Source organism: Pongo pygmaeus, chromosome 7 (genome assembly GCF_028885625.2).
Source record: "Pongo pygmaeus isolate AG05252 chromosome 7, NHGRI_mPonPyg2-v2.0_pri, whole genome shotgun sequence".
NCBI classification, from domain to species: domain Eukaryota; kingdom Metazoa; phylum Chordata; class Mammalia; order Primates; family Hominidae; genus Pongo; species Pongo pygmaeus.
The window spans coordinates 115,238,935-115,383,113 of NC_072380.2; the positions used below are offsets into that span (position 1 = coordinate 115,238,935).

The 144,179-nt window shown below is 44.1% G+C and overlaps 1 protein-coding gene, 1 long non-coding RNA gene and 2 pseudogenes across 14 annotated transcripts; 1 reads left to right on the forward strand and 3 right to left on the reverse strand.

Annotated features, from left to right (window-relative positions):
- Positions 1–12,734: 12,734 nt before the first annotated feature.
- On the reverse strand, positions 12,735–24,429 carry LOC134740031 (uncharacterized). Its single transcript, XR_010127272.1, has 2 exons — positions 24,306–24,429; positions 12,735–15,266 (listed from the first exon to the last, which is right to left on the reverse strand). It is a non-coding gene; the product is annotated as an uncharacterized LOC134740031 (long non-coding RNA).
- A 3,180-nt stretch (positions 24,430–27,609) lies between these two features.
- Positions 27,610–31,891, forward strand: LOC134740030 (uncharacterized; annotated as a pseudogene). Its single transcript, XR_010127271.1, has 2 exons — positions 27,610–28,335; positions 29,707–31,891. The product of XR_010127271.1 is annotated as an uncharacterized LOC134740030 (transcript).
- A 15,101-nt stretch (positions 31,892–46,992) lies between these two features.
- AZIN1 (antizyme inhibitor 1) lies at positions 46,993–84,853 on the reverse strand. 12 transcript variants are annotated; one of them, XM_054498360.2, is made up of 14 exons: positions 83,843–84,542; positions 77,908–78,045; positions 73,824–73,887; positions 70,760–70,905; positions 64,230–64,426; positions 60,324–60,497; positions 59,418–59,590; positions 56,938–57,072; positions 55,351–55,432; positions 54,877–54,951; positions 53,740–53,902; positions 50,453–50,568; positions 49,903–50,117; positions 46,993–49,313 (listed from the first exon to the last, which is right to left on the reverse strand). In XM_054498360.2, exons 5-14 carry the CDS (start codon positions 64,329–64,331, stop codon positions 49,202–49,204), a joined length of 1,347 nt encoding a protein of 448 aa, XP_054354335.1. In that variant the 5' UTR covers positions 64,332–64,426; positions 70,760–70,905; positions 73,824–73,887; positions 77,908–78,045; positions 83,843–84,542; the 3' UTR covers positions 46,993–49,201. The 12 variants fall into 12 exon arrangements, with proteins under 12 accessions (XP_054354335.1, XP_063525083.1, XP_054354337.1 ...); XM_063669013.1 differs by having other exon boundaries at positions 73,824–73,860; positions 83,843–84,535; XM_054498362.2 differs by having other exon boundaries at positions 70,748–70,905; positions 83,843–84,518.
- A 58,490-nt stretch (positions 84,854–143,343) lies between these two features.
- LOC129042404 (large ribosomal subunit protein uL18-like) overlaps positions 143,344–144,179 on the reverse strand; it is an 885-nt pseudogene continuing 49 nt past the window's right edge.

A 144,179-nucleotide genomic window follows, 5' to 3' on the forward strand; every position in this document is an offset into this window, starting at 1 on the left:
CTGGCTGCATGTTGTGGGATCCTGTTGGGGCCTGGACATTTGCTGTGCAGGCGAAGTGCTGAGAACACCACCCCTCAAAGTTCCACCTGGCAGGTGTCCATCCCTATTAGTAGAACCCACGGTTCCCAACATTGTACTGCACACAGCATGGCACTCCATTACTACCTAATTTCTTGAGGATCAATGAAAACACACCTGCTTTCAAGCAGTGGAAACTTCATCTCTGAAAGACGGTCCCTGCCACAGGCTGTGGCGCTCTTGAGTGATGGGCTGCAGTGGTGGGGTGCAGTGGACAGCAGAGTACTGGAACCTGGTGATACAGAAAATGGCAGAAGCCACTGGATCTGGAGTCCTGGCTCTGTCCTTAAAGGGGTGGCTTTAACCCGTATGCTCCTGGGCTCTTGTGAGAATTTAAAAAGACTAATGCGGGCCGGGCACGGTGGCTCATGCCTGTAATCCCAGAATTTGGGGAGGCCAAGGCGGGTGGATCACCTGAGGTCGGGAGTTTGAGACCAGCCTGGCCAACATGGTGAAATCCTGTCTCTACTAATACAAAAAATTAGCCGGGAGTGGTGGCGCATGCCTGTAATCCCAGCTACTCGGGAGGCTACTCAGGAGAATTGCTTGAACCCGGGAGGCGGAGGTTGCAGTGAGCAACAGTTGCCTGGCGACACAGCGAGACTCCATCTCAAAAAAAAAAAAAAAAAAAAAGATGAATGCACCTAAAATGGTGTTATCGTGCACCCCTATACATTTTACCACCGTCATGCACCTAATGTGAGTGATTACTACATGTCAGTGTGAGCATCATCTAACATCCTGCTCTCTTTGCATCAGAGCTGACTATAAATAAAAATTCCACTCTGTCCACATTCACAACCCATCAGGGAATCTTGGTCTCAATGGATGGAAACCAGATTACATTGTAGTGATTCCACCATGACGGCAGCATCTACTCCCTAACAGCCACTGTGGTGGGCATTTTCTCAAGGTCGTTTCTTTTGGTTCATTCTTGCAGGAGCCTTATAAGGTGTATTATTTTCTCCTCTTTATAAATGAGGCTGAGAGGTTAAGTCACTTGCACAAGATCACATACCCAGAAAGTGAAGGCACTTCAAAGCCTGCACCCTTCCCATTCATTTATTCATTTATCCTACAAGATTTATTAGGGGCTGATCACTGTGCTGGGCCCTAGGGGAGCAGATGACCAGACCTGGCTCTGGGCCTCACTGAAGGTACCGGCTAGAAGGGAGCAAGTAGACAGATGATTTCAATGATGAGGGGATGCGAGTGACCCAGTGAGGAAGAGGGAAGGGCTCTCCAGGAACATCGAGCGCTTGTGTAGGCAGGGGTGGGAGACAGCCTCGGGGAGGGTGGGAAGATGGAAAACTGCAGAGAGTTTTGATTACCTGGAGAGCAACGGAGAAGAGTGGGTACCCACAGTGGTGGTCAGGCCAGATAACAGAAAAGCACTCAAATCATGATGAAGAGCTCAGAATCCATCCCCTGGGCAGCCAGAAGTCACTGATGAATTTTAAGCAGGGGAGTGATATGATCAGATTTTCTGTTTCCCTGTCCTTTGAGCCTACAAATGTTCCATAAGACCCACAAAGCAGCTGTAATGCAATTCCCCTACACACCTTCCTGGCCTGTTCGTTTTTCACCCACATACATTTCAGGACCTTGCTCATAGGTCAGGAAACAGGCTATGAGCCGACTCACATGGGGCTTACTAGGGAGACAGCTAGAGCTACACCTGCAGGGAAGTAAAGGAAGCAGGATTGGGTAGGGCAGAGGCTGAACTGACATGCATTTGCAACAGAGACCTCAACTGGTCCTATGGGGAGCTCAGAAGCCGGGGTGTCCCAAAATAAGGCAAGGGGCCAGGTCTGTGTACCCCCTCATCATCAATTATTGTATGCAGGTGGCATGGGGTGCATGGCCTTGGACCAGGCAGCTCCCTTCGGCTGAGGGCAGCGTCTGGGGAGGGACTCAACTATGAGCAGTTAGCAGGCCACACTTCCTGCTGCTGGGGATGGAGGTCCTGGGTCGTACAGAGGGTCTGGGTGGGGCACTAGCGTCCATTGCAGCCTGCTTGGCTCAGAGATCTGTGCAAAGAAGTCTTGATGTGTGCTGTTTCTCGGTCCTTGTCCCTGTCTGCTTCTGCAGGAGCCAGTCCTCTGCAGAGTTCCCCTTGAATATGTTGGGACAGCAGCCAAGACACAATTCCTATCCTTTTCCCCTCTCCTCTTCTGCCAAGGACCAGCTCATGTACTTCCACAGTACCTGTCAAACTCTTCCCCCACCACCCTACCTGGCTACCTATACATGAACAGACAGAGCTATGCAGTCTTCTGTGGCAAAGTGGGGTACAGAGTATTCCCCTTTGTGGCACACTCCCCCAAAGGAGCCCTAAAGAACTTCTGTGCCCAGCTACTCAGGAGGCTGAGGTGGGAGGATCCCCTGAGGCCAATTCAAGACCAGCCTGTGCAACATAGCAAGACCCTGTCTGAAAAACAAAAAAACTCCTAGGCTTCAGTTTCCAGGGTTAGCTCCTTGACTTACTCCCTGCTGGGCTGGGGAGTTAAAATACCTAAAGCTGTGTTTCTCAATCCTGGCTGCCCAGTAAAATCCCCCGGGAAACATTTTATAAATATCAACGCCTGGGCCCCACCCCCAGCCCAATGGCATCAGAAACTCTGAGGGTGGGGCCCAGGCACTGTGTTTTTTAAAATTCCCCTGGTGATTCTAAATATGCAGCCAGGGCTGAGAACCAGTGACCTTGATTTTTATTTACAAAGATCAGTCTGGGCGTGCGGAGAGACAGAGGTGATTTGGAGGAGAGCTGTGAGAATCCAGAAATGATGGGAGTGGAAAAGAGGAGGTAGAGACTCAGAAGCAGAATAAATAAGGGAGCTGGGTAAAGGCAGAAGAAGAAAAGCTGGAGGAATCACCTGGGGAGCTAAAGGAATGCTGGGAATGAGCTCCCCACCACCGGGGATCCCAATTTGATAGGTACAGGTAGTGAGCACTGGGGAAAGACAGTCAAAACAGCCAGGTGATTTCAATGGGATGCAAAGCTGAGAGCCAGAGCTCCAGGCCATGCCACGGCCTCTTATCTGGGAGCCTCACCACGCAGGTGTCCAGGTGGCCTCCACCCAGTGTAGACAAGCCAGCCATGCTTCTCGCCACCTGGACCCTGGGGTGAGGTCTTGAGCAACATCAATTTCCATCCAATCTAAACTTAAATATGGGCACGCCCAGCCTCCCTCCTGGGAAAGCGTCTGAGTGGAGCTGTTCTGCATGACCTGGGTGGCCTTTTGTGACATGTTCTCAGGGGACTCTGTGCTGGGCTGTCTGCTCCTCCTGCCTTACTGTATTGGCACATGGTTTATCCGGTTCAGCATTTTCTTATATAGGTAATCTTTTTCTAAAAAGGAAATTGCTTGTTTTCTAAAGGCAAATGTAATACATTATTTCCCCCCAAAAAAACATGAAGTAGAAAATGAAAATCGCCCTTAATCTCAACACCCAAAGGTGACCCCAGTTGAGAACTGGAGAACCAGCAGCTGACCTGGTTGTCACGGCTGGGCCTTGGTGTCCCATTGAGCACAATCAGCGTCTCAGAGCACCAGCACCAGCCAAGGCCACTGTGACTGTGAAGATTGAGACAAAAACAAGAGCACAGTCCAAACCACAAAAATAACCCACCATCCCCCTATCCTGGCTAATGGGTGACTATTTTCTTTGTTTTTGTGTGTGGTTGTTGTTTCTACCAATTTATAGCCTCAGTCAATTCATCTCCGTAAGAACTATTAGACACTCATCCAATCCAGAGCAAAGATCTGCTTCCTTGCACCATCCCCAAGCTTCCAACTACCTACCCCAGGCCCACATCTGATTATGAGTCCTTTCCTGCCTCGTCTTACTGGGACACCCCACGGTTCCCATGGTGTGCATGCTTCCAAACTGCAATAAGCCAGTAAACCCAACTCCACGTGTGGTCCTGGTGGTCTCTGGCTGGGGCGTATTGACACCACAGATTTTGGAAAATACCCCTGTAGACATTATTTTTTCTATGAACATAGATATATTTTTATTTTAAAAATGAGAGAGGACTGCGATTCTTTTTTTTTTTCTTCTTCTTTTTTGAGCCAGGATCTCACTCTGTCACCCAGGCTGGAGTGCAGTGGTGTGATTATAGCTTACTGCAGCCTCTAACTCCTAGGCTCAAGTGATCCTCCTGCCTCAGCCTCCCAAGTAGCTGGGACTGCAGGTATGCACCACCACGCCCAGCTAATTTTTAAAGTTTTTATGGAGATGGGGTCTCCCTATGTTGCCCAGGCTGCTCTCAAACTCCTGGCGTCTAGCTATCCTCCCACTTCAGCCCCTCACAGCACTGGGATTACAGGAGTGAGTCACCATGCCCAGCCAAGAGAGGACTATAATTCTATTTTGCGCTTTAAAAAAATGAGCAATCTCTTAGGAATATTATTTGAAAGAGCTGTTGTTGTACAGATGTTGTAGGCTCACTAATACCACTTTCTAACTGTGCGATGATGTGTTTCTTTAAGGCTTTTGAGAGCAGGATCTAATGCTTTTTCTTTTCTTTTTTTTTTTTTTGAGACAGAATCTCACTCTGTTGCCCAGGCTGGAGTGCAGTGGCACGATCTCGGCTCACTGCAACCTCCGCCTTCCAGATTCAAGCGATTCTCCTGCCTCAGCTTCCCGAGTAGTTGAGACTACAGGTGCGCACCACCACGCCCAGCTAATTTTTGTATTTTTAGTAGAGGCGGGGTTTCGCCATGTTGGCCTGGCTGGTCTCAAACTCCTGAACTCAGGTGATTCACTTGCCTTGGTCTCCCAAGGTGCTGGGATTACCGGCGTGAGCCATTGCACCCAGCCCTAATGCTTTTTTGATATCAGCCATGGACTGCTGGCTTTCTTTGGCAAATTCGGAGAAGGATCACCTCTTTACCAGGCTTTGGGTGTGGAGAAACCACAGGTGAGGGCGGAGATACTGCAACCATTCTCCATGGGGCAGGACACAGGGCCTCTCAGGTGTGGCAGGATAAGTGGCCACACATGCAGAGCCAAGCTTCAGAGCTGGATTTGAAAGGAGGTTCTCACTCCCCAGCCCCAAAGGTGGCTCCCCCAAAGATCAGGCATGTGGAACGCATTTCACTCTCAGCTTTCAGAATACCCACTGCATTAGAGGGGATTCATTTGGGCTAATAAGGCTTGGAAGCCATTTGGCAGATTTATGTTTCAAAGAAAGGTTCTCCAGGGCAGTGGAGCCAACAAAATTCTGAAACAGCAAGGTCAGTTCAGCTCTGTTAACTAATTCAACACAAGTCTGTTAAATCAATGCCAGGCAATGGGCCTTGTTCTAGCTGAGTGCTCCTCAACCTCTGCTTTGTACCCAAATCACCTGGAATCTGCTTATGACAGACAGATTCCCTAAGTCTGGGTTGGGTCTGAGATTCTGCATTTCCAACAAGTCCATGAGTGCTGCTGATGCTGCCAGGGAGTCACCAGGCCCTTGCTGTCCTGCCAGCATTTGCAACCCCCTAAATCTCCTGCAAATCCCCCCTCACTTCCTGCCAACAGGAGCGGAGAGTGTGTTGAGGACCACATGACATATTGAGACCTCTCTTCCCACAGTGGAGAAGTCTTCCAGTCCATGCATGGATGATGCCACCGCTGGCTAAATGTCCTCTTCTCCAGCAGTTGAAACAGTAGCTTTGGCTGGGCACAGTGGCTCACGCCTGTAATCCCAGCACTTTGGGAGGCCGAGGCAGGAGGATTGCTTGAGACCAGGAGTTTGAGACTAGCCTGGAAACATGGCAAAACCCCGTCTCTACAAAGAATACAAAAAGTAGCTGGGCATGGTGGCACACACCTGTAGTCCCAGCTACGTGGGAGGCTGAGGTGGGAGGATCACCTGAGCCCAGGAAGTGGAGGTTGCAATGAGCTGAGATCTCGCCACTGCACTCCAGCCTGGGTGATAGAACACCCTGTCTAAAAACAAACAAACAAAACAAAACAAAACAAACCAGCAGCTTCGACATCGTTCCCTCATGTGCAGCTGTACCTGGGTGATATGAGATGACATACACAGGGAGGGATCCCACCTTCCTGCTGGAGAGTTGCCTGGGACTGTAAACAGACCTGCTCCTAAGGAGCCCTTTTCAAGGACCAAAAGACCTAGAGGCCCTGGAGCTCCAGACTGGTACCCTCTGCCCATCTCTAGGATTATCTCCTTATAAAAGTTCATTATTCCAAATTGAGAGATCAAAACACAAGCAGGTTCAGAAGAGTTTAGCTTCATGCCACTGCACTCCAGCCTGGGCAACAGAGCAAGACTCTGTCTCAAAAAAAAAAAAAAGAGTTTAGCTAACTTCCTGATGGACAGATTCAGAAAAGGCCACTAAGACGGGAAATCCAGCTGGCTGGAGAGTAAGCACTCTTCCTCAGGCAGGCCTTTCTGTCCTCCTCCATCCACTGCTGGACCCCTGATCCAGTCCACTGGGGCATTTCTCATGCTCCCTGGTACCCGCTACTGTCTGTGCCACCTTGGGTCCCTGTTCAGCCCCCTCACCCCCTCCTAACAAGGGGTGCAGTTGCAGAGGGGCCTCTGAACAATATCAGATGAATAATGCCTATGTTTGTGGTGACTAAATTTTACAGTCCTGAGCTGCCATTTTTCTTGTTCTAGAGCTGTGCGTCCAATATGGTAGTCACCAGCCACATGTGGATATTTAAATTTACAATTATAATTAAATAAATTTTAAGATTCAACTTCTTGGTAACACAAGCCATATTCTAAGTGCACAAGGGCCACATTTGACTAGTGGCTACGGTACTGGGTGGTGTAGATGTACAATGTTTCCATCCTTGCAGAAAATTCTATTGGACAGTGCAATCTAGATGTTTCTCCCCAAAACCCACTAAGGCCATAGAATGCCTTTGGGTGTTTTAGGAAAAGGCCCCTCTTCCTCAAGACACCTTACTGACCCCTACAGGAAAAACATAGAAATAAATATACAAATCTACAACCACTGATAAATGGCACCCGAGAGCGGGGCAGCACACAACCTGCACCTTCATCTGCAACAGCCCTGATGAAAGTCCTTCACTGGTCCTTTGAGTTTCACTTATCTCTGTTTTCTCCATTTTCAAAGGCCCCTGCTATGAACTGGATGTTTGTGTTTCTCCAAAATCCATGTGCTGAAGCCCTTTCCCCAGTGTGATGTATTTGGAGGTTGGGCCTTTGGGAGACCCATTAGGTTTAGATGAGGTCAATACGGTAGAGCCCCCATGGTGGGATTAGTGCCCTTATAAGAAGATGAGGCGACCAGAGCTTTCTCGCCACGTGCACACACCAAGGAGAGGCCATGTAAGGACATGACCTGGAACAGGCCCTTACCAAGAACCCGACCATGCTGGCACCTTGATCTCAGACTTCCAGCCTCCAGAACTGTAAGGAATAAGTGTCTGTCTGTGGGTTTTGTTTTTTTTTTGGATGAAGTCTTGCTCTGTCATCCAGGTTGGAATGCAGTGTCATGATCTGGGTTCAAGCGATTCTCCTGCGTCAGGCTCCTAAGTAGCTGGGATTACAGGCACCTCCCACGATGCCCGGCTAATATTTGTATTTGTAGTAGAGATGTGGTTTCACCTTGTTGGCCAGGCTGGTCTCTAACTCCTGACCTCAAGTGATCCGCCTGCCTCGGCCTCCCAAAGTTCTGGGATTACAGGCGTGAGCCACCGCGCCCGGCTGTCTGTGGTATTTTTGTGAGAGCAGACTGAGCTGAGTGAGACAGCCTCTTATCTTCTTTTTTCTGGGGAGGGGGGGGATTTTGCAGTTGTTCCTTGTATTAGTTTCCTGTGGCCTTTGAAACAAATGACCACAAACTGGGTGGCTGAAAACAATAGAAGTATATTCTCTCACGATTTTGGAGGCAGGAGTCTAAAGTCAAGGTGGCCTGCAATCTCTCCAAAGCCTCCCTTCCTTGCCTCTTCCAGCTCCTGGTGGTTCTAGGCCTTTCTTGGCTTGAGGCTGCATAACTCCAATCTCTGTCTCTGTCTTCAGCAGGCCTTCTCCTCCTATATCACCCCATCCAGCCAATATATGTGCATTATCAAGTAAATGAAGACATGATTGAAGTTAAGGGTTAGAAGAAACAGAGCTGTCTCTCTTCCCTCCCAGCTCTCCTTCCTCAAGCCTTCCCAAACCCTACCCCCCACCCACTAATTCTCTCCCCATCCCACACAGAATTGAAAGTTTCTTGTCATTTTACTGCTGTAAGGCGATGATGAGGGGGAAACACAGTGACACAACATGGTGGGAGTGTCAGAAAGTATGAGAAATAGCCAAGGCCAAAAGGGGAAGATAAGGAAGGCTTGACTCCCTCTGCGTGGAGAGATCCGAGGAGGACTAAAGGGCAGGGTCAACACCTGGAATCCCTTGTAGGGTGGGAGGTTCTTCATGAGAGCCAATATCCCTAAGTTTCACCAAACTCAACTAAACACACAGGTCAGATTTATGAGGCTGGTCACCAGGGAGTGTGGTTTTCAGTCTGTCAGAATTACCAAATGAGACATCCAAGGACAGGAACTGGCAACAGTTCCCAACATGCTCAGGCCACTATGGCCTGGCTCACACCACATGCACTCAATTCTGTGGGAGGAAGCTTGAGGGCCTGGGAGATGGAGTTCCTGGCGTGGACACAGAGAAGTACAGCTGTTTCCTTTCAGCTTTATTTTCTAGTGGAAATTTCACAAGCCAAGTTTTGGAGGTGGGGAGAGGTGGGGAAAGGTGGGAATCTGACAATGTAGAATAACAGAGCTGACAGTGGATGTTTCCTCCTGAGCTAAACCAGAATTTTCCTGAGCAGCAAAGAATAATAGAATGGGCCCAGGTTTTAGAGTCCAAGTGGTCTAGGTGGGATCTTTGACCCCGCCACTTGCTAACGGTGTGCCCTAAGGATAGTTCCATAACCTCTCTGAGCTTCAATTTTGTCTTCTGTGCAAAATGGGGCTGAAGCACCTCACAAGATTATCACAGAGATACTCTGCTACTGGACTGTCTTCCTTCCCTTCTCAGCTCTCTAATGAACGCTCTGGCCCACATTTTGGGTGGAGGCCTCCCAGGCAGGCCCACCTGCTTTGCTCCTGCCCTCTTCTCTCCCTGTTCACCTAGAAAGGACCCAAGAGCAGCTCCCAGGAAGGCCTGCCCCATCAGAGCTGGCTAGCAAGGGGCCTGCGGGGATGCTGGGAAGACACCACTGCACTCTCACCCAGTGACCTTTCCCCAGAGCTCCTAGGGAGCGGGTGCTCACATCTCCCCTTCCCAGGGTACCTTTGGGTGGTGCACAAATAACCAGTTAGTTAGCTCATGTCCCTGAATTGGCAGGACAGCCTTGTAGGCCCCAGGGACATTCAGTGACCTCAGTCTCAGAGAATGTGGGGGGAATTCCATGAGAGGCAGGACTGCACAGCCCAGCCTGAAGGGAAGGTCAGGGCAGGCTGGGGAGTTGACAGAGCCAGCTGAGGTGTGGGGTGGTGTACTGTACCCCTGGGTGTCAGGGTGGCCCCCACAAGCCCAGGGAAGACAGCCAGCTGCGTGGTCTGCAGGCCAGGCGCACTTGAGGATGTTGCCACACTGAGCCTGCCTCTCCCGCACTGGGGACTGCCCCCAGAATTGTTTTCAAGGCTTCCTACTGCAGCTGCTCGGCCCCGCCTGTTTCCTCCAGGGAGACATTGCTCAAAGAGAGGCCCAGGGCCTTTTCCCAGCCCTAGGGGCTGCCCTGGAGCCAGGCCTCAGAGGTCTCAGCTCTGGAGTCCCTGCCAGCTGCTTCTCCAGAATTTGCTTCTCTGCCTTCTCCTACTGGGGTAGAGGTGAAGAGTATCTAGGATGGCCAGTTGGAGCAGATATCAATAAAGGATGACCAGTTAAATGTGAATTTCAAGTAAACAGTAAATAATTCTTTATGATCAATATGTCCCATGCAATATTCGAGACATACTAAAAAGTATTTGTTGTTTATCTAGAATTCAAATTTAATAGGCCACCTGGCAATCCTGGCCTCACCTCATTTTTTAAATTCTAAGAATATCCCTCTTCTCAGCTTATCTGTGGGGAGACACTTAGAAATAAGGGCAGCTGGGCGTGGTGGCTCATGCCTGCAAGCCCAACACTTCAGGAGGCCAACGTGGGAAGATCGCTTTTGCCCAGCAGTTCGAGACCAGCCTGGGCAACATAGCAAGACCTTGCCTCTACTTTAAAAAATTTTTATTTTAATTAAAATTATGAAAGAAATAAGAGTACACATAAGGCATTAGTGTTTTCCATGTGATTACAAATATTAATCTGGTTTTAAAACTCTGGGACACTATTGATCTTTGCAAACATTTCCTTTCTTTCTTTTTCTTTTTCTTTCTTTTTTTTTTTTTTTTTTTTTAAGACAGAGTCTCATTCTGTTGCCCAGGCTGGAGTGCAGTGGCGCAATCTCAGCTCACTGCAACCTCCACCTTCCAGGTTCAAGCGATTCTCCTGCCGCAGCCTCCCAAGTAGCTGGGATTACAGTCACCCGCCACCACGCCCAGCTAATTTTTGTATTTTTAGTAGAGACAGGGTTTCACCATGTTGGCCAGGATGGTCTCAAACTCCTGGCCTCAAGTGATCTGCCTGCCTCAGACTCCCAAAGTGTTGGGATTACAGGCATGAGCCACCTCACCCAGCCGCAAACATTTCCTAAACTAAATTTTGTATTAACTACAAATTACATAGTTCCTTATTGTAATAAAATCTCTAGTGGCTAATTTGTTTTCTGTGCTTTTCTTTCTGTATTTTGTTACCCATATGTGTTTTGGAAATGTCCTGCTAGCGTACAGGAGACTACTCTATTCTTATCTAATTATCAATGCTGTTGAAGGAAAATATCCTTTTACCTTTCTCTTCTGTTCCTTTTAAGAAAAGCCCAAGCATGAACCTGCACTCTGTTGCCCCTGGAAAGGGAAGCTGCTAGGTGGGTCCCAGTGTTTTTGGGAGGGTGGCTCCTGGTGAGTGACAGACACCCCTGGTGTATGCAGAGTCTTAAATGTCTGCTCTGGACGTTGAGTATGTGAGGCCAGAGGCCCAATTCTACAGGCTGGACCAGAGGAGGGCGTTTTTGGATGTTTTTAGGGCTGTGAGAATGTGTTCCCTTTATTTGTGCCTCTTTCTGCTTCTTTTCCCTTCTTTTCTCCAAAGGAATAGAAATATCAGTGTTCCAAAGTCCAGAGTCACAGGATGAGGGTGTTGGGGGTAGAGCTCCTCCAGGGCCTGCACAAAGGTCCCAGGTCTCTGCCTCTGAGCATGTGGTGGGGACCTGAGTCACCTTGCAAATGCACCCTAGCTTGGAGAGCCTGCCCCGGCAGCTGCCCGACCCCTCCCAGGCCCAGCTGCTCCTCTAGGTCACTCAGGAAGAAGCCTTGGGAACATCCGGGCCTGCCTGTGGCAGCACCCTGGCAGGGTACCAGCTTGGGGCCCTCCCTGCCCTTGCGGGGAGCCAGCATTGGAACCACCCCGCTGAGTCTGGAAATCCTCAGTCTTCTGACGTAGTTCCTCCTCAGCCACGAATGCAGGCAGAGCCTCCCTGGGCGGGCCCTGCAGCTCACCAGCTGCCGGTCTCTCCCCCAACCTCCCACGCCTCTTCCCACACCTGCCTTCCAGTATTCTCCAGCACTTTGTCAAGATGCCTTAATGAGGCTAGGTTGCAGCAGGCCAGCAGCATACTCACCTGGCTCAGGGAGTGTGACACAGCGTACGTGCTACCCAGAGCAGCTCCACTGAACTCCCATGTTGACAGCAGGGCCCTACCTTCCCCGAACATGGGCTGGCAAGGTTCCTCCATCTCTCACCTTCTTCTAAATCTACTAGGAAGCCCTGGGATAAAGCTCTCAGTCTCAGGCTGAGATTGCTGGGTTCAAATCCTACCTCTCCCACTTACTAGGTGAAGTGAACTAACCTCTCTGGGCCTTAGTGTTCTCATCTGTGAAAGGGGGATAATAACCATCCTGTATCACAGGCTATTGTTGAGGATTAAATGAGGCAACACATTGAAAGAGCTTAGAAAAATGCCTGGCACATAGTAAGTGCTTATTAGATGTTAGCTGTCATCTAGATTTGCCAGGTGTCCTCTATGGTCATCAACATTTAGTCCCTGCAGTGGGCAGCACTCAGTACAAGGCACTAAATTGCAGACATAAGAAATACAAGCTGTCGCCCCCAGCTGCTGCTTTTAGGTACCCTTGGAGAAACCCTAAAAGCACCTGCATAGTAGATTTCTCTTCTCTTTCTTTCTTTTTTTTTTTTTTTTGAGACAGAGTCTTCCTCTGTCGCCCCGGCTGGAGTGCAGTGGCACGATCTCAGCTCACTGCAACCTCCACTTCCTGGGTTCAAGCAATTCTCCTGCCTCAGCCTCCTGAGTACCTGGGACTACAGATGCACACCACCACGCCTGGCTACTTTTTGTATTTTTAGTAGAGACAGGGTTTCAACATATTGGCCAGGCTGGTCTCAAACTCCTGACCTCGGGATCTGCCCGCCTCGGCCTCCCAAAGTGCTGGGATTACAGGTGTGCACCACCGTGCCCAGCCTCTCTCTCTTCCTTCCTTCCTTCTTCCTCTCTCTTTCTATCTTTCTTTCTTTTCTCTTTCTTTCCTTTCTCTTTCTATTTCTCTTTCTTTCCTTTCTCTCTCTCTCTTTCTTTGACAGGCTCTCACTCTGTTGCTCAGGTTGGATTGCAGTGGTGTGATCTTGGCTCACTGCAGCCTCAATCTCCTAGGCTCAAGTGATCCTCCCACCTCAGCCTCCCAAGTAGCTGGGAAGAGAGGCGTGTGCTACCATACCCAGGTAAAGCATAGTGGATTTCTGTTGTGCTTTATGGCAACATTTGCATGAATCTTTGGAATGTTCCTCCTGCACTTGGAGAAAATCTCACATTAAATGTCCCTGCCTCTCCAGGGTAGAAGCCAGAAACTCGAATTCCCATCATCCCTTCTGGTAGGGAATGGGCCATGGCCAGGCTCCACGTCAGAGGGATTTGGGTGAGAGCCTGTGGAAGCAGGAGACCTCAGGTGCCTCAAGGGTGGGTGCTCCCCTCCGTGCTTTCGTATGCTTTTCTTTAGAAGTCATTGCAGATTGAATTGTGTCCACCTCCAAAAAAAGATGCGTTGGAGTCCTAACCCTCAGGATCAGAACGTGACCTCTTTTGGAAATAGGGTCTTTGCCAATGATCAAGTTAAGACGAGGTCATTAGGGTGGACCCTGATCCAATGAGTCCTTATAAAAAGGGGAAATTGAACACAGAGGCAAACCTGCACACAGGGAGAACCCCGTGTAAAGATGAAGTCAGCATCAGCATGATGCTTCTGCAACACACAAATGCCAAAGATGGCGGCAAACCACCAGAAGACAGAGGCAGGGAGCAGATCCTCTATTACAGCCCTCAAGAGGAACCAGCCCCGCTGACACCTTGACCTTGGACTTCCAGCCTCCAGAACTGTGAGAGGATACATTGCTGCTGTTCAAGCCACCCAGACTGTGGTATTTTGTTACAGCCACCTTAGCAAACTATATGGAGGGGAAGCTCCTATGTGTTGTGTCAAATGTAAGCTCCTAAAAGCACGAAATTAATTGTGTCTGTTTTATTTATTGGTGCATGGATGGTGCCCAGGAAATGTGTGTTCAATAAATGAATGTCTTCTCCATCGTTCCCAATGCAGAACATACAGGATAGGAAAAGGCCAGTCTTTGAAAATCCCACACTTCTTATCCATTACCCTCAGAACTCAGCTATGGTCCAGGGAGGGACTGTGCCTGCCAGTGCCCCGACAGACATCCACAGAGACCTCCGATGCAGCGGGGCCTCGGGAGCTGGGTGGGCAGTGGGGCTGGTGGGTGGACGTCCATCCTTGTGGCTTTCAGGCCTATACCAAGAGCTGAAGAGACCGTATAGATCCTACTCCAACTCTTCCATTAAAAAACACAAAGCCCACAAGTCCCAGTGAGTATCTAGGTATCTCCCTGACCCATCTCTTTCCACAGGGCACAGCCACCCAAATCGACCTCAGGCTTGGCTGAAAGACACATCAGCATGGACGATTTCAAATCTCTACCATGCCATTTTTAGGTCTCTCTCTTTATGTATATATATATATAAAATATGTGTGTATATGTGTGTACATATATGCATATCTATTTTATGCTTGGCAGGGTCACACTGAGGAGGTGCTTCGTGGCAGGGAGCACTTCTGAGTTCTGAAGAGAAGGAATCCTGTTGCCTGTGGTCACACAGTGGCTCTCGTGACATGCTTCCCAGCCAGAAGAAGGGTCTGCACAACGTACTTGGCTAATCTAAGTGTGGTTAGGTTGGGAATCTTCTCTCCCTTGGACTCTGAGTGTGCAAGTGTGTGTGCACGTGTGTGTGTGCACGTGTGCGTGTGGGAGGGAGAATGTGGTAGGGAGACCTAGGAAGGCTTCTCCCAGAGGAAGAGGTGAGGCCGCCTGCCCAGGCCTCTCTCCATCTGCCTGCGCAGACCAGATCAGAATGAAGACCGAAGCCCCCCACATGGGTCCCTGGGAGTCCAAGGGCACTGCCCAGAGGGGTTCAGCCTCCAGGCCACACCCAGGCTGGTCTGGGAATGACCCTCCTTTGTGTTAAGAAACATGAGCCTCCTGGATTCCACTTGGGGCTGGTGTGTCCTTCACAGAGAGCCCTTTGTGCCTGGGAGAGGGTTGGCCCCTATTCTGGCAGCCATCCAGATACTGCCTGCCTCCAGCCACCCTGCCCTGGGGCTCCCCACCATTCCTCCTCTCCAGCTGCACCTCCCTTCCTCCCAGGGTGCAGTCACCCACTGAGGGCAGGGCACCCAGGGGAGCCTGAGCTGTGCCAGAAGCATGACCCTGAGAGCCCCAGGCCAGAGGCTGGGATGACGCCAAGGACTGCTGTCACGGAGAAGAGAGAGCTCTGGGGACAGCCCACATGTGGGGACAGCCCAAAAGAGTTGGGGCTGCTTGGCAGGCCCACTTCAGGGCATCAGGGATGAGAAACATTCATCAGGGCCAGGCCAGGCTCCATGACTGCTGCTCTGAAGCAGAAAAGCCCCCTACTCCATGTTCATCTTGCCAGGGCAGAGGGTGGGCTACAGCGGGATCTGGCTTGTTGCTGGGAGACACCATCACTGAAGGTCCACGATTATCATTGCAACTGTTCATGTGCCTTTAAAAAATTAAATTAAAAAAAAAACCCAACATGAGAAATCTCATGCTTGTCAGAGTCGTCCTCCCCCGCTGTCGGCTCCCATTATGAATCCGTGGCATCTTCTGCTGAGAGTTAATTACATGTTGTGTGAAAGATACCAGGCTTCCTTTAAAAATTTTTTCTCCTGGATGGGTTTTGACCCCGTCAGCTGCCTCCCTCTGCTTCCTCCCTGTGCAGCAGGAAAGAAGGGCATGCCTGGGGGAGGCACAGGCCTGATGTCCCGGCCCTCTGCTCCTCAGAGCCCGCATCCCTCCCGCTGATTGCTCAAGGCCTCCCTGAACCCAGGCAGTTGTCACCCAGTGCCCGGAGAGCCCGCTCCTGCCAGAGCGCGGGGATCATGACAAAGCACAAATGGAGGTGCTATTTAAGGTGCCAAGCACTTAGCCCTCCACAGGCTGTTTCCTCTCACCCTCCTCCCTCACAAAAAGGGGGGTCAGGTGGAGGGAGGGGTGCAAATGGCTTCCTGAAGCCATCCCTGTGAAGGCTTAAAAGGGAATGTGACCCCTCCAGGAGGAGAAAGGCAGAGCCTCCCAGTTGCTGGTTCTTTTTTTCTGCTTGCTCCCACACATAGACAGAAATTCTCATTCTCGAGATGGCTCATCTTTTCTCCTAAGAGGCGATGACCCACTCCGGAAGCAACAAGTGTGGACTAATACCTTGAGTTACTGCCTCTCTGCAGTGTTGAATTTCACCTCTTTAAGAGACGGCCAGTGGCACAGCTGTTGGGACCTCTCAGAGCATGTTACAACACCCCTTGCTCTGACAAGTCACAGCGTCTCGGAGCTGGAAGGGCCTTCTCGGCCAACCCCTGCCCTGAACTCAGGCACATCTTAAAGTAAAGAATTCGTAGTCTGGCACAGTGGCTCACGCCTCTAATCCCAGCACTTCGGGAGGCCAAGGCAGATGGATCACCTGAGGTCAGGAGTTCGATACCAGCCTGGCCAACACGGTGAAACCCCATCTTTACTAGATATACAAAAAATTAGCCAGGCGTGGTGGTGGGCACTTGTAATCCCAGCTACTTGGGAGGTTGAGGCAGGAGAATTGCTTGAACCCAGGAGGCAGAGGTTGCAGTGAGCCGAGATCATGCCCTTGTACTCTAGCCTGGACAACAAAAGTGAAACTCTGTCTTTACAAAAAAAAAAAAAAAAAAAAAAAAGCGGAGAATTTTCTACTGTCCCCAGATATTAGTCTTGTACACCAATCAATAAAGGAAAACTCAAGATTGTGAGTTAAAAGTAATCATGTCTATAATGACAACTCTCAACTAACTACATACAGAATACTTACTTTTTAATGGGGGCAAAGTACTTTTCTTCATTCTAAACTTGATAGTGTAGAATATGGGGATGTCAACTCATTTTAATTGTTAGGACAAATTAAGAAGAGCACTCTGCTGCCACTGGATTCCAAAATAAAATACAATTATGAATTTTATATTATTTTGAATAACTTGCTTTGCAGCTTCCCATCATAGGTACAACCAAGAATTGACTTTATAAAAAGAATAACTGCTCTGTTTATTTGGTTTTATTCTTCAAAGCAGTGTTAGGTCAGTCATAGTGGCTCACGCCTGTAATCCCAGCACTTTGGGAGGCCAAGGTGGGCAGATCACTTGAGGTTAGGAGTTCAAGACCACCCTGGCCAACATGTCAAAACCCCATCTCTACTAAAAATACAAAAATTAGCCAGATGTGGTGGCGCGTGAACCTCCGCCTCCTGGGGGGTTGCAGTGAGCCAAGATCACACCACTGCACGCCAGCTTGGGTGATGGAGTGATACTCTGTCAAAAAAAAAAAAAAAAAAAAAGCACAGTGTTGAGTACTGAAAGGGCTGAGGAGGCGCATTCGGCTAGTGTGACAAACCACTGGATTACTGAAGAGTGGGTCGTCCACAGCCTCTAAATCCCAGAGGTTTCAAACGCAGTGTGTAAAACCTGTTAAATTGAAAAATCCTGTGCCTTGTGCCCAGAGATTCTGATTTAGTAGGTCTAGGGTGGGACCTTGCATTCTGCATTTTTTAGCAAGCATCATGGCTAATTCTGATGCAAGCAGCCATCCTTCCAAGTGTAGAGACTCCACAGGGGTGATGGCTGTGGCTTATAGCCATGGGAATCAGCTGGACCCCAGCAACTGCTGCTCTCTTCCCAGCCACAACTTTCCAGGAATGTACATTTCAGGAAATTACTTGTATATGCATTTTTTAAAAATCATTTTTTCCCCTTGGTTATAAAGCTAATGTAAGGCTGGGTGCAATGGCTCTTGCCTGTAATCCCAGCACTTTGGGAGGCCGAGGCAGATGGATCACCTGAGGTTGGGAGTTCAAGACCAGCCTGACCAACATGGAGAATCTCTGTCTCTACTAAAAATACAAAATTAGCTGGGTGTCGTGGCACATGCCTGTAATCCCAGCTACTCAGGAGGCTGAGGCAGGAGAATCGCTTGAACCCAGGAGGCAGAGGTTGCAGTGAACCGAGATCATGCCACTGCACTCCAGCCTGGGCGACAAGAGTGAAACTCCATCTAAAAAAAAAAAACAAAAAACAAAAACAAAAAAAACGCCAAGTGAAAGTGAAGACACAGCCACGTGGAGAGAAAGCCATGTGCAGAGGGTGCCGTGATGCAGCTGGAAGCCAAGGGACGTCAAGGATTGCCCTCTAGGAACAGGTGAGGAAAGCAGAAGGAGCCCTGCTGCCACCTGGACTTCAGACCTCTAGCTTCCAGAACTGTGAGAGAGTGAATTGCTGTTATTTTGTCTGGTGCTTTGTTGTGCAATCCTAGGAAACTAATCTACTATATGTCCCCTGGTGTGGTGTCAGCTAAGCCCGAAGACCTAAGGTACAAAGGACAGTTCTTGCTCCCTCTCAGAAGGGCATCCAGTCCAGCCTGCTAATCTGTTTTCCCTGGGAACATTTCTTGCTGGTCACAGGAGCAAGAGCCCAGTAAGGGCCCATCAGGGGCCTGTCATCCATTAGGGCAGGGTCTGGTTTAGTGCTTTCTTCAGGGCCACATCTCACGTGTTAAGAGGAACACACAAAAAATCAACTCAGTGTTTTTCTTCAAACTCTTGGATTTTGGCCAGCTGCAGTGGCTCACACCTGTAATCACAGCAGTTTGGGAGGCTGAGGCAGGCAGATCACTTGAGGCCAGGAGTCCAAGACCAACATGTTGAAACCCCATCTCTACTAAAAACACAAAAATTAGCTGAGCGTGGTGGCACATGCCTGTAATCCCAGCTACTCAGAAGGCTGGGGCATAGGAATCACTTGAACCCGGGCGGCAGAAGTTTCAGTTGCAGTGAAAGAGCAAGACTCTGTCTCCAAAAAAAAAAGGCTCTTAGATTTAACAAAATGGAATAAGTGTTTATTAGGCTCTTTCAACACCTCCTGGATTAAAGCCTCATTCAGCAGCTCACACTTTGTCACTGTTCAGGCCTCAGACGGATTCACTACCAGGGCCTCTCAGGCCCTAAGCCCCTGACTGTCAGGCTGGGAGGTTAAGCTACTGTTACATCCCTGACTACTCCTAGATCGGTCTTTTCTCTCGTGGCTTCTGAAAAGTTGCCCTCTCAGGTTGATCATCTCGATCTTGGACAGAACTGAGACCTAAAGAACCCCATGTGCATATTATACACTTGAGGAAGTTGTTACCTCAAGAGTTACAAAGTCTAACACATTTTCAGCCATCCTTTACCAAGTGCTCACTGGGTGCCACTTACTTCCTCATGTTCTCACAAGAGCCCTACAAGGTAGCCTATGATATAATAAGAAACATATATTTGGTCTCTGCCCCCAATTCCTGGCCCAGAGCTCCTAAAACCTTTGCAATTTCCTGAACAATAGAGGTTCTAGGTGCATCTTTTGTTCTAATATTTTATCTTTGGCACAGGTTTCTGACACAGAGCTCCCAATCCCCTTGGCATTTCCTGGGTGACAGGAGCATCATTTGTTCTAAGGAGGTGACTCTCGGTGGACTCCTGGATGGGGGCTGGTCGCCAGAAAGACCAAGCCATGGTTAGAATCCCGGATCTTTCAGCCCCACCCCTCATTCCGTGAAGATGGGAGAAGTGCTGGAAATGGAGTTAATAATCGATCGTGTCTATGTGATGAAGCTTCCATCAAAACCCCTGAACTATGGGGGTGTGGAGAGCTTGTGCGCTGCTGAGTACATGGAGGGTGGTATCCCTGAGAGGACAAGGATGCTGTGTCCCTTCCCCCATTCCTTGCCCTCGGCATCTCTCCTGTCTGGCGGTTCCTCTGTATCGTTTGTAATATTGTTTTAATAAACTGGTAAATGTACTTAAAGTGCTTTCCTGAATTCTGTGAGCCACTCTAGCAAATGATCAAACCTGAAAAGGGGGTTATGAGAACCTCCGATTTATAGCAAACAGGTCAGAAGATCCAGAAGCCCAGATTTGTGCCTGGCATCTGAAGTGGGGGGCTGAGCCTGAAACCCATGGGATCTGACTTTAACTCCAGGTAAATGGTGTCAGAATTGAATTAAACTCTATACACCCAGCTGGTGCTGGAGAATTAGTTCTTGGGGGAAAACTTCTACCCCCGATATTTGATCACAGAAGTATCCTGTTGGGTGTAAATAGAGAGAAAAGAAGTCTATTTTTTCCTTTACATAAGTACAACAATCTCTATTTTACAATTTAAAAAACTGAGGACCAGAAATACCAGCAGGCAGCCCAAGGTAGCAAAGCTTGTACATGGCAGAGCCAGAAGCAGAGTCAAGTCTTTTTAACACCGAGTGTCTGGCTGTCTGTTCTGTTAGGTAGTCAAGAATGGCTTAGAGGATCAGTGGAAGGCAGCTTGTCAGTAGAGTGATAAATGCTAACAAGGGATGCCAGATGTTTTGAGAATTTATGCCAAACCTTTTGAGGCAGATGTTCCCAGTTCCACTCAGTTTCATCTCCACCTTTTCTGGCATCTGGAGTAATAAGGAATTTTGTCATCACATGGCCCCTGAAAATAAGCTAATCCCTGCTAACTCACCTCTTGATTTTTAAATCTCAATTTCAATAAGTCTATGCCCAAAAAGTTGCAAGGAAAGTGAGCCCTCTAAATATATACAAACAAAATCCTTTTTTTTTTTTTTTTTGAGATGGAGTCTCACTCTGTTGCCCAGGCTGGAGTGCAGTGGCACAACCTTGGCTCACTGCAACCTCTGCCTCCCGGGTTCAAGTGAGTCTCCTGCCTCGGCCTCCCGAGTAGCTGGGATTACAGGCACGCACCACCACACCCAGCTAATTTTTGTATTTTTAGTAGAGACGGGGTTTCACCATATTGGTCAGGCTGGTCTGGAACTCCTGACCTTGTGATTCGCCCGCCTCGGCCTCCCAAAGTGCTGGGATTACAGGCATGAGCCACCGCGCCCCGCCAATTAAATTTCTAACACATGAACTTTGGAGGTCACATCCAAACCACAGCAAATTGCTCTTTGGAAAAAGTTTTGTGAAGAGAAGCAGCCTCTAATTTATTTTTAAATATGACATGCTAGCTTTAGTGAGGTTCGCTTGTGTTCCTGAGTGTGGGTTTATGCACAACAGGTTAGCTTTAGTGAGGTACACTTATATCCCCTTGACCCTCAGCCCTGGTTCCAACTGCTAGGTTAGGAGCTAAGGCTCTTTCTGCTGAACAGTTGCTGTGGGTCAAGCAGGATGATGTTCCCAGGCCAAAAAGCCTGGGCTGAACTCTCAGGCAAAGAGCAGGCAGGCAGAAATCCTCAACAAAATACTAGCAAACTGAAGTCAACAACACATCAAAAAGATCATTCATCATGATCAAGTCGAATTTATCTCAGGGATGCAAGGATGGTTCAACATATGCAAATCAATCAGTGTGATGCATCATATCAACAGAATGAAGGACAAAAGCCATATGACCATTTCAACTGATACTGAAAAAGCATTTGATAAAATTCAACATCCTTTCATGATTAAAAAAAAAAAGAATCCTCAAAAAACTGGGCATAGAAGGAACATACCTCAACACAATAAAAGCCATATATGACAGACCCACAGCTAGTATCACACTGAACGAGAGAAATCTGAAAGCCTTTCTTCTGAGATCTAGAACACAACAAGAATGCCCACTTTCACCACTGTGATTCAACATAGTACTGGAAGTCCTAGCTAGAGCAACCAGACAAGAGAAAGAAAGGACATCAAATTGGAAAGGAAGAAGTCAAATTATCCTTGTTTGCAGATGAAGTGATGTTACATTTGGAAAAACCCAAAGAATCCAGCAAAAAACTATTTGAACTGATAAATTCAGTAAAGTTTTAGGATACAAAATTCAACATACAAAGATCAGTAACATTTATATATACCAACAGTGAACAATCTGAAAAAGAAATCAAGAAAGTGATCCCATTTACAATAGCTGCAAATAAAATAATATACCCAGAATTAAACTTAACCAAAGAAGTGAAAGATCTCTACACTGAAAGCTATAAAGCATTGATGCAAGAAATTGGAGAGGACAGGCCGGGCACAGTGGCTCACGTCTGTAATCCTAGCACTTTGGGAGGCCGAGGCGGGCGGATCACCTGATGTCAGGAGTTTGAGATCAGCCTGGGCAACATGGTGAAACCCCATCTCTACTAAAAATACAAAATTAGCCGGGCGTGGTGGCACATGCCTGTAATCCCAGCTAATCGGGAGGCTGAGGTAGGAGAATTGCTTGAATCTGGGAGGCAGAGGATGTAGTGAGCTGAGATCACGCCACTGCACTCCAGCCGTGGCAACAAGAGTATATCTCCGTCTCACCAAAAAAAAAAAAAAAAGAAATTGGAGAGGACACCAAAAAATGGAAAGATATTCCATGTTCATGGAATGGAATAATCAATATTGTTAAAATGTCCATACTATCCAAAGCAATCTACAGATCCAATGCAATCCCTATCAAAATACCAATGACGGCCAGGTGCAGTGGGTCACAACTGTAATCCCAGCACTTTGGGAGGCTAAGGCCGGTGGATCACTTGAGCCAATGAATTTGAAATCAGCCTGGGAAACATGGCACAACTCCATCTCTACAAGAAATACCAAAATTAGTCAGGCATGTAGCACACACCTGTAGTGCCAGGTATTTGGGAGGCTGAGATGGGAGGATCACTTGAGCCTGGGCGATGGACGTTGCATTGAGCCAAAATCATGCTGCTGCACTCCAGCTTGAGTGACAGAGCAAGAACTCTGTCTCAAAACAAAACAAAACCACAAGAAAAAAGTCAGTGACATTCTTCACAGAAACAGAAAAAATAATCCTAAAATTTATATGGAACCACAAAAGACCCAGAAGAGCTAAAGCCATCACAAGCAAAAAGAATAAAACTGGAGGAATCACATTACTTGACTTCAAATTATACTACAGAGCTATAGTAACCAAAATAGGCACAGAACTGGCATAAAAATAAACACATAGACCAATGGAACAGAATAGAGAATCCAGAAACAAATCCATACACCTACGGTGAACTCATTTTTTATAAAAGTGCCAAGAACATACATTGGGGAAAGGACAGTCTCTTCAATAAGTGGTGCTGGGAAAACAATATCCACATGCAGAAGAATGAAACTGACCCCTACCTCACCATATATAAAAATCAAATCAAAATGGATTAAATACTTAAATCTAAGACCTCAAACTATGAAACTACTAAAGGAAAACCTGGGGCAACTCTCCAGGACATTGTTCTGGGCAAAGATTTCCTGAGCAAATACCCTAAAAGCACAGGCAAACAAAGGGAAAATGGATAAAAGAGATCACATCAAGTTAAAAAACCTTCTGCACAGCAAACAAAATAATCAACAAAGTGAAGAGACAACCCACAGAATGGAAGAAAATATTTGCAAACTACCCATCTGACAAGAAATTAATAATCAAAATATATAAGTAGCTCAAACAACTCAACAGTAAAAAAATTTAATAATCCAATTTTTAAAATGGGGAAAATATCTGAATAGAAGTTTCTGAAGAGAGGACATACAAATGGCAAACAGATATATAAAAAGGTGCTCAACATCATTGATCATCAGAGAAATGCAAATCAAAACTACAATGAGTTGTCATATCTCAATCCAGTTAAAATGGTTTTTTTCAAAAGATGGGCAATAATTAATGCTGGCGAGGATGTGGAAAAAAGGGAACCCTCATACACTTTTGGTAAGAATGTAAACTAATATAGCTGCTATGAAGAACAATATGGAAGTTCCTCAAAAAACTAAAAATATAACTACTATGTGATCCAGCAATTCTACTACTAGGTATGTCGAAGAGATATCTGCACTCTTATGTTTAAAATTCACAACAGCCAAGATTTGGAAGCAACCTAAATGTCCACCAATAGATGTATGGATAAAGAAAATGTGGTACATATGGGCCAGGCACAGCGGCTCACACCTGTAATCCCAGCACTTTGGGAGGCCAAGGTGGGTGGATCACGAGGTCAGGAGTTCAAGACCAGCCTGGCCAAGATGGTGAAACCCCATCTCTACTAAAAATACAAAAATTAGCTGGGCATGGTGGCAGGCGCCTGTAATCCCAGCTACCTAGGAGGCTGAGGCAGGAGAATTGCTTGAACCGGGTGGGCAGAGGTTGCAGTGAGCCGATATCACACCACTGCACTCCAGCCTGGGCAACAGAGTGAGACTCTGTCTCAAAAAAAAAAAAAAAAAAGAAAAAAGAAAAGAAAATGTGGTACATATACACAATGGAGTACTATTTAGCCATAAAAAAGAATTTGCAATGACATGGATGGAACTGGAGAACATTATGTTAAGCAAAACAAGCCACACAAAGAAAGACAAATTTCACATGTTCTCACTAATTTTTGGGAGCTGAAAATTAAAACAAATTACTGGCAAGGTGGCTCACACCTGTAATCCTAGCACTTTGGGAGGCCAAGGCCGACAGATCACCTGAGGTCAGGAGTTCAAGACCAGTCAGGCCAACATGGTGAACCCTGTCTCTACTAATAATACAAAAATTACCTGGGTGTGGTGGCACATGCCTGTAATCCCAGCTACTCAGGAGGCTGAAGCAGGAGAATCACTTGAACCCAGGGGCAGAGGTTGCAGTGAGCCAAGATTGCATCACTGCACTCCAGCCTGGGCAACAGAACAAGACTCTGTCTCAAAAAAAAAAAAAAAAGATTAAAACAATTGAACCCATGGAGACAGAGAGTAGTAGAAGGATGGTTACCAGAAGGGCAGGTGGACCAGGGATGAGGGGGAGTGAGGATGGTTAATGGATATAAAAATGTAGCTACACGGAAGGAATAAAATCTAGTACTTAGTAGCACAACAGGATGACTACAGTCAATAATAATTTATCATACATGTAAAAATAACTAAAAGAAGGCTGGATGCGGTGGCTCACACCTGTAATCCCAGCACTTTGGGAGACCGAGGCAGGCAGGCAGATCACTTGAGGTTAGGAGTTTGAGATCAGCCTGGCCAACATGCGGAAACCCCGTCTCTACTAAAAATACAAAAAATGAGAGGCCAAGGCGGGCAGATCATGAGGTCAAGAGATCGCCCACATGGTGAAACCTGTCTCTACTAAAAATACAAAAAAAAAAAGCCAGGCGTGATGGTGCGCACCTGTAGCCCCAGCTAGTCCAGAGGCTGAGGCAGGAGAATCACCTGAACCCAGAAGGCAGAGGCTGCAGTGAGACAAGATCATGCCACTGCACTCCAGCCTGGGCGACAGAGTGAGACTCTCTCAAACAAAACAAAACAAAACAAACAAACAAACAAAAACTACTAAAAGAGTATGATTGGAATATTTGTAACACAGAACAGATAAATGCTTGAGGTGATGAATACTCCACTTACCCTGACATGATTATTATGCATTGTATGTTTATACCAAAATAGCTCATGTACCCCATAAATATACACACCTACTATGTACCCAGAAATTTTAAAAAATCTAGAAAATGATCAAATCTAAAATCTAAGCTAATTTCTATTTGAATTAAGAAAAATTGTTTTCCTTAAAAAAAGAAACTGCAGATAGGGTCAAAACCCAAGATGAGGCTGTCTTGGAAGCAGAGACAGCACACAGGAAGCCCCATCAGACACAAAGGAAGCCTATGAGGCCAAACGTGGGGGCAGAAGACAGAAGAGCCGACAGCTCATTTGCTTCCCTGGGAGTTCCACTAAGGAGTGGCAAGGATGGAGTGCTTGCCTCCCAGTGGGCTGCTGGGTGGAGAGGAAAGCTGAATACAGCAAAGCCTCTCAAAGCAGGCAAAGCCTGGTAAAGGCTGTAGTGGAAGTGCCAAGGGTCAAGTTAACTCGTGAGAAAAGCTTCATGAAGGTGGCAATCGAGCTGGGCCCAAGCCAAAAGCATAAGTAATCAGAATTAGAAACGGTGGAGGAGTCAACCCCTACTGAGACAGTTCGGGTTCTCAGCCTGAAGGAAAATGTGGAAGTTGGAGGTTGTGGAGTTTGTGGCTTAAGCCACAGCCCCCTCCCACACCTGGCCTTAGCTCCCAGGATACCTGCCCCCTCACTGGGCCAGGCCACGAACTTCCCGAAGGGCAACCACATAAAGCACAGGACCTTCCACCACTCACACTTTCCAAACCTATCCCTGGCCACTATTTCTTCCCTCTGATGTCACAGGGCTCTGCATCTTGTCCCACCTCAGCAAAATTAGACCCCCTGGTTTCCCAAGAGATGTCATTTTTAACTCTTTTCTACAGGCGCCTGGAGCACAGGGCTTCCCAGAAGTCTGATTCAATGCTATTTTGAGCTGGGTTAGATTGGCAGAAATGAACCACCCACCCTTGGAAAAGTCACACTTGGGAAAAGACTGCCCCAGCAGAGGTGGACTGGGAGCTCCTCCTTCTCCGCATGAGTTTGAATGGGGGTCATACGGAGCAAGGAGATGCTCACATGGTTTCTGCAAAGCTGTGCTGACAAACAGCTCTGGACAGATCCAGACCGGTTCTGTTCACCCAGCTGTTATGCCGCTTCTGCCTGCAAGATGAGAAAGACACCTCCCCTCCCCAGGTTGGCATCATTTATTGAACCATGGCTTTGGAAAGAACAAGTTCAAATCCCGGAAAGAGGCCGAGCGTGAATTCCAGCTGGAGGCCCACCAATGACAGCCCTGTCTTGCTATCCTGGGGGGCATGGCATGGGTGGGCAGGGTGCGATGGGGTGGAGGGAAGGAAGTCCAAGCACCTGTGGATGCTTGCTGCCTTACTCTGTCCTCTTGGCTCCACGTCACCCTTCCTTCCTGCCTGACGTGATCAGGGAAATCTGTGGGGTTAAAGAAGCTTCCAGAAGCCACTTAGTCCCCCTGCAGGTAGATGCTTAAGGGTCTCTTGCTCACTTTGAGCATTCTAGAACCACAGATGCAGCCTCTCAGAGTGGTTACTGAGCACCAACTCAGGGGCAGACCATAGCGCCCAGCCTTGTTACAAGCGAGGAAGGTGACTCTCAGTGGACTGGGGCTCTTGAATTCCTTTACCCTCAGACATACATCCTTTCAACCCCATTCCACGATGGTGACGGGGTCTGTGGTCAAGGGAGGGGGTCAGGTTAGGTCAGTGCAGTTCTTCAAGTCGGACCCCAAGCAGGCAGCACCAGTCTCCAAGAGTAGGGCTCGGCCAGAGCTGCTCCCATCAAAGGGAACTGGGTGGGGCCCTGTTATCCAGACACAAATGTCTGCTGGGCCCCTGGGACCCAGGGTGTCCAAAGGTAGTTCTTTTCCTCCCTCAGAAACTTGGCCCAGGGCCTTTCCCAGCAAGTGCCTCCCCCTCCTCCCGCCCGCGGGTTCCCTTCCCAGGCCACCCTGGGGCGGGCCCAGCCACCCACTCAGTGAGGGCTTCAGCACGTGGCTGTGGGGGGCGGCAGGTTTCCTCTCCGCCCCGGCAGCTCTACATAGGGTGGTTTTCGCCCTCTCTTCTCCCCCATCCCCCGTGACTTCTTGTAAAAGGCTCCGGTGTCCCCACCCACCTCCGCCCTCCCGCGGCTGCCAGACCGGTGCCTGCCCCCGCCTCCCCCGGAGGCCGCGCTCTCTCCCCGCCCCTGGCAGCGGGCTCTGCTTCGGAAACTGTTGACTCAGAGGGTGGCCGGGCGGCCAGCGTCTGATGTCAGCCTGGAGCTGGGCCAGGGAGTGCAGGGCGGGAGGCGCTGGGAGCGAGGGAGGAAGGGTGCGGGGCCGGGCCGGGCCGGGTGGGCGCCCGCGGCAGGCGGAGGGGCTGCGCTCGGCGCCCCGGCTGCGCGCTCGGCCTCGGCGGCGGCCCGGGCGCCCGTGACTCAGGGTGCGTCACCGGAGCAGATGCCCGGGGCGGTTGGAGGCTCCCGGGCTCCCGCTGACTCATCAGAAAGGCCTGCCGCGCGGCCCGGGGGGCGGGGGAACGTGGGGGACCGCGGGGAGCTGCCGGGCAGGCGGCAGCCGAGGTCGTTTGAGGCGCGCAGAGCCTCCGGAAAACCCCACGGAGACGGCTGCGCGGGGGCGGGGCGATCGGCACTGACCAGGTCACCTGCAGCGCGGGCTGACGGCGGGCGACTGAAGGAGGGAGTAAGTCTCCCACCCCCAGCAGCCGGTGGCCGCTTCCGAAGCCTGCCCCCTTCCACTGCCGAGCGGCGCCCCGCGGGTCCTCAGCCAGCGCGCCCGAAGCGCCCCCGCCCCGTGTCGCTCGCGCTGCGTTATGGGGAGAAGGCGGTTCCTGAGCACCAGCGCGGGCCTTGGTGACACCGGAGGTCGCTGGGGTCTTCCCCCTCCCCTTAAGACTCTGGGTCTGTCTGTGGGAAGAGCTTTCATTCCCCACCTCACTCTACGCCGACCCTCTCCGGGGGAGGCTCCACTGGCACTGTAGACACCACGTGCTGGGTAAAAAGGCCTGGTCCCAGCGCTTTCCTGTCACTGACTGCTAACCCCAAGGAGCCGTGGCACTCAGGAAATGCGGCAGGGGGCTGGAGAACTATCAGGAAGGGGTGTGGGCAGAGAAGAGGCTTCCACCCTGTCTTGGAACACCGACACAGTCCATGGCATTCACAAGAGGTGGGAGGCTCCTCTGTGCACGGTGCCTTCTGCCCCCGGTACAGGTGGAGGAGGGGATTTGACTGGTCCTCACCCTCTCTGCATTTATAGTCTGGGCACACCTTGGGCAGTGCGGCAGGAGGGCGCTGTGGAGTACAGGCACATGCAGAAGCTGTGGCGAGGGCTTCCTGGTGGAGCTGGCAGTAGGGCAGGGACCTTGAAGGGGAATGATTTGAACAGATCGGAAAAGACATTCCAGACAGAAACAAATGCCTGAAACCCAAACCGAGAAGCAGGAAAGAGCAGATTGCGTTCTGGGAATGGCAGGGAGTGCAGTTTGACTGGAAGACCTGAGGCTCAGAGGCGCATCACGGCCCAGATGCAGACCACAGAGGCAGGCACAGTGGCGCAGGAGGATCGAGGACCTGGAGTCACGGGGTTCCGCCCGCTGCCCCTGGGGAACCGAGTCATGCCAGTTCCCAGACAGATGAATTCCTTCCAATAATTCCACAGTCCTGCTCAGTCCCAGCCGCCAAGCCTCCTGGCCTTGGATGGCTGCTGTCTAATGCAGATGCTCTTTCGTCCAGATTTCAAATATTTTTCCTATTCTGTCCTTTGATCACTAACATTTATGTTTATCTACATCAGCATCCCTCAATCCTGACAGCACTCTGGAATTATCTAGGGGTGCTTTAAAAAACAAAAATGTTGATGCATGGCCCTCCTCCAGGAAATCTGATTTTATTGGTCTGGGGCGGGGCCCAGGCATCAGCAGACTTTTAATGAGCAGTTAGAGAGGAGAACCACTGATGGAGATGGTCACCAGGGAGTGTCCAGGTCAGACTGCCACAGAAGAGCGCAGCCTCCTGGCCTTCAGACCCAACTGGGACAAACCCCGAGAACAGCCTTGGCAGACCTCCAGGGGCAGCTGGACTCCCTGAGGCTGGATGTTGCAGCCTCTCCCAGGCATCCACTCTGCAGCTGAGGCCAAAGTTTCCAACGGGAAGGGAGGGTGAGGCTTCTATTTGTTTCCCAAGAGCCAGCTGACCTTTGAAGCTAGTGATAACCACCACAAACCTCACTGGTGGGAGAATGAGGCACTGCAGCCAGTTCTCATCAACCCCACATCCCTGCAAGGGGCCCCAAGGCGGACGTGTCACCATCCTCTGCAACTCTGGGCCTCAGAAGTGGAAGAGGTCCAGCCATGGCCAGATGGGGGATCTGGGGAACAGGTCCTCTGCTTTCTGGGAAAATAGAGGTGATGATTCCTGGCCCCAAAGGTTCTTGTTGGGAGTCTTGAGATAAATCCCCTAGCAGTGCTCAGCATGGGGAGAATTTTCAGTGACTGTTCCCTTCCTCCTGTTTTGCTAGTAACTCTTTTCACAAATTTAGGAGAGTCTCCGAGTCTGGGCCTTGCCACTCCTCACTCAGCATCTGACCATCCCCACCTCCTGGATCTACAGGGTTCATAGAGGAGGACCCAGAAGAGGGAAAGTCAGGCTGAGGAACATGGCCTCCCTGCTGCAAGGGAAATGACATCGGTTACCAAGGAGGTGACCTGCTATCCTTTTCCAAGACTGAAAAGCAGAAATATGGCCTGAGCCTAGAGGGTCTAAGAGAACAATAGGAAGAATTTCCTGACAAAGGACAATGTTGCCTAAAGGACCCATGAAGCTCCGTGAAAATAGGAGACTCCTGAGCACCAGACCCTTCTCCACCAGGCAGTGTTTTTCCCATATGACAGGTGAGAAAACTGAGGCTGAGAGACATGTAATAACTTGCTGAAGCAGTAACCAGCACGCCATATAGCTGAAATCTGTAGATCAGCAGTTAAAAGTGGCAGGGCAAGTCCTCTCTGACTTTCAGCTCTAAGAGCCTAGGATTGTGTGTTTTTCTGCTTAAGCCTGGGAATCAGAGTCCTACAAAAGCCGCGCCTAATCCTGGGGGTGTGGGCTTTAAGCCCAGAGAGAAAGCATGTTATTGGAATACTCATGCACTTTTCTCCCTTTGAATCCCACCACGGAAAGAAAATTCTGTGACGTGTACCCAGTATTTATTGAAGGGTATTTCCTAGCAAGAAAATGAGGACGACTGGCCAGGCACGGTGGCTCACGCCTGTAATCCCAGCATTTTGGGAGGCCCAGGCAGGCAGATCACCTGAGGTCAGGAGTTCGAGACCAGCCTGACCAACATAGAGAAACCCCGTCTCTACTAAAAATACAAAATTAGCTGGGCGTGGGATGGCGCATGCCTGTAATTCCAGCTACTCCTGAGGCTGAGGCAGGAGAATCGCTTGAACCCGGGAGACAGAGGTTGCAGTGAGCTGAGATCAAGCCATCGCACTCCAGCCTGGGCAAGAGTGAGACTCTGTCAAAAAAACAAAGAAAATGTGGTACATATATACTATTGGAGTACTATTTAGCCGTCAAAGAAAAAAAAAGAGAAAGAAAGAAGGAAAGAAAGAAAAAGAAAGAAAATGAAGGCGATTGTCAACAGCCTCTGGAAATACAGAGCAGGGTCCAGAAGATGGCCCCTTCTTAGATGGCGGGCTGGACAGTGCTGCTCCTTCTTAGCCACTGGCGGCAGAAAGACAAAGCCTGGTAATTCTGTTCTTGGGATTCTCCCTGTCACCTCTCCTTGTAGGTCACAAGCTTCCTGATGCGACAGCTCGTGGGACTACTAGAAGGAAAGATACTCCTTTTCCCATTTTACAGATCAGGAAACTGAGACTGGACAGAAACACCACCAGGATTGAACTGTGAATGGATCTGACTCCAATCCACAAACTCTTTACCTGGTCTCGAAAAGAGGCCCTGGCAACCTACTACGGACCAGGGGGGAACCCGCCCGCCGTCACAGGCCGGGCTCTCCCCGCTGCGGGGCGGCCCGGGCGCGGCGGGACAGGGAGCGGAAGGAACGGGCTTGGCGCGCACTCGCGGAGGCCCAGGCAGGATTCGAGCGCCAGGGAGGCGCCCATTTCCCTTCCCCCGCGCCTGGGAACGCGGTGCTGGGGGCGGGGCCCGACCGCTGCCCCCTCCAACCGCCTCGACCGCCAGGTGCCCCGAAGCCTGGCCTCCCCTCCCACCCCCGCGCCTGTTCCCGGCGCAGCCCGAGCCTCGGTGGTCACGTCTCCCCATCCGGCCCCAAAGTACTAACCAGCCGCAGCCGCGCCGACCCCGCGCTGGGTGGGAGGGCGCGGGGAGGGCGGGGGAGGGCCGGGAGGGCGCGGAGAGGGCGGGGCAAGGAGGTGAGGGGAGGGCAGGTTGCCCGGGCCCCGCCCGCTGCGCCCGGGTCGACCGGGGAGAGGCGCGGGCGAGGCGCAGCGCCGCAGCCACCGCCCCTGCCGGGCGCTCGGCGAGCGGGGGCAGGGCGGGGAGAGGCCTGGCCGGGGATGCCGCGAGGCCGCGCCTCTAGGGCTGTGCGCGGGCGGGTGTTGCTGGGGAGAAAAGCGCGCTACGGCCCCGCCCGAGTCCCGCGGGCACAGCGCTCTCTGCTGGTGTGGGTCGAGAACTGCATGAGACTAATTAAAGACCATCATCCACTTAAAAAAAAAAAAACCTAATTCGAATCGGAACCTCACTGTGTTACTGTGAATATGTCTAATTACTATTCGTCAATTTAAAAAAATTAATACATTGAAATAAACTAAGAAAGAAAAACCTGATTCAATAGTGTGTCATAGGCGTTGCAGGTTTGAAATGTGGAGAAGGAAAAAAGAAAAAGAATCACTCATCATACCTTTATCTAGAAAGAAGCACTTAGAATATTCGTGTCTGTCTTTTCAGGGCTTCTTATCTGCAAATCTATGCATGTATGCATTCTTTAGAGGATAAAAAAGGCCGGTGGTGACTCATACCGGTAAGCCCAACTACTCAGGAGACTGAGACGAGAAGATCTAGGGTATCGCTTGAGCCCAGGAGTTCAAGGTTGCAGTGAGCTATGATGACACCACTGCACTCCAGCCTGGGTGACAGAGCAGGGCCTTATTAATAAATTAATTTATAAATTAATAAATAAATTATACAATATTGTCAGCTTTGTGAACGCAGAGGCCTTATTTTGTTCACTGCTCTATCCTCAGTGCCTGGAACACTGGTAGTTGTCTGGGTGCTCAAAAACCATTTGTTGTTTCTACCAAAATGGGATCATGCTTTACACAGTAGGACCATCATTTTTTGCATACTTAAATGTGCTAGTATGATGCCCTGACCCCCTCAATGAGAATATGTGAGAGATGGCTGGTTCACTGGCCTCTTTTTTTGTTTTTTTTTTTGAGGCAAGATTTCATACTTGTTGCCCAGGCTGGAGTGCAATGGCGCCATCTCGGCTCACTGCAACCTCTGGCTCCTGGGTTCAAGTGATTCTCCTGCCTCAGCCTCCCGAGTAGCTGGGATTACAGGCGTGCACCACCACACCTGGCTGATTTTGTATTTTTAGTAGAGATGGAGTTTCTCCATATTGGTCAGGCTGGTCTCGAACTCCCGACCTCAGGTGATCTGCCTGCCTTGACCTCCCAAAGTGCTGGGATTACAGGCCTGAACCACCGCACCTTGCCCCACTGGCCTCTTTAACAAGAATCTGGAGGCCAGATGTGTTTGGGATTTAGAATTATTCACAGTGCACATATAAGGTGACTCTCCACCATGCTCAGTCCTATCACATGTTCTGTAGCACCATGTTTTGCTCCTTCAAAGCTGACTTCTGTAGTCTCACAAGTTTATGTTAATCCCATCCATGCCTGTCTCTCTCAGGAAACTGCCCTGTCTGGTTTGCTCACCATAGTACTCTCAGCGTGGAGTGGGTGCTCCATAAATATGTGTTGGATGAACGAATGAATGAATGAATGATGAATACTCTATCCTGGTTGCCTCCCCTGGAGTCATGTGTGGAGTTCTGGTCATCCCATCTCAGGACAAGCCCCAGAGAACCAGAATCATAGAAAGGGGGAGGTGTTAGTTTGCCCATCCAACAGAGCATCTGTTAGGTGCCAGGCTCTGTGCTAGGCTGTGGGGATCTAAAAAAGATGCAGGCCAGGGGTGGTGGCTCATGCCTGTAATCCCAGCACTTTGGGAGGCTGAGGCGTGTGGATCACTTGAGGTCAGGAGTTCAAGACCAGCCTGGACAACATGGCAAAACTCCATCTCTACTAAAAAAAAAAAAGCCAGGCGTGGTGGTGGGAGCCCGTAATCCCAGCTACTTGGGAGGCTGAGACAGGTGAATCACTTGAAACTGGGAGGCGGAGGTTGCAGTGAGCTGAGATTTCACCACTGCACTCCAGCCTGGGAGAAGAGCGAGACTCCATCTCAAAAATAAATAAATAAATATTTTAAAATAAAAAAGATGCAGCCCGTGTCCTCAAGAGCTACCAAAATGTAGCAAACTGAAAAGACCTGTCAGCAGGGTCAAAACAGGGAGCAGGTGGCATGCTCAAGGGTGTGGACAGGGTGTAGGATAGCCAGGGGATGGTCCAGTTCCCGGGAACCAAAGGGGAAAGGCAAGAGGAGGGAGCGGTTAACCAGACCTAGAGAGAGAGGGCGAGCTAGGTGCAGGGCCCCTTCAAGGGCTCCAGCCTCTGCTGGGAGATTCAGCCCGCCAGAGGCAACTGGACAGGAAATGAGCCCAGGAAGGACTACCCTGACCCCACTGTCCTCCCCCAGGCTTTTCTGTTCCACTTTGCTTGACCACAAAGCAAAGAGGCAGGGGAAGCATTGAGGCAGTCCACGAACATCAGCCTCCAGGTGCAGAGCAGGGTGGATGGTGGGTGACAGGACAGCTGGAAGCTATCCAGTACCAAGAATGAGGCTGCGATAGCCAACAGGAACAGGAAGGGATGTGATCATAGTCACAGATACCATGACCACAGGCTTGGCCTGGACTGGGTTTGGGCTGGCAGAGAGAGGTCAGAAGCATATGACCCTTGCAGAGGGAGTGTCATCAAATTAAGTAAAGTTGGGGACAAAGGACAAAATATTCTAATGTCAAAGCTCAGTGTAAGACAAAGAAAAGGAAGCGCCACCTCACCCAGTCTCTCCAAATGGAGGACTATGCCAAAGGGTGATACCTCACGGGAAAATTCACCTGCAAACGGGGAGGAAAAATGCATATCTCTCTCTCTCTCTCTCTCACACGCACACACAAAGCCAGGTATCTTAGGAAGGTGGAGGACAGAGACACAATGTCTCATGTTGGTGAATTGGTGAATCCCTATCTTAGGTGTAAATCAGAAAGCTTCTTGGAGAAAAAAACACATTCAAAACCTGCTTGCAGCTGGTATGTGCCTGTAGTCCCAGCTACTCAGAAGGCTGAGGTGGGAAGATGGCTTGAGCCCAGGTGTTTAAGACCAGCCTTGGAAACATAGTGAAACCCCATTGCTAAAAAAAACTATACAAACAAAAAAATTTGCTTGCAAAACACCCAGCTGGACTCACTGTGGGTTACAAGCATGTTTAAGACTTGGTCTCTGAGAAACCAGTTGATTGCCACCTCAAGATCTTAACTTCTAAAACACAAAAACAGACCCACAAAGTCACAAAGCAATGTTTCTCAAAGCCACAGGGGAACTGCCTCCTACAGATAAAAAGATCCCTGCTTTGAGCCTGAATTAATCAGCCAAGGCCCCGTTTCTTCCAACCAACCAACCCTAACCAGGTAAGCCCACCTCAGCCACCTGACCCTACAAAAAACCCTTCCTAACCCTTTTATTGAGTGGCTCCGAAGGCTCGCCCAACTTTGATGCATCAAAGTAAGCAAACTTGGCATTTTGTGGCCATAGGCACATCCTTAGCGGGCCTGACGTCTCCGACTTGAAGGAGTTGATGGCCCACCTGGAACAGCCGTGCCTTGAACTAAACATTTAACAATCCCTGCACTTGAGCTGGGGTCTTCTGGAACATCCTCCCAAATCCCCACTGCCAGACTGTACTGTACTTTGCTGGGGACTTGCAGAGAGGCAAAGGCTGTTGCTACTGAGGGAGGGGGGAGGACGGTTGGGGGAGGAGGGCTTTGGAAACGGGAGGGAAAGTGAGGCAGGAATCCCCTCTTTCTCCTGGCTCCTCCAGAAAGGACTAGGGGCAGGGATGTAGAGATGCAAAGGTCGGGGAACTGGGAACACTTGTGACACTCAGAAGTGTGATAGAACATAAAAGATTAATACTATGTGAAATCAACTCTGAACAGTGGGAAACTAAGCAATTGTTTGCTGCAAATGCCAAGGCACTATAGCAAATGTAATCCACAAGCGTCATCTAGTGGTACAAGCTGTCAGTGCCAGCCAAGCCCTGAGCTCTGAGCGGCAGCTCTGCCGGGTGAGAAGTCTACACTCGGTGCCCAGAGGTCTAGGACCAGATGGCCAGCCAGCCACATCTGCCAGGGACAGCATTCAGCCTAATTGCCTCGGGCATTCTGCTCTGCAGCGAAGGGAACTCTGAGCTGGGATTATAGGCATGTCCCACCATGCCTGGCTAATTTTTTATTTTTGTATATATATATAAAATATGTAATATATATAAATAGATCCCTGCGGATAATACATATATAATATAATATATAATCATATATATATATAAAATCTTATACATATATAACCTTATATATATATAATCTTATATATATGTAATCTTATATATATATATTAGAGATGGGGTTTTGCTGTGTTGCCCAGGCTGGTCTCAAACCCCTGGCCTCAAGCAATCACCCCGCCTTGCTCTCCCAAAGTGCTGGAATTACAGGCGTGAGCCACTGTGCCCGGCCAGAGCTGGGGATTTTTGGGGCACAGAACAAGCTGTGGTTGCTTGGTAAGTGACTGGGGTTGCGTGGGCATTACAGCTGTTGATGCCTGCCCAGCGTAGCATCCCAGATATGAGGGATGTGAGGAGACAGTCTCACCTAATGTGTCGGATCGCCTGTGGTGCCAGCCGTTGTGATGGAGTGGGGCAGGCCTGTCTCTCAGGTGGAACCAAGAACCCAGCTGGAAGGCTCTTGAAGCACACAGGGATAGAAGTGCCATGCAGCAGGGAATTGGGGCTATTTTGTTTGCTGCTGTCACAGTGCTAGAATCGTGGATAGTGCCTGGCACCTAAATATTAAACAGAATAAAAACTTGTTGGCTGGATAAACAAATGAATGGATGGATGAGAGTTGAAGCCCCCATCAGGCTGTGCTGTACAGGAGTCAAGGAGTCAGAGGGGCTGAGGGATCTTGTGGGATGCTTCCCTTTGAAGGCCAACCAGAGCCTGGAAAGCTCAACCCCAGTCACACTCCAGACAAGACTGTGAAGGGAGAGTTTAACGCAGGTTAGCAACTTAATCCAGCCAGTTTCAGAAGCTTACCCTACAGCCACAAGGATAGTGGCCTGAGGGGAGATCCTGGTGGCAGAGACAGCAGTTGAAACTACTGAAATAGTCCAGGCAGGACGTGGGAGGGTGGAGATTGCCAGGATCTGGAAGCAGGCATGGGCTCTGCCCACCCTAGGTACAGACCCTGGCCGGGCCGTTTGTGCCTTGTCATCAGGCTGAGGCTGAGAGAGGGGAAGGAGAGAACTGGGTGATGGGCCTCTGGTTGATGGTTTCGGGCTGAGTTACGGGAGAAAGAAATGAAGATGTTGAGGAAAAAAGGGGTCATTTGAATTAAAGAAATCTCATGCGTTCAGGCCCTGGCTGGGCCAGGAGGCTGGACCCTGGGCTCACCTTCTGCTAGAGGAGAGGCCACTGGAGGGTTGCAAAACAGCCACATCCCTCTGGAAGGGCCAGGCTCCTAAGTCATGGTGCAAGTGTCCCCAAGGGCTTACCTAAGGGCTTACCTAAGGGCAAAGTGACTTCAGAGGCCAGGAAGACACCTTCTGCAATATCTGAAGGCTATTGGCTGTATTATTAGAAAGGGAAAGGCGTAAAATAATTGGAAGTGTGGAGGAAAAATGCTGGCAGTCAGCGTTAACAATAAATTCAAGCTTTTGGGCTGGGCACAGTGGCTCATACCAGTAATCCCAGTACTTTGGGAGGCTAAGGTGGGTGGATCACCTGAGGTCAGGAGTTTGAGACCAGCCTGGCCAACATGGCAAAACCCCGTCTCTACTAAAAATACAAGAATTAGCTGGGTGTGGTGGCGGGTGACTGTAATCCCAGCTACTCAGGAGGCTAAGGCAGGAGAATCGCTTGAACCTGGCAGGTGGAGTTGGCAGTGAGCTGAGATCGTGCCACTGCACTCCAGCCTGGACAACAGAGTGAGACTCTGTCTCAAAAAAATAATAAACTCAGACTTTTCCTGGTTTGGGGAGAAGAGAAAAGGGGGCTGAATGACAGAATAAAAATAGGGAGGTGTCTAGAAAACAGTGCCACACAATATTAAGGCAGGAGTCTCTGTTAGAAAGCTGTCAGGGAATTTTTAAAAATAGCTTTTATATACTTTATTGCTGGAATTTTGATCATTTAAAAGATTTTATAATGGGAAAAAACAACGATCTAACTTTATAGGGAAACAAGGGAGACAAAAGAGAGCAGGAATGCAATGGGAGCTTGAAAATGAGAGGAGAGTTCGAGACCAGCCTGGGAACGCATAGCAAGACCCCATCTCTACAGAAAAAAAAACATGTTTTTAAATTAGCCAGGTGTGGTACTGCACACCTATGGTCCCAGCTACTCAGGAGGCTGAGGTGGGAAGATCGCCTGAACATGGGAGGTCAATACTGCAGTGAGCTGTGATTATGCCACTAACCTCCAGCCTGGGTGACAGAGCAAGACTCCATCTCAAAAAGAAAGAGGAATGAAGGAAGGGAGGGAGAGAGGGAGGGAGGGGAAGGGAAAGGAACAGTGACTGAGAAGGGCTGGGAGTGGACGTGCAGGGGCCAGTCAGGGGTCAAGGGTCAATACAGTGCTTCTGTTCTGAATGACCAAACATAGTTGTTATGGGCTGTGTCCCCATCAAAATTCATACACTGAAATCCCGACCATCAGTACATCAGAATGTGAACTTATTTGGAAATAGGGACATTGCAGATGTAATTAGTCCAATTAACATGCGGTCATTAAGGTGAGAACAAGTCCAATATATCCAGTGTCATAAAAGGGGGAAATTTGGAGAGACTCATATACAGTGTGCAGGGAGAAAAGCATGTGAACATGAAGATGGCCACCTACAATCCAAGGAGAGAGGCCAGGAACGGAGGCTTCCCTCAAAGCCCTAGAGAGAACCAACCCTGCTGACCATTTGGACTTCTGGTCTCCAGAGCTGTGAGACACATTTCTGATGTTGAAGCCACCCAGTTTATAGTTTGTGTATTGTTTGGGCAGCCCTAACAAGCTAGTACACACATCAGCAGAAACCGTGGTTCTGACCTTCTTAAGCAGACAATGTGGCATAGCTTTTTTAAAATGTTTACCTTTTTTTTGAGACACGGTCTCCCTCTGTAGCCCAGGCTGTAGTGCAGTGGTGCCATCAGAGCTCACTGCAGCCTTGAAATCCTGAGCTGAAGCGTTCCTCCCACCTCAGCCTAAAAGTGCTGGGATTATGGGCACCCGGCCTCCCAGCCTTTTTCTTTTAATGATTGGAAAATGGCACCACAGTTGCATGTGCAGGGCCCGTGTAGCCATTCCTTTGCTACCGGCACTGTCAGCTGCTGCAGACTCGCAGTTGTAGCTCATGGCTGCATTCTTCACTGGAAATCAGCATATAACTGTGTTCATCACTGGGAACGAGCCTCTGCCACAGGGACGGCTTGCCCAAGGTTATGCCTCCTTGAAAGGAGTGGCCTGTAGCCAATGACTGGCTAATGCTGGGATAAAGTCCCAGCTGTCCTGTCTCAGTTTGGTTCAACTCTGAAGGGCCATCCCAGCTCCAGAACTCCCATACAAACCCTAGATGGTGCCAGTAGTTCTTGTGGAAGTGGTAAAAATGACAGCTTCAGCAGTTACACGCACAATACTACATGATTAATGATAACTGTGGAGTTGATCAGTCTTTTCAGGTTTGTAGAGTTTTTAAATTTGAAAATAACAGTGAACAAAAATTTTAAAAGTACTGAAGAAACAGAGCCTCACAGAATGTTTTGTGTCTGGCTTTTCTATCTGAATGGAACTTCCTATAGGCAATTCAAAATGTGGGTGAAATCTGAGTGATGTACTGTAGGATCGTGGGGAAGAGACCGGATCCAGAGCCAGCCTGCCGGGCTACAGTCCTAACTCTACCACTTACTCCTAGCTATCTATAACAATTTTAAATTTTATTTTAAAATATTTTAAGGCCAGGCATGGTGGCTCACACCTGTAATCCCAGCATTTTGGAAGGCCGAGGCGGGTGGATCACCTGAGGTCAGGAATTCGAGACTAGCCTGGCCAACATGGTGAAACTTCATCTCTACTAAAAATACAAAAATTAGCTGGACGTGGTGGCACACACCTGTAATCCCAGCTACTTGGGAGGCTGAGGCAAGATAGCTGCTTGAATCCAGGAGGTGGAGGTTGCAGTGAGCTGAGGTCACATCATTGCACTCCAGCCTGGGCAACAAGAGTGAAACTCCGTCTCAAAAAACAAAAATTAAAAAAATATATTAAATATTTTTATTTAACATAGAGATGGGTTTCACCATATTGCCTAGGCTGTCTCAAATTCCTGGGCTCAAGTAACCTGCCCACCTTGGCCTCCCAAAGTGCTGGGATTATAAGGTGTGAGCCACCCCGCCTGGCCTGTATGACCTTCTTAAGGTCTGTAAAATGGGGCCATGAGTCTCTATCTCATAGGATGGTTCTGAAGATTGAGTTCATTTAGAAGACTAAACGGGTTACTAACCAAAGCCCTTGAACAGTGCCAGAAACAGTGTTGCAATGGTTGCATGATCCTGCAGTCCCCTAGCTGGGCAATGGAACTTCCTTGCTGCTATTATTATACAATTACAGTAATGTTGGTCTTCTCATTGGTGCCATGGTACAGCACAGGGCTTACAGTTAAGGAAATAGGAGTCCTCTGCTTTTTAAAGAGGTCAACATCAGTTCAGTTTCTTATCACCCATTACCCATCCTGGGCCTGTGGCCATAAGTGTAAGAACATAAAGATTTAAGGTCAAACCTTGAAATATCTAAAAGATTTGGGTCATATAGATAAGGCATATCAAGAGATACTTATTATTTGACCCCCTGAAAGGCTTGACATTGGTAACCTTGCCACACCTACTGCTTCACTCCTGTAATACCTGTTTTTCCTAAAAGATCTCTTCACTTTCTACTTAAAAGATGTATATAAAGACCTGCTTTTCCCATGTCTTAGCTTGAGGTTATATACACAAGAAAAGCCAACGATTAGTTTCTACTTTGAATGAATAAAGGCCTAGGAACTGAGAGATTCAAAGCAAGGATTTTACTCAACACTTCATTACCAGCAACTCTATTCCCCTTATGAAATTTACAGGCGGAACTAAAGGTCGGAACTAAGTTATTAGTAGTATAACCCATTGTTACTCTGGGAAACTTAATCCCCATTGCAACGGTGTTGAGAGGTGGGCTCATTAAGGGGTGAATATGTCACGAGGGCTCTGCCCTCATCAGTAGATTAATGTCATTATCTCAGGAGTGGGTCAGTTATTGTGCGAGTGGGCTTGGTCCCCATCTTGCTCTCTTGCCCTTCTGCTTTCCACCATGGGATGACACAAGAGGGCCCTCACCAGATGTGGGCCCATCAGCCTCAGACTTCTCAGCCTCCAGAACGGTAAGAAATAAGTTCCTTTATATACATTACCCAGTCTGTGGTATTGTGCTATAGCAACACAAAGTGAACCAAGACACCCTACCATCTGACAATTCACAAGCTGCAACCCTTCCACTCTTCCTCAAACTGTGGGTCTTCAAGGTAAAGTGCTACATTGATTGTAATATTTGTGTATTTCTTTACCATTTAACGTGTGCAAACTGTACTCCATTTTTAATTAGTTTCTATCAGTTTTGTAATGTTGCACTGACAAAGTTTGAGTGCTGTGCCTGAACCCCATTTTTTCAATTTGTACAATTTCACATAGTGATTTTTAGGAAAGCATATGTCAAGTTATAGCAATACATAAAAGGGAGGGAGTGGTAGCATCATGCCAATTGGAAAGGACAGCACCATTTTCCTCCTCAATGTGAACTTCTCATAAGCTCTGCACTACTATTCCCTTCCCTGACTGACCTCCTATACATTGGTCCCAAATCCTCAGTCATTTGGGGCAATATGCAGCTAATGTTACCTAAACCCTTTTTTAACATTTAAAAATGATGTATGTCGGGCGCGGTGGCTCACGCCTGTTATCCCAGCACTCTGGGAGGTCGAGGCGGGCAGATCACCTGAGGTCGGGAGTTCGAGACCAGCCTGACCAATATGAAGAAACCCTGTCTCTACTAAAAACACATTAGCCAGGTGTGGTGGCGCATGCCTGTAATTCCAGCTACTCCGGAGGCTGAGGCAGGAGAATCACTCAAACCCAGGAGGTGGAGGTTGCAGTGAGCCGAGATCGCACCATTGCACTCCAGCCTGGGCAACAAGAGCAAAATTCCGTCTCAAAATACATACGTACATACATATATACATACAGTCTTTCTTTGGGTATCACTGAAGTTCTCTTCCCGCCTCTAGCAAGCTTTTAAAGTGTTGTTTATATTCTTGCCTCCAGCAGAATCGTAGAATTAGGAAAGGAGAAAACCAAACTTTGAAAATGCTCTCACTTCATTTCTGTTAATAATCTAACAATATGGAAGGTTAGGTTTAAATCATGAAGTAATGAAATCTGAAAGGCATTACTGGGCACTAAACATACAGAAGACGCCTTGAGTGCATTGAGACAGGTTTGTTGTGACATAAAAACACCACAGAGTAGGCGGGGCACAGTTGCTTACGTTTGTTATCACTTGAGGCCACGAGCTCAAGACCAGCCTGGCCAAACATGGCAAAACTTTTTTTTTTTTTTTTGAGACGGAGTCTTGCTCTGTCACCCAGGCTGGAGTGCATGGCCGGGCAAAACTTCTCTACTAAAAAAACAAAAATAGAAAAATTAGCTGGGTGTGGTGGCACACACCTTTAATCCTGGCTACTCAGGAGGCTGACAGAATTGCTTGAACCCGGGAGGCAAAGGTTGCAGTGAGCAGAGATGGCGCCACTGCCCTCTAGCCTGGTGAGAGAAACTGTTTAAATAAAAATTTAAAAGCACAGAATATATATGTTTCAAAGACTATTACCTAAGTTACAAGTTAAAAGCATCCCAACTCATTAAGTTTAAAAAACAAGATAGGCTGGGCGAGGTGGCTCACGCCTACAATCCCAGCACTTTGGGAGGCCAAGACGGGCGGATCACGAGGTCAGGAGATTGAAACCATCCTGGCTAACACGGTGAAACCCCGTCTCTACTAAAAATACAAAAAATTAGCCGGGCGTGGTGGTGGGTGCCTGTAGTACCAGCTACTCGGGAGGCTGAGGCAGGAGAATGGTGTGAACCCAGGAGGCAGAGCTTGCAGTGAGCCAAAATCGTGCCACTGGACTCCAGCCTGGGCGACAGAGCAAGATTCCGTCACACAAACACACACACACACACTTAAATGCAGAAATTAAAACTCTATTTCTGTATATCACTATGGTAAAGGGTTGTTGGTTACCTGTACCATCAATCCACAAAAGGTATAAAACTTCATGTATTATTCTTATTACCTTGTGCGGATACCAGAGTACCTTTAAAATTCCACCCAAATTTAGTTCCAAGAGGCAGATGGAGAGTTTGGATTGTCTCCAAAAATCTAAAAGGCCCTTGTTTTGACAATTAGGTTTATGCATGTGGTACATATTGAGGGGCACATAATCACTGGTAGATTGGAAATGAATACCTATCCTTGTTCCTTCCCTAACTAAAAGGGCATTTAAAAGGAGCAAAACTCACCAGGATGGAGAAATCGAGAGATTAAAAAAAAAAAAAATGAAAGCTAGAAAATGGACAGATTAGTTTATAATTTAGCAGCTTCAGGAAATGGAATCCCAAGGCCAGCAGTGGGGACAAAAAAAAACTCAGAAATTAAAAAAACAAAACATAACCAAAAAAAAAAAAGTGCAGGACTTGGCAGCAGTCCACACTCCTGGAGGTGGGGGCAAAATAAGGATTGGACGAATCTGTTTAACCACTCAAATCCCAGATCCTTTTCCCTACACTGCAGTTGGGCAACAGCCCTCCCTCATTTGTTCATTCTCTAGAAAAGGTAGCCCAGTCTCTGGGATGGCAGGGGTGTGTTACACTGAAAGCAGAGGCCCAACCCTCACCCTGCTGGGTTCTAGAATGCTGGTAGACGGTCTATCACCCTTCAGGCACGATACAAATTGACTGAGAATCAGCTAAGACCTTGACATAATGGCATAAAAAGTTCCCTAACCAATCATATGTCATACGAAGTTCCCTAACTAATCAGCTGGGACAGATCATTTTTTCAGTCGACAAACTGCACTCATGCACTCGGAGCTGCCTGTTGGCTCTTTAGTCCCCACTCAGATACAGGGAATGCTTAGAATCATAAGATTTACAGATTATAAAACAAGACAATTTAGGCAGGGCACAGTGGCTCACGTCTGTAATCTCAGCACTTTGGGAGGGCAAGGCAGGCGATCACCTGAGGTCAGGAGTTTGAGACCAGCCTGGTCAACATGGTGAAACCCTGTCTCTAATAAAAATACAAAAATCAGACAGGCATGGTGCACCACCTGGTGCATCTGTAATCCCAGCTACTTGGGAGGCTGAGGCACGAGAATCACTTGAACCCGAGAGGCGGAGGTTACAGTGAGCCGAGAGTGAGACCCTGTCTCAAAACAAAAACAAAAACAAGACAATTTAGACTGTCCAGAGCTGGAGGAAAGGGGACCAAGGTGACGAAGGGAAAAAAGAACATTCTTAGTTATAAAACATATTGTTGCAACCTTGGCTCAGAAGTTTAAAATTGCCTAAGTGGAAGACAGAAGGCTTGGAATAGAGCTGAGAATCCTCCACCCCACCATACCTGGTGAAACCAGAGCAATTTGAGAAACAAAATAGATGGGAGAAAACCAATCAATCACAGAACTAAAATTCTTAAACTTCAGCCAAGTGTCCCCTCCTCTGCATATTGCTGCTAAAAACCGAATGGGGACAAAGTTGTAGGCACAGGTACACACCAGATGAAGTTGGGCACCATTATTTACAAATAAAGGTTAGCTGGACTCTGGGGTTAAAAATAATCTAAATAAGATATTGCAGTGTCTTTAGCACATCTACACAACCCCTTTGCTCTACTGCCAATGTGCAATCACTTCATCTGTCACTCAATAGCAGATACTTAACTCTTTAGTTGCCCATAACTGATCCAGTGCTAATCTTCTCAGGCCATCAACAAATCAACTGCAAAGGGTTTTGACAGACATAAGCAGTATCATGGTAGAATCAGGGTTTGAAAGACCACTTAACAATGGAATTGCTTTTAAAGCTGATGACAATTACATATATAGGTAAAGGAGTTCAGGCGTATGAAAGATGTTTTTTCTCTCCATTTAGTACCCCAAGACCACAAAAAATGAAGCATGTTGTGTAGATTAAGCTTTGTACAAATTGCCATTAAAAAAAACTTTTTACAGTCTGTTTCCAATAAATAAAACAAAATCTTCAACTGTGTAACACTAAAGTCACATTGCCCTTTGAGTCTAGGTGGTTTGTGTTCCACTCCTTTCTGGGTGAAGACATGCACTATGATTTAGAAGATATGTGTAGTACAGGCCATCTGTATGCAAAGAGAAAAGTTTCTCCGGATGTCTGAGTAGGAACTGAGACTTCTCAGGTTAGCTTTAACTTAATGCAAATGCCAGTCAAGACCAGAACTAGTTCGTTTCTTGTTCCTAGGCCAGGTTTATCCTCATTATGAAAACCTGCTGCCGTAATTACTTGCACCACACCTTTTTCCTCTCAGGATGGATGCGATTCATAGGATTTACTCACAACTCAAATGTGGAAGACTAATTTTTGTTTTACATTTTGATTCCTGCCAATTTAAGTTTCTACTATTACTGTGTTTCTTTTCTTTTTTTGAGATGGAGTCTTGCTCTGTCACCCAGACTGGAGTGCAGTGGTGCAATCTCCACTCACTGCAACTTCTGCCTCCCAGGTTCAAGCAATTCTCCTGCCTCGGCCTCGAGTAGCTGGCACAGGTATGCGCCACCATGCCTGGCTAATTTTTGTATTTTTAGTAGAGATGGCGTTTCACCACGTTGGCCAGGCTGGTCTCAAACTCCTGACCTCAGGTGATCTGCTTGCCCCGGCCTCCCGAAGTGTTGGGATTACAGGAGTGAGCCACTGTGCCCGGCCTGTGCTTTAAGATGACACTATAAGGTTACACTAAAATTAAATCAGCTAAAAGGCAGCAATACAAAACCTTCTCTGATGCCCAACCAAAAGTCCAACTTACAAGGACAAAAGAGAATGGTCAAGTACATGCTAAAGAGATCTTAATACCAAGCTATCAACCACTGGCACTATCTGCCATTTGCATCCATGTGCCAGGCACTTTCAAGGCCTGGTAAGGTTAAGTTCTAGTGTCTTCATCCTACAGACAAGAAACCAAGGCCCAGAGCAACTTGTCCAAATCAGTATAATCAATCTAATAGGTAATAAGGGTCGTTTATTGAGGCCTGTGTGCCAGCCAGCTCTAAGCACCTTGTAACTGTTACATCCTTATAACCTTATGAAGCTGCTACTTTTACTAGCATCATTTTCTTTCTTATTAGAGATAGGGTCTTACTTTGTTGCTCAGGCTGGAGTGCAGTGGTGCGATCGCAGCTCACTGCAGCCTCCACCTCTTGGGACCAAGCAATCCTCCCACCTTGGCCTTTTGAGTAGGTGGGACTACCAGCTAATTTTGAATTTTTTTGGAGAGACAGGGGTCTCCCTACATTGCCCAGGCTAGTCTCAAACTCCTGAGCTCAAGCAATCCTCTCACCTCGACCTTCCAAAGTGCTGGGATTTACGAGCATAAACCACTGTGCCTGGCCTTACGACGATTTTCCATCTGGGAAAACCGAAGCACAAAAGGGTTAGGTGCCTAGCCTATGTTCATACAGACAGTAAATGGCAGAGGCAGGATTTGAGTCAAGCAGACTGGAGGCAAGGTCTACACCTTTAACTACCATCCTATAGTAGTGCATTGCCTGAATAATTAAGTAAATCTTTAAATTTAAAGTTACTCCCCAAAATATTAAGCCACCCAGTTAACTAAAGTGTTCAAAGAACAAAGAGATGATGCTTTTCATTTCAGCAGAGTTCAGAAGACTTCTTAAGGCCAAGACAGGTTAGCAAACTAAAATATATACTCTAAAAGACAAGAAGAAAAAGGAATTAAGCAATGTGTGGCTTCTCTAACCCAGTATTTCCATTTAATGGTATTAATGCCCATATTTACTTGAATAAATCTAGCTTAATTTGTCAATCTATTCATTTAGTCCGGGTTTAAAATTGTTAGGAGGCTAGTGAACTGAAGTGTCAGAAAAGGTTGTCCTGGAAACAGTGCTCACATATATACCGGACTTTACCAAAATTTCACTGTTCTATACATAACTTCCAGCATTTTTTAGCAGAATCAATTTACTTTCTAATAAAGCAAGATTGTTAATATACATAAAGCTGATATGTAAAATTTTACCTCTATTTCAGATAGAAGCCAAAGCAAAACATGAGGAATAAAAACATCTATGTATTCAGAATCACACACAAGTTACCTTTACAGTTCAATTTACTATATAGAAATCATTGGGTTTTATATTTTCAGTTAACTTTTGAACTGAGATTACAATATTACAACAAAAAAATTTACATTAATTCAGAACTTTTTAGCATACCAAATTGAAATACATAGGTTCAAATTTCAGATTTATGGCAAACAGTCTTCAAATACAATACAGACATTTCTTAAAAGTTACCGTGTCATTCACATGTGATATTTGCAACTCTGAGCTGTTTCATATAGAACAGCTCTCCTGCAGATATGGCAAAGTTGATATGCCATGAAGTTCAAGGCCTGTATAGTCAAGCCAAGGACTCAAAGTTGCACCATCTTTAAAAAGGTTTGGCATTTCTGGACCACAACAATGCACATGTAAAGAAGGTAGGAAACAGTTCCCCCTCCTTGTTAAATGGTTAAAAAAAAGTTACATGGTAGCTTGGAATTTTGCATAAAACCCCATAATATACCTTGGAAAAAGTCCAAGGGCAATTTGATGGCAACAGATTAGGGTCCTATATATATATATTTTAATAGAACCCATGAGATTCAAATGGGCATTAATTAAATCAAAAAATATTAAGCACCTACTGGTTTTAAGAGATTTAAATTTATTGGAGATTCATGATCAATTTCTTTCCACCTCGAAATCAAGGTGTAAAAACCAGCTATGAAGTGCATTCCAAACTTCTCCTATGTAGCACAGGTAGAATTTTCTGTCCATTGGCACCAAAGTGAAGTCACATTTCCTCTTGGGAGACAGAAATTCCACACCTGAACATAGAGTAAGTTAGGAAAAAATGATCCCTGTTGTTTATTACTATTGTGATTCTGAGATCTAGGATTTCTAATATACTAGCAGTAAACAAAGCAAATTCCTGGCAACAACTGTCAGGTTAGTGATGCTAACTCCCTTCCCCCAATCACCATAAAATTTTAGTAAGAAAAGAATTAAAAGTAATGACTAAGCAGAACAAATTGGAAATAACAAGAAACTAAGGGGACAGTTCAAACCAACAACAAAAAATCCTAAATTTGAAATCACTGCAACTGAAGATAATAAGTGTGCTTCACCCCAACCCCCATCCCAACTCTGAATTTAAACATTCCGTGCAAAAGAGCAACAGGTTTCTGGATAAAGATGTAGCCCTTCTTTAAGTTTTAGTGCTCTGCAGTTTTCTGCAATTTTATTTCCCTCCCCCCAAGTTTATTCAAAGTATTTAACAGAATCTTCCATTTCAGCCAAAAGACTGTGATTCAAAGATTTACTAAGGTACTCTATGCATTCTATCTATACAGAAACACCTATTTATTATTACAATTGATTTATGCAGGATTAACATTTTTGGTGTTAAAATTGTTAAACATCATGCTTACTGCACATCAACTCTCCATAATGAATCTGAACTTCACAATGATTTACCAAACACTTTACTTAAATTACTAATTAAATAAATGAAAAATGCACTGAGCCAAACAAAACTTAACTGGGCTATAAAGAAAAAAACCCTTCAAAACAGTCCATATACACATCTATTTCAAAACTACCTTTGCTAGCTAGCCCCTTTCCCAAAGTTTTAGCCTGAAAAAAACAGTAAAATCTACACAAAATTTTATTGCAATCATACAAGGGTTACATTAGGTCAACAAATACTATGATGCAATTTTACATTTATTAAACTACAGTTCAAAGCACAAATTTACACATTCTAAATACACTAAACGTTATCTAATGAAGTCACACTGGTCTTCTGCTAACATTTGATATATCTGGGTGAAAGACATGAACTTTACAAGACTTTAAACACAAATCCTTAGTATAAAAACTGTGTTCTTGTATGTAAACGATTTAATGGGGAACCCAATTAATGGGCTTCCATCTCCACTAAGTCATCCATTTTGTTGCATATTTTATTTTAAACGCTTAAGGGGTAGGACAAACTGGTAGGTTTAAATCTGGATACATTATCTAAATCTCCCATTATCCCCAATGAATTATAGATGAAAGCTGATTTTGTCTGGTCCCAAATAGCTATTACTAATAGTTTTTGTTGCCAAAAGAATTAAAAGAATAAGATTGTTTAAATTATTTTTCCACACTGGAATGTTGACCAGACAAGCTTAATCTGCAACTTCAGATCTAAAGAAGCGTTAATGCCTGTTTAAGCTTCAGCGGAAAAGCTGTCTTCTTGGCTCAGCTGAATGCAAGAAGGCACAAAGAAGAAGTTCTTCATCATTGAGTCTGAAGTAATTCCAGCATCTTGCATCTCATACCTACATAGAAAAAAATCAGCTAAATTCCCAATTTAAGCCCAAAAACCACGTAATCCCATAACAAATGGATAATAAAACAGGATTATAACTAGTCTTCCAAAAACCTTTAAAATATCATTTTTCTATTATAGTCATGCACTGCAGAGTGATGTTTTGGTCAAAGACTACACATATGACTGTGGTATACCATAAAATTACAGTGAAGTTTAAAAAGTCCTATCACCTCGTTACATCACAGAAATCATATCATAGCACAATGTATTATCCTTTCTATGTTTAAGTATCTTAAGATACACAAACGCCACTGCATTGCAACTGCCAACAGTATTAAACAGAGTAACATGCTGTATAGGTTTGTAGCCTAGGAGCAATATACCACATGGCCTAGATTATGTAGTAAGTTATGCCATCATACAATCACCTAATGTTGCATTTGTCAGAACAAATTCCCATCATTAAGCAACTACACTGTATAGGCAATACATAACTGTACTTCTAAGTTTAGCATTCATTACAGAATTAAAACTTATTAGCAAGTCTAAAAGGACAGTTCAAATATCCCATCTGCCTTAAAGTAAAATCACCTTACCAATCACTGAATGACATCATGTAATAAATGGCTGGCCTCTGAAAATCATTAAAAGCAGATGGTTCATGGAAAGAATCTGCTCCCATGTTATCAAAGATAAGCCAATCTCCCACATTCAGCTCAGGAAGAAGACAGCTTTCCACAATTTGATCAAGCTCATCACAGGATGGACCCCAAAGGCTGCTTGTAAACAGAGGCTCATCTTCCTTGTATTTCTGTAGGAAAAGTTTTACAATTTAATTTTTACTCATACTTATGCAGGTATTGAATTTGTGAGTAGATAAGTATTTTTCACTGTCTCAGATCCAATGTGCTCACGGAAAAAAGGCTTAGAGCCAAGGGCAGGGTGCTCCTTAAGCCTCAGTGGTACCATTAACTCCACGTAAAGGCAACAAACTAAAAAAGGGACTCCAGCAGAAGAACGCAAATCCTCAAAAAGGACATTTTTCCCCATTCTAAAATGTTTTTCAGAAAACTGGGAAGCATCTTAAAAGTAACAGCTCAGCTTATAAAATGCCAAATAGGTTTTGATATTTCTGATAAAACTTGCCTTGTGAACCTCTGGAATGGTATTTAAGTCCTCAGACAGTTTACTTGCAAAAGAACCATAAACACCATCATTCATATAATACATGAAGGCTGGTTCATCACTTCCGGTTTTTTCTACTGGAATAAAACAGGAAAGGGGAAAATGAATTTTTAATAAAATGGCTTATATAAAACAAATTAATGTAATTTTCACATTTCTCAAACTATTTAAACTTAAAAAGACACATAGAGCACGCATTTCACAAAGGAAGATAACCAATGAGCACAAGAAAAAAGTGCTCTAGGGCTGGATGCGGTGGCTCATGCCTGTAATCCCAGCACTTTGTGAGGCTGAGGTGGGACGATCACTTGAGGTCAGGAGTTCAAGATCAGCCTGAACAACACGGCAAAACTCCATCTCTACTAAAAATACAGAAATTAGCCAGGTGTGGTGGTGCATGCCTGTAATCACAGCTACTTGGGAGGCTGAGGCACTAGAATCCCTTGAATCCGGGAGGCGGAGGTTACAGTAAGACAGTGAGACAGTGAGCCAAGACTGTGCTACTGCACTCCAGCCTGAGTGACAGAATGAGACCCTGTCTCAAAAAAAAAAGTATTAAGATTCTAGAAGCCTTTCTGATAGTTGCTGTTTCAAAAAAAGAGGAAATCAAGCAGCAAGGAAAAACACTTTTTAGTTTCTTTTCAAATCAGCAAGAGGAAGGCAATATATGCACAAGGAACTAAATATGTGTTTGAATGTGGAATTAAAAATAAAAGTTGAGATTGTGCCACTCACTCCAGCCTGGATGACAGAGCAAAAACCCTGTCTCAAATAAAAAAAAAAAAAAAAAAGAAAAAGAAAAAGAAAAAGAAAACAGTGCTCTACATCGTTAGTCATCAGGTAAATGCAAATTAAAACCACAATGGGCTACCATTACCACCAACCTACTGACTGGATCAACTTAAAGACTGACACTACAAAACATCAGAGAGTGGGAGGAGCAACCAGAGCTCACATGTATACACTGCCAGTGGGAATCTCTCTCTCTCTCTCTCTGTGTGTGTGAGTGTGTGTGTGTGTGTGTGTGTGTGTGTGTGTGTGTGTGTGGAGACAGGGCCTCACTGTTACTCAGGCTAGAGTGCAGTGGCGTGACCACAGGTCACCACAGCCTTGAGCTTCAGGAATCAATAGATCCTCTCACCTCACTTTGAAACCTCTGAAAACACCCATTCTACTCACAGCTATTCTACTCTTAGCACAACCAATACTCATTTTCAGGCTTTTAAAATATCACTCTCCACGAAAACAAACCAAGGCTCCTTGGAGAAACAATTGATTACAGGACTGAGGCTTAAAGGTTAAAATGAGCCTGGAACATCTTGATACACCAAAAAATAAAGAATTGCTCTGAGAATAATGGAGACATGTCAAGGGAAAAATGAGAGTAATAGATTATATAAACCTATTGAATAAAGATCTATGAGTCTAAACTCATAAATAAACAGGAGGGAAGGAAAAGATATTCTTTAAGTAAAGGCCAACTAATATAAACAATAATGAAGTTAGAAATTCACCAATAGATGCTAAAACTAATGGGGTGAAAATCTGGTTAAAAACAGGTAGTTTACACAGTCTCTAATTTAAACTTGCCAGTTCACAATGGAGAGAAATCTGCCTGACACAACCTTAAACAAGTGCTCAAAACTAGCATTTAAATTAAAAAAAAAAAAAATCTAGCTGGGTGTGGTGGCACACACCTGTAATCCCAGCTACTTGGGAGGCTGAAGCAGAATTGCTTGAACCCAGGAGACGGAGGCTGCAGTGAGCTGAAATCATGCCACTGCATTCCAGCCTGGGCAACAAGAGCAAAACAGTCTTTTAAAAAAAAAAAAAAAAAAAAAAAAATCACAAGGCCAGGTGCATTGACTCAAGCTTGTAATCCCAGCACTTTGGGAGGCCGAGGCAGGTGGATCACTTGAGCTCAGGAGTTTGAGACCAGCCTGGGAAACACAACGAAACCCTCTACAAAATAAAAATAGAAAAAAACCTAGCCAGGCATGGTGGCATACGCCTGTAGTCCCAGCTATGCAAGAGGTTGAAGGTGGGAGGACCGCTTAAGCCGGGAGGTAGAGACTGCAATGAGCCCTGATGGAGCCACTGTACTCCAGCCTGGGCAACAAATCAACAAGAAAAAACACCTAGCATCATCAATATTAGAATTGGGTACTATCATGTGCCTCCTAACATGATGAAGTGAGAAGAACAGACTAACACTTTAGTGGACTTCATGCCCCAAATGCATAGCCTAAAAAATATAATCATGAGGAATCATCAAACAAACCCAAACTAAGGATCAGCTATGAAATTTCTACTCTTCAAAAATGTCAAAGTTAAAAAATACAAAGTAATGAGCTGAGAAAATTTATCTAGATTCAAGGAGAAATGACAAATTCAATGTGGTCCTGGACTGGATTCTAAACAAGGAAAAACAAAGCTGTAAAAAAAAGACAACATTGGGGAAATGGACAATTTTCCTATGGGCTGTGGATTAGTCCACAGCCAAAAAAAAAAAATCTTGTTAATGTAAAACAGTATTTCCTACAATAATACTAGCCAACAAGATGGGACTGTCTAGTGCCTTTTTGTTGGTTTGACTTGAGTTAGATTACAAGGACTCTCTGTGGCCCTTATGTGAGAAAGTGTGAAAACACAGCCTCCCTGTGACGCATGTGCGGTAAGAAGAACAGAAGAGATCACAATAAAGGTAGTTCTGAATAATGGATGAGAATCAATCATCTGCTAGACATTTATCTAAAACACACGTATCTAAACATCAGTACTAAGAAAGTTGGATTTGGAAGTCTTATGGAATGGGACCTTGGCTTTAAGATTTTTTTTTTTTTTTTTTTTTTTGAGACAGAGTCTCACTCTTGTCACCCAGGCTGGAGTTCAGTGGCACAATCTTGGCTCACTGCAACCTCCGCCTCCCGGATTCAAGCGATTTTTCTGCCTCAGCCTCCCGAGTAGCCGGGATTACAGGTGTGCGCCACCACGACCGGCTAAGTTTTATATTTTTAGTAGAGATGGGGTTTCCACCATATTGGCCAGACTGGTCTCGAACTCCTGACCTCGTGATCCACCCGGCTCCACCTCCAAAGTGCTGGGTATAGGCGTGAGCCACCATGCCCGTTCAGCTTTAAGATTTTTAAAAGCTGAAAACCACCTACAACTTCATGACCATCTGCTCATTTCCAGACTAACTGCAATTATCTACCAACAAAAATAAAACTATAAACTTTATAACTTACCTCCAGAGGGAAATTTATCATTTTCAACAACTTTCTTTGCTATGATATTAACTGCGAGTGTAAATGCAGAAGACACATAGTAGCTTCCGGGTTCTGAAATTATCTTAACACCAGATCCTTCAGGAAAGTAGACATCCAACAGAGGGCTGATAACATGATTAACCTATGGATTTTAAATGCCACAGTATGGTTTCAATATTGGATTAGATAATTCGCAATATTCAGAGATTGATATTCACAAAATTTTCTAGGAAAATGAAGCAGTTCCAATCATAGACCATGAACCTTATCAACTTCGTAATTATCTCCAAGCAATTAATTAGGCATGCTTTCAAGTCAGTTTATTTTGTAACTATCAGAATGGCATTAATTTTAAAAATAGATAGCTCTAATAACAAGTAAGTATTTGTTCTTATTTAAGTCATTTTTTCTATACTTGATCACTAAAAACAGAAGCAAAATTTTCAAATCATAGTTTCTAGATATCACAGAAGGAAGGAGGGCAGAGCAGGAAGGTGAGAAACAGTTGTGACGTGTATCTGGCCTAAGTGCTAAAGTTGGCTGGGAGTGGTGGTTCACGCCTGTAACCCCAAAACTTTGGGAGGCTGGGGCAGGAGGATCACTTGGGGACAGGAGGATCATTTGAGGCCAGGAGTTCCGAGACCAGCCTGGGCAATATAGAAAGACTCATTTTTTTTTTTTTTTTAAAGTCCCAGCTACTTGGAAGGCTGAAGTGGGAGGATTGCTTGAGCCCAGGAGTTGGAAGCTGTAGTGAGCTATAATTGAGCTATAATAGTGGGCTCCACTCCAGCCTGGGCAACACAGGAAGACTTTAGGAAAAAAAAAAAAAAAAAAAAAGGTAGCAGTGAAGTTTTCTAAGTATTAAATCATTTGTGCCATTAAGTACAGAAACACAACTGAAATAGAAAATGTTTTATGATAATGTTCAAAGAATTCTATCAAACTTTTCAAAGTTAGCTAGGTCTACTAACTGCCTATTCCTTTTCTAAGAACATAATTTTAAAGAGATGTTACAGGTTTTAGTTTCTGCCACTGTAAAAATCCTGCTCTACACATCCACCACTTAAGTAACAAAGAAAGCAATTATTCTGTTATGTCATCTACTGAAAAGTTTACCTCTTCCAATTGAAATTCAGTTCCCGTGAATCCTCCACCAATGTCTAACATGTTCATCGTAAAGCCAATTTCTCCCTAGAGATGGAAAAAAAAATATTTAAATGCTTTTCCAAATTGTAATGGATATGAGAACATTTAAAAAACCCCCTCCTAGGGAGGTAAGTATCTGTTCTGATCTTCAGTACAGCAAATTCTTGGTTTTTTACTGATAGAAACAGATTATTCAATGTTAGGTATGCTGTCTCCTTATTTGTACTCTCTTCTAGACTTATGCAAGTAAATTACTATTTCACTCCTTTACCTGCTTAAAAGGTGTGACTGTACAGAGCTCTGAATGCTTATATAATAAAAATGAGGTGTGTGTCACGTTGAATGTAGTCAGAGTAATTTACACAGGCAGAAAACAATACTTAGTCTTTAACTTAACATCCTGGCTAAAATAAAATATCAAAATAACTTAAAGAAAGAACTTACAGCCATGTCAAACACACATCGAGCATCAGATAGAGCATGTACATATACTTGAGATTCTTTGCAAGCACTTGAAACATGAAATCTGAAACACATAGAATAATAAATTTAAAGGAGCAGAAAGTTGTAGAGACACCTCCTGTAATTTCTTTCAACTGTCATTCATCATATTCATACCATTAAGTATCCCCATTAACTTTACCAAATATTTAAAGTATTAGAAGCATTAGCTTCTAATTACCCAAAAGTTACAGTACCAGCTTTTTAGAAAAGGCAATGTCAAGATAAAACTGTAATTCTATAAACAAAAATTCTCAACAATAAGTCAATTATCAGTACTGTTCCACGGTTATACAATAAGGTGTGCTTTTACGTATATGTGGCGCTTTTATGTTTATATAGTGAAGTAACAAGCACTACCAAATCGTATCACATTCAGTTGAGCATAAAATTGAACATTCGATTTTACCCAACCAAATACAAAAATGTGTCTGTTGTGAAATAAATACAAATGAACATTAATCAAGCTGAGTAACAGTATTACTATTATTCACTAGTATAACTAGTGATGAAGTTTCACAATAGACTACTTCCTGATTGTGGCAGTGGTCACACAAGTACTAAAATCCATAGAACTGTACCCATAAAGTCCATTCTTCTTTTCCCTTCATCTATTCGAGATAGTACTTCATTAATTTTTATGTGGACTTAAATTAAAACTTAAAACTAGACTGACATGGAATGTTATCTATTGTGTAGGTCACAGCATGATCCCATTCTTTGTTTAAAAGACTACCACCTATTTATGTACAAAGTAGTATAGAAAGATACACAATAAGGCCAGGCACAGAGGCTCACACCTGTAATCCCAGCACTTTGGGAGGCCAAGGCAGGAAGATTGCTTGAGCCAGGAGTTTGAGGCTGCAGTGAGCCGTGATCGTGCCACTGCACTCCAGCATGGGAGACAGAATGAGATACTATTTCAAAAAATAAATAATAAAATTAAAGTAAGATACACAATACATCTTTGTGAGTGTTTGAAAAAGCAAGACCTTTTTACTTTAGTAAAAGTAGCAATGGGCTGGCAAACAACATCTAGGGCTTAGTGTTACTATGCCTGTAATTAGTTCTGAGGCTATTATCAAGTCTTTGAACCTCTTGGAGTCTCGGTTTCCTCACATATAAAATTAAAAGGCTAAAGCAAAGTCTAATTTATTGAAGTTCCCCAGAGTAATCGTTAAAAGGAGGAAAAAGTCTGACACTTTTATTTTCATTAAGAATGCTAGCAAATCCCCTCCCATCTAATTTAAAAGGCGGCGATTTAAGTTACTCTGCACTAACCAAATCAAAATATTATTTGCTCTTCTTTTTATTGTGGGGAAGGAGGTACAGTTGCAAAACAGTATGAAAAGGGACAAGGCATATTTAAGTTGTTTTGCCTAAACTAAGAAAACACATACATGTGTGTTAGAAGACTAGAAAAAATTGCATCTTAGATTTCATGCAAATGAAGTCTTAAATCAATAACCAGAAAGACAGGTTACCACCATAAAATGTTCACAGCTTTAAAAGTTTAAAACAAATACTCACTTAACCCCAATTATTTGGACATCAAGTTCCTTAGCACATTCCAAGAGATGCCTACAGTTCTTCAGGGTAGTGCCAAACTTCATGTTACCCTCTTCACCTCCAATATTATCTTCTGTTGCAATATGTAGTAAGACCCTAAGAGAAGGGGAGATGATTGGGGCAGAGTTGGTTTACATCATCATCAGCACATGTGAAGCCTGAAGATTGTAGGAAGTGTGTTGATTATGTTGCCAGTGCTCCCAAATCCAGCGACGGATGAATCAAGTGAACCTAATGAAAAACAATCCTGTATAGAGAAAAAACTAGCAATTAGGGCCTAAAGCATGAAGCTTACAAGGATGGGATTTTGGAAAATGCAGCAAGTTAAGACTCTGTTGTAGCATCAAGAGTTGGTTGGCCTCTGTAATGAAAGACGACATTACTTTCAAATGAAGTCCATCAGTCCATAAATCCACCTAGGAAGACTAAATTGAATAGCAATGCCATCATTGTCTTTCAATAAAAATATCAGGGCTTTAACTGTCTTCAAATTTCTTTGATCGTGCTAATTAGCTAAACCTCCATGGTTACTGCAAACATTCTTCCTACTAACATTGTTACATCCCAGCAGGTTTCTAACTGGAAAAAAATAGGAAGCATTTTTAAAATTTTTTTTCTGAGATGGAGTTTCGCTCTGTCGCCCAGGCTAGAGTGCAGTGGCGCAATTTCAGCTCACTGCAACCTCCGCCTCATGAGAGTGCCTCCTGAGTTCAAGCAATTCTCCTGCTTCAGCCTCCCAAAGTAGCTGGAAATACAAGGGTGCACCACCACACCCAGCTAATTTTTTTTATTTTTAGTGGAGACAGGGTTTCACCATGTTGGCCAGGCTGGTCTCAAACTCCTGACTTCAAGTGATCCACCCGCCTCGGCCTCTCCAAGTGCTGGGATTACAGGCATGAGCTACTGCGCCCAACCCAGAAAGCTTTTTTAAAAAATTATTTTATGTGTTTAAACAGCAGCCTTCTAGTCTACTGATTCAAATCTATTTGGTATTTCCTTCCAAACCACGACAACCAAGACAAGATGACCAAGACTAATTAAATTTCTTTAATTTCAGGAGCTGAGTATTACAAACTGCTAGAAGTTGAAAATACACAAATTCTTTTTGTATAACTGTTTTCCTATGGATGTATTAATTACATAAACTAAGAAGGTTAATAATATGGCCATGAAAGTACAGCTATGGCCCTAATTTGATAATGAGAGGACAAGACTGATGAAAGCAAAAATTATTCTAAGGTTAGAATCAGCTCCATCAACAAGATGCCAGTCCACAATCTAACATACTAAACATCACAAATCACAGCTTGTCTTCAGAGGATCACAGAACAATATTTTTTAGAAAAACAAGTGGTTCCCTAAAATTTTCCCAACAAGGCTTTTATCCACACAAAGATTTACCAGAGTAATCAATGCTGTCAGGATATCTTAAGTACACCATTAAAGTCAGTATGAAAATTATGGACATACAAAGAAAATACAGATAGAATTCATTTTCGGAAACACACGTAACTCATTAAAAAGTAAGCCAACAACTGCATAATTCAATATGCTTTTAGTATATTCTTAAGCCCTCTTGATATACCAGTTTGTGAAAACATAAAATTTGCCTTAAATCTTTTTGCTTTCAATAAAGTAAACCTTTTATGAGGGAGTCTTGCTCTTTTGCCCAGGCTGGAGTGCAGCGGCTCGATCTTGGCTCACTGCAGCCTCCGGCTCCTGGGTTCAAGGGATTCTCTTGCCTCAGCTTCCCAAGTAGCTGGGATTACAGGCGCAGGCCACCTTGACCTTAAATGATCCACCAGCCTCAGTCTCCTAAAGTGTTGGGATTACAGGTGTGAGCCACTGCACCCAGCCTTTAAAAAGTAAACTTTCTAATTAAAAAAAAAAAAAAAAAAAAAAAAATTCTCTGGATACATGAAGGTGCAAGTAAAAAATTAAACTTCATGTTCACAAATAAAAGTATTAGCCTTAAAAACAAAACCCCCCAAATCTATGGACTAGGCTTCGAAGACACTGTCAGTAAAGATGACCATTCAAGAACTATGGCCTAGGGTAGATTAAATCCTCACCTAAACAGGAAAAAATGCTGACCAAAGTATATCCTGTTCCTAACATTATCAAACTAAGTTATAGAAATAATGAAAATACAGCCATGGCCCTAATTTGATTACCACACCAACTATCAAGGATTCCTTGAAGATTACAAGATCATATCCCCAAACTGCTCTTATTTTTTTTAATCCCAATTCCACATGAAGGATCAGAGGTAGAGAGCCAATAAAATGTTACTAGTGTTTCCCATAGAGGCCCTTTAAATAAGTTATAATTATGATACACATCATTGCCCTACTACAAATGCTCCTTTCTTCCCAGACAAAAGACAAACCCAACCCTCTAAGTGCTAAGTAATATTTTCAAGTACTTAGTTTTATACTTACTTGGCATTTGGGTGATTACGTGCAATTTTCTTCAATTCAATTTCGTTGTCACATGTCATGATATTCACTCCAACTTTTGCTGCATACTTTATCTGAGACACTTGCTTGCAAGGACTTATATAAATAATGTTTTCTGGAGGTACACCCAACTCTTGCACTAAAGCCATTTCATTCTGTGAAAATGAGGTTAAATTAAGAATACATAATGTCACAGTTCATATTCTGGTAATGCTTCCTCTAATACTATTACCCCCACCCCTTTTAAAACCAGGGTCTTACTCTTTGTATTCCAGGCTGAAGTGCAGTGGCACAATCATAGCTCAATGCAACCTCCATCTCTGGGGCTGCTCAAGTGATTCTCCTGCCTCAGCCTCCCAAAGTGCTACGAGTACAGGTGTGAGTCACTGTGCCTAGCCAAACCAATATTTTTATTTAAAAACATAAATAAATAAAAAGTGAGACAAGGTCTCACTATGTTGCCCAGGCTGATCCTAAACTCCTGGCTCAAGCAACTCTCGCCTCAGCCTCTCAAAGTGGTGGGATTACAGGTGTTAGCCATCGCTCCTGGCCTAAACATTACAAAAAAGAAGCACCAAAGAAATCTCAGAGTTTAGATATCTGCTGTAGTTTGGTCTAGAAGTAGCTCTAGCCTAAGAATGAGGAACAAATCAAAGTTTCCAATTAATAAAGATAAAACGTTTCAAAGGCTCATCACACTGAAACTTCCCTTTCACTGGTGCACTTGAAAAGCTTGTAATTTTCCAACATGAGGCTGCAGACTTAAAAAATTATTTCAAAACTCCATCCAAAAGTCAAACTTCCTTGCATTTGTTCTCTAACCGCTGTAACTACATTAAGTTAAATTATTCAATGTTTCAGTTTAGTTAAAAAATGAAAAATACTTACTTTACTGGAACAAGCAAATCCAGTTCCAAGAGCTGCCAAAATCTCAAGTACAGCTGGAGCAGAGTTGCACTTCACTGTGTAGAATGGCTTTATCTGAGCCACTACATTCTGCCATTGACTGTGTTTCTTCACAATCTTTCCAAGATCTCCCACAAAAAATGCATTTTTCCCTGTCTATTATGGTTATAAAAAAAGACAAATATGAACAAAAAACCATTGAAAATCAAGTATCAAAACACGAAAGAACACCTCTTTTCCTCCACAAATATATGGGCCAAGACATATATTTACATACAGTAATACATTTAAAGCTTGTTAACTAGATTTAGTAAACATTAAAAGAGACTCTGAATACACTTGTTCTTTCTTCTTATATTTGATTACTTTTTGCTGTGCTACACTAGCATATAAAATATTCTCCCCTTTGAGATAAAAAAAACTATTATCAATTACAGTGACAAAAGTCAGAATGAAACCGCCTTGATTTTACTTTTTGGCAGTTGAAGGAAGGGAACCTATTTTCTCCCATGCTTCCCCCACTGTTTAAAATACTTTGGCAGTTCAGGATATAATTTCCTAATACAGTAAGTAGAATCAGAAATGCTAAATAAAACAAGCTATATATCGCCATTAAAACTGCACCTTAAGACAACATGGTAAAATAAGAGACCATCTTCACTGGGAAACCTCTTATTTTATTACTTTTTCAGAGTTGAGGTCTTGCTCTGTAGCTACAGACTGAAGGGCAGTGGTGCAATCATAGCTTACTACAGCCTCCAAACTCCTGGAGCTCAAGTGATCCCCACATGTTAGGCCTCCCAAAGTGCTGGGATTACAGGTGTGAGCCACCGTGCCCAACCAGGAAACCATTTTTAAAAAGACAAGGTTGTTAGTCTGCACATGGAGATGTCAAAATTAGATTTTAAAAGTACACAAGTCTACCAAATATCAGATAAGCCTGAATAAGAATAATCTTCCTTAAAGTTGTGGCTATTCTAGGACTAGAGAGATGACTTATGCATGTTGGACCGAACATATATTACTCAGTGTTAGATAGCAGGCAAAAAAATCTTATTTAGGATGTACAACATCCAAATCCTGTTTGAGAATCCATGAAGACAATGTTACTGTTTTCAACTCTTTAATTCACAGTATTTGAAAATGTCCATTATTAGAATATAGTGCCCAACTGATATAAATGCAAAACGCACATTATGTGCAGCAGAATTTTAACAGTTGTATTAAGTTATCCATCCTCCCAAGATATGATATCTATAGTATTCCGGAGACACAGAGTTTATATTTAATTTGGGAAAAAATAAGGTATTTATGGGTACCACCAAGAGAAATGGGATGAAACAACAAGGTATTCAGCTTCCTTTCTTATCCTTAGCCATGATGTGAGTCTGGAAAATTCTCAGTAGGCAACAAAAAACAAATTTAGGGAGCAGGGAAGCCTTGTATTTAATGAATATGCAACAAAATTAAGCAGGCTTAGGCAAACAATAGGACAATGAAAAGGGAAATAAGTTAGGAGGTCACCATAATGATATGTGCAAAGATGGATAGATAGTGGGAATGGAGGAGATGAATACCAGGATGTTATGAAGGCAAGACCAAGGTTAAATAAGAGAGGACAAACAAAAGGTGGACTGAATGACTCAGAGAACACAGAAGTGTCACCCCAGAGCCAGAAAAGAATAGGGTTGAGGACTAATGCTCATTGAATGCTACTAAACGTGGGTTAATTTAGATGTGGGATGGAAGGAATATTTCAAAGATTATATCTGACCCCCGAAAAGTGTTGCAAAAAGTCAGAAGAATAAAGTTAAGTGATAAGAATGATCATCAAAATTTGACTAGGAGCTTCCCAGTGGCAACTGAAGAATGGCTTGGCAGAAATTGGTTGACCAATATGACAAGTTTCATGACCAATATGTGAAGTTTTAACAAGTTGAATGGCAGAGGAAGACAAAGGGATTTTTGCTAGGATGAGGGGAAGATGAACATGTCTGTAGACTTAAGGTCAAGAGAAGGAGAAAATTTTGGATATTCAATTACTGAACAATGGTAACATGAAAACAATTCCCTAACAAGTTTGGTGGAATACAGGAAATTTTCTCCAATAAAGAAAGATTGTATCAGTTAAGTCTAATATAAAAAGAAAGAAAAAAAAAAAGACCAGGCTGGGCGCGGTGGCTCACGCCTGTAATCCCAGCACTTTGGGAGGCCAAGGTGGGTGGATCACCTGAGGTCAGGAGTTTGAGACCAGACTGGTCAACATGGTATTTGTTGTTATTTCTACTAAAAATACAAAAATCGGCTGGGCCTGGTGCTGGGCGCCTGTAATCCCAGCTACTTGGGAGGCTAAGGCAGGAGAATCGCTTGAACCAGGCAGGCCGAGGTTGCAGTGAGTTGAGATCGCACCACTGCGCTCCAGCCTGGGCAACAAGAGCAAAACTTCCTCTCAAAGAGAAAACAAAAAGAAAATCACCTTAAGTAGCAGTGAGTATATGATTCTGTAGAAGTCGACTCCTAGAGCAGTAGAGAGTAAGTACTCAGGATAAATTATCAAATTCTCAATGAACATACACAACCAAAATTATCTGAAAGTAAATTAATATCCACTGAAGAATACAACTGAGACCAGGCACAGTGGCTCATGCCTGTAATTCCAACACTCTGGGAGGCCGAGGTGGGCAAATCACATGTTGGTCAGGCATTCAAGACCAGCCTGGCAAACATGGCAAAACCCCATCTACTAAAAATACAAAAACTTAGGCCAGGCGCGGTGGCTCATGCCTGTAATCCCAGCCCTTTGGGAGGCCAAGGTGGGCGGATCACCTCGGGTCAGGAGTTCGAGACCAGCCTGGCCAACATGGTGAAACCCCACCTCTACTAAAAATACAAAAAATTAGCTGGGCATGGTGGCGGGCGCCTGTAATCCCAGCTACTTGGGAGGCTGAGGCAGGAGAATCGCTTGAACCTGGGAGGCGGAGGTTGCAGTGAGCCGAGATACTGCCATTGCACTCCAGCCTGGGCTACAGAGGGAGACTCCATCTCAAAAAAAAAAAAAAAAAAACTTAGCTGGGCATGGTGGCACACACCTGTAATCCCAGCTACTCGGGGAGGCTGAGGCATAAGGATCCTAAATCAATTGCTTGAACCCAGGAGGCAGAGGTCGCAGTGAGCCGAGATCGTGCCACTGAACTCCAGCTTGGGCAACAGTGTAAGAATCCATCTCAAACAAGCAAGCAAAAAAAAAGAATTGAGGCCGGGCGCGGTGGCTCGTGCCTGTAATCCCAGCACTTCAGGTGGCTGAGGCGGGTAGTAGATCACCTGAGGTCAGGAATTCAAGACCAGCGGCGAAACCTCGTCTCTACTAAAATACAAAAATTAGCCGGGTGTGGTGGTGTGCGCCTGTAACTCTAGCTACTTCAGGAGGCTAAGAGAGGAGAACTGCTTGAGCCCAGGAGGCGAGGGTTGCACGTGAGCCAAGATCACGCCACTGCACTCCAGCCTGGGTGACAGAGTGAGACTCACCTCCAAAAAAAAAAGAAAAAGAAAAAGAAAAAAAGAAAATTGAGAAAAGTGAGTAAGAAGCCATGTACTGATTAGAAGGTTGGCTGGCATCACATCAACAGAATACACAGAACATATGTGGGTGCCAGATGCTAAAAGGCATGGAAGGTAAAGGGCCATAGGGAGGATTTTTAAATAATGTGGACTGGAAAGAAAAATGGATCACTACTCAAGGGGAATGGGTGTGGGGGAGGAAGGTCAAGTTAAACCAGATAGCATATGAACCAAGTACTTTTGATCAGATTACCATCTTGGAAATTAAAAAGCACTCATGTTTCAGAGCTTGGAAAATGACAAACACTGTATTTGAGAAATGGCACTTACCAGGGTATGTTCATAAACATAGTTATCAATAACATTTCCAAGGTTTGTTCCTTCATCCAACAGGCCAACGGAGTAGTCTGCATCATCAATAAATCCTTTCATCTCAGCCGTATTCCACAAAGCCGAAAGTCATAAACCAGGAAAGACAAGAGACGGGCCACCAAGCCTATGTCTGGGTCCTTAGAATATGCAACAAACTGTCAAAATATAAGTTATATAAAAGTCTGTATTATTTCAATAGACATAATGTATACGAGTCAATGAAAGTGTGCTAAGTGCCTAATTTAGTGAGGAATTTATGCAATCATTTTACAATTTCAGAAACATCAGATTATTAATTTCCTTTAACGCCCACTTAAAAAAGCAAATACATGAATTAAAATACATTTACCCAAAAAGGTCAATATAATTGGAGGGGTAACTCACATATATACACCATATATTACAAGCCTATATGGTCACCTTACTTACAGAGTTGCAGACCCAATCTGTATTATTATCTTGTTTTGTGTTCCTATAACACACATAATTTTACCCATTTTAAGAGTAAAGAAAGCTAGTAAAATAAGTATCTGCATCCAAGAAATCAAAATACCAGTCTCAACTTCCAATATACTGTCAGCCACGTAATAGCACTGCCAGGTAATTGCAGATAAATGTCTTATAAATAAAAGTCCTGGCTGGGCATGGTGGCCCATGCCTGTAATCCCAGCACTTTGGGAGGCCCAGGCCAGTAGATTGCTTGAGCCTAGGAGTTTGAGACCAGCCTGGACAACATAGCAAGACTCCGTCTCTCCTAAAAAAAAAAAAAAAAAAAAAAAAAATTCCCAAATAGGTGAAAGTAATAAAAATGGGTGAGAGTGGAGGGTGGCTTGAGGGAACAATCTGAAGCTTTGATACAGGCTGCCTAGGCCTTACCTTAAGCTAAAATAGTACTAGCTATATCAAGTTAGCAATGTTATGAGGTGAGTTGCTTTGGTGAAATCACTGGACTAGGAGTCAGAAGACCTGGTCCTGGCTATATCATTTAGGAGAATCTACATCAATTTCTCTAAACCTCAGTTAACTACCTTAATTATTTCTTCAATAGGTTGTTGTAAAAAAAAAAATCATAAAGCATATAAATTAAAAACATCTGTTTCAGTGCTGGCTAGAATAGAGCTACAATTAAGTTGTCAATTACCAGAAATGCAAAAATAACACAATTAGAAACTACATTTGTAAGTTAGGTATCTGTACATCCTGAGCCAGTTACTAAGTAATCTGATTTTTAAAAAGGCTTTAGGCTAAATCTATCCCTCTCCAATCAAATCAATAAAATAAACCTGCCCACTCCCCCGGAGCACTCATTGTCCTAAGGCAGCACATACTATACTGACATAAAGGTTTATCTTCTTTGTCGAACTTCACTGGTTCTTAGGTTACTTTAGGAAATAACTTGGACATAAATGAGATAAAACAGGTCCACCAGACAGGATACTACTCAATATCTGGTACTAATTTCTGGTTGCCACATTAATAATGGCCATTGACCAGCTGTCTGGGCAGTCTATTTTAAAATCTGCACATCCTTTCCTGTGTCCTTGATTCCTCCTACCACCCCCCTCCACCCTCCCTAATGCCCCAAACTAGGGGTAATGCCCCTAATGCATCACCCTTGGGTGATGGCCGCTGTCCTGAAAGTATACTCCATTTCGATGGTTCTTAAAAGTGTCAGCATTTTGGCTGCACCAAAACAGTCCTTAATAAGCTGTATTAGTCAAATTTCATGAAATACAAATACTCAGTTTTAACTTTTCAAACAAACAGCTTCATTTCCAAGAAGCCAACTACATTCAGTTCAACTCATCAGATCTTTCATGCCATATAGCACAGACTGAAAAGTTGAGGATGTTTTTATTTTACCAAGTTAATTGAGGCCTATCTAAATAGACCTAATACTTGGCAGTGAAGTCAAATCACAACCTGCACATTCTCTAAAGATTGTTATAACAGGACTGCTGTAAATCTGTGCCCAGAAAATAGACATTTTAGGCTAATAATACATGTTTATTTTAAGCAATTTAAAGCACCAATTTTGGGGGATATTCAACTGAGCACTAAGAACAATTAAAAAAAAAAGGTCACTCCTTTAAAAAGATAAATATAAGAAAATAAGGTAGAAACTTCCTGTTAAGTTTAACACCACTAACCTTTTTGGCATAGCAGCCAGTTTTCATTTATCTTACTATTAATAAATGAAAAAATACGTAATCAAGACTTTTGGCCTAAATAAAATACTTTGAAATGGAAAAAAAAAATAAGTAAATTGTGTCCTCACTTTATGTCAATAGCTTCTTGCAAACTGTGTCTTTTAAGTAAAAGAGGTAAAATGAAACCATTTTTTTTTCTTAACATTATAATGAAATGTTATTTGAGGGCTTGCTGTCTATGTCTTTTTGCTTAAAGTCACAGTTTCCAAGAACCTACTGATGATGTTCAATGAGGACTTAATTGTATCTCAGTTGCTAAGTCTCTGGGCATAGTCTAATGTATATGTAGTATTTAGTATTTACTTGAAAACCTTTGGTTATTGATTATAAACGACAACACGCAACTGCTGCCAAATACAGAAGGTCTAGCTTTTAAGTCAGGATAAGATAAACCTCCATTTCCTGCAACCATAGTGTTCTCAGGAAGGGTAATTTTCCTTTAACAGTCAGGATCCTCAGTACTTAAAAAAACATCAGGCCCACTGGATCAAGTCTTACTCGCTGACTACCTACATTCTTCAGAGCTTCTGCTATAGTAGTATGATGATATGGATAAAGATCTTTTTTCCTAAATATTTTCAAACCATATAATTTCATAGGTTCAACTCTGACTGCCTGCTAAGCTAGCTTAAATCTAACAGTAAACATGTTTATAGCAGTCTCCCAGCCTAAGTGTTTCATCTATTCAATATTAATTCTCTTAACCCTTAAAACCACAATGATGGTATTATCTCCATTTATATACTGAGGAATAGAATAATTAAGTAGGTTAGCTCTAGAGATACTAATGATCAAACTACATTTAAAACAATATGAAAACCCTGTTTCCCCAGCACCCCATCCCTAATCCCTATAAAACACAGGACTCCTTTTTTTTGGGAAATCCAACACAGTTCTCAGTCTCTTTAAAAGAACTTTATAATATCCACATAATCAACTAACCCCTTTCAGACATATGAACACTCATACTTGTTGAAAAATGCTAAGTTTATTCACACTGGTATAAAAACATTATCACGCCTACTCATAGCCTTTCTTCATATGATGTCCCTTTTGCAGCAAATCCCCAACTCCACCCCAGGCAACCACTGACCAGCTTCTTGTCACTATAAATTAGACTTTTATAGAAGCTAAATAATTTTAAACATCAACGGAAGGCTAAACCAAAACAGCTGACATATAGTGGCATTATCAATATAAATAAAAATAGTGAAAAAACATGACCCCCTCTAAAGGAAAGATAAAATGTTTGTGGAGTTGGCTATTCATCTTTGAAATGGAACTGTCACTTCAGAAGTAACAGCAGAGTTGTTAACCAAGTCCCAGCTGAGTGACAAAATCATTCTGTTGGAAAAATGAAATAAAATTCATTTGCTATATTGGCAGTATTTGACAAAATGGATTAAGGATCACCTGAATCCACAGATGCAGTACATTAACATTTGTTTTCTTTCATTATACAGAGAACTACAGTAAAGTAGTTGATTGAACCCAATACTTTGGGAAGCTGAGGCAGGATTTTGTGAGGCCAGAAGTTTGAGATCAGCCTGAGCAATATACGGAGAAGCCATCTCTTAAAAAAAAAAAAACAAAAAAAACCAAAAAAAACCCAATAAAGCTCTAATGGAGGTTTATTCTCTTTGATGCTCTCTTGAAGGCTTTGAGATTGCTGTAAATTCCTAGCCCAGAGTAGGTACTCAGAAACAAATGGACAAAAGACTTCACAACAAAGAGTGGAGAGTTCTTAAACTTAGGGGTGGTGGTAATGAACTCCCTGGAAGTGTATTGAAAAAGTAGGTCAATTTTTCCCCCAAAGTAGGTCAATTTCCCTCCCCTCTCCCCCCCTTTTTTTTTTTTTGAGAAAAGGTCTCACTCTTGTCACCCAGACTGGAGTGCAGTGGCATCACAGCCCACCGAAGCCTCAACCACTCAAGCGATCCTCCCACCACAGCCTTCAGTTCCACCTCCACTCAGTCAGTCCCTGTAGCTGAGACTACAGGCACATGCCACCATGTCCAGCTAATTTTTTATTTTTTGTAGAAAACTCTTTGTTCAGTGTCTCACTATGTTGCCCCAGGCTGGTCTCAAGCTCCTGGCCTCAAGCAATCCTCCCACCATGGCCTCCCAAAGTGTTGCAATTACTGGCATGAGCCACTCTGTCCAGCTCTTTCACATTCTTAAAAGAAGCCCGTAACTTTGATATGCAAGCAATCCAGATGTACAGTCATGCGTTGCATAACAACATTTTTGACAAGGACAGATCAAATATATGAAGGTGGTCTCATAATACCATATTTTTACTGTACCTTTTCTATGTTTAGATACACAGATACTTACCACTGTGTTACAACTGTCAACAGTATTCAGTACAGTAACTCGGTATACAGGATGGTAGCCTAGGAGCAGTAAGCTACACCATACAGCTTGGGTGTGTTGTAGGCTGTACTATCTAGGTTTCTGTATGTACACTATAATGTTCAAACAACCACAATGTCACCTAACGACACATTTCTCAGAATCTATCTCTGTCATTAAGCTACCCATGCCTGTGAATGCAAAGCTCAACTATCAGCTACTGTTAAAGACTAAAAGGCCAAAAAAAAAAAAAAGCCAGTTCCTCAAAAGAATCTGTAAAACACAAACATCTTCAGCAACAAGTTTTCTTTTTTTGTTTTTCTCTTTATGGAGAATGGGGTCTCACTATATTGGCCAGGCTAGTCTCTAATTCTTGGGCTCAAGCTATCCTCATGTCTCTGCCTCTCTTAAGTGCTGATATTACCAGTGTGAGCCACTATGCCTGGTCAAATTTTCTAATATATCTTGAGGCAACAAACTCTTTGTTCAAACGAAATGCCACTTGGAAACCCAGTATTTCCAACTGAAAAGGGACAAGTAGGTGGGTGAGGTAGGTTGCTTGAGTCTTTCATATGTTGTGCCCCAATCTCACTGAAAGAGTCCTAAAAAAGCAGCTCAAATCATACCTCTGGGATCACTGCTTGCAGTTTTCTTAATATATTAGCAAAAATAGTTTACATTTCCATTGTTAAAAAAAGAAAGGTTTATGTTGTGACATTTATGCCTTACTGAAAGCACTAAGAAATATTTTGCCAAAACGTTTTCAGGAGGTATTAAAGTTAATTGGCGGCAATGTGTCAAACCAAAAGTCTTAAGACACAGCATGTTCTAGGGAGCAAGCATGAAAATAAGTGTGCATGTGTTGGGGGTGAGCAGTTTATACCTTACGCCAGATTCACTAAGTTAATCTACCTCAATCTTCAACACCACAGGGGGCTGGGCACAGTGTAATCCCAGCACTCTGGGAGGCCGAGGCAGGCAGATCATGAGGTTGAGATAGAGACCATCTTGGCCAATACGGTGAAACCTGTCTCTACTAAAAATATAAAAATTAGTTGGGTGTGGTGGCGCACACCTGTAGTCCCAAGTACTCAGGAGGATGAGGCAGGAGAATCGCTTGAACCCAGGAGGCGGAGGTTACAGTGAGCTGAGATTGTGCCACAGCACTCCAGCCTGGCGACAGAGCGAGACTCCATCTCAAAACAAAAACAAAAAACAAAAACCCCCGCACAGGGACTCTTTCCAGGACGTCTCCATACTCTCCACTAAGAATGCAGACTCAAACCAAGGTGATATATCAAATATCTCCTTGCAATTCTGAGTGGAAATAATTCCCAAAAGAAACTGTACCACTTCTTCTGGCTTACAGATCAGAAACAGGACTGATTTACTGGCTGCAACACATTCTGGTGCTATTGGACCTTGAATTAATTATATTGAACTTGAAAAAAAAAAAACTACTCCATGTAAATCTTAGATTCTCTTCATTAGAACTGAACAGCAAATCTATTTTTAATAAAAGCTCTGATGTCTAGTATTACCAATGGACACTAGAAAGTATTCTCTACTCACAAGCACTTTTAAGCTATTTTCAACCACCTTATTAACATATGGTTGAGAAAGCTCAGGTTATTTTACACTAATACAGTAGCGTATAACCACAATACTACTTTTATTAATAATTTCCTCTTAGACTCATAACTGAGAAGAAAAAATACGTAACATTCCTTATTCACACCTTCATATTGGTGTTTTTTGTTAATACATTTTTCCATGAAGAGCTGCCAAAAGAAACAAAAGGCTCCAAAGAACCACACACTGCTCCCTGGAGCCTTTCATGAGGCCGCTGAGTCCTCATGTTCATCGACAGGGTAGCTCCAAAAGTAGTGGCTGCAGCAGCTGGGCACTTGCCTTGTTACACACCTGCTACAAAGGCTTCTACAGTTGATTGTACTTCAGAAGAAACTGATACATCTCTCAAATAATCACAAGATAATTCTGGCAGCAACAGCCCACTTGACACCAAGCTGGATGAATATGAGTCTTGGATTTCTGAAGTGAAGACCTCCCTGGAAGTAGAACAGGGAGAGCTGAAGGGTTGAGAATACTGTTTCAGAGATACCTAAGCAGGAAACCCAACCTTAATACATCAATCATTTTTCTAAAAGGATTTTTACTTATTAAAAATGAGAAAAGATATTCTGAAATTTATACTATTACTGTTACTCTGAAGATGCCTAGGCACATTTCTACTTTTATTTTTACATAGGCATTTGATGACTTAGCACCCAGCTCACAGCTTTAAAAATATACAATGTTGCTTAAGTCCCCTCTGCATTCTACCTACAACAGAAAATGTTACTTACCACATAGAATACCTTTAAAAGTAATTGACCAGAAGAGCACTAGAAGCTTCTAAAGAATGACATCTACTATAGATATGAGACCTTGAGTAGGTCTGAACCACTACAAAAGAATTCCAGGAAGCTATATACTGAAACTGGTAGGAAATCCTATAAATTTAGTGATCATAAGATCAGGTAAACTTCTGCCACCCTGGACCCCAAAATAAGTGATAGACAATAACAACAGCCTACATCAAGTACTCAGGATAAATCAGGACAAGGCTTGCTTCAATAAGAAAGCCAGTAATCACAATGCATACCCCTAAAATTATTTTTCAGGTGAAGAGGTTGAAAAAACCGAGTAACCCTAGAGGAAGAAGACTAAAGGTGACTGCTAAAGATTTATTTTAAAGAGAAGAACAAGAATGAATAGGAAATATATAAAAGGGGGTAAAAATTTCCAAAGGTTATAAGCCCAACAGGCTAAGTTTGAAGTGCCTGTGTAAAGACTGCCCAATGAACTGCCTCACCATAAATATTAAAATGTAGTTTAATGAGAAAACAAAATACACAATTCTCACAGCAATATTATTTTTGCATGTGGAATTAACACAATTAGACTCCCTTAAAAATGTCTTGACTATTCAATGTGAAGACTAAATTTTTTTTCCGGAGAAAATGTATGTGTACTAAAGTGTGTGTGTACCTGCACACAAGTGAAATATTTATATCCCTTTTGGCAATTAAGATGTGATAACATTAAAGATGACTATTACAATACAACATGAAGTACACAATCATATTAATTTCAAGTTTTCTAGCTTTCCTGGTTACAATTAAGCATAGGGAATAATCCTTTAAAGAGACACACTATTTTGGTTACCTTAAGGCAGAGCTCATTGCCTGCCTGTCCGCTACTCACCCAAGGAAAACATATAGAATACATGTGCAATACAGTAATTGCAACCAAGACCAAGTTAACCAGGTTATTAAGAAATAAGATGCTGGCCGGACATGGTGGCTCACGCCTGTAATCCCAGCACTTTGGGAGGCTGAGGCGGGTGGATCATGAGATCAAGAGTTCCAGATCAGCCTGGCCAAGATGATGAAACTCTGTCTCTACTAAAAATACAAAAATTAGCCGGGCGCGGTGGCAGGCACCTGTAATCCCAGCTACTTGGGAGGCTGAGGCAGGAGAATAGCTTGAACCTGGGAGGTGGAGGTTGCAGTGGGCCAAGATCACGCCACTGCACTCTAACATGGGTGACAGAGCAAGACTATCTCAAAAAACAAAAAAAAGAAAGAAATAAGATGCAATACCTCAGAGGCCCCTGTACATCTCCCTTAGAATTTGTTTAGACCTTCTCTAATCATCATTCCTTTGTTACTTAATAGTTTTATTCTTCTATGTGACCCTAAAACAGTGTTGGGCAATGTGGTACTTTACATTCTGGTATTAGAGTCCTTATTCCACTGACTGGCAGTTTAAGTAGCACTGATCTAGGGACTACAGTCTATACCTGGGACTGGAACTGCTAGATTGTTAGTGGCAAACAGTTTGCAAGTCTTTTGCTCATTTTCTTGTTTTTGCCTTTTATTTATCTGAAGGAGCTCTTCATGAATTTAGGATAGCAAACCTCTCATTAGGAGTATTATTTTTGGGGTGATTGTTTTGTCAGAATTTCCATGTTGAACATACCAGGATAACCCCATCCTACATTTGGTCATGCCAAATATAACATGTTCATGCTGAAGCTACATGAGCTAAGATACCATACTTGTTTAGATCTTTGCAAACTGGGCATCAGAGGATCCTTGCAGCAAAGAGCAAGAAGCAGATAAAAAGTAATCTGAAGTCAACATAAAGCTCATACTGCCAAGAATGCTGGCTCACGCCTGTAATCCCAGCAGTTTGGGAGGCCGAGGAGGGCAGATCACCTGAGGTCAGGAGTTCGAGACCAGCCTGACCAACATGGCGAAATCTTGTCTCTGCTAAAAATACAAAATTACCTCGGCCTGGTGGTGTGCGCCTACTACTTCCAGCTACTTGGGAGGCTGAGGCAGGAGAATCGCTTGAACTAAGGAGGCAGCGGTTGCAGTGAGACTGCACCACTGCACTCCAGCCTGGGCAACAAAGGCAAAACTCCATCTCAAAAAAATAATAGTAAAAAAAAAATTTTTATTTTTAAATACAAAAATTAGCAGGGCATGGTGGCATGCACACCATGGCTGGACCTCATGATGGCTGGCTATGGCCTGGGCAGGCTGAACCTGACTATCCTAATCCCTGTAACCCAGTATGCTACACAGTATTTTCTACTCATGCATAATGTAAAAAACAGTGGATTAACGAAAAGGGAGAGCTAAATATCTGCTTTAGTTAACTTGTGAAAAACTGCTTGATTTGACTGGGCATGGATGTCCCTGGAATGGAGGAAAGACAAAATATCTGTGCTCCCTGGGGCCTCACCAGTATGTAAGCACTTCACTTGGAAGAGTCTCCTTAGGCTTATCTGAACAATGGCCAGTCTAGAACAGTAGCCTGCCATATACTAGATTTTAAGGTTTACAAGACTTTCCCATATATGCAATATCTCATTTATTCTAATGGAAGTTAAATATCACAAAAGGGATTGGTTTACCTGGGGTGCGGTGTGGGGAGACCCAAACTGGAAAACTCTGAAACAAGATCAGGTTGGGTGAAGACTGTGATGGAACACACAAATCGGTAGTCAGTATTAATTTTCTCAGCTAAACTAACCTCTGTAATAAATGCAAAAGCCATTTATCCCACTTAAAAACTGGTCTATGGTCGGGCGCAGTGGCGCATGCCTGTAATCCCAGAACTTTGGGAGGCCAAGGAAGGCGGATCACGAGGTCAGGAGTTCGAGACAAGTTTGATCAACATGGTGAAACCCTGTCTCTACTAGAAATACAAAATTAGTCGGGCATGGTGGCGCATGCCTATAATACCAGCTACTCAGGACACCGAGGCAGGAGAATCGATGGAACCTGGGAGGTGGAGTTTGCAGTGAGCTGAAATCGCGCCACTGCACTCTAGCCTGGGCAACAAGATCGAAACTCCATCCCAGCATTTTGGGAGGCGAGGGGGGCGGATCACCTGAGGTCTGGAGTTCAAGACCAGCCTGGCCACATGGTGAAACCCATCTCTACAAAAATACAAAATTTAGCCGGGCATAACGGTGGGTGCCTGTAATCCCAACTACTCGGGAGGCTGAGGCAGAAGAATCACTTGAACCAGGGAGGCGGAGGTCGCAGTGAGCCAAGATTGTGCCACTGCACTCCAGCCTGGGCGAAAGGAGGAGACTCTGTCAAAAAAAAAAAAAAAAAAAATCTTTCCTAGTTAAAATAATCCTAATTAGGTAGGGAGCTCCTACTAAGGCATGTATAAATACTAAAGATTAGGAGACAAAATGTGACTATTTAAAATGCTGATGTTCTTCTGAAGTTCCTACATGAATATATACAGCCGACTAATGACAACCAGGTAAAAAAAAATTGTTAAAGCAAACTTGTTAAGAGTCCATTTAAGCAAATCAATTAACTAAATCCCTTTTCCATACTGCACAACATTAAAGGGTATGTGATAATGAATCTGACCTCATCACTGGATCCACTATGAGAAGCAAACTTAGCTTTTTAAGTTTTAGAATATTTTCCATTAGGCTAATTCATTAATTATAATTGAACCTACAACCAAAATAAATAGAAAACTAGCCCACTGGAAAACCTTTACTCCAGCATCAAGACATAGGGGATTTCTTTTTTGAGACAGAGTTTTGCTCTTGTAGCCTAGGCTGAAGTGCAATGGCACGATCTCGGCTCACTGCAACCTCCGCCTCCCAGATTCAAGTGATTCTCCTGCCTCAGCCTCCCGAGTAGTTGGCATTACAGGCGCCTGCCACGACGCTCGACTAATTTTGTATTTTTTTTTTTAGTAGAGATGGGGTTTCACCATGTTGGCCAAGCTGGTCTTGAACTCCTGACCTCATGTAATCTGCCCGCCTTGGCCTCCCAAAGTGCTGGGATTACAGGTGTGAGCCACCTCACCTGGCCTAGGGGATTTCTTAAAAGGCTCGCAAAAACTTTTTCACAATTAGGGGCCCATTAATCTTTGATATTGACCTTAAAATATTTTGTTAAGATATTTTTACAGTGTTCACATACTACATCATACACACATTCTAAATTATGAAAGAAAAGGATTATGTAAGCAACTTCCAAAGTTTCCAGATACTTAGTTCATTCCATCAAACTTCAGGTGGTTGATTTAAAACCTAACTCTGAAGCCAATTCTGGATCTCAGACTACCTGCATGGGAATCCTAGTGGACCAGTTCAAGCAGAGTTCATATAGCTATATGCTTTGCAATGCTATGGGCCAAATAATTTCCATGAAGGCTGTTTTAACTCCTTTTAACGGTTTTCAAATAATATTGTTGATCTACAGAAAATTAACCCCAGGATTTCGGTGTCCAATAGAGCAAACTGTTATTGATTTGTAAGGATAACACACTTCTGGAATGAGGAATTTTCTCTTGCCAATTTTACAAATTCTAGTCAAGAAACCTTTGGGACTAGGTATCTTTGTGAATTCAGAATTCTCCAGATTTTGAACAATAATGTAGTACACATACTTTACATATGTTATGTAATACTCTTCAGGAGAATGAGTCAGCACCCTGCAACCACAATATTTCTGAAGCAAAATTTAGGAATATTAACACTAAATGGGATAAGTAAAGACAAAAATAGCCTCAAATCAGCACAGATTCAGGTCAAGTTTTTTTTTTTTTTTTTTTTTTCCCAAATCAGTTAAGGTCACATCAAGGAAGCTATAAAAAAAATTTTTTTAAAGACTTTTTGGATTTCAGAATTCTATGAAAAAGGGATTGTGGACCTGTAGCTTTATAGCAAAGCATCAAATACTAGACATGCAAAATGAGAAGATTACACGTGAATATTTAAAGAAGTTATATTTGTTTGACATAATATGCATTGTACCTGGGCATAATAAAGTTAAAAGCCAGTTATTCTGGCTGCCAGAACCTGCAGAATAAATAATCTTTAGCTTCTATCTGCTCCCATTCCCTCCTACCCAAAATGAGGGAGACACTATAGGCTTTCTGAATCCTACATTATTAATCTGAAGACTACTTTTCCCTGATTTTGCAGAATCATTCAGCTCACTGACAACAGTCTCTCAAGTTTCTAAGAGGAAACACCAGTAGAAATATTAACTATAATGCAAGGTAACTTTTCTTTAAAGCAAGAGACACGAATTAAAAGAAGGATTATCTTTTATTACGGTCTTCCTCAAAAGATGAAGCTTGTTCTTAAATTTCTGCCTTAGAATGGATTCACAACTATGATGTTAACTTTAACAGACTGCACCACCCAAAAAGGTTTTAAATCTCCAAGTCAGCTTGGGAGAAAAACATCAGGTATGTTGCAAATAGAACAGATGGACTAACAAAAATTAAGCTACTGACTTAGTAGTGAAATGGCAATGACCCTGCTTCTCTTTAATGTGCACACAAGCCACCTGGATATAGACTCTGATTCAGGTTTGGGTGAGGCTGAGATTCTGTATTTCTGTTCTAGGTGAAGATGCTAATGCAATTCATCCGAAGACTACGCTGCATAACCAAGGATAGTAATACACTCAAAAAAAAGAATTTATGCCAGTTTAAGACAAAAAGAACTGTTCCAGTCCGACATTATGTTATAGCTGGGATTCACATTTGCTCAAATTTACACAGGTAGGAGAAAGCCAGTATAGGAAACCCTATAGTCAACATTCTAAGTCAAAGCTTTCAAGAAATCTTACTATTTAAACTGTGTTTCCTTCTCTTTAGCCTTAAAAACCTGAGTCTAAAATTCTAATTTGTATTAACATCAAATGTTTGCTTAGAGCAAACATTTTTATCGAATAGGGATCTGTTTAACAAGATCAGATTAAAGAAACACTAAAACTGATACCCTCAGCTTTCCTGAAAACTTACCTCCAAGTCTCTGACCAAACTTAAAAACACTTAAATTTTAATAACAAAATCTGAATTTCAGTAACAATAAGTCTATATACCACAAAATTTTTAAATGAACCCACACAAATCTAGCAGCCCAAATTGAGTTTACTGTGGAATCACATTTTGCACAGGGGCTCAATTCTAAAGTAAAATCCACACATAGAAAACCAAGTATAGTCAAAAACTATCCTTGAAAATCTGTTAAATATATATTTTAATACCATACGTATATTTTAATACCATATACATATTTAGATACATATATAAATTGAGATTATATATGTATCTCTATCTATCTCTATCATCTTTCAGCAAGTCCTCTAAAAACAATCAGTTGTTCCTACCAGCTGAGTAGCAAAAATCATTTCACTAAGTTAAATGGCTGAATGATATGATAAACTACACCTTATATCCCAAAAGCCCTCTTCAACGTATATTTTCTAAGTTATGCATTCAAGATAAAGTTTTAAACGAACCAGTCATTGGTAAACAATGCACACAACTAAATCAGTCAAGTCTGTAACCGGTAACTGTCATATCTCTATTTCAGAAATTTAAAAGTCACTGCACTTTAAGAGGTAAATGCAATTTCAAATTCTGAAAAATACTAAGCAAGGCAGCACTCTTCCTTCGATTTTAAAGACCTCCTCCCCGACAACAAATGCGCAAATACTTACATGGACAAGTTGGGAGATGGAACCCCCCTATCATCAGCTAGGTTCCCAAGGTGGCTCAGCGTTGAAGTCGAACTGCTCTCTATACAGCACTTCTCCTAGGCCCTCTGGGTAGTTGTATACTTGGTCAGAAAGTTCGCCCTAAAAGAAGGAAATAAAAGTAGCAGAAGATAGTCCTATGTTAAAAAAATGTTTAGGCTGACTTAAACATGAACTGTAGAATAGGTGTTCATTTTATAACAATGTTTCATTAAAGTCACATTACACAAGTGATATTTTCAAAGGGTTTACCACAGTACCAAGTACTTTATGCAGTAAACATTTCCAAGCTGCTGTATAAAATTCACAGAACTTGATGTCATAGCCATCTTACCAAGTTGTTTTATCTGCCTACTCAAGAGTTAGCAGCCTTCATTTTTGAAGATGAAAACTTCATTTTTGCTTTTATTTGTCCTCTAAAACTCCACATTTTTAAGTGGTCCAGAATTTTAAAAATTCCAAGTACCCTCACCAACCTAGTGTATATGCAAGACTTTATATGAATAATGTATTAGCATGACCTAATAGTTTGGAACCACCCGGAACACTCTTTTACTCCTCAAATATTTCTTTGCCTTTTACATTTTAAATGTAAAATTCCACCACAATACCAAAAGATTTTATGACTTAGCTAATGCATTATATATGTATCTAAAATAACTTTTGAAAAACATAAAATAACTTGAGAACTTCCTTATAATAATATTAACCAACTAATCTCTTAAGATTTATCTTCTCATATCTAACCTATTTGGACATAATTCATTCTATTATCACCAGGAACAAATAAATGTGATAAGTGCACAGCACACTATACAACATGCTAGGTGAGTTTTAGACATTGTTACCACTCATCACCTCCAAGCTAAAATGATATACCTATGTTTCTATTTATAATTCAGTGGTTACTGTTTTCAAGCAAAATAATCTGACAGTATTTGCTAGAAAGGGGTGGTAAGAAGGAAGCCAGAAAACCAGAAATTATAAAGTCAAGAGTTGGAGGGATTTCAGAAGCACTGTAGGCATACCTAAAGTGTATCTCACCAGGATCAAGGCACTCCTGGTGGAGGCAAAATGTTTCATCTATCTAGGAGGAGAAGCTGATCACATGCTCAATGAATGACATTTATGGATGATGAGGAAAGAAATCCTACAAACATGCAGTGATGATAATAATCTTACATTAGATTCCAAATAATGTACTACTCCATAACATTCTGATTCTTTCAACACCAACGTAATTTTCTAAATAAATAAAAAGTTGAGTCATGCTGGGGACAGATCATTCTCAATTATCCTAAGGAATAGGATCAGATACCCTGGGTAAGACATTATTCATCTTTTCCTCAATACATATATCCACAGCTATTTTGCTGCTTAATGCAACCCAAGAGCAATGATGTGAAACATTACGGACATTAAACGTCAGACATTCCAGAATGTTCCTCCGTGAGAACCCTACAACATTTCCGTTTAACAAAAAGATACTAGTAGGGAATGAAGGCTCTAGAATTTGAAAGGCATTATTTAAATACAAAAAATAGGGCTAGGCGCAGTGGCTCTGAGCCAATGGATCACTTGAGGCCAGGAGTTCAAGATCAGTCTGGTCAACATGGTGAAATCCCATCTTCTACTAAAAATACAAAAATCAGCTGGGTGTGGTGGTGCACACCTGTAATCCCAGCTACTCAGGAGCCTGAGGCACAAGAATTGCTTGAACTCAAGAGGCGGAGGTTGCAGTGAGCAACCACTGTACTCCACAGTTGTGCCACTGTACTCCAGTACTGTACAGAGTACAGTTGTGCCACTGTACTCCAGCCCAGGCAACAGAGGGAGACCCTGTCTCCAAAAAAAGAAAAGAAGAAAAAATGAGCCAGATGTGACAATATGCACCTATAGTCTCAGCTACTGAGGAGGCTAAGGCAGGAGGACTGCTTGAGCCCAGGAGTTTGAGTCCAGCCTGGGCAACACAGCAAGACCCAAAAAGTGCATAGGATAAGCACTTCTTATAAACACTTACATACAGGATAGATAAGCACTTTTTATAAGCACTTACATACAGGATAGACAGAATGTTTATCCGGACAGTTAGGATAAAAAAGCATGAAGGACTTGTTAAATGGAAATGCGGAGAAAAGGCAGTATGGAAAAAAATAAATTATTTTCACTTAGAATGGTGTATGTAAACACTGCAAATTCTCTTAACACCTTAGAGAATAGCACAGAGAGGGCTCAGTTGGTCAGTAAGAAACAAGAAGCATTTTATGTAATTTATTTTATTTTATTTTATTTTTTTGAGACGGAGTCTCGCTCTGTCACCCAGGCTGTAGTGCAGTGGCGTGATCTTGGCTCACTGCAACCTCTGCCTCTCGGATTCAAGCAATTCTCCTGCCTCAGCCTCCCGAGTAGCTGGGGTTACAGGCATGTGCCACCACGCCCGGCTAACTTTTTTGTATTTTTAGTAGAGATGGGGTTTCACCATATTGGCCAGGCTGGTCTCGAACTCCTGACCTTGCGATCCACCCACCTCGACCTCCCAAAGTGCTGGGATTACAGGCGTGAGCCACTGCGCCCGGCCTATTTTATTTTCTTAAAAAATAGAGACGGGGTCTCACCATGTTGCCCAAGCTGGCCTTGAATTCCTGAGCTTAAGTGATCCGCCTGCATCAACCTTCCGAAGTGCTGGGATTACAGGTGCAAACTACCGTGCCCAACTACAAAAACTTTCTATGACTTTGACAGTAACTATTCCAAACTTAGTATCTCTAAATTATCAGCACGTCTCTGAAAACACAATGCCTTTACCAATGAGTTTTAAAATTGTTCTGTGGTATTCTTTGTAAAAACTCCAAACCCCAGTCTAATCATGAGAAAAACATCAGGTAAACCCCAAGTTTAGGGGATGGGAGTATTCTACCAGATATCTGGTAGCACTTTTCTAGACTGTGATGGTAATGAAAAACGAGGGAAGACTGAGAAACTGTCACAAACCAAAGAAAACTGGGAAGACATGACAACTAAATACAATGTGGTAACTTGGATTCTGGAACAGAAAAAAGACATTAAAGAAAAACTGGCGAAATCCAAATAAAAGTCTCGAACGTTTCATAGTGCCAAAGTCAGTTTCTTAGTTTTAACAAATGTACTGTAATAACGTAAGATGTTACTAATAACTGGGTGGGAAGTATGCAGAAACTGTACCTTTGCGACTTTGCTGCGCAACTAAGATACTCCAAAATAAAGTTTATTTTATTTATTATTATTATTATTTTTTTTTTGAGATGAAGTCCCACTGCTCTTGTCACCCAGACTGGAGTGCCCTGGTGAGATCTCGGCTCACTGCAACCTCTGCCTCCCCAGTTCAAGCGATTCTCCTGCCTCAGCCTCCCGAGGAGCTGGGATTACAGGCGCCAGCCACCACGTCCGGCTAATTTTTGTATTTTTAGTAGAGATGGTTTCAGCATGTTGGCTAGGCTGGTCTCGAACTCCTGACCTCAGGCGATCCACCCGCCTCAGCCTCCCAAAGTGCTGGGATTACAGCCGTGAGCCACCGCGCCCGGCCTAATAAAGTTTATTTTTTCAAAAACCAACCAAGGGATAGTCACCTAATGGGCTACTACTCAGCAACACAAATAATCTACTGATAATCTACAGATAAAGACAACAGGGATGAATATTAAAAATGTGCTGAGTTAAAAGAAGCCTTTTATACCAAAGAATGCATACTGTATGATTCCATTCATGTGGAAATTCTGGAATAGACGAAAATAATCTATGGGTTTAAAAAAAAAAATCAAGATCAGCCGGGCGCAGTGGCTCACGCTTGTAATCCCAGCACTTTGGGAGGCCGAGATGGGCGGATCATGAGGTCAGGAGTTCCAGACCAGCCTGGCCAACACAGTGAAACCCCTTTTCTACTAAAAATACAAAAATTAGCTGGGCGTGGTGGGCGCCTGTAATCCCAGCTACTCGGGAGGCTGAGGAAGGAGAATCGCTTGAACCTGGGAGGCGGAGGTTGCAGTAAGCCGAAATTGTGCCACTGCACTCCAGCCTGGGTGACAGAGCTAGACTTCATCTCAAAAAAAAAAAAAACAAAACAAAACAAAAAAAAAACACCAAGATCGTGGTTGGCTCTGTGGTGACTGGGAGACGATTTGAAAGGACAAGAAAAAACTTTCGAGGGTGATGGCGATGTTCTACATCTTGACAAAAGGTTTAGGTTACACAGCTGTATTTTTGTCAAAGTTCATCAAATTGCATACTTAAGACTTGTGGGTTTATACTGATGTGAATTTTACCCTCTAAGATTTAAAAAATAGTAAGCGGTACTGAGCTCTATTTAATAGGCACATACGAAAGTTGGAGGGGTCTCCAACTTTACTTTGAAATGCATCGACAAATAAGGCAAAATGTTAATTGCAGAATCTAGGTGGAAGTGTAACTCTTTTTCACCTTCTGTTTGAAAATGTATGTAATAAAACCTTGGGGGAGAAAGGCACTGACTACTCGACCTCACTTATCACCACCGATAAATCATTTTCTTTTGGAGTCTTTCCTAAACTCCTTGGGGCTTATTTCTAATCATGATCAGCATCTGCACGCTCTCGTATATGTAAAAGAAATTAATGAATTATGAGGGCCTTTCTAGACAATCATGAGCCATGTTTCTGCCAACCCTTGCTGTATCTGATGTGCTTTGATGTACTTGTACTTTGTGCTTTGATGTACCTCTACATTAACCTTCGCTGAGCACAAGGCAATTCCCCCTCCTTTGAGTCCTTAGATTCCCACCCAGTCTGGGAATTCACGATAGAAACACGACGAGACACAGAACTAATATAACCAAGATGCCACCACAAAATTCAGTTAAATTTGCTGAAACATGAGGCGGTAAACTGTGTCCCCGACTGTTTCGGGTTTCTGAACCAGCAGCTTCGTCTATGAAACACACATTCAGGATACCGTGTAAGGGTTAGAACATGTCACCACCAACAACTGTTGGCAGTCAAGACAGTAGTTGATAAGCCACCCGTCTACCAATCTCCCTCTTTCTGCCTAGGAACCATGGCGTGGACGGAAAAACGAAGCCATGGTGACTAATCCTAAGGCTCCAGGAGGTGACTGGGGTGAGTGAAGGCGACTTGACCCAATCAGGAGCGCCGCAGGGGCGGAGCAGCAGCCTCGAGGCTTCCAGAAGGGGCCAAAGGCCTCTCGCTGGCTACCTGACACCGGGGCTTCCCCGCCGCCAGGCCCCAAGTGGCGTCAACTTTCCTCCACCAGCGCGGGACCGCGCTCCCCGCGCCCCCCAGGAATCCGACTTCCTCCGCAGCTGTCACCAGAGGCCGGCGCGGGGCCCGCCCCGCTCCATTCATAACCAGGACCCCAGCCGTTGCAGCCCACAGCGCCGCCCGCCCGCCGGGCTTCGGGAGGCAAAGGTGGCAGCGGTGCAGCGCGGGGTAGGGGCTGCAGGACCCCGGCCCCTCAGGGCTGCGGCCGGGCCCCTTCCCCGGAAACAGCAATGCACCACGGGAGAGGGGCGGGGGCCACACGCCGCCAGGAGGGGACGGCGACCCCCGGCGGCGAGACCCCCGCGCGCGCCCCCACTGGCACACGCCCCCTTGCCCCAACTGCTGCGGCTCCGGCTCCGCCGAGCGTCCAGCAGCCGCCTGAAGGTCCCGAGGCTGGGCCCGCCGCCCAGCCCCGCCGCCGCCGCCGCCGCCGCCGCCGCCGCCGCCGCCGGGGGCACAGACAACCGCCACACATGCCGCCGCCGCCATGTTCGAGGCGGCCGGCCGCGGGGCGCTGCGGAGACGTCTTAAGGGCGGCGGGGCCCAGCCGGAGCCCCCCGAGGCCAGCCCCGCGTCCTAGCCCCTCCCGCGCTCCTCAGCTCGGTACTCACGTGAGATAACGGCCCAAAGAGTCGGGTAAAGCGTCTTCTCTTTTTCGGCGGAATTTTTAAAGAGGGATGTGGTTACCTTGAGCAGAAATACCCAAGGCGGCCTGGGCCATAGGCTGCGGGAACGACTTGGGGGTAAAAGCGCGGCACCGACACCAGCTGTGTGCAGCAGTGGCGGCGGCGGCCGAAGGAGAAATAGAACAGCGCAGGCAAAAGAAGAAAGGCGCGGGCTGAGTGGAAGAGGATTCGGACTCGTCACACTGCAGAGCAGCAGAGCGAGAAAGGATGAGAAGAGGCAGAGAAGGCGACGGCAGGAGAAAAAAAGAAAAGCTGCGTCCGCGATCAGAGCCTGAAAGTGTGAGAAGGCGGCGCTAGCGACGCCAGTATTTATATTAGGGGGCGTGGCCTGGTGACATCACAGCTGGCCGGGCAGCCGCGCGAGCGGGGCGGAGCCCGGCTGCAGCCCGGAGAAAAGGGAGGGGGACGGAAGAGGAAGGAGGGCTGAACCCGGGAGAGAGAGGGGAGGGGTCGGCGCGCGACCGGGTCATGCAGGTGCAGGCTGGCCGGTCGCTTCCCGCCCTCCAGCCACCCGCAGCTCCCCGGCAGGCGGAGGGCGGCCGCACGGGTGTGGGCCGGGAGAGGGAGGTGGCTCGGCTGGAGCGCGCCGTCCGCCCGACCCCCGCCGCCTCTCGGGCGCCTGCGCTCACGCTGCGGGGCCCAGCGCATTGTGAGCCGGGTCGGGCTCCAAGCTGGCAGCGTCTGAGAGCTGTCCTGGGCCGGAGGTGGCGCGACCCCTGTGCGGCCTAGAGTGGGCCTGGGGTAAGCCTGTCGGCGCCGCTGCCGAGCCTTCCCGTCCAGCTCCCTCCGCTTTGTGAGGCCTGTAGTTTACCCTGGGGACTGTCCTCCCGGGCTGAGGCGCCCGCCCTCGGGAATGCGGTACTCCTTTAGGGAAGCGAGTTCCTCGTGGCCAGAAAGGATCGGCCCAGTGTCCGGGTGTTAAAAAGGGTTGTGACCACGTGAAAATGTCCTCAGTGCTCGTACGTTGCAATACGGTGCAGTGGAAATTTTTTAAAGGAATATGGCTTTTATGTCTTCATTTTTAAAAGGATTGGTGGAGTCAGTCCTAAGCAGGACCCGCGTTGGAGAGGGGATTACTGATGTTACAAGCGCACATTACTTCAATCCCTTAGGTCTCATTTTCGCGGTCGTTTTAATTTTTCTACTCCACAACAGACTTTTTTTTTACTAGGGGTTCTAAGATGATCTACATAGCTTTTAATTTATTTTCATCTTTTTTAGACGCCTCAGCACTAATGATCGTGATCAGAGACCCCGAGTTCTTTCTACGCTTCGCAACACATAGCACAAATGGAATATGTGTTGACACACCCCTCTAAAGTCAAGATCTTTGATATTAAGACCCTGACTTTTTTCCCTTTCATTCTTCCGAACCCTCTGTGTACTTTGAGCAGCACTGTGGTTGATTAATAAATCATCAAATGTGAAAGGAAGAAAGCGACCTTACTATGTGGAAAAGCAGGATATCTTGCGAGGCTGAATGAGAGAGTGTTCGTTAGAATCAGGAGCTGTGGACGCATTCCTGATTTTGTTTTTCCTTATTTTGCTCGGCTATATCTTGGCTCTGTCTTTCATTTCTTGAAAGTTCTGTTCTATTCAGAACATTTAAAAGCACAGCCATTCACTAGACCCTCTCTGGTGGAGGAAGAAAAACTAGAGATGAATACAACATTTGAAACCTTGCTTACAATCTAGCAGGGGAAATAGGACAGCAATACAAAATAAATTGTTGACTGATACAAATAAAATGCTGCAAGGACCAAGTGGAGGGAAGAGATGATTGCAGCTAAGTGAGAGAAAGGCTGCTGGGGAAAGGTACAGAGTGATTTTGAGAAAAGCCTTTCTAGACAAAGGTGCTTCCTTTTTCACCAAACTTGCCTGTTTGATGATTTTGAGAGTAGATGTTCCAGTGTTCCAGGCAAGGGAAACAGATGAGAGAAGGCACAGAAGTGGGTGGGTTTAGAGAATTGTGAATAGCCTTTCTGGTTCCAGCATAGGGGCATGGTTGCAAATGAGATTGAAAAGGTAGATTAGGGTGACATCAAGAAGACATTGGAGGCTGGGTGCAGTGGCTTACACACCTGTAATCCCAGCACTTTGGGAGGCCGAGGAGGGCGGATTACCTGAGGTCGGGAATTCGAGACCAGCCTGACCAACATGGAGAAACCCCGGCTCTACGAAAACTGCAAAATTAGCTGGGCATGGTGGCACATGGCTGTAATCCAGCTACTCAAGAAGCTAAGGCAGGAGAATCTCTAGAACCCGGGAGGCGGAAGTTGCAGTGAGCCGAGATCACACCATTGCACTCTCCAGTCTGGGCAACAAGAGTGAAACTGCGTCTCAAAAAAAAAAAAAAAAAAAAAAAAAAAAAATTGGAACTTGGACTTTATTCTGGAACCATATAAACAGGAACATGATATGCTCAAAAATATGTTTTTTAAAAGATTACTCCGGCACCAGTGGATGGGATTGAAAAGAGGTAGAAAGTTTGGAAGTGAAGGAAACTCTTACAGCAGTTTTGTGGGGTTTTTTGGTTTACTTATTTATTTATTTTAGTACTAAGGGGGCCGGGCATGGTTGCTCACTTGGTGGCCTAGTGATAGTGTGGTGGCCTAGCACTTTGGGAGGCTGAGGCAGACGGATCACTTGAGTCCAGTAGTTTGAAACCAGCCTGCCCAACATAGCGAAACCCTGTCTCTGCTAAAACTACAAAAATTAGCCAGGCGTGCTGGTACACGCATGTAGTCCCAGCTACTTGGGAGGCGGTGGCAGGAGAATTGCTTGAACCCGGGAGGCAGAGGTTGCAGTGAGCTGAGATCGCACCACTGCACTCCAGCCTGGGCAACAGAGATGGACTTTGTCTCAAATAATAATAATAATAATAATGAAAGTACTAAAGGGATTCAGAATGGATGGGAGGGAAAAGGCACAGAGAGAGTAGAGATAATCTTGACTTTCAAAGGAGATGAGAAGGTGTCAAGTGATTTGGGGATATTAAGCTTATCAACAGGGAGAATTCTGGAGCCATAAACAGAGATAGAAATAGAAGGACCCGGCCAGGAGCAGTGGCTCACGCCCGTAATCCCAGCACTTTGGGAGGCCGAGGCAGGCGGGTCACGAAGTCAAGAGATAGAGACCATCCTGGCCAACATGACGAAACCCCGTCTCTACTAAAAATACAAAAATTAGCTGGGCTTGGTGGCATGTACCCTGTAGTCCCAGCTACTTGGGAGGCTGAGGCAGGAGAATGGCGTGAACCTGGGAGGCGGAGCCTGCAATGAGTTGAGATGGTGCCACTGCACTCCAGCCTGGGTGACAGAGCGAGACTCCATCTCAAAAAAAAAAAAGAAGGACCCAGTTTGGAGGGAGTAAGATGAGGCTAGGTTTTTTTGCTTTTTGTGTGTGTGTGTGACAGTGTGTCACTCTGTCACTCAGACTGAAGTGGAGAGGCGTAGTCTCGTCTCACTGCAACCTCCAACTCTTGGGACCAAGTGATATCCCACCTCAGCCTCTGAGTAGCTGGAACTACTGGTGCACCACCATGCCTGGCTAATTTTTTGTGAAGACAGGTCTTGCCATGTTGCCCAGGTTGGTTTTGACCTCCTAGACTCAAGTGATCCACATACTTAGGCCTAGCAAAATGCTGGGATTATAGGCATGAGCCACCACACCAGGCCTGAGGCTGCCCTGATACAGAGTTTTAGCTGTTGAAGAAATAGCCAGGTAAAAATGGTCCAGAGGCCTCTGAAAATGGGGAGATCTAGAACCCTTTGGGTGTGAATTTGGGAGCCTTTCCTACAGACATGATAATTAAGGAATTATTGAGGTATACAAGAAAAGGGTATAAGCACAGGATCCAGAGAATGCCAGAGAGAAAAGACAGCAGCAGAGAAGAACAAGTGGCCGAAGAAAATCACAATAGTGCAGTGCTATGCTATTCAAGGAAGAGGGTGCTTATTGCAAAATGGGATGAGTGATCAGGGTTGTCATATCCTCAAACAGGATGGAAAGGGGATTCTGATTTTGCCAAATCAAATGGCAAATCATTGGTAAACTCCAGTCTCATATTTAAGAGTTTGGGTTTATCAATGCTATGGGAACTATATGCCATAGGACCCTAACTCTTATTTAAATCAATTTGTCTCTGGCAAAATTGGTTTTGTTATACAGTACATGGTTTGACTTAAAGTTACAGTTTCCAAGAACCTATGGATGACATCAAGTGAGGATGTACTGTATTAAGTACTATTGTATATAGTAGATTATGGCATTGTAGCATTATAGTATATTATTGCAGTCTTAACAGTTGGGAGTATAATGTGTTTTAGTTCCCTGCCAGCCCACAGAATTATTCAGAAGAACCAATAAAATTTTGTTTTGAAATTCAAGGCACATCTCACTTTCTTTTTTTTTTTTTTCTCCTAAAAGACTCTCACTCTGTTTCCCAGGCTGGAGTGCAGTGGCATGATTATAGCTCACTGCAGCCTCCACCTCCTGGGCTCAAGCGATTCTCTCACTTCAGCCTCTCGAATAGCTGGGATGACGGGTGTGCACCACCATGCCTAATTTTTTAAAAAATTTTTTGTAGACATGGGGTTTCACTATGTTGTCAGAGCTAATCTCGAACTCGTGGGCTCAAGCGATCCTCCCACCTCAGCCTCCCAAAGTGTTGGGATTACAGGTGTGAGCCACCACGCCCGCCCAGCCTATCTCACCTTCTTGATACTACAAAACCTTCCTCAGTCCCCTGTTTGTTCTCTTTGCTCCCAAGTGCAATCCCTGTGTGGGCCTGCATAGCTTACACTACTTTCCTCTTCTTATCTGAGGGAATGTGTAACTAATAAACTGTTGTCGATCTTTAAAGAAAAAAAGTTTGGGTTTATATTCCAAAGGCGTTGGAAAAGGCTTCAATCATGGAAATGATTTGCATTTTAGAAAAGGTGGGAAAGTGGGGCTGGAAAGGTAAAATACTCTGAAGTTTTTGGCAGGCAGAACGTACGAGAAGCCATTGTAGTCATTCATGGAGAATAGCAAGGGCCTGGAAAGAATTTTATCTATAATCTTTAACAGAGTAATATCAGCAGAGTAGGAGAAACAGGAAGTTGTAAAGGGTTGAGTGAGGGGCACTTGCAGTCAGTGAATGTTGACCTCTCTTTAAGTAGATGATCCTGGACTAGGGCCTAAGCCAACATCATTTACACCATGAAGCAACTCAACAACATTAATTATGAAAACTATGTGCCCACACGATTAGTATTTGTGTATTCAGATTTAAAGAATAATGCTAGCTTTACATGAATACAATAGAGCCTTGAAAACTATACTACAGTAGGCCGGGCACGGTGGCTCATGCCTGTAATCCCAGCACTTTGGGAGGTGGAGGCGTTTGAGACCAGCCTGACCAACATGGAGAAACCCCGTCTCTACTAAAAATACAAAATTAGCTGGGCATGGTGGTCATGCCTGTAATCCCAGCTACTCGGGAGGCTGAGGCAGGAGAGTCACTTGAACCTGGGAGGCGGAAGTTGCAGTGAGCGGAGATCGTGCCATTGCGTTCCAGCCTAGGCAACAAGAGCGATACTCCATCTCAAAAAACAAAAAACAAAAAAACAGAAAACTATACTACATTGGAATAGACAACATAGTGTAACTTTAATGGAAGGATAGCTATCTAATGAGAATGGCATATTTAACTGTGTTTGGGGTTTCAGTTATTTTGCCAAGTCAGGTTACTCATACACAAATATGCAGGTAGTGCCAGCAAAAATATTATCATTAAATAGAGCCCTAAGATAAAATGATATAATACTGTTCCTACTTAAATCACCTTGGTCCACTGATTCAAACTTACATGCTTTTGTGCCAATAGATATGAAAGATTGAATGAATTAGATGATTGATAAGGGTAAGTCACTCAACATAAATAGGTAAGGCTGGGCATGGTGGGTCATGCCTGTAGTCTCAGCACTTTGGAAGGCTGAGGTGGGGGGATCCCTTGAGCCTAATAATTCAAGACCAGCCTGGGCAACATGGTGAAATGCTGTTTGTACAAAAAATACAAAAATTAGCCAGGCATGGTGGCATGCGCCTGTAGTCCTAGCTTCTTGGGAGGTTGAGGCAGGAGAATCACTTGATCCCAGTAGGTCGAGGCTACAGAGAGCTGGGATCATGCCACTGCACTCCAGCCTGGGTGACAGAGCAAGACTCAGTCTCAAAAAAAAAAAAAAAAGGTAAACAAAATCATCACCCTATAATAGAAATCTCATGTAACCACATATATAAAAGTTAAGAGTTTATTGGTAATTGAGAGTAAAAATCCCAGTTTAATGAATGCTATGATTTGAATGTGTACCCCAAAATGCCTGTGTTGGAAACTTAATCCCCAGTGCAATGTTGTTGGGAGGTGGGGCCTCATGAAAGGTGATTAGGTCATGAGGGTGGAGTTAATAGATTAATGCCAGAGGGGGTTCCTTATAAGAGGGGGAATTCAATCCTCTTACTCTCTTTCTCTCTGTTGTCCTCTCTTTGCTCTTCTACTATGTGATGACCCAGCAAGAAGGCCCTCAGCAGATGCTGGCCCCTTGATCTTGGACTTCCCAGCCTTCAGAACGGTGAGCCAATAAATTTCTGTGCATTAGAAATTAGCTAGTCTGTGGTATTCTGTTACATCAGCACAAAATGGACTAAGACAATAGGAATGTTTAAAGATAGCTTCCTATAAATTTTTATTGCTAAAGTAAATTCCGGGAGTACTCCTTATCCTGTAGAAAACCAAAATATATAGATGTTGAATAGTGAAAACATTCACATTTTAAAACATGATATTTTAGCCATCCACTACATCTTTTTTGTGCTCCAATAACCTTTCTAAAAAGCCAACTTACTTACCAATAATCTAATGCTATGGTATTTATGGACTAGCAAAAATGTTTCAAATTACATTGCTGGGTACAGAGTTTAGATTATATACTATTCTCTCTTTTAACTAAATAGATGTAAAAAACCTAACAGATGCTCCTTTATTTGCTGAGTATCTGTTATTAAAATCCTGACCGGGTGCGGTGGCTGATGCCTATAATCCTAGCACTTTGGGAGGCCAAGGTGGGTGGGTCACTTGAGGCCAGGAGTTCAAGAGCAGCCTGGCCAACATGGTGAAACCTCGTCTCTACTAAAAACACACACACCAAAAAAAGTCAAAAATTAGCTGTAGTCCCAGCTACTCGGGAGGCTGAGGCACGAGAATCACTTGAAACCCAGAGGCAGAGGTTGCAGTGAGCCAAGACTCTGCCACTGCACTCCAGCCTGGGCGACACAGTGAGACTCTGTCAAAAAAAAACAAAAACAAAAACAAAAACAAACAAACAAAAAAACGCACAAATACTTGGAGTCATTTTTTTTTCCCCCTTTTAAAAATTATTTTGGAGGCAGAGTCTTGTGCCTCAGCCTCCTGAGTAGCTGGGATTAGAGGCATGTGCCACCATGCCTGGTTAATTTTTGTATTTTTATAGAGATGGGGTTTCACCATGTTGGCCAGGCTGGTCTCAAACTCTTGACCTCAAGTGATCTGCTCGCCTTGGCCTCCCAAAGTGTTGGGATTACAGGCATGAGCCACTGCGCCAGGCAAGAGTTGTAATTTCTTTACCTGGCTTGGCTTTCACCTCAGATGAGAAATCATTTTATTTAATATAATTGTTATGTTTAATTCTTTTCACAAAATGTAGCACTTAGGTCAGTAGGGTTCTGTGCCATTCCAGTCTAGAGATGCCCTGCATCCTAGCACTGGCTCATATCCATCACCTATGTCTTTGTTCACAGGATAATTTAACCTATGGAATGGTGTGCATGACAAACAAAGGGTGATAGAGTCCAGATTACAATTCACATGTAAGGGAAAAGAAGAGCATTTTTCCTATTTTCATTTCAGTGGCTGTGTATGCCAGTAGATGGGGGTCAGCATTTTCCCTCATCTGAGTGACTTGGAAGTTTTCTGCAATAAACAAGTCATAAGCATACACTGACGTCTTTTATTACTTCCAGAAACAACAAATTACTCACTGTTAATTTAAGAGGGCTGCTTTAGAAACCTCTGTAAGAGGCCAAAGGAATAATCCAGTTTTACAAGTTAAATGTAACTTAGGTGACGTGTAGGGAAAATTCTCTCTATGATTTTTCTCTACTCTGACACCACAACAACAATCAACAACACGAGAAGACTTCTGTGACCAATCGTGGGTTTTTTTTTCCCCATGCACCAAGCAGTGGACACCAGCTGGGTGTCCTCTAATTCAATTCCGACACTATCTACCTGAAGATACTGTCAGAACCCACAGGTTGAGGGCTCAGCCCCCAAGACTGCCCACCCCCAAACTCCAATCATTAAGTCCAGGCCTCCCAAACTTCTGACCTACAGGTTTCAAGTTGGGGTTCCCATGACCTCCTCTTTGGGTTCGACTAATTTGCTAGCACGGCTCACAGAACTCTGGGAAACACATACCTATGTTTACTAGTTTATTATAAAGGATTTTGCAAAGGATACAGATGAAGAGACACATAGGGCAAGATATAGGGGAAGGGATGTGAAACTTCCATGCCCTCCCTGGGCCTGCCACTCTCCAGGAACCTCCATGTGTTCAGCTATCTGGAAGCTCTGTGAACCCAGTTCCCTTGGGTTTTTATGGAGGCTTCCTGACATCAGCATTCCTTCCCCCAGGGTATAGGGCAGATTCTTTCTGGGAAAAGTCTTAAAACCCACAATCAGAAAGATAGAAGATTAGAGTCCTGCCTTGGGGCAGGTGAAAGGAGAGCAGGAGAAGGTCAGAGGCCTGCTCCTGAGGCTTAACACACCTCACATTATAACAAAAGACTGTAACAAGGGCTATAGGAGTTATGAGCCAGGAACTGTGGATAAAAACCAATGTATATCATAACACCACAGATTATTAGAATAAACAATGGACAGATCCATGAGCTTGCTTTGGAAGTTAGTAAATCCTTGTAAAATTAATTTCATTTTCACTTTGCTACCAGGCATTTTCTGATGACAAATATATTGTTTATTGCATAATATATTGTAAGATAGGTTTGTATCTCTCTATCTCAAAATAGCGACCTGGCAGCTAGCCTAACATTTTTGGTTAAGGGCTTAGAAAATGGGAGCTCTGAGGTTGAGTCTTGTTGGGTTTGAATTGCGGTTTACTCTATATTCTTTAATAATGTAGCCTGGATGCTGTCACATGAGCTTATTCTTCTTCCTAAATGTTAATAACGGTAACTGCAGGCTACATTTTATTGAATGAGACTTTTAAGATTACTGTGTCATTTAATTTGATATTTTGCAAGTTTTCTTAACCTTTTTATCGATCTAAATTTGCCTGCTCTGATTGTAACTGGAAGGAGAAAAGTCCATGCAATAAAGACAATAAGATATTAGTTCTTTATCAAAATAGAGAGAAGAAACATAAACAACTTTCTTTCACAAAAATAATCTTTTTGTATCTGACTCAAAAAGATTATCAGGCGAGGCTTCGTGGCTCACGCCTATAATCCTAGCACTGTGGGAGGCCAAGATGGGCAGATCACTTGATGTCAGGAGTTCAAGACCAGCCTGGCCAATATGGTGAAACTCCATCTTTACCAAAAAAATACAAAAAAAAATTAGCTGGGCGTTGTGGTGTGCACCTGTAATCCCAGTTACTTGGGAGGCTGAGGCATGAGAATTGCTTGAACCCAGGAGGTGGAGGTTGCAGTGAGCTGAGATCGTGCCATTGCACTCTGGCCTGGTTGACAGGGTGAGATCTTGTCTCAAAAAAAAAAAAAAAAAAAAAAAAGATTATCCAGTCACCTATGATAATAGCAGTTAAAAGACTTCAGTCAGTCCTAGCTCTACTTGGCTAAGTGACTTAACTGTAAACCATCTCCATTTCTTTCAGAAAATGTATTTTCTATTCCTTTGGAAGTACTTTTCCCTTTCTATTCCCTGAGTTCTGTTGTGAGCTGTCATCATAACCTGGGCCTCCCTGGCTAAGTAATTGGTACAAGGGCTTACAACTTCTTGCCCAATCTTGGGAGTTGGTGCAGCTCAATAATGATTGGCACATGTTTGATTCAGACCATTCTTTCCCTGGGATTTTTCTATTAATAAATGGTTGCAGGAAGGAGGACTTGAAGAGGGAATCATTTCTTTTCCGTCTCAAGTTATGACAATATGAGTCAAGAGCTGCCAGTAACTGGGGTTCCAGGAGAAACCTATGTGAGAAGATGAAGCCACCATTTGTCATCATAAGGGGTGGGCCAGCATTCCAGTTGTCCCATTTTTCTTGCTCTTCAGTTATACAAATAAAGAAAATTTAAGCCGGGTGTGGTGGCTCACGCCTGTAATCCTAGCACTTTGGGAGGCCGAGGCAGGTGGATCACAAGGTCAGGAGATCGAGACCATCCTGGCTAACACAGTGAAACCCCATCTGTACTAAAAATACAAAAAATTAGCTGGGCGTGGTGACGGGCGCCTGTAGTCCCAGCTACTCAGGAGGCTGAGGCAGGAGAATGGTGTGAACCTGGGAGGCGGAGCTTGCAGTGAGCCGAGTTCGTGCCAGCCTGGGCGACAGAACGAGACTCTGTCTCAAAAGAAAAAAAAAAAAGAAAAGAAAATTTTCATTCTTATCTAAGGTAGGTCTGGCTAGCTTTCTGTCACGTGCAACCAAAAGTCCAGGCTTATACAAGAGAGAGAAACAAAAAGATATTTAAGTTCAAAAAATCAGTTGCACAAGTACAAGACAGGAGAGGCCTGCCTGATTGTTCACAGTTTACATAGTACCTAGAAATGTTAGTTAACCACAGGCCTGCCATGAACCAACGGAGGCACAGAATTGCCTAAAACAAAACAAAACTTGAGTGCAATTTGGATTGCACTAGTAAAAGTGTAGGTCAGAAGGGAGGTAGCAGTTTGGTTTACTATGTTTGGTCAGATCCTGGCTGTAGCTTTTCTGTTTTGGGGAAAAGTTGTATTGTAAAGTTCTAGATAGCACATTGTACAGGAGAATGAAAACTAGATGGTACGGAGGAGGATAGCCATAAAAGTGAGGAGATTTAGGAAAAAAATGTATTATTAGTAGTGATAAAAATTCTAGAGAAAGGTTGGTGAAAAATAACAAGGGAAATGGAAAAAAGTAGAAGCAAAAGCCACCATCTTTAAACACCAAGTACCAGGCACTATACTCATGCACTTTATGTTGTTATTAAATCCTTCAGTAAGCTTCTCAGGTAGATAGGTCTTACTATGCCCATTTTACAAATGAGAAAACAGAAGTACAGTGAAGTTATGTAATTTGTTCAAGGTCACCTGGCTAGACAGAGAGGGTCCACATTTATATCTAAACATGTCTAATACCTAAAGCCAAACTCTTTAGCTATACTACCTCTTTGGATAACTTTCACTGAATAATATGACAAGCTCTGACAGGTAAATGAAATAAATTAGCATCAGTACAGGAGGCTCAGTGGTTCCCTCAGCCAGACAAGCTATCTTGTTTCTCCCTCTGAGTTTCCATGAGGTTTGGTTTATGCCTTTCTAATGCCCTTTGAATTTCTTGTCTGATGTTGTTGTATTATTGTCTGAACTCTGTGAACAAGATATTAAGTTTCTTTAGGGCAAAAACTTTGGGTTTTTTTTTTTTTTTTTAATCTCACAGTACACTCAATACAGTGCCTTGTGCACAGACTTCTAGTGACTTCCTAACCATGGGGTAACTGACAATGGAATGGGATGTCTCATGGAGCAGAGCGCTCTTATATCACTGGATTTGTTCAGAGATACAGAGGGAATATCTGCATTGGATGTTGGACCAGAGGAACTCCTTAGACACTTTACTTCCATAGCCCCAGTGTTCATTACATATTACATTTTTCAAAATGAAATTAGCTTTAACTTTAAATATGATGATTGCATATTAACATAAAGAAGTTGTATTTCTTTATAATCTTTATAATTATAAAGAAATATATATAATTATATATAATTGTAATTCTTTATAATTATAAAAAATATATATATAATTATATATAATTATAATTCTTTATAATTCTTTGCTTACCCATACTAAAATTAGGGTACTTTTTTTTTTTTTTCTTTTAAAGACGGAGTTTCGCTCTTGTCATCCAGGCTGGAGTGCGGTGGCACGATCTCGGCTCACCGCAACCTCCACCTCCTGGGTTCAAGCGATTCTCCTGCCTCAGCCTCCCAAGTAGCTGGGACTACAGGTGTGCACCACTATGCCCAGCTAATTTTTGTATTTTTAGTAGAGACAGGGTTTCACCATCTTGGCCAGGCTGGTCTCGAACTCCTGACCTCGTGATCCACCTGCCTCGGCCTCCCAAAGTGCTGGGATTACAGGCGTGAGCCACCGCGCCCGGCAAAATTAGGATACTTTTTAATCAGTGTTGGCCATTTTATTGATTTCTCCTTCTGAGAGAAATCAGCAACGTACAATAGAAAAAAAAATGCGTATGGCTGGGCGCAGTGGCTCACACCTGTAATCCCAGCATTTTGGGAGGCCAAGGCATGCAGATCATTTGAGGCCAGGGGTTCAAGACCAGCCTGGCCAACATGGTGAAACCCTGCCTCTATGTAAAAAATACAAAAATTTCCAGGCGCGGTGGCTCAAGCCTGTAATCCCAGGACTTTGGGAGGCCAAGGCAGGCAAGTCACCTGAGGTCAGAAGTTCGGGATCAGCCTGGCCAACATGGTGAAACCCCATCGCTACAAAATACAAAAAAATTAGCTGGGCGTGGCAGTGTGTGCCTGTAGTCCCAGCTACTCGGGAGGCTGAGGCAGGAGAGTCACTTGAACCTGGGAGGCAGAGGTTGCAGTGAGCCGAGATCCTGCCACTGCACTCCATCCTGGGTGACAGGGTGAGACTCCATCTCAAAAAAAAAAAAAAATAAAGGAAAAAGAAAAAAATGCCCGTGTCGACTGGGCACAATGGCTCATGCCTGTAATCTTAGCAGTTTGGGAGGCCGAGGCAGATGGATAGCTTGAGCTCAGGAGTTCGAGACCAGCCTGGGCAATATGACGAAATCCTGTCTCTACCAAAAATACAAAAATTAGCTGGGTGCGGTGCGGTACGCCTATGGTCCCAGCTACTTGAGAGGCTGAGATGGGAGGATTGCTTGAGCCCAGGAGATCAAGGCTGAAATGAGCTATAATCATGCCACTGCACTCCAGCCTGGGAGACATAGTGAGACCCTGTCTCAAAATAAATAAATAAATAAATAAATAAATAAATAAATAAATAAAATAAAAATTAAAAAAAAGCCTGTGCCTAATTTGAAAGAAATTTATAAATTTTAAGTTTTTAGTCAGGGAAGTGGAAATGAACTGTCATAAAATGGGATGTTTTATATTTATTTTTGTTCCTAGTTACTAAGACAAGAATGCTATTCAAAGAAAGTGAATGAATAGAAAATGGGAGACACTGTAATAGTATAACATCAAGAATGCTTAAAAAAACAGTCTCAGAATTGTTTTTTGTACACAAAAACAATGGTGCTTAACAATATATTGGTTCCTAAATCAAATTTCCAGCTGCCAGCAGCCACCCTTGAGTAGGAGGTGATTTAGTGCGAGCAAGTTGGTTGCAGCATGCCTCCTGCTTCCCAGGCACCGAATCCACTGGTAGCAGAGCTAGAGGACTGTTGAGCACTTGGATCCAACATCCTACTTCTCATAGTGCCATAAAACCGTGAACTAAACCTTTTAATTGTTAGAGAACAATGGTCAGTAAAGCAAAATCGGTGTTCTTCCAGATGGCATTACTTGGGGCCTCCACTGCTGCTTGCTTCTGCCCTCTGGTTGCTTAGATCTTGGGGAACCTCCTTAGATGGGTCAAAGCCTGCATGATCTGCCAGCCTCAGTGAACAGGCCAGAATTGCAGGGGAGAATATGGGACAACATATTCTACAATGATGGCCTTACTATTAGGAGAGAAGCCCTTGAGAAACCTACTTCATGTTCTGTCATTTTTGCCATTTCGGGAAACTGCCAAACCTGCTTATTTGAAGTTCATCCATGTTCTTCTTCATCCCAAGCACCCAGAATACCAAATCAAAATGTGAGGAAAGCAGGAAGGTACTAGAATGTGGGGGCAAATATGGGGGCCTTCAAAGCTCATATAATTAATCAAATCAACAATAAAAAATACAACTAGAATTTCAGCTTTATCATAATGGCCATGAAAATGGGAGAACATAGCCTTTGTGTTTTTCCTAGATGCATTCTAAATTGTACTGTTAAAGACATTTCTGAACTTTTACATACAAGTTTTTAGTTGGTCATTGTGCTCATAAAAATACTTTTAGAAAACAAGTGAAACTTAGGAGTGCTAATTTAGTAAAATGGCTGTCAAGATCTGGCAGACTGCCGGACATCATGGCTCATGCCTGTAATCCCAGCTTTTTGGGAGGCCGAGGTGGGAGGATTGCTTGCTTAAGCCTAGGAATTCAAGACCAGCTTGGATGACATAGTGAGACCTCCATCTCCACAAAAAATAAAAAGTTAGCTGGGCGTGTTGGCACACCTGTAGTCCCAGCTACTCAGGAGGCTGAAGTAGGAGGATCAATCAAACCCAGGAGGTTGAGACTGCGGTGAGTTGTGATCAAACCGCTGCACTCCAGCCTGGGTGACAGTGAGACCTTCTTTCAAAAAAAAAAAAAGATCTGGTAGACTGAGTTAGATTATTAGGATTTCTAAAGATATATTTGAAATCAAATGATAAAATCCTATGAGTTGCTCAATATTTTACATTTTAATAAGATTGGAGATTTTTCAAATTATGAAATATTTTCTTCATGTCTGTGATATTTTCATTCAGCCTTAAAATCAGTACAAAAGAACTCCCATCCAAATTAAAATCGTTGGATAACCTTAAACTTTCCCATATTGTCTCCTGATAACCTCCTGTTTATTCTTTAAAAATCAGTATAAGCCTAATTTTCCTCTATGGAAATTTTAATGAATTTTTCCTGTAGGTAAAGTTATTTTTGCCTTCCTTGATGCCCAAATTCTATCTGTCCTAGCTCAATGGATTCAATATTTATTGAATTGCCCAGCATGTGTGAACCAGTTACAAAAATGAAGACATGGGTATTGCTATGGTTTGAATGTCCCCTTCAAAACTCATGCTGAAACTTAACCCTCCATGTGGCAGTATTGAGAGGTAGGGACTTTAAGCGGATTAATAAATTCATTGATTAATGGATTAATGGCTTCATGGATTAATAGGTTATCATGGGAGAGAAACTAATGGTTTTATAACAAGAGGAAAAGAGACCTAGCTAGCATATGAGCACACTCACCCCCTTCACCATGTGATGCCCTGCACCACCTCAGGACACTGCAGAGTCCTCACCAGCAGCAAGAAGGCTCTCACCAGATTCGGCCCCTCAACCATAGACTTCCCAGCCTCCAAAACTGTGAGAACTAAATTTCATTTCTTAAAAATTATCCAGTTTCAGGCCAGGGGAGGTGGGTCACTCCTATAATCCCAACACTTTGGGAGGCTAAGGCAGGAGGATTGCTTGAGGCCAGGAGGAGTTAGAAACCAGCCGAGTCAACATAGCGAGACTGTCTCTACAAAACAAAAATTATTATTTTTTTAATTTTTAAAAATGTTAAAGTAGCTTGGATGTGGTGGTGTGCACCTGTGGTCCCAGCTTCTCAGGAGACTGAGGCAGAGGATTACTTGAGCCCAGGAGTTTGAGGCTGCAGTGAGCTGTGATTGTGCCACTGCACTCCAGCCTGGGTGACAGAGCAAGACCCTATCTCTAAATAAATAAATAACCAACCCAATTTCAGATATTCTGTTATAAGCAACAAAAAATAGACTAAGATATCTAAGAATATAACTGTTAGATACTGTGGCAGGCAGCCTCTAACATGGTCCCCAATGATCCCGCCTTTTGGTGTGTAATCTCTTCTCCTTGAATATGGGCTGGATTTACTGACTTGTTTCTAATGAATAAAATTTGGCAAAGGTGATGAGATGTCACTTTTGGGATTAGGTTATAAAACAACTAGGGCTTTTTCTTGAGCATCTTCTCTCTCTCTGTCTCTCTCTGAAGGAAGCCAGCTGCCATGTTCTGAGTACCCTCTGGAAGGGCCTGCGTGGCAAGGAACTGATGTTTCCAGCCAGCAGCCAGCAAGAACTGCAAGCCTTGTGAATGAGCTTGGAAGCAGATCCTCCCCTCACTCAAGCAGTGATATGACAACAGCCTGAGACCCAGAGTTCAGTAAATTGTCAAGTTTGTATATCTAGCAAATAGCAGAGCCAAAATTCCTGTCTCTCAAACTCAAGATTTCCTCATCTATAAAATGTGGTAGTTGTTCCACATGGCCAGATGCAAAGTGTCATTTAGCCATAAGAGTCTAATGAATCTAGGTCCCAAATTAAGTTCATCATTGTCCCCTCCTTCCCCCTACACCCATCCTCTTCTTTCAGGCTCCCTGCCCATGTTTTTTTTGTTTGTTCCTTTTTTTTCCCCTGCTCATGTTCTTGATTAACTCTCAAATCAGTCAGGCTCAAACTTTTGAAAATTTTAACACCCTCTTTTTTTCTCCCTTCTCTTGTATAAAATGAGTTCTGTATGGTTTTTTCTTGAAATTATCTTTTTCTTCTTCTCCCTAGTTCAAGCTTCTACCATATCATGTGTGGATAGTTGCAAAACCTACAGACTCCGGTTTTTCCTGGCCCAATCCACTTTGCATGGATACTTCTCATACTAATCTTCTTTAAATGCTATTTTCATCGATGCCTCCAAAAACCATAATGAGCCCCTGTTTCTTATAAATTATGTCCCACTCCTCTCCTGGCTTAGCTCTCCAAAAGCCAACACCACCCTTGGGAGCCAGCTTTCTAATCCCCAACACAAACCTTCTGCTTCAGTCTATCTGGCTTGCTCTTAGGCCCTTGAGTTATCCATGCTAGTGTCTGCCTCTGAGACTTTGTATTGTCTTTGGATTGTTATTTTATTGTTTACCCAAATTCTGCCATCCATAGCATCCCAGCTAAATCCAACATCCTACTCAGATCCCAAGAGGCTTCACTATTGCTAAAGTTGATATTACAGATCTTTCTAGGCCCTTAGGGGCTACTATTCCCCATTAAACTTCCCTATTCTCTTTCCATACAAGTACCTAAAATGTAAGTGTCCCCACTCATCCATCTTATCCTGTACACTGGTCCCTAGACCCCCTTGTGCCTCCCCAAACTCATTCCCCCACTGCTTCATTCCTCCTCATACCTTTCTGCTGTACTCTCCGGAACACCCATTTTATGGAGAGCAAACCATCCTACATCCCCAGCCTGTCTCCCACTCCTTGCCTTAACAGAAACTTGGCTATCTTACAAGAACATAGCTTCCCCTGCTGCTGTCTTGAATTGAGGGGTGTTTACTTTACCAGTCCTCATATACTGCGGGGTTGGGAGCAGGGTTGGCCTTCTCCCAGCTTCACAGTGCTACTGCCACACCATTGCTCTGAAAATAAATAAGAGATTAAGCCAGCTGGCATGCCCGCCCCTCATCCGTCCATGCCTGTATCATCTAACACCTTCCTGACACTCCTACGATGATTTTTTTTAAAGGCACCTGGTTTATAATCTTTCTCTCCTAGATTAAAGATCTTAAATTACAGCTTTAAAACAATATTTTTTATTATTCTTTCTCCTTAAAAATATACTATAATAGGCCATGCAGGATGGCTCACACCTGTAATCCCAGTGCACGGGGGTGCTGAGGCAGGAGATTCTTGAGGCTAGGAGTTTGAGACCAGCCTAGACAACATAGCAAGACCTCATATCTACAACAAATAAATACTAAAAAAATTAGCCGTGCGTGATGGCATACGCCTGCAGTCCCAGCTATGAAAGAGGCTGAGGGGGGAGGATTGCTCGAACCCAGTTCGAGGCTGTAGTGAGTTATGATCGAACCTGTAAATAGCCACTGCACTTCAGCCTGGACAACAGAGTGAAACTGTATCCTTCAAAAAAAAAAAGTACTATAATAAAATCCCTCTATAATCTTATCTATCTGTACCCTACTCCAGTGATGACCACCATGCACAGCTTGGTGTGCATGCTTCTGAAACTGCAGTCTCGAATCTACTTTAGAGGTCATTGTCTTTGTGGATTACCTTTAGAGCACCCTACCCTTTCTGCACTTTTATCTGCTCAACTCCAGGGACCTTCACCTGACCCCAACTATTCTGTATTAGAGGGCTTAAACTCCAACCTTCCTCCCTCTAACTACAACCTCCTTTCCCTTCTAGTTGCCTCATGCTGTCCCCATACCTGCTTTTGAGGTATAATCACCCAATCTTTTCTTTTTAATTGAGCTGAAATTCACATAACATACCATTAACCATTTTAAAGTATACACCTCAGTGGCATTTAGTGTGTTCCAAGTGCTGTGTAAATACTACCCAGTCTGCAGATTCAATGCAGTCCCTATGAAAATCCCAATTTTTTTTTTTTTTTGCAGAAATAGAAAAACCGATCCTAAAATTTATATGAAATCTCGAGGGACCCTGAATAGCCAAAACAACTGATGTAGAACAAAGTTGGAGGGGTTCACACTTTCTGATTTCAAAACTTACTACAAATCTACAGTAGTCAAAACAATATGGTACTAGTGTAAGGACATATAGAACAATGGAATAGAATAGAGAGCCCAGAAATAAACCCTCACATATATGGTCAATTGATATTCAAGAAAGATGCCAAGACCATTCAATGGGAAAAGGACAATCTTTGTAACAAATGGTGCTGGGAAAACTGCATATCCATATGCAAAAGAATGAAGTTGGATTCTTACCTTACACCATATATACAAATTAACTCAAAATGGATCAAAGATCTAAAGGTAAGACCTACTCTTAGAAGAAAATGCAGGAGAAAATATGACATTGGATTTGGCATATTTGTTTGATGTGATACCAAAGACAAAGGTAACAAAAGAAAAAACCAACAGTGGACCCCATGAAAACTAAAAACTTTTGTGCGTCGAAAGACACTATCAATAGGGTAAAAAGGCAACCTACATAATGGGAGGAAATATCTGCAAATCATATATCTGATAAGGGATATGTTTGGGATATTTCCAGAATATATAAATTACTTTTTAAAACAAAAATATACTATTTTTGTGAGGTAAAAGATAATTAAAATTTAGAGGTTTACTCTCTCTATATATATGTATTTGTATATGTGTGTATGTGTGTATACAAATAGACCCCAACTTATGATGGTTTGACTTACAATTTTTCAACTTTATGATGGGCTTATTAGGGTAGTAAATGCATTTTTGACTTAGACTATTTTCCATTTACAATGGGTTTATTGGGATGTAATCCCATTATAAGTGGAGCATCATTTGTTTTATAGAATATATATGTTGAGGAAGACATATATAAGTTAGTATTATAAGCATCATGAGATTAGGGGCCACATCTGGCATATGTAACATTTTTTCCCGCAGTGCCTTGTAACAAGATCTTGACCCACAGTAAGTTTTCAATATTTTTAAAAATTAAATGAATGAATGACAGAGAAAGAATATTCTGTTTAATCTCTACATTACTACCAGCATTATTTTTCTAAATTTCAGATCTGTTTGTGCTGTTCCTTGTTTAGAAATATTGTGTGACCTCACAGTGCCTTTAGAATCTGGTGTGAACTACTTAGATGGTGGGCAGACCTTCCGTCCATCTGTTCTCACACTCAGCCCCCACATGGTACAGTAGAAAAGTGGCTTCAGCTTTCATGTACCTTGGTCAAATAGGGGCAATAGACACTACCTCAAGGATTGTTGAAAGGATTAAATGAGGCCGGGCATAGTAGTTCATGCCTGTAATCCCAGCTCTTTGGGAGGCAGAGGTGGGTGGATCACTGAGCTCAGGAGTTTGAGACCAGCTTGGCCAACATGGTGAAACCCGATGTCAACTAAAAATACATAAGTTACCTGGGTGTGGTGGCACAAGCTTGTAATCCTAGCTACTCGGGAGGCTGCGACGGGAGAATCGCTTGAACCCAGGAGGTGGTGGTTGGAGGTTGCAGTGAGCCAAGATGGCACCACTGCATTCCAGCCTGGGTGACAGAGTGAGACTTGGTCTCAAAAAAAAAAAAAAAAAAGAAGACGATGAAGCAGCCAGGCACGGTGGCTCATGCCTGTAATCCCAGCACTTTGGGAGGCCAAGAAGGGAGGTCACCTGAGGTCAGGAGTTCGAGACCAGCCTGGCCAACATGGTGAAACCCTATCTCTACTAAAAATACAAAAAATTAGCCAAGTGTGGTGGTGGGCACCTGTAGTCCCAGCTACTCAGGAGGCTGAGGCAGGAGAATCACTTGAACCTGGGAGGCGGAGGTTGCAGTGAGCCGAGATTGCACCACTGTACTCCAGCTTGGGCAATAAGAGTGAAACTCCGTCTCAAAAAAAAAAAAGATTAAATGAGGTGTCAACCTGAATATTTCCAGCATATAGTTGTGATGAGTCAATTAACATGTTTCCTTTTCACCCTCCTGCATGCTGCTCTTCAGCGCACTATACTGTTCACACTTTCAGAGTGTACATATAATTTCACTTCTCCATATTTTGTTCATGCTTTCCCCACTGCTTTGTGTGTGTCTTCCACAGACACATCTTCCACCTCTCTATAAAAATTAAATGAAAGCTTCAAGACAAGTCTCAAATTGCACTTAGTAAAAGCTTTCTGACTCCCCCAGGAGGCCTTAATTCTTTTTTTATGCTTTCATGTAATTTTATAAGACAATTTCTAAGAAACTTTCATAGACTATCTTATATTACAGTTATTTGTAGACATAACTTTTTGACATATGTATGTATCTTAAGAGCCCAACACAATATTAATTAAACTGAGTTGATTTTGTTGACCAGGAAATTTGGATCTTAAATCTCATAACTGAAATATATCATGAAATCATCCAAAGCACGCTCTCTCTATACATAGTTCCTCTCTTTATGTGATAACACCTAGCCTGGCAGTATAGCACCCTTGCCACCCACAGCTCTCTGGAAGATACAGCTGTACAAGATAACATGAGGTAATGTGACTTCTAGGGATAGGTAGTGGTGGGGAAGCCCATCACTGCTTAGACCAGCGTCAAACATGCCTGACCCAGGTGGAGTAAATTATTTGCTCAGAAATGACTTGTATAGTCCAGGTTCTCTCAGAGGAGCCAGGCTAGTTCATGAAGAAGTTTAGTGTGTATTGCCAGTTGATTGTGAGTACTGGAGCTCAGTGGTCTTCCTTGTCTAGATCCAGGAAGAGCAGCCATGTTGTGCCTCACACAGGATGAAGGAGCCGAGGAAGACAGACAGAATGTGGGAGAGGCTGGAGCTGGCTGAGAAGCAAAGACAAGGGGGACACAGAGGGACAAGCCACCCTGTCCCTGAGAATTCCCCAGTTCTCTGGCCAATTTGGGTGAAACCCAGCAACTCTTTGTGTTCCATGCTTCGATACTGTGAGGTCTCTCTATACACTCAGTAAATGCTCCTTTTTACCTCACTGGACTAATGCTTTTTAGAGTCACATGCATGCTGACTTCAACAAAGCAAATTGTTTATCTGAATCAACTCTGCAGTGTACCATGTCCAGTCACTTGAATTTCTATTTCATCTTTGACTCTCCGTTTGCTAATTATGACTTTGGGCAAATCTTTTGTTCACTCTGTGTATTTGTCCATTTTCACATTGCTATAAAGATACCGTTGAGACTGGGTAATTTATAAACAAAAGACGTTTAGTTGACTCACAGTTCTGCATGGCTGGAGAGGCCTCAGGAAACTTACAATCATCTTGGAAGGAAAAGGGGAAGCAGTGCACATCTTACATGGCAGCAGGCAAGAAGAAGAGAAAGGGGTAAATGCCAGACACTTATCAAACAAGCCGATCTCATGAGAACTCACTATCATGACAACAGCAGGGGGAACTGCCCTCATGATCCAATCACCTCCCACCAGGACCCTACCTTGACATGTGGGGATTACAATTTGGATTGCAATTCAACATGAGATTTGTGTGGGGACACAGAGCCAAACCGTATCACTTTGTGTCTCAGTTTCTTTAGTAGGTAAAATGCAATAATTTCATATGGTGCTTTATCACTTTCCATACATTATCTCATGTGAATTTTTAAAAAGTTCTTATGATACAGGCTAAGAATTTTTTCCCACGTTTTACAAACAAAGGAACTTTCCCAAGATCTCACAATTAAGTCCTAGTGAAATGGGACTCAAACACTAGTCTCTGACTTCTGTCTACTCAGGTGGTCATCATCTCTACCTCAGAGAATATACATTTTTTTTTTAATGGTAAGTCTTTGCAGATTGATTAAGATCCCCTTCTTGAGAATTTTTGGTGAAAGACTTTGAAGTCATAAGAGGTAACAGTGACTTCATATTATATTTGTATGAGTCCTGTTTCAAAATATATTGATAATGTGGCTGGGTGCAGTGGCTCATGCATGTAATCCAGCACTTTGGGAGGCCGACGTGGGCAGATCACCTGAGGTCAGGAGTTCAAGACCAGCCTGGCCAACGTGGTGAAACCCCATCTCTACTAAAAATACAAAAATTAGCCAGGCGTGGTGGCACATGCCTATAATCCCAGCTACTTGGGAGGCTGAGGCAGGAGAATCGCTTGAACCCAGAAGGCAGAGGTTGCAGTGAGCTGAGATCATGCCATTGCACTCCAGCCTGGGCAACAAAGTGAGACTCCATCTCAAAACATACATATATATATATATATATAGAGAGAGAGAGAGAGAGAGAGAGAGAGATAATGAATTCTGTGATAGGACCACTAGAGTGGAGATCTGTAGTTATAACAAAGTACTTTATTTCTAAAAATATGCGTAATACTTGCCTGTGTCATGGGCTTCATGAAGAATTCCAGTTACTATCTGAAAGTTTAATTGCAAGGTTTGGGGCTCAATATGTTACTTATCCTCATGGGCAGTACCTGGTACTTCCCCACTGTAAAATATGCTAGCTCAGGTCACAAGGAACTTTGAGTGCTAGGATAGTACCACATGGTCCAGTTCCCCAGAACTTCTTCCCAGTGTCTCCACAGCCACTCACACAGCCTGAGCAGGTCTTGCCACTGGCAGCTGTCTTCCCCTACTTCCTCCAGGCCAGGGGTTGGCCTGATTCTGCTTAGAGCCTGCATGCGGCTCCCTCAGAGCCTTGGGGTGGCCGATCTTTGCTGCTTCCCAGAACCACCTTGTACTCTTCCATGCAGAGCCCTGTTGAGTCACCATGCCTTCCTCCAGCTGCTGCCACAGACCACATGGCTTCTTTCTCAACTCACTCTGAAAGAGAAAAGTACGTTATGCAAACTAGGTGCGAGCACAAGAGTACAACCCCCTTCCTCCCCAACACAGAGAAGCACACTGGGGGCTCCTTGTGTAATTTAGAGGTTAACTAACACATGTTGCAATTGTGCCTATGTGAAAAAGAAATGGAAGGAGGAACCAGGTTTGGAGCTGATTCTCTGCTACAAGGGCTCACCCTCAGTCTGACTTGTGCAGTAAGACTGAGAGAAGCACCAAGGGTATGGCTAGAAAAGATCATAACATTAAAACTATTTTACTATAATGATGATAGCTACCATTGTAGTGATATGCAATAATATTAGTAACATTGAAGTTTTTACTATATGCCATACTGTGTGTTAAATCTTTTATGTATGTTGTGTATATAATACATGTAAAGCCTTGCTGTTGTTGTTGTTGTTTTTGAGACATAGTCTCACTCTGTCACCCAGGCTGGAATGCAGTGGTGTGATCTCAGCTTGCTGCAACCTCCACCTCCCAGGTTCAAGCAATTCTCCTGCCTCAGCCTCCCGAGTAGCTGGGACTACAGGCGCCTGCCACCACGCCCAGCTAATTTTTTTGTATTTTAGTACAGACAGGGTTTCAATGTGTTGGCCAGGCTGGTCTTGAACTCCTGAGCTCAGGCAATCTGCCTGCCTCGGCCTCCCAAAGTGCTAGAATTACAGATGTGAGCCACCACGCATAGCCCATGTAAAGCCTTTAACATAGTGCCTGGCACAAAGTAAGTGCTCAATAAAAGATAATCATAGCATTATTATTTTGTTTATCTTCACAGCCATCCCGAATTATTTGCCAAGCCTTTGCTCTTCAGTCAGTCGTTCCTTTAGGGAATGTTTATTGAGCCTGTACTATGTACCCAGCACCATATATATATATATATTTCTTTTTTTTTTTTTGAGACGGAGTTTTGCGTTTGTTGCCCAGGCTGGAGTGCAATGGCTCGATCTCGGCTCACTGCAACCTCTGCCTCCTGGGTTCAAGCAATTCTGCAACCTCAGCTTCTCAAGTAGCTGGGATTACAGGCGCCGGCCACCACGCCTGGCTAATTTTGTATTTTTAGTAGAGATGGGGTTTCACCATGTTGGTCAGGCTGGTCTTGAACTCCTGACCACAGGTGATCCGCCTGCCTCAGCCTCCCGAAGTCCTGGGATTACAGGCATGAGCCACTCCGCCCAGCCTTCCCAGCACTATATTAGGCACTGGGGATACTTAGAAGAGTGAATGCCCTTTCGGACATGGGTTCCAATCTGGCTTAACCACTATCTTTCTGGGTAACTTTGAGCATGCTTCTTAAGCTTTCTGAGCCTGAGTTTATTCAACTGTTAAATGAGTACAATAATTTCTATATCATAAGATTGTTGATAGGCCTAGAAACACATGCAAAGGGCTTAGTCCAGCTCAGTGTTCATATAAGGAGAAGCTCCTCAGCCAGGCCTGCTGGCTCATGTCTATAATCCCAACACTTTGGGAGGCTGAGGCAGGTGAATCAATTGAACTCGAGAGTTCGAGACCAACCTGGGTAACATGGCAAAACCCTATCTCTACAAAAAATACAAAAATTAGCTGGGTGTGGTAGTGCCTGCCTATAGTCCCAGCTACTCAGGAGGGGGAGGCTAAGGAGGGAGGATTTCTTGAGCCTGGGAGGTGGAGGTTGCAGTGAGCCAAGATTGTGCCACTGCACTCCAGCCTAGGTAACAGAACGAGCCCCTGTCTCAAAAAAAAAAAAAAAAAAAAAAAAAAAAATCAAGCCGGGCGCGATGGTTCATGCCTGTAATTCCAGCACTTTGGGAGGCCGAGGTGGGCGGATCAGGAGGTCAGGAGATCGAGACCATCCTGGCTAACACGGTGAAACCCCGTCTCTACTAAAAATACAAAAAATTAACCGGGCATGGTGGTGGGCGCCTATAGTCCCAACTACTGGGGAGGCTGAGGCAGAAGAATGGTGTGAACCTGGGAGACGGAGCTTGCAGTGAGTCGAGATCGTGCCACTGCACTCCAGTCTGGGCAACAGAGTGAGACTCCGTCTCAAAAAAAAAATTATTTACTATAGAACTTGCATATGTATTCTTGAAAAAGAATTCAAAGGGAGAACCTCTTCCCAGGGTCACAGAGTGATCAGTGCCACAGCTTGGACTTGGAGCCTTAGCTTATCTACTGTCTTCCTACTGCATCAAAGCAGAGATTGCTACGTGATTGCCCAGTGTGATTGAAAGTTTGAAGTCCACATTTCTCTGAAAACTTTGGCGTATCCAGATTCTGTATGTCTCTTGGACAGATGAAGAGCTGCTGTACACAGAAGGGAGATTTTTTTTTTTAATTGAGGAATCTAACTCAAGAATAAATTCAAGGCCAGGTGCAGTGGCTCACGCCTGTAATCCCAGCACTTTGGGAGGCCGAGGTGGAAGGATCACCTGAGGTCAGTAGTTCAAGACCAGCCTGACCAACGTGGTGAAACCCTGTCTCTACTAAAAATACAAAAATGAGCTGGGGGTGGTGGCGTGTGCCTGTAGTTCCAGCTACTCAGGAGGCTGAGGCACAAGAATCGCTTGAACCTGGGAGGTGGAGATTGCAGTGAGTTGAGATCGTACCATGGTACTCCAGCCTGGGCAACAGAGCGAGACTCCATCTCAAAAAAAAAAGAAAAAGAAAAAGAAAAAGAAAAGAAATTTGGATCCTTTAGAAATCTTCAGACACTTGGCATAACATGAAGTTAAAACAACACCCCACTTAGTTCCATGATATTTCTGATGAAAAAGTAAGAAATATGAAGCCACAGAGCAAAACAAATATTTTTAAAAACCTCCTGAGGAGACTTTTTTTCTTTGTTGATTACCATCCAGAGACAACATTTGTTTGAAACTTTGAACAGAATCAGTTTGTAGGGATGAAACCCTCATTCTTCCCCGCCAGGGCCCAGACTTTCCATATCTTGTACTCTGAGAACCTTAAGGTCTTGAAATGATTTGCAGTCCCAGCGAAGAAGCTAAAATCAAAACTGATTTGGGGAAAAACCATTTACTTTCTGACCTCTTTGTACTCATCAGAGAATTTTTGTATGCTTGTTTATTTTCTTAATGTCTCTTGGTTATGTTTTTTCCTGTTTTGGTTTCATATATGAAATGTTCCATCTGTGTATTCATTTTCTGGATTTATTCCCTAGAATTTTAAGTAAGAGTGTTTCTCAAACTTTTGTTTTACTCCAACCCACAATAAGAAATATATTTTGCATGTTAACCTAAATACACATATATTTACATATATATCTAAAACAAGTTTCATGAAATAATACTCTTGCAATGAGGTATGCACTATGGTTTTTAAAAATTCTATTCCACTTTATATATACAAAAGTTGGGACAGAGGTTCAGGAGCAGGGAAGGGATGAATAGGTAGAACACAGGGCACTTTTAGGGCAGTGATAGATGCATGACATTATACATTTATCAAACCCCACAGAACTGTACAACAAAAGAGTGAATCCTAATGTAAATTGCGGACTTTTTATTATTATTTTTTAAGACAGCTTCTCACTCTGTCACCCAGGCTGGAGTATAGTGGCACAATCTTGGCTCACTGCAACCTCCACCTCCTGGATTCAAGTGATTCTCGTGCCTCAGCCTCCTGAGTAGCTGGGATTACAGGTGCATGCTACCATGCCAGGCTAATTTTTATATTTTTAGTAGAGACAGGGTTTCACCATGTTACCCAGGCTGATCTCAAACTCTTGGCTTCAACTGATCTGCCTGCCTCGGCCTCCCAAAGTGCTGGGATTATGGGTGTGAGCCACCCATCATGCCCGGCCAAACTATGGACTTTGGTTAATGCTAGTGTATCAGTATTAGTTCATGAATTGTATCAAATATACTTTCTGTGTAATTTTTGTGTTAACCTAAAATTGTTCTAGAGCATATTATAAATATTTGTAAAAGTAAAAAACAAAGTTGGTTTTAGCCTACTAAAATTGACTTTACTATCCATTAATGACTTGCTTTCCATGTTTGAAAACTTGTGGCCTGGTGGGGAGTACCCTGGGTTTCTGTTAGGTTGGTGCAAAAGTAATTGCGGTTTGGCCATTAAATGGTAATTACTTTTGCACCAACCTAATAACTAACTACATCCCAGCCTCCATCACTCTACAGAGCCCGGCCTTCAACAAGCCACATAATAATGTCTCTCAGCTTTCTCATCTGAAAAACAGAGTGTTTGATCAGATGAATGCCAAGGTCCTTTCCAGATCCCAAATATTATTCCTGTAAGTATAAATTATCATTTTAAAATGTCTTAGAGTAAAAGAAAAGTCATGAAGCATGAATTGTAAATTATGTGCATGTTATTTAGGCATGTTTTATGTTTTGTAGGCATCAAATGGGTACTTTTCATCTTATTTAAAATAAGTAAAATGAAAAGTAATTGTTCTCCAGCAAAATATATAAATTACATTTCTCTCTGAGTTTCTGATTCAAGATCTCTGTGGAAGAAGAAAAATAAAGAGCACCTAGGAATGATACAAATGATACTTTCAATTTCGGCACTTGTCTGTCTGCCCTACTGCCATGTCCTGATGAGAGTATCCTGAACTCAGTTCTCACTGGTCATTTGACGTTTGCTGGGAGCATACTATGGGCGAGGTCTTATACTGAGGGTGAGCCTAGTGGTGTCTCACTTCTTGTAGCTTGGGTCAGGAAATGGAAATCAGCTACTGTAGCCCAGAACTTTCTTGCCTTCCCAGTCCCAAGGCCATGATGGGAAGGGCAGGTGCTGTGGGAAGAGTGTGTATAAAGTCTGATGGGGACAGACCTGGGGTGAATCTCAGTGGCGCTTCTCAACAGCTATAGATCCCTAGGTAAGTTATCTAATCATCATCCCCACAGTGTTGTCAGATGAAAATGGGGGTAATACCCCATCTCATAGGAGTTTAAAAGCATTAAATAGGGAATGTAGCTATCATCTTGTGCCTGGAATTCTGCAAAGCATTTGAAGGTGCCCTTGGAACTTCCTTCCCATTTTTCATATTTGCTCTGCCACCTCTACACCCAGCCCCACTTTCTGCAATCAATTGTATTATAACCCCCTCCCAAACACTTAATGCATCCTCCCACTCATGTAATTTGTTTACCTTGTTTTTTATTTATTTATTTTGAGATGGAGTCTCTGTCAGCCAGGCTGGAGTGCTGTTGCACGATCTCAGATCACTGCAACCTCTGTTTCTTGGGCTCAAGTGATCCTCCTGCCTCAGCCTCCTGAGTAGCTGGGACCATAGGCACACACCATCATGCCCAGCTAATTTTTTGCATTTTTGGTAGAAACAGCGTTTCACCAGGTTGCCCAGGCTTGTCTTGAACTCCTGAGCTCAAGTGATCCGCGTGCCTCAGCTTCCCAAAGTGCTGGAATTACAGGTGTGAGCCACCGTGCTTGGCCTTACATTATTTTCTAAGAACTGATGACCATAAGTAAGTTCTGGCACACACCACTTTGTATGCTTCCTCTCTCATCCCAACATGTCTGTGGAGATAAACCTCATTGACATGGAACCTCAGAGGCAGCTTGCAGAAGGAAAAACACATCACAACAAGATGGCAACACTCTTTAAGAGCTGCATTTCCAGTCCTCTGGCTTTGTTTTAGTGGGGCTGCTTTCAGGTTGATTGAATAACTAGCAGCAATGATAGCACCTAAATTATTAGTTAATGAAAGTCTGTAATTTGCTAGGCATGTGCTAACGAGTTTACATAAATTATCTCAAAGCCTCACAATAACCTTGAACGGCTAGGTTTTCCCTTTCACAGATGAAGAAGTTGAATATTTGATTTATTTATTTATTAAGGAAGAGATTTTAAAATAAAAATAATTTTTTTGTAGAGATGGGGATTCCCTATGTTCCCCAAACTGGTCTCGAACTCCTAGGCTCAAGCTATCCTCCTGCCTCAGCCACCGAAAATGCTGAGATTACAGGTGTGAGCCACCATGCCTAGCTAAGGAACAGATTTTAATGGGTGCTTCTTATGTGAAAAACATGGGATTAGACACTGGGGATAGAAAACTGAATGACACATAGTCCTTGCTCTTAGGAAATATATGGTCTGTTGGGAAATCTGGCAGATCCACAGACAATTACATTCCTGGGGTAAACCTTGGGAAGGATTAGAAAACACAGATGACGGGCTGGGTGCGGTGGCTCACGCCTGTAATCCTAGTGCTTTGGGAGGCCAAGGCAGGCAGATTGCCTGAGCTCAGGAGTTCAAAACCAGCCTGGGCAACACGGTGAAACCCTGTCTCTACTAAAATACAAAAAATTAGCCAGGCGTGGCAGTGTGCACCTGTAGTCCCAGCTACTCGGGAGGCTGAGGCAGGAGAATCGCTTGAACCCTGAAGGTGGAGGTTGCAGTGAGCCAAGATAACGCCACTACATTCCAGCCTGGATGGCAGAGCAAGACTCCGTCTCCAAAAAAAAAAAAAAAAAAGAAAATACAGAATATGACACCTGACCAGACTGAGGTTTGCATAGGAGGTGAGGATAGAAGCTGTATTAGTCCATTCTCACACTGCTATGAAGAAATACCTGAGATTGGGTAATTTATAAAGGAAAGAGGTTTAATTGACTCACAGTTCTGCATTGCTAGGGAGGCAACAGGAAACTTAAAATTATGGTAGAAGGCAAAAGAGAAGCAGGCACCTTCACAGGGCAGCAGGACAGAGGGAGTGCAAGCTGGGGAAATGCCAGACGTTTATAAAACCATCAGATCTCGTGAGACTCACTATCACGAGAACAGCATGGGGGAAACTGCCCCTATGATCCAATTACCTCCACCTGGTCCCACCCTTGACACGTAGGGATTATGGGTATTGGGATTACAATTCAAGATAAGATTTTGGGTGTAGACACAGCCAAACCGTATCAGAAGCCTCAGGTCTTTTCTTAAACCTAGTTAATCTGAAGTCTGTCCCCTACCTTCCCCAACCCCCACACCAGATTAACAAACCTAGAGCAATTCCTCCAAATCTCCATAAGTACTTTCCCACCCTCAGTTAACTAAACTAGTAAATACCAATGCCCAAGGACCATGTGAATCTTAACAGGACCCTCCCAGAGACAACACGTATTGAAGCTGGGAGGACCATATAGTTTATCACAAAAATGAAGACACTTTTGAGACTGAAAGGGGCCCTATTAACAATTATTCCAGGATAACAGATATAAACTAGGTGTGTCCTAGCAACCTGGGACACAGGTTTAGGTTAAGTATAACCTAAAGGAAGGCCTGTAATGAAAAGACTCAGGCTGAATGCTAACCAGTGGGAAAACACTGGGGGCAGTAGTTCCTTGATGTGCCTCAATCCTCTCCACTAAGTAGTGACATGGGCTTAAATCTGGGGCCTACTTTCCCTAAGCTCAGGGAAGCACTGCCTGACAGTGGACTGTGGAGGTAGGGGATGGTTGCTCTAGCAACAATCACAGAGGTCCCTTGGGAATTGTTACCAGGGTGAACTCACCAGCCAGGGGAATACCCCAGAAAGAGCTGCCAGTGGGAGGAGGGCCAGCCTCGCTGGTGATTGGAGTCCAGCAGTCCCACTCATTGGGTGTGCTGAGCCAAGCCCATGTCGTGCTTTGCTGATGCATGGCTGGGCTGAAGAAAGAGCTCTTTGAATTGTTCATAGAAAAGAGTGGTGCCCAAAAGGCCAGGGCTCAAGAATGAGGCTGCCTCAAGCACAGTGCTTGGCAGGACACCAGGGCTGAAAGGTACAGCAAAGGCCTCCCAGAATCGCTTCTCGGAGCAGGGATTTGCATCACAGACTGGCCACTGCAAAGACAGATGGGAACTCACAGGTTTTGTGTGTGTGTTTGTGGTTCACTGCTGATGGATGCATGCCAGAAGGCACCTGAGCCTTGGCCCAGCCTTCATGTGGAGAGAAAACCCAGACTTGTGTGAGCAGCAGGTACCTGAAGCAAGAGAAGCAAGGCTGAGCCTCCAGGGCTTTGTCAGAGACTCCTTCCTTCCTGGAATCCAATTGTACAACCAGGAGCCAGAGGTCTTGGTGGCCAGATGTGGGTCTAATCCTGGTTCCATGGCCTCCCAACTGAGTGAATGAGATTATAATGATAAAATATAATTTACTGTGTACCCGGCACTGCCCTAAGCACTTTGTGTTTCTTATCTCATTTGCTCTTCACAGAAGCTCTTGGTACTATTACTATACTTGATTTCTAGAGAAGAAAACTGCGGCACAGGATAGAGTTGGTTTGCCAAGGTCAGGACCTACACCTCACTGTGTGAGGCTAGAAACTGAGCACTGGACCCCCATCCTACACTGCCTGTTTCATGAATTGTAAAAGAGGGGATAAATGTAGCACCTCCTCCCTAGAGTGTTGCGATATTCAAGTGTGATAATCCATTTACAGCATGGGCACGGTGGCTGCATGCGAAACAGTGGGAGCTACTGTCAGTTTGATTAGTTCTGGCCTCTCTGCGGCCTTGCTACTCTCTGTTTCTTCTCGGCAGCCTTCAGACAATTTTCTTTTCTTTTTCTTTTCTTTTTTCTTTTTTTTTTTTTTGAGACGGGAGTCTCATTCTGTCGTCCAAGCTGGAGTGCAGTGGTGCAATCTCGCTTCACCGCAACCTCTGCCTCCCCGTTCACGCAGTTCTCTTGCCTCAGCTTCCCGAGCAGCTGGGATTACAGGTTCACGCCACCACACCTGGCTAATTTTTGTATTTTTAGTAGAGACTGGGTTTCACCATGTTGGCCAGTCTGTTCTCGAACTCCTGGCCTCAAGTGATCCACCCTCATGGCCTCCCAAAGTGCTGGGATTACAGGCGTGAGCCACCACGCGCAGCCTATTAAGACAATTTTCTGTTTGAACTTCACAAGACTTTCAGCTTCTTGTGTTGGGACACACTGTCTATTTGTTGTGTGTGTGGAGACCAGTGGGCAGCAAAGATCAAAACCCTTAGGGGAGAGGGGCAAGAGAGAGGGTATGAGTGGGGATTCTCTGCTCCCCTGAACAGTATTCCAGGATTCCTTCACCAATTGAAGTTCAAGTTTGGTCCTCTGAGCAAAAAGTTTAGAGAAGTTCCTTCATGTGTTTATTTAAATTTAGAATAAACATCTCTGTAGCAATAACAACAAAGTGAACACTCTTGGTTTTGTTCTTTCTTTTCTTTTTTTTTTCTTTTGTGTCTCTCATGCAAACATGGAAAAACAACACAAAACAAAACCAGATGAACTGAAACAATTTCTCTATCCAAGGCTCCCATATGTAAGAAAAGGAAAGATTTTTCCTTCTTGGGCAGGGTTAGATGGTGTTGGTGGGGGGGAGTTGGGAGGGAATGGTTCCACCATCCTGTTCCAAAGCTCCAACTCCCCTCCAATACCAAAGCTGAGTTACCCAAGAGAAGCCACAGGGAAATTTGCTCCCTGTATACCAAGGGGATTCATGAATCTCTCCTCAAGGTAGAGATCATCAAGGATGTGCCCAGCCACTCCATGGAGAGAAGCTGCTACTCACAAAGAACATGCATGGTGGATTTCTAACTTGGAACTTACGTGTGGGGAGGCTCTGGGACTCCTTCCTTTATTCCTTTTCCAGTCCTCTTAGTCTCAGATGCATGTTGCCTGGTCACTGAGGGAGCTGCAGGCCCAAGGACCATATCTGCTTACACTTACCCACAGTGTTTTACTTGCTCTAGCCTGAATGTCAGCATTCCAGGACCACTGAGAGAGGGACAGAGCAGAGAGGGCTGGGTCAAGTGGGCAGCTTCCAGGAACACCCGGGGAGACCTGTGGAGAGCTGGGCTGTACTACAGTCTGGGCACAGCAGCTCTTCCGAACTGCAGACACACTCCCTTTAGTATTGTCCTGGCTCTGTAGGCTTGAGGATTAAAGGCATGAAAAGAGTTCACAAGCCAGTGGCTTAAGACTTCTCTTGATGTTCCCAGACAGCTCTGTTCAGAGGCATTAGCTGTCAGAGAGAATACTCTGCAAGATTTGAAGCTGTTGCATGGTTTGCTCGTCCAACCTTCTTTACTCCCATATTTGGCCTTTGCAGTTGACAACTAGAGCTGGTTTGCCTTCCTCCAAAAATGTCCATGGAGAGGAGCAAAGAAGACCTAGGAACAATGAAGGGAAAGGGAAATAAAAAAGGGGAAAGTCAATACCAAAGAAACGGGTTAGGAAATTTTCCAAGGAAGCTTGATCTGAATGAAAAAAATCACAAGTTTTGTTTTTAGGGCAGATAATGCATCTCTGTGTGTGCATATATTACAGCCTCACTTAGAAATGCCACAGGGAGCTGGGTGCGGTGGCTCATGCCTGTAATCCCAGTACTTTGGGAGGCTGAGGAGGGTGGATCAACTGAGGTCAGGAGATCCAGACCAACCTGGCCTACATGGTGAAACCCCGTCTCTACTAAGAATACAAAAATTAGCCAGGCGTGGTGGCGCGTGCCTGTAGTCTCAGCTACTCGGGAGGCTGAGGCCGGAGAATCCCTTGAACCTGAGAGGCGGAAGTTGCAGTGAGCTGAGATTGCACCATTGCGCTCAACCCTGGGCGACACATCAACTTTCTTAAAGCCAGGCGGGTGGAACTTAACACTGCCTGGTGAAAAGCACTTTGTGGGGTCAGGTTCTTGGACAGTTGTCCCAGGGAACTCCTGGGAGAAAGATCTGGTTCACCCGAGACTGGTGGAAAGCAACCTGTGCTAAAAACTTGCTTTCAGCCAAGAAAGCCAGGATTTGGCTAAGAGATAAGCATGGGCACGTTTGACTCTTTTGTGTCTTTCATTTGATATTAACATAGCTAGACAAGAGGGAGAAGGGTGACCTCAAAGTGATAAGGTCTATTTCCTTTAGAACTAGAGGACCCAAAGATCTCTTTGTTTTGTTTCTGCCTGGAAGACAAGTAGAGCTCATTCCAGTTCTGTAAAAGGTCACCAAATACCCTGCAGTCTTGTTGTAGTAACTATTTCTGTGAACTTGCTTCAGAGGAAGAAAACATACTATTTAATACTGACCAAAGACACCTGGGGTTGTTTTCTGCTTCTTGTTGTTTGTTGTTTTATTTTGCAAGAGCAGATAATGATCAGTTTAGAGTCTGGTTTCCCTGGTGCCAAAAACAAATCCTAGTACCTCCTGTTTCTGGCTCAACTGTCCCCAGCCGTCTCAAGTGATCCAGTTGGAACACAGAGAACAGAGAACAACTGACTTCCCCTTCCCCCGGGTGGTGCCGTTAGAGTTCTTTCCCAGATCGCACACAGTATCTGAGACTGTGCCATGGAGGAATCCACTCTGTGGGGACCTTCTCCTTTCCAGTCCCCAACCCGAATTTCTTCACAAAGCAGCAATAATTAGTTCCTAGGGCACATGGTGCTTTGCAGTCTGCACAGCTGAAATGGCTAGTCACAAGATGGTTTGTAATTTTAAATATACCTGTGCCCCACCCAGATTTCAACACATTAGTAATTATTCCACTCCTACAACCTGGTGACTGGGAGGAAGGAGAGAAGAGGGGTCAGGATTCAAAAGAGCAGCTGCAGGGCTCAGATCTGCTCTCCCCTGCCTGCTAATAATAGCTCCCATTTTAGCCAGCGCTCACTCTGCCAGGTATGTGCTAGCACTTCTTTGTTGCCTCTGATCCCCGAGACAGCTCTGGAAGATGCAGGTGATTCCTATTTTGATTATGGGGAAACTAAGGCTTTGAGAGATGGAGGAATTTGCCTAAACTCGCAAAGCCAGTAAAAACTGAAAGCAGGTCTGAACTTCCTTCTGGTTCTCAAGCACTGCGCTTTTCATTCTCACACTGCACTGCTGCTTCAAGCTGATTAATTTAGCAAGAGTGGGTACCAGGAAATGCCAGTGAGACAGGAAGGGAACAACTGCCAAAATGCCAAACCAAAAGGGGTTTGAAACCTGAGAGTTGGCAGTTCACCACTGCAAAACCACGGGGCTGCGTGGAGGAATTCGTGGGACACCGAGTGGTATCACTAGCAGCAGACTCTGCGTGCTTACTTAGAGCATAAAAGGATAGCACCCTTGGCCATTGCCTGACATGAACTCAGTTTGGAAATTGCAGAGGTGTGGAGAGCCATGGATGGGTTTTATAATTTATTCTAATGTAATCTCTGTGCTAAAGGCTGTTTGAAAAAAAATAATGAAGTCGATGTTGCTTAAGTTATATGCAAATGTAAGCTGGTCTTCCTTCAAGATGTTTGGAATGGAATGAATGCCCTTCCCCTGGGTACCTCCCAATACCTACTCTCAAAAGAGCTCCAGTAAGGCTTCCTTATCTTTCCTTGCCCTGCTTCCTACACTGCTGCTGCAGGTGTCTCTGGGTGATTGTGGGGGAAACCACTGTGGTTAAGCACCAACACCAAGACATGGCACCAAGCTATCTTCTCCCTCACCGCACAGCCAGGCGGGCTGCTTGGTGGATTTGGGGTCACCCTCTCAATCTGTCTCTCCCTGATAGTTACATTTCTCTTCCATCACTGTGTGGTTGGCAGTGGATGAACCTAGAGCATTACATACATTTTTTAAAATTTATTTTCTTCTCTTACTGATCTGAATGGGTAGATGAAAATTACATACATTTTTAAGAGAGCACTTACTATATGCCAGGCATTGTTCTAAGTCCTGTACACATCTTAACTCTTATCCTCATAAAATGGCACAAAGTGGGTAGCACTATTATCTCCATTTTATAGATGATAAAAATTGGGGCCCACAGAAGTTAAGTAACTTGCCCGTGTTACGCAGCTGATGAGTAGGAATCTAGGCTGCTTAATCCTTTGCTTCTCTTCCAAAGTGGTTCTAGCGTGAGTTAGAATTTTCATTCAGACATCTCTTCCTGGACATGCTAGCCCTATCCATGGTTGGGTTGCTGCTGCTATAACTGGCTCTTGGCTGCAACACTGAAATTATATCAGGTTCCCAGGTGAGCGTGTTGCTGTTTTAGGTGGTCAAGGATAATATCGCAGAGTGCTGTTGATATTCTCCACAGGGTGGCTCTGAAGGATTCACCTTCCTCTGGGACACCCTCTTCACTTGCTTTGTATCTGGGCACTGTGACTCAGTTTCTAAGGTTATCAACTACGAGTGCTAGATACATTTGGTGGCGTCATTGCCTATTCGTAGAACATGCCGTCAGCCATCCTGGAAAGGCATATAGCAGAACACCATAAGAGGAGCAGCATTTGGGGTCACTCCCCAAATGACCCCGCAGGAACATGCCAATTCCAGAGCTTAAGAGGGAACTTGGAGGGAGTGAGGATAATAATAGCTAATGCTTATTAAGCCCTTACAATATGCCATCTCTGATCTAAGCACATTCTGGGAACTACCTCGTTTAATCCTCACCTCAACCAGCTGATGCAGATCCTATTACTATCCCCCACTGGCAGATGAAGAAAATGAGGCACGAAGAGAGGACATGATTTCCCACAATCACCAGGCTCATAAACAGGGGATCCAGGATTCCAACACAGCCAGCAGCTTCAAAGATTGGGCTCAAACATGGTGCTACAACCGGCCCCTGAACCCATGTCCTTCCCTGCGCTTTATTTTGGGGAGATGAGGACTTTCGACTATCTTATTGCCATCTCGTTTTCAGCTTTGAAGGAGCCCTTAGAAATAAAGTGAAAAGAAAACCTGGCCTGAAACAACTGCCAAATCCCAATTAGAGAACTAGGTTAGGAGGAGAGAGGAGGGGGCAGGATCTGACCAGGTTGTAATTCAGTAACTGATGTCTCTAATTGATCACTGAGAGGAAGAAGCAGGAATGGCCTTCTCAGTCAGCATTCATGGTGGCAGGAGAATCCAGCATCTATCTGTTCCTTGACCTTCTTGTTCTGGAAATGAGACTTCAGCCGTGTTCATCCTTTGGCTCCCACACTACCTACTGGACTCTCCTTCTTGCCACCTGTTGCTGCTGATTGCTCACCCCCATTTCTAAGACACTGACAGGAAGGAAGGGTGTCTCCCAGCTGGCAGCATAGGTTTCATTTTAGCATCCGAAAAGCTGAGCATCACCACTCCGATTGCTGTTAATTATAACATTACTACTTTATTTTGGATGACGTTTAAAAAGTTATGCAAAGGCCAGGCACGGCCAGGCATGGTGGCTCATGCCTGTAATCCCAGCACTTTGGGAGGCTGAGGCGGGCAGATCACCTGAGGTCAGGAGTTAGATACCAGCCTGGCCAACATGGCGAAACCCGTCTCTACTAAAAGTACAAAAATTAGCTGGGTATGCTGGCACACACCTGTAATCCCAGCTACTTAGGAGGCTGAGGCAGGAGAATTGCTTGAACCTGGGAGGCGGAGCTTGCAGTGAGCCAAGATTATGCCACTGCACTCCAGCTTGGGCAACAGAGAGAGGCTCCATCTCAAAAAAAAAGTTATGCAAAGATATTTGCAAATATTATATCTGATAAGGGATTAATATCCATAATACATAAGGAACTACAACTCAACAACAACAAAAAATCGTATTAAAAAATGGGCAAAGTATCCTGCACATGTATCCCTGAACTTGAAGTAAAAGTTGGAAATTTTTTTAAAAAGGGCAAAGTAGTTGGGTGTGGTGGTGCATGCCTGTAGTCCCAGCTACTCGGGAGGCCAAGGTGGGAGGATCACTTGAGCCCAGGAATTCAAGGTTGTAGCGATCTATGATCATGCCATTGCACTCCAGCCTGGGTGACAGAGTAAGACCCCATCTCTGAAAAAAACAGTGGGCAAATAATTTGAATAGACATTTCTTCAAAGAAGATATACAAATGGCCAATAAGCATATGAAAAGATGTTTAACATCACTAGTCACCAGGGAAGTTCAAATCAAAACTACAAAACCCATTAGGATGACTGTTATCAAAAAATGAAAAATAACAAGTATTGGCAAGGATGTAGAGAAATCGAAACCCTTGTGCATTGCTGGTGGAAACGCCACCTGGTTACAGCCACTGTGGGAAACAGTTTGGCTATTCTTCAAAAAGGTAAACAGAACTACCATAAGATTTAGCAATTCCACTTCTAGATATATATCCAAAAGAATTGAAAGCAGGTATTCCGAAATTGTACATCCATGTTCATAGCAACATTATTCACAATAGCTTAAAGGTTATTGAGAAACAACCCAAATGTCCATCAATAGATAAATGGGTTGACCAAGTATGCTATACACATAGAACAGAATATTACTTGGCTGTAAACAAGAATGAAGTCCTGATACATGTGACAACATGGATGAACTTTGAAAACATGCTCAGTGAAATAAGACAGACACAGAAACACAAGTTTTGTATGATTCCACTTGTATGAGATACCTAGAATAGGCACATTCATAAAGAGAGAAAGTAGAACAGACACCTGGGACCAGAGGGAAAGGAGAAATGGGAAGTTACCGTTTAATGGGCATAGAGTCTGTCTGGGATAATGAACAAGTTTTGGAAATGGATAATGGTTGCACAACATTGTGATGTAGTTAATGCCAATGGATTGTACACTTTAAAATGGTTAAAGTGGTAAATTATGAACATTTCACTATAGTTTTTAAAAATCACCAAAAAATATTATGTAAAAAGTTCTGTGGGGTTTAATCTTTTAGCAGTTCATAAATCCATTAACATTTGCCACAGCTACCCTACAGAGAGGCATACTATGTGAAAACCACACTTGGCTTTCTGAGCTGGAACTAAAAACACCATTACTCTACTCCTTGGAGTTTCCCCAAAGTGAGTCTGTCCACACATGGTTGCTATTGGACCCTACCTGTTGCTACTGTATCACTGTGCTGTGTTACTAAGGAGTGTGACATGTTCTGACTTTCAAAGCATTTACACAGTGAATAATACCACTTTTGTGCTCCTTGGTATAAGGCCACATCTTCAAGTACTTCAGCATTTAAAAAAAAAAAAAGTGAGCAAAGGATTTATCTGGCTAGAGTTTAAACTCCAATCATTATTTAGTCAGGGACAGAGCCAATTGTAGTGTTTAAACGGCATTATTATTTAGTCAGGGACAGAGCCAATTGTAGTGTTTAAACGGCATTATTATTTAGACAGGGACAGAGCCAAGTTTACAGAATTCTGGAAGGCAAGCTTAACCTCGGGGTACCTTAGCAGTGTTCTATGTGCTGGTCCTGAGCGCTTAATCCAGAGCAAACTGGTCATCCATTTATAACCCAAGTTTTCTCTGTAAACTGGAAATAAAAAGATGGATAAGGCATAACTCCTGCTGTCTGTCATGAGGCTGAAAGTCTAACAGAGGCATAGAAATAATGCAAATAGGGTACAATAAGTGTTAATCAGCACATATTCAAAGTGTGTTGGGTGACTGGGGTCAGGGTCCAGGGCAAGGTCACCGAGATGAGATGGCATTTGAGCCACATCCTGAAGGAAGAATGGAGTTTTCCAGGATGACAAAACACAAAACAGACTTCATGTAGAAGGAACTGCATATGCAAAACCTCAAAGCATGGCAGGATGGGACACCCAGAAAACCACAAGCAGCCGTGTGTGGGTAGAGCAAAGGCGAGTAGGAGAGTGGCAGATCCTGAAAGGACATAGAAAGAACTGAGATTTTGTCATAGCTCAGTGGGCAACATGGGCAACTGTTGAAGAGTTTTAAGTGTGGAAGGGGCCTGGAGGGGCATGATCAGGTTTTCATTTCAAAAAAGAAATTTAAAGTCTGGTGGATGGATTTGAAGCTTGGGACAAGGAGACAAGTTTGAAGATTGTCAGAGGAATCCAGGTGAGAGGTGAAGAAAGCCCAGGTTCCAGAGCTATTTCAGAAGCAGCAGAGACAAGAATTGTAACTATTTTACTAGATTGAAGTTCAAAATGAGGTTCACCGTTCCTTTCACCTTAGAATTATAGCAAGGTGAAGCCCGCAGAGCTGAAGGGCAGCTGGTTCCTCCTGTACCTGCTTCTTGTGGCCAAGCCGCGGGAGCCTCAGCCTTGCCATGGGAATGGGGCCTGTAGCTGCTTTTTCTCTCTCCTTCCTCTTCTCTAGGGCACCCTTACTCAGCCTTCCTAAACTATTTGAAGACATGGCCTTTAAATTTCCTGTTGTCTTAATTTATTTTTATTTTTTGACTCAGTTTTATGGATACTTCAAAAATCAAGAAAGTATAAGAAGATAGTAAAGAATGTTCCTCTCAGCCACGCTGCATTCACCCATTTCCCACCCCAACCTGCAAAAAGTAACCGCTGGCTGGGCCCGGTGGCTCACACCTGTAATTCCAGCATCTTGGGAGGCCAAGGTGAGCAGATCACTTGAGCCCAGGAGTTCAAGACCAGCCTGGGTAACATGGGGAAACCCCATCTCTACAAAAATACCAAAATTAGCTGGACGTGGTAGAGCACGCCTGTAGTCTCAGCTACTCGGGAGGCTGAGGTGGGCGGATCTGTTACTAGTCTCTTATGTATCTTTCCAGGGATTTTTGTAAACCTATAGTCAAGCAAATATGATTTTACATTCTTCCTTTCCCCCTTTTATTTCCATTCTTTCTTGGGGGCAGGGGTCCTTCTCAGGATAAAGTTAGGAAGCCCCAGGGGAACTCATTCAGACCTAAGGAGTCAGTCCTGGTTGCCGTTGTCTATTAGTAAGCCCTTTTCCTCTGCAATACCTTACAGTGTAAGGGTCCCAAACAAAAAGCCTTCCAGTGGGGCAAGGCCTGATTGCCCCAGGAGGCCCCACAATGGCCGAGGCCTCCATCTATCCCTGGACCTACTGAAGTAATTGAGGCACCCATGCTGGCCTGCACCAGACAGTGTGGGTGAGACCGTTGAACACAGTGGAAATGCAGGCATCACCGAGGCGCCCAGCCTCAGGCTGAGGACACAGTGCCTGTGCTGTGATTAGATGTGACTCCTCCATAGACAAGAGGGCCTACATTCTCAGTGGCGATTCTTCCATGACATTCAGGCACTTTCCCCAGGTACAGCCATGGGGGAAGATGGCTGAGCACAAGGGACCAGCTGCATGCTGCTCCTGGAGTCAGCTCTCCAGGACAGGCCTCAACCTTGGGCCTCTTCAGAAGCGCTGCTCCTATTTCTTGCCAGCCGGTCTCAGCCCAAGCCACCCAGGTCTGCACCCCCTGAGTACAGCGGAGATATTACATTAACTTCGAAATAAAAGGAGAGACTCTAGGTCTCACTGCTTCCTTCCAGAAGCTTCTTTTGCCTCTTGCAAACATGGGTGGCTTTGGGACGAGTGCCAGCACACTTCATATACCAGAAGCACCTAAGCCCTGAGGTCTTGGGGACATAGATAGGTTCTTCATCTCACATGATGGGGACTGAGCTCTTTTTGGTGGGTAAAATGGATTGAAATAAAGGAGGAGGGCTGACAGGAATTTGAGACTAGCCTGGGCAACAAAGCAAGACTGCATCTCTGCAAAAAATAAAATAAGGTTGGGTGTGGTGGCTCATGCCTGTAATCTCACTGCTTTGGGAGGCCGAGGCAGGAGGATTACTTGAGCCCAGGAGTTCAAGACTAGCCTGAGCAACTTGGCAAAACCCCATCTCTACAAAAAATACAAAAATTAGCCGGGCATGGTGGCGCATGCCTGTAGTCTTAGCTACTCAGGAGACTGAGACAGGAGGATCACCTGGACCTGGGAGATCCAGGTTGCAGTGAGTAAAAGAAGAGAAAACTGAGACCCATAGAGGTTAAGTAACTTACTTTTAATCACTGTTACTAATTTTTTTCTCTTTTTTTGAGATGGAGTCTCACTCTGTCGCCAGGCTGGAGTGCAGTGGCGCGATCTCTGCTCACTGCAACCTCAGCCTCCTGGGTTCCAGCGATTCTCCTGCCTCAGCTTCCCAAGTAGCTGGGACTACAGGTGCGCACCACCACACCCAGCTATTTTTTTGTATTCTTAGTAGAGACAGGGTTTCACCATGTTGGCCAGCATGGTCTCAATCTCCTGACCTCGTGATCTGCCCGCCTTGGCCTCCCAAAGTGCTGGCATTACAGGCATGAGCCACTGCGCCCAGCCCAATCACTGTTACTTTTAAGGAAATCCATTTGACTACTAAGGCATAATGTCACAATAACTTAGACAAAATAGAAGGAGTTTCTCTCTCATGTTAGTCTCATTATGAGTAGTCCAGGGCTGATAAGACAGTTGAGTCTTATTGGTGACCCAGGTTTCTTCTTTCTTGTTGCTCTGCCTTCTCTAGGGAATACCCTATTCCACCTTGTCAAAGATGGAACAATGCCACCTCTGCATTCCAATGGGAGAAATGAGAGGAAGTGGAAGACACAACCTTCCCCTTTAAGGGCATAACCTGGAAGTTGGGCTCATATTTCAATGGCCAGAATGTGGTCCAATGGCCATACCCAGTTGCAAAAGAATCTGGGAACTGTAGTCTGACTGGAAGGTGACTCATACAGCTAAAATTCAGGGAAGAAGGGGAGAATGGATAATGGAAAACAAATAGGAATCTCTGTCACAGTCAGAAGTAGAACTGGGATTCAAACCCAACAGTTTGACTTCAAAGCCAGAACTCTTAACCATAATCTTCATTATGCTGCTGTTTTAGAAGAATTAAATGAGGTCCACAGTTGGTAAGATCTTTCTCTACAGTTTGAGACTTTCTTTTGATAGTCTACTTTGAGTACATGAACACATGTAGGCACATACATTTTTGCTAAATGGATAGATTATAGCTGCTCTTGCCACAATATTATAACTCTTACTGTGAAAGTTGTTCAACATTGATGGGGAATCAAGTAATGTTTCCTTTTTTTTTCTTTTTTTCTTTTTTTGCCTTGAGACAGGTTTTTACTCTGTCACCTAGGCTGGAGTGCAGTGGTGCAATCTTGGCTCATTGCAGCCTTGACCTGCTGGGCTCAAGGGATCCTCCCACCCCAGCCTCCCGAGTAGTTGAGACTACAGGTGTACACCACTTGTAGTCAAAAAATAAAAATCAATTTTTAAAAATTGATTTGTAGAGGCAGGGTCTCTCGCTATGTTGCCCAGGCTGGTCTCAAACTCCTGGGCTCAAGTGATCCTCCTGCTTCCCTTCCCAAAGTGCTAGGATTACAGACATAAGCCACTGCCTTTCATCCTCTTCTCATAGACTTTCAACTTTTAGTATTTTTTTGTGAGTCTTTCTTCTTCTTCTTCTCATTATTCTCCTCTCCCTCCTTTTCATGCCTCATACTTTATGATGCTTGGTATATGAGGCCATCATCAGTTTTATAACTTTTTTCTGCTTGGCTTGGATTGGGCTTGGAAATAACTCCCCCACCAATGAACTTTCTAACCTTTCACTAGCAAGTGGGGCAAACCAGGGTAACTTCTTTTTTTTTTTTTGACACAGTCTCGCCTTGTTGCCCAGGCTGGAGTGCAGTGGTGTGATCTCGGCTCACTGCAACCCCTGCCTCCAGGGTTCAAGCAATTCTCCTGCTTCAGCCTCCCGAGTAGCTGGGATTACAGGAGTGCGCTACCACGCCTGGCTAATTTTTGTATTTTTAGTAAGACATGGTCTCTCCATGTTGGCCAGGCTGGTGCTGAACTCCTGACCTCGTGATCTACCTCCTTCGCCTCCCAAAGTGCTGGGATTACAGGTGTGAACCACTGTGCCCAGCCAGGTAACCTTTAAGAATTCTTAGAAGCCCAGAAATAAACCCAAACCTATATGGTCCACTAATTTTTGGCAAGAGCAACAAGAAGACACCTGGGAAAAGAACAGTATCTTCAATAAATGGTACTGAGAAAACTTGATTTCCACAGGTGAAAGAATAAAATTAGACTCTTATCTTACACCACATGCAAAAATCAACTCAAAATGCATCCAAGACCTAAGCATAAGACTGGAAACAATAAAACTCCTAGAAAAAAAACACAGGGGAAAAGCTCCTTGACATTGGCCTTGGCAATGATTATTTTGCATATCATAGCAAAAGCTCAGGCTACAAAAGTAAAAATAAGTGAGACTACATCAAACTAAAAAGCTTCTGCATAGCAAAGGAAACAACCACCACAATGAAAAGGCAACCTACAGATTGGGAAAAAAATATTTGCAAACCATATATCTGGTAAGTCATTAGTATCCAAAACTTACAAAGAACTCATACAACTCAATAACAAGAAAACATGTAACCCAATCTTTAAAATGGGCAAAGGACCTGAATAGATATTTCTTCAAAGAAGACATAAAAATGGCCAGCAGGTATATAAAAATAAAACATCAAAACCACTATGAAATGTCACCTCACACCCATGGATAGCTATTAGCAAAAAGACAAAAGACAAGTGTTGGCCAGGGTGTGGAGACAAGGGAACCCTTACGTGCTGTTGGTGGGAATGTAGTTTGGTGCAGCCATCATGGAAAACAATATGGAGGTTCCCAAAGAAATTAAAAATAGAACCATCGTAGGATCTAGCAATCTGAGTTTATACCCAAAGGAAATGAAATCACCACCTTGTAGGCTGGATGCAGTGGCTCACACCTGTAATCCCAGCACTTTGGGAGGCTGAGGCAGACAGATCACCTGAGGTTGGGAGTTAGAGACCACCCTGACCAACATGGAGAAACCCTGTCTCTACTAAAAATACATAATTAACCAGGTGTGGTGGGTAATCCCAGCTACTCTGGAGGCTGAGGCAGGAGAATTGCTTGAACCCGGGAGGCAGGCTGAGATGGTGCCATTGCACTCCAGCCTGGGCAACAAGCATGAAACTCCGTCTCAAAAAAAAAAAAAAAAAAAAAAAAAAAACCACCTTGTAAAGATATCTGCACTCCCATGTTCTTTGTGGCATTATTCACAATAGCCAAGATATGGAAGCTACCTAGGTGCTCATCAGTGGATGAATGGATGAAGAAACTGTGGTGCATCTATACAATAATACATTATGCAGCCTCAAAAAAGGAGGAGATTCTGCCATTTACTACAAAACGGATGAATCTGGGGGACATTATGCTAAGTGAAACTAGCCATACACATAAAGAAAAATATTGTAGGATCTCACTTATATGTGGACTCTAAAGAAAAAAGTCGAATTACAGCGAAAGAGAGTAAAACAGTGGTTACCAGAGGCAGGTACAGGGGAGAATAGGGGCGATGTAGGTCAAAGAATACAAGTAGCAGACATGTAGGATGAACAAGTCTGGAAATCTAATGTGCAACATGAGTTAATAATAGTGTATGGCATTTGGGATTTTTGCTAAATGAATAGATTATAGCTGCTCTTGCCACAAAAAGGGGGGTAACTGTGTGATGATGGATATGTTAATTTGCCTCACTATAGTAACCATTTTACTGTTTATATGTATCTCATAACATCATGCTGTATACTTTAAATACACAAAATAACATTTATTTCTTTTTTAAAAAAATACTTAGAAAATATGAGAATATTTAAAATTAGGATACATCAAACATCATGATTTTGCCACAATTTGATGATTTTCATTAAAAGACAAATTCATGTAATTTGTTCCCACGTGTTGTATTTTAGGGTTGGCATAATAGAATGCTATCAAAATTAGGAAGTTTCATAATGATCCATGTATATACAACTGCACTCGGGTACCTCTGTCTTTCACCTCTATAAGAGCAATTTTGTTTGCATCTCTCAAGACTCTGGAGACATGTTTTACAAAAGCAGTTTGAAGTGAATATTCATTCATTTGGGTTTTCCTGGTGTGGCCCTTTCAGCTCTGCAGAATGCCACAGCAATGAGGAAACTGTTTGTTTCCAAGCAGGAGATGCCAATGTGATGACAGACTTTTTGAAGGCATGTAGCTGGTGGCTGTTAAATCTGCATTTCCTGCCATGCATAATGGTCCGTAAGCTGCTGGATGTGAGCAGAGTTGGTTAATAATCAAGCCTTCTTTTTCATAGTGTTTAACAATGCAAAGTGCTTTTAAATAATTATTTTAGCTAATCTTAACAATAACCCTATGAGATCGGTAGGGATATCCTGGCAACATAAGAACATATTCAACGTCATTCTCATAAGACAAAGGTCTATTTTCCCCAGTTTAGAACCTAGGTACTCTCTGATAAGTAGAATGCACACTTAAATTATATTATTTTCAACAAATGTCCATTGAGCCCCACTTATGGGCCAGTGGGCACTGCAAGATGTTGGAGAGCTACAGATGAACAAGACACAGCTGCTTCTCTCAACTCTGTCTATCAGGAGAGAGACATGAACACCACTATCATCAGATGCTAAAAGTGTCATAATCAATGTCTTCTGGGAAAATGAGGGAGAGGAGAGAAGGTTTCAGAGAGCTGCAGAGGATGTTTGTGCTGACCTTCGCAGTGTGAATAGGATTCTGCCTGGCAGTGAAGTGAAGGGAGGACATTCCAGGGAATGGGTGCAGCATATAAGGGGGACAGAGGCGTGGACTACATGATTTCTTCAGAGAATGAGAGGGGAAGGAAGGATGCATTCGATTAGCAGATGGTGGAAAGCCTTGTTTGCTGTGCCAAAAGACTTGAATTAGTCCTGCAAACCACGGAGGCAGTAAAGAGCAGATCTAATTAGGTGTGAATCCAAATTCCAAGAACTTGCTGACTTGGGGGAGTTGCTTAATCATCATCTGTAAAATAGGGGTTATACTCATCCTTCTGGGTTAGTTTTGATAAGCACTTTATAAGCTGGTGTATATAAAGTGCTTGGCACAGTGCCTAGCACACAGTAAGTGTTGACTATTAACTACTATCCAGTAATATTTCCTAATCTTTTTTGAGTCAGGCTCCTTTGAGAATGAATGAGTCCTCTCCTCATATACAGTATTTTGTATATAATTTAAGGGGATTCACATTATCTCCTGAAACTGGAGTCTAAGATAAGAGTCCTGCTGTATCTTCTCAAAATTTTTTTAACTTTATTTTTTTTAGAGCAGATTTAGGTTCACAGCAAAATTAAGAAGATACAGAGATTTACCTTATATTCCCCACCCCTATGCATGTATAACTTCCCTGATGATATCAACGTCCCTTACCAAAGTGGTACACTTGTTACAACTGATGAACCCACATTGATGCATCATAATAACCCCAAGTCCATGGTTTACCTTAGGGTTTGTCCTTGGTGTTATATACTCTGTGGGTTTAGACAAATCCATAATGACACATACCCATCATTATAGTATCATACAGAGTAGTTTCACTGTCCTAAAACTCTGCGCTCTCATCTGAAGTTTTCTTTCTTTCTCTTTCTTTCTTTTCTTTCTTTCTTTCTTTCTTTCTTTCTTTCTTTCTTTCTTTCTTTCTTTTTCTTTCTTTCTTTCTTTCTTTCTTTCGTTCTTTCTTTCTTTCTTTCTCTCTTTCTTTCTTTCTCTCTTTCTTTCTTTCTTGCTTTCTTTCTCTCTCTCTTTCTTTCTATCTTTCTTCCTCTCTTTTTTAGAGTCTCACTCTGTTGCCCAGGCTAGAGTGCAGTGGCGTGATCTTGGCTCACTACAACTTCCGTCTCCCAGGTTCAAGCAATTCTCCTGCCTCAGCCTCCTGAGTAGCTGGGATTACAGGCACCCGCCATCATACCCAGCTAATTTTTGTATTTTTAGTAGAGACGGGATTTCGCCATGTTGGCCAGGCTGGTCTTGAACTCCTGACCTCAGGTGATCTGCCCACCTTGGCCTCCCAAAGTTCTGGGATTACAGGTGTGAACCACCACGCCTGACCTGAAGCTTTCTTTTTCTTTTTTTCTTTCTTTTTTTTTTTGAGACAGAGTCTTGCTCTCTTGTCCAGGCTGGAGTGCAGTGGTGTGATCTCAACTCACTGCAACCTCCACCTCCAGGGCTCAAGCAATTCTACTGCCTCAGCCTCCTGAGTAGCTGGGATTACAGGCACCCACCACCATGCCCGGCTAATTTTTGTGTTTTTCATAGAGACAGGGTTTCACTATATTGGCCAGGCTGGTCTTGAACTCCTGACCTCAGGTGATCTGCCTTCCTTGGCCTCCCAAAGTGTGGGGATTACAGGGGTAAGCCAATGCATTCGTCTTTATGTGAAGTTTTAAAGCAGGAGAGTGCTAGTATCAGGTTTTGTTTTTTTATTTTTGTGGGGAGAAATACTGGGTATTGGAGAAGGACACCATCTTTGGTTCTCAATTTTTTTTTTTTTTTGAGATGGAGTTTCACACTTGTTGCCCAGGGTGGAGTGCAGTGGTGTGATCTCAGCTCACTGCAACCTCCCCTTCCTGGGTTCAGGTGATTCTCCTGCCTCAGCCTCCCAAGTAGCTGGGATTACAGGCACCTGTGACCATGGCCAGCTAATTTTTGTATTTTTAGTAGAGACGGGGTTTCGTCATGTTGGCCAGGCTGGTCTTGAACTCCTGACCTCAGGCGATCCGCCTGCCTCGGACTCCTAAAATGCTGGGATTACAGGCGTGAGCCACCGCACCTGGCTGGTTCTCAAATCTGACTGTACATTATAATTACCTGTAGAGAATCTTAGAAACCCTAGTGCACCCAGCTTCACTCTCAGATATTCTGATTCAGTTGGTCCGGGTCAGGCAGAGCATCAGGATTTTTTACATCTTCCAGGGAATTCCAATGTATAGCCAGTTTTAAGAACCATTTGGCTGTCTCCAATGTTAGACAGCCAGAGAGAGGAGAAGAGCAGAAGAGAAATCGAAAGAAGAATAAAGGAGAGGAAAGATTCAGAACACTTTGGAAATGGAATCAATCAGACCAAGCAACCAATTACATGTAGTGAGGGAAAACAGTATGAGATGGTCCAAAAGGGGAGGAGGTATTTGTGTTTTGTTTATTGTTTACTACTTTTTCTTCACTATGTAAAAGGGAGGAGTGGGCAAGGAGAAAATAATTTATTCAACAAACATATACTTAAAATACATGTATTGGCCAGGCACGGTGGCTCACACCTGAAATCCCAGCACTTTGGGAGGCTGAGGTGGGCAGATCACCTGAGGTCAGGAGTTTGGGACCAGCCTGACCAACACGATGAAACGCCATCTCTACTAAAAATACAAAAATTAGACTGGTGTGGTGGTGCATGCCTGTAATCCCAGCTACCCAGGAGGCTGAGGCAGGAGAATTGCTGGAACTTGGGAGGCGGAGGCTGCAGTGAGCTGAGATCATGCCACTGCACTCCAGCCTGGGTGACAGGAGCAAGATCCCATCTCAAAAAATAAATAAATAAATAAATAAATAAATAAATAAAATAAAATACACATATTAAGTGCAAACTGTGGGTTGAGATTTTGTTTTGGGCATCTTTAATATACCTGTGGAACATGGAAATGTCACATAGGCACCTGAAAATACCAGAGCAATTGGAAGTCACCAATTCATAACTGGGTGATCGTGAAAGAGTGTGGATGAGATCACCAGAAGAGAGTCGAGGAGAGCCAAGAGGGTGATGAACATGGGGAATCATGGACCACAGACCCTGGGGGATTGGGGAGGAAAGCCTTTGTGTGGGATGGTGAGGGCGTGAGAGAAGGAGGCGAGAGTTTCCAGAAGGAGTGGGTGGCCAGTGTGTGAAATGCAGTGGAGAGATGGCCAGAGGTGAAGGCCAACAGGAGCAGGCCCCTCACTTGATGATTAGGAGAGGGCTGTGGCTTTTGAGACAGTGGCAGGGATGGAAGCCAAATTCCAGTGGGTGCAGATGAAAAAGAAAGTGAGGAAGCACAAGCATTGACATAGGAAGTTTGGGGAAAAAGCAATGAAAGCAGTAGCACAGGGAAGGAAGGGTGGAGGACAGAGCTTTATTTTAGACTGGAGTGGCATTATTGTAGTCTGAGGGGAAGGAGCCAGGCTAGAGGAAGCCATGAAAAATACAGAAGAGGGAGGAGACGGGCAGTGGAGCCAGGGCTCCGCTGCGGCAGGCGGCCCGGGGCTCACAAACACTGGGCGAGGAATTGCTCTTGGATGGGACTAGGGATGCTTGTTTCTTTGAGGCTAAAGTGAAGAAGTTTCCAGAATGATGCAGGCCTGTCTGAGAAGCCACCCAGGGTCATTTCTGATTCCCATGACAGCCTCCTGCCTATATTCTCCCACTTACCAGGACTCAATCTATTTTGTGCTCCCCTTGAATGCTGCCTCCACCCCAGGACTTGAGGCTGGCTGGAGAGTGAGATGGGATAGCTGAGGTTTCCACCTCTTTCACTGTCCCAGAAGAAAAGCATGGGGCCTCTTTCTGTTTCTAGTTAATGGCTAATCACAATGCATGAAGAATCCAGCTGCAGCTACAAAGATTTGTGGATTTTCAAAAGGTCTTCAGTCATTCTTACTCATTCTTTGTTCGCCTTCTCAGAGGGTTCTCTCCTTTGCTCCCTGGCTCTCTTGTATTGACCTTGCTTCCAGTTATTATACATGGCTGGACATCCCCTCTTCCTGAAAGTCTTTCTCCTCTGAGCATTAGTGACATTCTTCTCCAGGTTGTCCTCTTGTCCACTGTCTCCCCTCCTGTTCCTGACCTCTAGATGTGGAATGCCAGGACTCTGTCCCATGCTCCTTCTCTTCCCCAGGTACACGCTCTCAGAAGGCCATTGTGTCTGGTCCATCACTTTAAATTTCATCTCTACACTGAGATGTCCTGACCTACTGCTCCAATACCAGCACTCCCCACTGTGTGGCTGAAATTTCCATTTGGATGTCTCACAGGGATCTCAAATTTAACATGCCCAAAACAGAACTCTTGATTCTTCCCCCCTCAATCTGCACCTCCTTCTGGTTTTCCACTCTCAGTATATATTGGCATTTGTTCCCTCAGTTGCTGAACTGGAAACTCAAGGTCAACCTTGATTCTTCTCCCTTGCAAATGCAATCTATCAGTAAATCCTATTGACTCTACCTCCAAAATGGTTTGAAATCAGTCCACTTCTTGCATCTCCGGTCTGGTCCAATGTTACTCAAAGTGGGGTTTACAGACCAGCCACATCAGCATCACCAGGGAACTTGTTAGCAATGTAAAATGTTGAGGTCCTTTCCATCCAGAATCAGACACTCTGGGGATGGCACCCTTCAGAGAATTCTGATGCCTGCTCAGGTTTGAGAAGAACTACTCTGGTAGTGCTCTCATAATCTCCAGTCCAAGCCACTGCAATAGCCTCCAACTGCTCCCCTTACTCACTTACCCACTAGAATCTGCTCTCCCCCTACAGCCAGAGTGATTGTTTTTAAAAACAGTATCAGATTATATCACACGTACACCCTCTATCCCCCAGTTTAAGATCTCCCATGGCCTCCCTTGGACATAACACAATCCAAGTTCTCTTTCCTGACCCATAGAGTCCTGAGGTGAGATCTGACCATACCCACCCCTCCAGCCTCCACCAAAACCTCCCTTCCCCCTTCCTCTGGGCTGCAGCTCAATGGGCTTTCTCCCACAGTGCATCAGCTTGTTCCTGACTTGGGACTTCTGCACTGGCTGTTCCCTCTGCCTAAAATGCTCTTCCCTTGAACTTCAGTTGCTGGTTCCCTCATGTCATTTTCTGCTCAGTGTAACTGGCACCCCCTTTAGAGGGGCTTTATGCCAATGAACAAATCCAAAGCAGCTCCTTTTTACAAAATATGCAGTTTTAACCTGTATAGCACTTACTACTATCAATTTTTACAAATTTTCTTATTTATTATCTAATGTAACATTTTTGGTCTTAAGTTTTTTTTTTTCTTTTTTTGAGACAGTGTCTCACTCTGTCGCTCAGGCTGAAGTGCAGTGCGTGATGATGGCTCATAGCAGCCTCAGCTTCTCTGATCCTCTCACCTTACCCTCCTGAGTAGCTGGGACCACAGGTGCACACTGTCACGCCTGGCTAATTTTTGTAATTTCTTTGGTAGAGACGAGGTTTTGCCATGTTGCCCAGGCTGGTCTTGAACTCCTGGCCTCAAGCAATCTGCTCATGTCGGCCTCCTAAAGTGTTGGGATCATGTGCGTGAGCCACCACGCCTGGCCATTAATGTACGTTTTACGAGACCTGATTTATCTTGTTCATTGCTGTGTCCAAGTGCCTGAACAGTGCCTAGCACATAGATGCTCCCTAAATATTTGTTGAATGAATGAACTTCACTTCTTCCTTACTTGTAGGCCTGAAGTTGCTATTAAGAAATAATAATTCAGGCTGGGTGCAGTGGCTCATGCCTGTAATCCTAGCACTTACAGAGGCTGAGGAGGGTGGATTGCCCGAGTTCAGGAGTTTGAGACCAGCCTGGGCAACATGGCAAAACCCCATCTCTACTAAAAATACAAAAAAATTAGCTGGGCATGGTGGGGCGTGCCTGTAATCCCAGCTACTCAGGAGGCTGAGACATGAGAATTGCTTGAACCCAGGAGGCGGAGGTTGCAGTGAGCCGAGATCGTGTCATTGCACTCCAGCCTGGGTGACAGAGAAAGACCCTCTCAAAAAAAAAAAAAAAAAAAGAAATAATAATTCATGAACTAGTGTTTGCTCAAATGGTTACTCACTCCTCTCGTGTGGCTGCATTTCTGGAAGCCTCCAGCCAGTGTCAGTCTCATCTCAGAGGCCTGGGTCCACATATTAGTGTAGTCCCCTTAGAGCACATCTCGAAAGGAGGCAGGAACCTGAGAAGACATTACCCTGAAAAGACGGCAGGAGTGCGAAAGGACACTAGTGGGCTACTTTCTTAGAACTTTAGGGGATAATCCATGAATGATACCTGAGGGCCTCTCTTTTTGTTGTTGAGTAGTAGGCAAAGTTGCCTACTTTTTTTTTTTTTTTTTTTTTTGAGATGGAGTTTCACTCTGTCACCCAAGCTGGAGGGCAGTTGTGCAATCTCGGCTCACTACAACCTTTGCCTCCCAGGTTCAAATAATTCTCCTGCCTCAGCCTCCTGAGTAGCTGGGATTACTGGTGCTTGCCACCATGCCTAGCTAATTTTTGTATTATTAGTAGAGGCGAGGTTTCACCATGTCGGCCAGGCTTGTCTTGAACTCCTGATCTCAAGTGATCCACCCACCTCAGCCTCCCAAAGGGATTACAGGCGTGAGCCATTGCGCCTGGCCAAAGTTGCCTAATTTTTAAGAAAATTGTCTTTATGGTCATAGAAGCCTGGGTTTAAGTCCTGGCTCTGCCACTTATTGCTGTGAAACCTTGGGCAAATCACTTAAATACAGTAAGTCTCAATGTCCTCATTTGCACACCAGGGGTGAGAACAGTACCTACAACACAGGACCGTTGACAGGCTAAATGAGACACCTACAACGTATCTGGCAATGGCAAGCCACCGCATAAGTGTCAGCTATTATTGTTATTATTTTATAATGAGAGAGAGAGAAGGGTGACTAGCACCGAGGGCTCAAAAAAACAAAGAACGAAAAAAAGGCTGGGTGCAGTGGCTAACGCCTGTGATCCTAGCCTTTTTTGAGACCGTGGAGGCAGGTGAATTGCTTGAGCTCAGAAGTTCGAGACCAGCTAGGCGAGATAGTGAAACCCCATCTCTACAAAAAGCACACAAATTAGCCAGGCATAGTGGTATGCACCTGTAGTCCCAGCTACTTGGAAGGCTGAGGTGAGGTGAGAGGATGGCTTGGGCCTGGGAGGCGGAGGTTACAATGAGCCAAGATCATGCCACTGCACTCCAGCCTGGGTGATAGAGCCAGACCTTGTCTCGGGGGGCGGGGGGTGGGGAAGGCACAGCTATACACAATGATAAGAGAAACACAAGCTAGAAGTGCATCAAAATGTCATTCTTCATCTTCCAAATTGGCAGAGCCTAGAAGTTGGCTGACACTGTTGGTGGAACATAGGGAAGCTGGTGGGAGGGTAAATTGGTACAACCACCTCCACGGAGAGAACTTTGGCAACTGCTAAGAAAATTACAAATAAACATGCCCTTTGGCCCAGCCAGTCCACTTCCAGGAATTTATGCCACAGATATCCTGGCACATATGCAAAATAAGGTAGGTTCAGGTTATTTATTTCAGCGCTGTTTGCTTAACAAAATATTGGAAGCAACCTAAATGTCCATGAGTAGGGAAAGGTTAAATAAATCACGGTCTATTTATACAATGCAACAAATAAAATGAAAAACTTCCTGTATATACTGATGTGGAACACTTTCCCAAGTTACATGAAAAATGCAAGGTGCAGGATTGTATGTATAGCAAGATATAACAGAAAGCAGGCTGTGGAAAAAAAATATATACCTGTATGCCTGTGTCTATTTTTTTTTTTTTCTTTTGAGATGGAGTCTTGCTATTATCCGGCCAGGCTGGAGTGCAATGACACGATCTCGGCTCACTGCAACCTCCACCTTCCGGGTTCCAGCAGTTCTCCTGCCTCAGCCTCCTGAGTAGCTAGGATTACAGGCGCCCGCCACCAAGCACAGCTAATTTTTGTATTTTTTAGGAGAGACGGGGTTTCACCATGTTGGCCAGGCTTGTCTTGAACTCCTGACCTCCAGTCATCTGCCCACCTTGGCCTCCCAAATTGCTGGGATTACAGGTGTGAGCCACCGCGCCTGGCCATGTGTCTTTTTATATAACCAAAAGACCTCTGAAAGGGCAGAGTAGAGGAAAAGTTTTTATTGTACACTCTTTTGTAGTTCTTGAAATTTGAACCATGTGAATATATTATCTGTTTAAAAAAAAAAAGTGAAGATTTTAATTTTTTAAAACTTGTGAGTACTAGTGTTCAATGCTTCTTACCTGTTAGGTGATGATTGGGTTCTAGGAATGGTGGATGGTAAATCTCTCTCAATGACAACAAATGTCAAATACAAAAGCAATGATAACAAAGGTACTAAAGACCCAGACATTCTCTGGGTTCTGTGCTTGATGATGTAATTGTTGGCTTGCAAGGGAGTTGTTCACAAGGAGATAATAACCTGATTATGCCCAACGGAATCTATATCAATCGGCAGAGAATGTTCTGTATTTCTCCCAAGTTTTTGAAAACAATCTTTTTTTTCATTTCTTCCAGCATAAAAATGCATAGTTAACATGCATTTGGAATAATCTTTTCGAGCCATATGGATTTAACTGTGCTTTTTTTGGAAAGAAGCAAGAGGGAGAGTGGATATACATTTTCTTCACGTTTCTTCTGCCTTCTATTTAGCTAGCAATTTTGTGAGAGAACCTAAGCACAGCTTAGAGGAATGCGAAGTCGGCCTCCCAGTGGGCACTACTTCTCTGTTTTGAGAGTTTCTCTGCATGGCAAGCCCTCCTATACTCCTGCCAAACACTACCAGTCTGCAACTTCCTTACTACACATTGCAAAATTTTATGCAGGTTTTTTCCCCCTTCCTTCTGATTTGTTTCTAATCCCCTAACTCCCTGCAAGTCTAGTTGCCCTGGGTCCTTCTAAGACTCCATGGAAGTAAATGGGTGTTAATATTATTAATTGATTACTTCATTCCATAAACATTTACTAAGTCCCTAGTATGTGTCTGGCACCATGTCAATGCTGGAAACTCAAAAAAGAATAAGAAATGATTCTGAATTTAAGGCACTTACAGTTGTTTTGGAGAGACAGAAATACAGTACAGCGTGGGAAGTACGTGGGTGCTATGTGAGCACCAGAAAGGGGCACCTAACCCAGCTTTGGTGGGAGAGTGGGATAGGAAGGGATTCCTGGGGAAGCAAGGCATGAGAAAAGGCTTAAAGGATAAGTGGAAGTTAACCAGGGAAGGTGGGGTGAGGGGGATGAGCAGGGTTGGATATTGGAGGTAAGGACTACATGTGTGAGAGTGAGAAGGAGCCTTCTGTGTGATAGGAGGGGTACGGTTTCAGCAAGAGCAAAGGCTTGGAGGTGAGAAAACACCCCAGGGGTATGTGTGTTCATTCAGTTTAACTAGGATGTGATATGTGCAGCAGGAAACGGCGGTAAATGAGGAAAGGAGGACGTTATTGAGAACATCAAGTGCAACAGAGGGGCAGAAACACAGGACTGAAGATACTGACAAGTAATAGGTCATGGGTGACCTTGATGAAGTGGTTTCTCAGGAGTGGTAGGGCCTGAGACAGGATCTGGTATATTGAGGAGTGAAAGGGAGGTGAGGCTGCACTCAGATAATAGTTAACATTTACAAACCACTTTCTATATGACAAGGCTCTAATGCATTCATTTCTCACAACAGCCTGAGAGGTAGACATTATCCACAGCCTTATTTTACAGATGAGGAAACTGAGGCACAGAAAGGTTAAGCAACTTGCCAAAGGTCATACAGGTAGAAGTGGCAGAACTGAGAGCTTAAGGCTCCAGAAACCAAACTCCTGACCAGTAAGAAACTGGGATTCCAGAAATGCAGCCATTGCTAGAGAGTGACTCAAGGCTACTGGAGATTGTAGCACATTTATAGACACAAAGAAAGGTGCCTGGAGACATGCGAAGAGTGATGTCTGACAGAGCAAGGTCCAGGAGGATGAGGCTGTGCCCTGGATTTGACAATAAGAAAATCACTGGTGACCTCTCAGCAGTTTCAGCAGCAGTTGGGGAGGAAGCCAGATGAACCAGAATGAGGAGAAAAAGGGCTTAAGAGCCACCATTCAAGCACAAGGGGTGGCAATGCCCGAGGGTCGGATGGAGACAGCCCCATCCAGAGGCAGCAGAAAGGGAGTGCATTAGTCAGGGTTCCCCAGAAAAAATATAGGAGTGTGTGTGTGTGTGTGTGTGTGTGTGTGTGTGTGTGTGTGTGTGTGTGTGTGTGTGTGTTTATGGAGAGAGGGAGAGACAGACAGATTGATTTATTATAAGAAATTGGCTCAAGTGGTTATAGAGGCTGACAAGTTCTAAGGTCTGCAGTTGGCAAGCTGGAGACCCGGGAGAACTGATGATGTAGCTCCAGTCTCAATGTTAGCAGGCTTGAGACCTAAGAAGAGTTGATATTTCAGAATGAGTTCGAAGGCAGGAAAAAATCCAGCATCCCAGCTGGAAGACAGTTAGGCAGGAGGAGTTCCCATTTACTTGCCGTAGGGAGTTCCATGCAGGCCTTTGATTGATTGGATGAGGCCAACCCACATTAGGGAGGACAATTGGCTGTACTCAGTCTACCAATTCCAAGACTATTTTCTTTTTTTCCCTTTTTTTCCTCTGCATTTTTGCTCTGCTTTATCAAATGTTGATTTCATCCAGAAACATACTCACAAACACACCCAGAATGATGTTTGATCAAATATCTGGTCGCCCTATGGCCCAGTTAAGTTTATATCTAAAATGAATCATCACAGGGAGATAAGGCCAAGTATGACTGCAGATAAATCTGTTTTGGAAAACAGAAAGTTCAGAAGAGGACAGACTTTTGCCCTCTCCTAATAACATATATGCATTAAACTAGAAACAATCTTTCTTTTTTTCTTTCTTTCTTTCTTTTCCTTCCCTCCCTCCCTCCCTCACTCCCTCCTTCCCTTCTTTTTGACAGGGTCTCATTCTGTTGCCTAGGCTGGAGTGCAGTGGCATGATCTCGGCTCACTGCCAACTCCACCTCCCAGGGTCAAGCGATTTTCCTGCCTCAGCCTCTTGAGTAGCTGGGATTACAGGCGTGCACCACCACACCCAGTTAATTTTTGTATTTTTAGTAGAGATGGGGTTTCACCGTGTTAGCCAGGCTGGTCTTGAACTCCTGACCTCAAGTGATCCACCCGTCTCAGCCTCCCAAAGAGCTGGGATTACAAGCATGAGCCACCGCACCCAGCCTAGAAATAATTTCTTAAACCAACTTCAGCTGGATCCCTGAGGTCAGGGTGACGTTTTCCATTTCTCAAATGTCTTTGAAAGAGTGGAGGCTGAGCTTTCAACAGTAAATTATTATTTATAACTTTTATTATTATCTAAAAAAGTGCCAGTTTTGTGATTGGCATTTAAAAACACTGAGTTATGTTCTAATGATGACAGACTCTTGCTAACCATATGGCTACCTTGTATCAGTTACCGAGATACACATGTTCAGCCCTGCTGTATGTCCTGGTCCTTGAACCTTCTCACAGACAGTGCGTGAGTGAGGCTGGGCGGTTCAGTGACCTGGGCGGTTCAGGAGTCTGTCGCTCAGCCAGGAAGTTTCACAGCCAGAATTTAAACGCACATCTGTTAGACTCTAAAACCAATAGCCTCACCACTATGCAAGCACACTTGTAATCCAGTATGTCCACCAAATTTTATTCTAAACTATCTTAAAGGAGAAATTTTACTTTGAGACAGGGTCTCGCTCTGTTCCCCAGGCTGGAGTGCAGTGGCGGGATCTTGGCTCACTGCAACCTCCGCCTTCAGGGCTCAAGCAATACTCCCACCTCAGCCTCTCAAGTAGCTGGGACTACAGGTGCACACCACCATGACTAATTTTTTTTTTTTTTTGAGACAGAGTCTCACTCTGTCGCCCAGGCTGAAGTGCAGTGGTGCCATCTCGGCTTACTGCAACCTCCGCCTCCCAGGTTCAAGCAATTCTCCTGCCTCAGCCTCCTGAGTAGCTGGAATTACAGGCATACATCACCATGTCCAGCTAATTTTTTTTGTATTTTTAGTAGAGGCAGGGTTTCACCATTTTGGCCAGGCTGGTCTCAAACTCCTGACCTTGTGATCTGCCCACCTCGGCCTCCCAAAGTGCTGGGATTACAGGCGTGAACCACTGTGCCTGGCCCCTGACTAATTTTTTTATTTTTATTTTTGTAGAAACAAGGTCTCACTATATTGCCCAGGCTGAGAAATTTTTTTTTTTTTTTTTGAGATAGAGTCTCACTCTGTCACCCAGGCTGGAGTGCAGTGGCACAATCTCAGCTCACTGCAACCACTGCCTCCTGGGTTCAAGCGATTCTCCTGCCTCAGCCTCCTCAGTAGTTGGGACTACAGGCGCCTGCCACCACACCCAGGTTATTATTATTATTATTATTATTTTGTATTTTTAGTAGAGACAGGATTTCACCATGTTAGCCAGGATGGAGAAATTTTAAATGAAGGGTTTGCAAGGCTCTCCAAGAAAACAGACAGGCATTATTTATTATTTCACAAAGTTTTTGCTTCAAAATACATACAACATCTTATTTTTTTAATTTAGGAAATTTTTATTAACAAACTTCAAATTTGAGGGGATTGTTTTTGTTTTTTGCTGTCAATAAGTTTATTGTCTTTATCTGAAAAATCCTCACAGAAAGTTGTTTGATTTAGCTCTCAGCAGCCCACTCCTGAGCTCTGAGGAATCTTGCCCTCTTTTGAGCTACCCTTTCTTCCAAGCAAGGGACATTTTGGGACAGTTCCACCTCTTCTTTTTAACTTCTTTCTTGGGCTTCTTCTCATAGACTGGATTCTTTCGTATAGTAGCATGACCTTTCTTATACATCTCCTCCATCATGTCTGAAGTTACGCTGTTCTTTATGTATTGGGAGAGCTGTTTCTTGTAAGCATCTTCATCTTCCTCCATTAAGTAGCACGTGTACTGCAACATTCTGGCCCTTGATGTACTTCCGGTGTATTTCTGCATTAAATTCCATGCTTTCAGAATCATAACCAGGGAATTATTTGGTACTGTGAGGGACAGACAAGCCTCCATCCACAGCTCCCTTCAGGATGCCGAAAACTTTATTGTCAGTGGTAGTTCTGGCAAGGCCTGCATCCAAATAGCAGGTAAAGGTGCCTGGCTGTCCATCAGTGCTTTCCACATTGTATTCATCTCCAGTCACCTCCACCTGGCCTTCATAGATCTTGAACATGCCAAAACTATTGAGAAGGCTGTGGGCCAGCAGCAGGCTAGTACAATATGCTGCAGCATCATTTGTCAGGCCAACCTTCACACCACATTTTGGCAGTTCGTGTGCATATGCTGCAGACTATCATATCCCCTTCTATACAGGCATAAGCAATCTGACAAATGAGATCTCTGTTACACGAACTATCATTATGTATTTGGGTGTGTTTTATTTATTTTTATTCTGTATCACCAAGTGTTTGTGAGCATAGTAATCAGTTTTACCCTCTCGTTGTCTTCTAAATTTCACTTGGT

What these genes read in the sequence shown, in the direction of transcription:
- AZIN1 (XM_054498359.2), bottom strand. Translation starts at nt 64,331, where the DNA reads ATGAAAGGATTTATTGATGATGCAGACTACTCCGTTGGCCTGTTGGAT. An exon ending in GATGTGTGTTTGACATGGCT is followed by an intron (nt 54,952 to 55,350) that starts GTAAGTTCTTTC and finishes TTCCATCTCTAG; the next exon opens with GGAGAAATTGGCTTTACGAT. An exon ending in CTGAATTTCAATTGGAAGAG is followed by an intron (nt 53,903 to 54,876) that starts GTAAACTTTTCA and finishes TAAAATCCATAG; the next exon opens with GTTAATCATGTTATCAGCCC.